Source organism: Toxotes jaculatrix, chromosome 6, assembly GCF_017976425.1.
Source record: "Toxotes jaculatrix isolate fToxJac2 chromosome 6, fToxJac2.pri, whole genome shotgun sequence".
Lineage (NCBI taxonomy): Eukaryota > Metazoa > Chordata > Actinopteri > Toxotidae > Toxotes > Toxotes jaculatrix.
In genome coordinates, this window is record NC_054399.1 from 11,337,677 (window position 1) to 11,481,855 (window position 144,179).

The 144,179-nt window shown below is 40.5% G+C and overlaps 9 protein-coding genes across 10 annotated transcripts; 5 read left to right on the top strand and 4 right to left on the bottom strand.

Moving 5' to 3' along the window:
- Positions 1-1,168: 1,168 nt before the first annotated feature.
- cpox (coproporphyrinogen oxidase) lies at positions 1,169-5,745 on the bottom strand. Its single transcript, XM_041041224.1, has 7 exons — positions 5,062-5,745; positions 4,696-4,839; positions 4,418-4,528; positions 4,118-4,259; positions 3,012-3,230; positions 1,983-2,087; positions 1,169-1,887 (listed from the first exon to the last, which is right to left on the bottom strand). The coding sequence occupies exons 1-7, from the start codon at positions 5,627-5,629 to the stop codon at positions 1,803-1,805; spliced, it is 1,374 nt and encodes a 457-aa protein (XP_040897158.1). The 5' UTR covers positions 5,630-5,745; the 3' UTR covers positions 1,169-1,802.
- A 2,118-nt stretch (positions 5,746-7,863) lies between these two features.
- On the top strand, positions 7,864-11,486 carry ccdc181 (coiled-coil domain containing 181). Its single transcript, XM_041041029.1, has 5 exons — positions 7,864-7,965; positions 8,387-9,397; positions 9,544-9,690; positions 10,381-10,544; positions 11,046-11,486. Exons 1-5 carry the CDS (start codon positions 7,864-7,866, stop codon positions 11,215-11,217), a joined length of 1,596 nt encoding a protein of 531 aa, XP_040896963.1. The 3' UTR covers positions 11,218-11,486.
- A 412-nt stretch (positions 11,487-11,898) lies between these two features.
- Positions 11,899-61,811, bottom strand: p3h2 (prolyl 3-hydroxylase 2). Its single transcript, XM_041041027.1, has 15 exons — positions 61,203-61,811; positions 25,355-25,507; positions 24,231-24,420; positions 19,900-20,031; positions 18,006-18,133; positions 16,245-16,334; positions 15,733-15,773; positions 15,109-15,200; positions 14,842-14,969; positions 14,511-14,606; positions 14,197-14,347; positions 13,909-14,026; positions 13,680-13,755; positions 13,302-13,442; positions 11,899-13,145 (listed from the first exon to the last, which is right to left on the bottom strand). Exons 1-15 carry the CDS (start codon positions 61,617-61,619, stop codon positions 13,053-13,055), a joined length of 2,046 nt encoding a protein of 681 aa, XP_040896961.1. The 5' UTR covers positions 61,620-61,811; the 3' UTR covers positions 11,899-13,052.
- Positions 61,812-64,586: 2,775 nt separating this feature from the next.
- LOC121182916 (claudin-1) lies at positions 64,587-67,081 on the bottom strand. Its single transcript, XM_041039556.1, has 4 exons — positions 66,715-67,081; positions 66,152-66,316; positions 65,538-65,616; positions 64,587-65,443 (listed from the first exon to the last, which is right to left on the bottom strand). Exons 1-4 carry the CDS (start codon positions 66,914-66,916, stop codon positions 65,278-65,280), a joined length of 612 nt encoding a protein of 203 aa, XP_040895490.1. The 5' UTR covers positions 66,917-67,081; the 3' UTR covers positions 64,587-65,277.
- Positions 67,082-77,561: 10,480 nt separating this feature from the next.
- Positions 77,562-97,357, bottom strand: ccdc50a (coiled-coil domain containing 50a). 2 transcript variants are annotated; one of them, XM_041039882.1, is made up of 12 exons: positions 97,084-97,357; positions 93,279-93,341; positions 90,311-90,440; positions 87,924-88,014; positions 87,371-87,473; positions 83,657-84,571; positions 82,673-82,824; positions 81,719-81,763; positions 81,196-81,339; positions 80,994-81,076; positions 80,776-80,885; positions 77,562-80,013 (listed from the first exon to the last, which is right to left on the bottom strand). In XM_041039882.1, exons 1-12 carry the CDS (start codon positions 97,136-97,138, stop codon positions 79,994-79,996), a joined length of 1,911 nt encoding a protein of 636 aa, XP_040895816.1. In that variant the 5' UTR covers positions 97,139-97,357; the 3' UTR covers positions 77,562-79,993. The 2 variants fall into 2 exon arrangements, with proteins under 2 accessions (XP_040895816.1, XP_040895815.1); XM_041039881.1 differs by having other exon boundaries at positions 77,563-80,013; positions 82,652-82,824; positions 97,084-97,356.
- Positions 97,358-100,494: 3,137 nt separating this feature from the next.
- uts2d (urotensin 2 domain containing) lies at positions 100,495-101,614 on the top strand. Its single transcript, XM_041040912.1, has 5 exons — positions 100,495-100,594; positions 100,853-100,957; positions 101,054-101,091; positions 101,345-101,435; positions 101,560-101,614. Exons 1-5 carry the CDS (start codon positions 100,495-100,497, stop codon positions 101,583-101,585), a joined length of 360 nt encoding a protein of 119 aa, XP_040896846.1. The 3' UTR covers positions 101,586-101,614.
- Positions 101,615-103,339: 1,725 nt separating this feature from the next.
- LOC121182900 (platelet glycoprotein V) lies at positions 103,340-106,067 on the top strand. The gene is made up of 2 exons (XM_041039537.1): positions 103,340-103,424; positions 103,713-106,067. The coding sequence occupies exons 1-2, from the start codon at positions 103,406-103,408 to the stop codon at positions 105,602-105,604; spliced, it is 1,911 nt and encodes a 636-aa protein (XP_040895471.1). The 5' UTR covers positions 103,340-103,405; the 3' UTR covers positions 105,605-106,067.
- Positions 106,068-109,057: 2,990 nt separating this feature from the next.
- On the top strand, positions 109,058-113,777 carry lrrc15 (leucine rich repeat containing 15). Its single transcript, XM_041040058.1, has 2 exons — positions 109,058-109,335; positions 111,485-113,777. Exon 2 carries the CDS (start codon positions 111,491-111,493, stop codon positions 113,201-113,203), a length of 1,713 nt encoding a protein of 570 aa, XP_040895992.1. The 5' UTR covers positions 109,058-109,335; positions 111,485-111,490; the 3' UTR covers positions 113,204-113,777.
- A 642-nt stretch (positions 113,778-114,419) lies between these two features.
- Positions 114,420-117,637, top strand: LOC121183155 (carboxypeptidase N subunit 2). Its single transcript, XM_041040057.1, has 2 exons — positions 114,420-114,542; positions 114,712-117,637. The coding sequence occupies exon 2, from the start codon at positions 114,721-114,723 to the stop codon at positions 117,211-117,213; it is 2,493 nt and encodes an 830-aa protein (XP_040895991.1). The 5' UTR covers positions 114,420-114,542; positions 114,712-114,720; the 3' UTR covers positions 117,214-117,637.
- Positions 117,638-144,179: the final 26,542 nt, after the last annotated feature.

Consider the following 144,179-nt stretch of genomic DNA (forward strand, 5'->3'; position numbering starts at 1 on the left):
TTTTCACCGATTTTGACGCCTTACTATACTATGACGTTTTTTATGACATTTTGAGGTCGAAAAAAATTTTGACTTTTTTTGTCCGAAAACAACGCCTTACTATACTATGATGTTTTTTATGACATTTTGAGGTCGAAAAAATTTTTGACTTTTTTTGTCTGAAAACAACGCCTTACTATACTATGACGTTTTTTATGACATTTTGAGGTCGAAAAAAATGTTGACTTTTTTTGGCCGAAAAAAACGCCTTACTATACTATGACGTTTTTTATGACATTTTGAGGTCGAAAAAAATTTTGACTTTTTTTGGCCGAAAAAAAACGCCTTACTATACTATGACGTTTTTTATGACATTTTGAGGTCGAAAAAATTTTTTATTTTTTTTTCCCGATTTTGACGCCTTACTGTACTATGACGTTTTTTATGACATTTTGAGGTCAAAAAAATTTTTGACTTTTTTTGTCCGATTTTGACGCCTTACTATACTATGACGTTTTTTATGACATTTTGAGGTCAAAAGAAAATTTTGACTTTTTTGTTTGAATTTGACGCCTTACGGTGATACACTCATATACTTTACTATGACGTTTTTTATGACATTTTGAGGTCAAAAGAAAATTTTGACTTTTTTGTCTGAATTTGACGCCATACTATAGTAAGACGTTTTTCATGACATTTTGAGGTCAAAAAAAAATTTGACTTTTTTTTCCCGATTTTGACGCCTTACTATACTATGACGTTTTTTATGACATTTTGAGGTTAAAAAAAATTTTTGACTTTATTTGCCCGATTTTGACGCCTTACGGCCGTATGACGTTTTTTATGACATTTTGGGGTCAAAAAATTTTTTGACTTTTTTTGGCCGATTTTGACGCCTTACGGTGATACACTCATATCATAGGGCCCGTCCATCGCTGCTTTCAGCTTTAATTATAATTGTTACCTGTAAATTACTTTACATCTCATGAACAATTGTTTTTTGGATACATTCTTCTGTCCTCAAGGAACCACCTGGCCTCTGATCCATATTTATCCTCTCTGTGGAACCTGATGCAAAATCCAAGTACTGTTTACTGCTGTTCAAAGCTGGAAGTGACTCATTAACCACAAATGAATGACCAACCACAATGTAAATGAAGCGCAACAGGAAACAGTTAATTCTTACTATTTAGCTTTGATTGTCAAAAAAAGATAACCCATTGTGGCGTGCATATGCACTTACACATTAAAAACATTAAAATGTTTATTAATATTTGATACGAGTAGTGGTGCACATGCAAATACAGTGGCTCAGTTTGTCCTTATTTTCCCTTTCAATGCCTTGTTAAAGAAGAACAGAACAGAGTGGAGCTCACACAGTTTCAAGTAGAGCACAACACATTTAGCCCAGGGATAAAAAAAAAAAAAAAAAAAAAAAACCCTCACAGCTAGCTTAAAAAGGAGCATCAAACTGAGATAACAGAAAAGCAGGTACAATAGCCACATGTGAGGTGCAGCAAGCTTTGGCACAGAGCTCAATCATTGCGTTTAACAACACAGTCTCATTATTACAATATTAAAATCCCCTGTGATTACGTGTTAACAAGGCTGATTTGACAAAACAGCAAACAGGAAGGAGAAAAGTACCAGCGCAGATTAAAAAAACTCTTCAGGCAATTGGAAAGCAAGTTCATATTATTTTGGTAAACAAATTTTTAACAGCTGTAGACCTTGTCAAACAGGTCACACCTTTATAAAACACAACAAAGATGTTTTCCTGGATGTTTTGTCCATATTGACATGTAAACCTGTGAACACTGCGGTCACACCCACTCTTTGGGGTTTCGTAACACCTCCAGCATCTCGGCCTCCTGGGTACCTTTGGCAGGCTCGTGCATGTACTCCCACCTGAGGATGAAAGGTGAGTTTGTTACCAAGCAACACAGCTCATTACTGTCACACAAGAGCAGGGCAACGGCTGCTTCAGACCAGTGATGTCTTACCTGGCAGTGAGAGGGAGGGACATGAGGATGCTCTCAATTCTGGAGCCAGGCGTGGCCAAGCCAAACTTCACTCCCCTGTCATACACCAGGTTGAACTCCACGTATCTACAACACGAATACACAAAACCTACTGTAGACAAGTGGTTTCATATGATGTATGATGCACCAAGTTCAGATCTGTTGTGCCTTATATAAATGGTTCTCAACCCTTTCAAGTTGCAAGCTCCCAGAATAATAAGGCTTATGTTTGTGACAATTACCGTTGTTTGTGATGTATCTAGGCGTTGTGCAATGTGCTCCAGGCACTGAGGATTTTTGATGAGTTCAGGGACTTTTCTTCTTGGCGGACCAGCATCCTCTCTGACTTACAAATTAAAAACTGCATATATTTTACGCTATAGCCACTTGGCTAAGCACAATAATGTGGCACAAATGTGTTAGAATCAAACTTTCAATCAGAACTCAGGCAGCTTTTGGTTTCTTTTTACAGTATTTCAAGCACTGTTTGAATATAGACTTGACCTGATGTAGGCAATCCAGCACAGTGAACTTTAAGTCATCTTTGCTTTTGGTAAATGTTAATGTTGGACAATAACTGACTCCAAGGTTGGTACATTTATGTGCTGGTAAATAGCTCTGATATAATATGTTTACAAAATAAAGAAAACTATATGTAAACCAATATGGATCATGTGTCTGAAACAAGTTTAATGTTTGTGTGGCTTTATTTATAGTTGATTCATTCATAGTTGATTTTATGTATGAAGAAGGATCAGGATCAAGTTTAGGTTCGTTAAGTATAGCTGATTTGAAAATTGCAGATTTAATAGGTGATCAAACTAGTGAGTGTGTGGCTAAAACTATTAAGACTTATTACTGTTATGACTCACTACAACTGAAAAAAGACTCTTCAATTATTGAACTAAAATTGGCTATAAAATAAATAAAATAAATCCTTTTAACAATCTCCCTTGTAAAATGTATGTATTACTCATTAACAACCGCAGGTTATTTTGTTTTTTTACTCACCTGCCTCTTCGCACCTGCTGCCAGTCCTTCTGCTCATCAGTAAAGGAGTCATTGAGATGTTTGTATACGATGGGCAGGTAACAGGGCACCACAGTGCGGGCACAACTCTTGACAAAGTTGAACACTTCTTCCTGACTTGGGGAGTCCAGGTCATCGAAGAAGATCCCTCCTATACCTCGAGTTTCTCCTCTGTGGCGGATATAGAAGTATCTGTCACACCTAGAAAACATAAAAGTTGGTTTGGAAAATCCTTTATTTTCCATGCCAGGCTGTGTGTCAGGTACATGGTGGGAGAATCAGCTGTGTGTACAGTTGAAAGCAAAAGCTACACTACATGCTACATACTGCTTTTTTAAATTAGTGTGTAACATATTTTTTTTCTTATTACATTTTTAGATTTTTTTTTTAATTTGGTCAGTACTCCAAAAGAATCACAAAAAATTGGTTAAAGTACTAACATAAAAAAGGAATTGAAAATAGGACATCCAGAGTACAATGGGAGTTAAAGTTACTTTTTTTTTTGCTGAGATCACTACTTAAAGAAATACTATGGCATTTATGGAAATATGCTCACTCGACAAATTTCACATCTGTCTATTGAATATGAAATTACAGCCAAGACAAAGCTAGCTTAGCTTAGCATAAAGACCGGAAGCAAGGAGAAAGAGCTAGCCTGGCTCTTTCTAAAGGTTAAAAACAAAACAAAAAATTCTCCTAGCTACACTTCTTAAGTTCAGCCCAAGGTAATGGATATCTTGCATCGATTTCCACCACTAACTCTCAGCGAGAAAGCAAAAGAACATATTTCCTAAAATATTAAACTATTCCTTTTTAAATTTAACTTTAAATTAAAATGAGAAAATACACTTATTTCAAGCCACATCAGATAAACCACACCCATTCCTTTCATATAACCAATGGTCATTAACTGGTTAACGTCACGGCTCAACGGTTTTTCTGCAACTGCAGATTTTAGGCAGAGACTTCCTCTTATCATCATCTTACACTGAGGATACACCCATTGTAATCCACACAGACAAATACCCAGAAATCAGGCAAACAGATGGGTACTGAAGTACACATGCATCTCCCGAGTCACACTGTACCATTTCTTAAAGTCAGGGTAGTACTGCGGGCCGTGCTTGTCACAGGCCTCCTTCAGGGTGTTGTGGAAGTGAAACGCATCTTCTTTATCAATATAAACTGGAGTCAAGTCTGTGCCTCCACCAAACCACCACTGCTTAGTGCCTGGAACACACACACACACACACACACACACACACACACACACACACACACAGATAAGGAAGAAGGAAACAAGGGTTATTATTCATTCACGTACTCAATAGTGTCACTGACACCAAGACACAATTGGTGATGTCAAGGACAGACAATTACTCACTCACCATCTTCCTCCTCAATCTCAAAGTATCGGTAATTGAAGTGCACTGTGGGGATGTGGGGGTTCTTAGGGTGGATAACAGAGCTCACACCCATGGCACAAAAAGGCAGCTTCCCTGAAAGAAAACACAGAGCACAACATTGAAGTTCAAACACAGACACAGTTCATGCATGTTTTAATGCCAATTACAACATTACACAAAACAAAGATGAGCGTAAAGTGCAAAGTAACACAACAACTCTGTTAGGAAATGCAACAATCAGTGAATATCAGAGAACTCACCATCTTTCCCTTTGAGGACTTTGCCTCTGCTCCTCATCTGCCTGGCGGCCTCCTCGGTCAGGTTCCCAAACACCACTGACACATTGACCCCTGCCTTCTCAAACACCTTTCCATCCTGCATCACACAACTGATTCCTCCGCCACCTGACACACACACATACACACACACAGGGTCAAGGCGGAATAACCAAAAAAAGACTGACATGAGATTGGTTGTGCTGCTGTCTGGCAGTTTAGTTACTGCCACTCTAAGCCATGCATCTGTGTTGCTTTCGGCTTTCGCCAGTACACCCTCATAAACACCCTCGGCTTTGTTTTCAGGTGTTATGATATAATAGCGATATCAGTCGAGCCCCCTGCCCTCACCTTCCTTCCTGTCCCATCGGTCCACCTTGAACGTCCCACCATCCACCTTCTGCAGGGCTCTACAGAACTCGGCCTGCGTCTCCATGATCAGTATTTCCATCCTTGTACGCATCTCCCCTTTCATTCTCTGCAGCACGCTGATGTCGGTCACTGGAGGGGACATGAACCCCCGGCATCTTTCCAGAATATCCCCCTCTTGCTCCTTTTCCTCGGCGGCTTGAGAGACTCTCGTTGCCATTTCTGCACGCTGGAAGTGGTTAGTGTTGGCTAAAAACCCCGCTACGGCCGCTGCTGCTGTCACTGCCGCGGCTCCACTGAGCGCCAGAGCTCCCCTTCTGGCTTGTCCGGCTGCGGATCTCCCTGCGGTCCCATGGGACATTAACCTCACTCCGGTACCCCTGGAAAACCATCTCGTTCCCGGAAGCAAAGTCAATGACGGGCTGTAAGCGGAGGAAAACGGCAAACGCGACTCTCTTACCCTAGCAACCCCCTTTAAATGTGCAGTCAAGCATCGTCTCGTCGTAGTCGGAGCCGTTTTGTTCACTGTCCAAAAGACGATGGTGGCCATTTGTAAGAAACAAACCCGCTCTGTCCTCGGTGAGTACCGGTCGTAGGCAGCTACAGCGTAGTTAACTTCTCAAAACATTATCAGAACTTGCGCCTACGTGCTGCAGGTCGTGCTTCAAGTCGAGGGGCGTGTAGTTCCTCTGTAATGACAGAGGCATCACGGGAGGTGCTGTTCTCCGCCATTCGTGATGTCGAGTTCTCCCAGTGGCGAAAGCCTTCAGAAAACTTCAAAACCCAGAGTGCAGTGCGCCTGATATCTGATGTTGCGTTCGAGAACTTCTAATAGGCTCCGTCATCTGTGATTAGGAGGGAGTATGAACTCAAGTGCTGTTTTTGTTGTGTCCAACCTTCTACCTTTAATCGGAGTTAAATATACTCACTTTGTGTAATCACAGTATTACGACATAACATTAACTATACTCCGACCAAAATCCCGATACATTTGTTGTTTAGTTTTAAACTAGCCCTTGCTCATAATAAAATCTTTGTATTATTACAGATCCCTTCGCCACCAACTCAATATTTAGAATAGTTTTACTGTTTGTTTCATATTATTAAATAATGTCTCATATAAACAAGGGTCCGAAATAAAGTCGACTGGTTCGTACCACTGTCCAATGGCCATGTGCTGGCAACATGATTAAACATTAACCAAAGTAAAAATGAGGTGAGCGCCCATTTCTCCAGTAGATTCTCCTCATTGGTAACTTGGTTAAACATGAGTTTAAAAATTAACTTAAGACAGTAAATTTGTAAATTAGATAAGAGATACGTTCATTTTTGTAACTGTTGTTGCCATTGTTGGTAGGCCTTGTATTGTTTTGTCTGCAATCGCAAGCGCCACCTTTAAAGCCTATATAATTTCAGTTTATAATTTTAATTGGTGCTGCCTACTCCCATACATGTGTAATGAATCATACTTAATCCGGTCATTTTTATTGTTATTTATTTATTTATTTGGATGTTGAATTTTAGTTTAATACTTTAAATCTCGTGTAACCTTTCTTACCAGATTACAGATTTTTTTTTTTTAATTTTCCCTGAAGGATAACATTTGGGTGTTTGCCCTTGTTTACAATATGTACATGGAGATACAGGGAATTCTGGTGTGCGTGTTTCCTGACTGCGCATGCCCAAGTAGTAAAGCGTGTTGTAGGTCTCTATGACGACCGGCCCATTAAACCTTTTAGGGCTGCAAAGGGACTAGAAGCAGATTATGTGCTCAGGTGTTGCTTCGCAGGCTAGCAGACTCTATGTGGGCCAGACAGAAGGAGAAATAGTCACCGAACAGCCCGGCTGGATGTCTTCTTTCACCTCTTTGAATTGAACAGGAATACTGCGCAAGAAGCAGCTGGTGGTGAGTTTAACAGCCCTAGCTGCCTACCACAGTTTTTACTGCTATTTATTCCCAGAAGCCAAAACTCTGTTTAATGTGAGACTTAAGGGCGCAAACTCTGCTCTGCATCTCAACCTCTTCTTCTGTTTCTGTTCTGTTTATTTTAAAAAACAACAGAACTATAAAAATAAATAGGATTACAGTGTCTTTTTGTGTTACATCTTGCCATGTAGCCAGTAAAAGTGGTTCTGAGTTACAGTGAAAATACAGGTACAGAACGTAAACATAACCTGTATGATAGCAGACATGGAACATATGTATGTAAGAAAAACAAGAATAATAGTTTATTGCTAACCGTGCAGTATTGATTTTTGTCCAGTAGGGGACGGCCAATCACACAAGTAACCTATTTACATACTGTGATGTTGTCCATGACCAGGGTGGTAGGATATCTAGCGATGCCACTCATCCCATTTACATCAGGGACTCTACTGACAGGTGGACAGTCCCAGATATGTTAACCTCTCTGGACTACTAATACCTTCATCAAATGAGGTGACATTGGTGTGGTAAACAACTACGGACTGTGGTCACTTCAGTATAGTACAACATACTCGTACATGAAAAAGTCGATCAATTTAGGTTAAATGTATTACAGAATATTTATTGTAATTACTGTTTGGCTATATACTATTTATTATTACTATTATTATTATCATTATCAGTGATTATATTGTAACATTGCAAAGACCAAAGTACAGGTCCAGAAGGAATTTTGCTTCTATGGGGGCTATGAATATCCAGAACTCATTTCTTGCTTTATTGGTCAGTAGATCTTGCTTAGGACTGAGCGACTGTTATCGCTTTTCTTAGGTCCAGCTGTTTCCCAGTGGTAGATTATGAGTGAGGTGGTTTGCACAAAGTCCCAAGAGGAGTATGAAGACGACTTTGAGAAAGATCTGGACTGGCTGATTAGAGAGGAAAGCCGGAGTGAGGACCAGGTAAGTCGGGTCTCACCATGCAAAGTACGATTTATTCAAGACCACTAGGCAGACTGATCTGTTTTATGCTTTTACTCAACCTTTTTTTTTATCACGCTGTATCTTTGCTTAATTGGATCTACTTACTGCAGACTGGGTGCTGAACGGGTCCCTAACCCTGCTCTGTGAAAGTGTGACAGTGAGTAGTGTTGAGTTACTCGAGCTGGCACATCTCACTATTTGCATGTGAAACCTGCTCGGTTGACATACAGTGACATACTTTCACTGTGCCACTGCTGAATGCAATATTGATGAACACATTTACTCAAGTATGTTATCACGCCAGCACACCTATTACCTGCTGAGGACTGATGCTGCTCATTCATTTACATTCAAACCTAATTAATAAATGCAGTGTGCCTCTGCCTCTTCTTCCCGACAGGGTCCTGACTATGATGACATTGAGGCAGAAATTGACAAAGAACTGGAGGAGGATGAGAAACAGCAAAGAATGAAACAAAAGGACAAAAGCTACAAAGAAGAGAAGAAAGGCAGCAAAACAGAGGAGGTGGAAGAAGATGAAGAGAGGTGGCCTTCACCTATGGAGCCATTGGAATATGACTCTGACAGAGATAGCCCAACTAAGTCATCGCCTGTAGTCCCACCTCCTCCAGGGATGGATGACCAGACAGAAGAGGAGAAGAAGTACATTCTGGAGAAGATCCAGCAAGCTAACCGGGAGCTGCAGGACCAGGAAGCTCCAGATATGACAAGGCGCAGGCGGTTACATTTTAAAGAAACGCTAGTGGACCTAGTGGTGCCTCCACTGCAGTTTGAGAAAGATAGAAAAAGCAGTGTGGTGGAAGGGGGAAAGGAGAACAAGGATAGAGAAAAGGATACAGAGCTAGAGACTGAAGTGTCAGGGAAACTGTCTGAGTTAAAGCTTTCCCCTCGGGAGGAAAGTGTAGGATCTGGAAGATCTGGCAGGGCTGTGGAGAGCAGTGATGGAGGGCAGGGGATAAAGGAGGGCAGAGTCCTTGTGGAAAAAGATGGGAAATTTCACCTGGTCAGCTTGAAAGAGGTGGAGAGTCAAGGACTTCTCCCTCCTATTGCAAACAACTACAATGAATACTCACGCTCCTCTCCACATCTCCAGGAGCAGACTGTGAGCTCCAGTAAGGTCCACAATTCCTCCGCCTCTCCTCGTTCTCGTGCCGGCTCTTCCTCCTTCCAGCAGGGTGTCGATCACCTCCGGGCCCCCAGACCTCCAGCGCAGCCCAGGAGCAGGCCCAGCTCAGCCAGCCACAGTCAGAGAGGCACCCAGAGGAGAGGCAGCAAACGACGTGTGCAGTCAGCCACTGGGACACCCTTCCAGGCCACTTACACCCTCTCCCCCCAGCAGAAAGAGCTGCTGCACAGGATCCAGGACAGGAAGGAGAGGTTGGCCAGAGAGGTAGGAATGAAGTGATACACTCGATCAAATAGAGATTAATTCAAATGCTTAGATTCTGAACTCTGACCAGCAAAAATAGCACATTTACCATCAAAGTACAAAATTGCATATGTATTATATTTAATCACTCTTGCTTCCAATGTCAGGCAGAGCAGAGGAAACATGAGGAAGAGGAGCAGAAGAAGCAGGAGAACGAGCTGGCATTCAAAGCCTGGCTAATGAGGAAGAGAGAGCAGCTTCAGGAGGAGAGAAGGATCCACCGAGCTCAGGAGATGGAGAGGATGAATTCTAAGGTATGACCACAAGGGGGCACACCAGCCTACTAAAACACAGATCTACAGCTTGTATAAAGCTTCAGAGGTAGGACTGTAGACAGGCTGCAAAAGAAATAAGGCTCTATGGCTGGTCATTTAAGCATTTTTGTTTTGATTAGATGAGTAATTATTTGTATTTATTAGTCAGCCACTATCCTTTCAGTTTCCTGTTCTTAGGGTAATTTAATTTGTTTACAATTTAACAAGCACTTATAGTCTTTAGCCTACAGGAGTGAAGCCTCGCTTTAGGATATCAGAATGACAAGAAATATTAATATAAGAATTTAAAGAATGTAAGAATTCATTTTGGTAAGATGCTTCACTTTAAGCTAATTTTAGATGCAGAAAAATCAACTGTAAACTTATAATCACAGACCAGACATATAAGTATTGTCCAGAATATTTTCAAGTTACCTATTAAATTTTGCACCAGTCTGAAGATGACTTATATAACACAGTACTTATTCTATTCCGCACAAATTAAATCTTTAAACAGGCACTGACTGGTTTATTTGTTATAACCAGAGCAATAGGAACTGCATTCCTATGCAGAGTAAACCCTAAACAGACCAAGACATCTACAGAAAAAGCACTAGTTAGACACTGCAAAATGAACATTAGTCATTATTTCCACATTATTACTGCATTAATTTCTACTTTTCCACACAGAAGGACTCTTCACACAGTGACTCGGAGGAGGCCTTCAAGCTGTGGCTTCAGAGGAAGCAGGAACAGCAGCAGAAAGAGAAACAGCTGGTGGAGCTGAAGAAGCTGGAGGAGGACAGTGGTTACCTCCTACGCAGCCGCGAGGAGTGTGAACATGCCTTCAAACTGTGAGTTCACCTTAATCCTTTTAGCTTTTTCATTCAAGGCCTGTAGTAATAAACCAATAGGTAATTTTTACAGGCAACAAGTATAGAGGGAGTTGGTAGCATCTTGAAATAACAGTCGTGAAGATGTGAGAGACAGAAAAATTCAAACTTTCATAAGACATAGTACCATGCGGAGTTATGTGTGAGTCAACAACTGTGTCAGCCACTTACAGACATGTAAGTATTACTGAACTGACCCGCTGGGCACAGGCCTTTGTCTGAAGTGACTGGTAGCAACACTTGTTTTTTGAAAGTCACAAAAATCAGTTAAAAGAGGTTCCTGGACATTTTTTTCTTTTTTGGCTCTTGATCCTGATCAGTTCCTTTTTTAAAATCTGCAAGCCAAACCCAATCTAATATTTGCTTTTGTTTATTTTTCCTTCATATTATAGTTATTATAAATTTAAATTTGGTGTCAAAGCCATCTGTCTTGATATTCTCCATCCTCTTTCCCGTCCTCAGGTGGGTGAAGCGAAAGCGGGCGGAAAAGCGAGCGGAGCAGCAGGCGGCTCGAGAGCGCTCCCGCAGGCTGGTGCTGGAGGAGAGACGAGCGCGACGCATGCGGGACCTGATGTGTACTGTCAATGAAGCCAAGCCATTCAGATTCACTGAGCAGCTGGCCTACCGCTTCTGAACCAAGCACACCCAGCAAGACTGCTGAATTCACACAGCACCATCTAAAACTGGATTGAATTTGGCTGAATCTGTTGAATCTGTTCATACAGTAATTTAACCATAGGCTGGACAACACAAAAACCTGGTGTGGAACATAATACATCAATTATTGTGTTCAGTTTGTTTTATCATTTCTATTTCTCTGCTGTGTTAAAGCACATTTCTTAAAAAAGTGACCTCTACACAGTGACCTCTACTCAGGTTGAACATATCTGGGTAAATAATTCATCCAAGTTAATTTAAGGTGTGATAAAAATGTATTAAGTTAATGATTTTGTTTTCTGTATTTACAAGCAGATGCACTTTACTTTCAATGAAGCTCTTCACAAACTGCAGTGCTGTGCAGCTTGAATATAAGAGCTGAACCACTTCTTACTATTGGCCTTTTATCAGAGAGTATTTGGTTACATTAATACAACACAAGAAGACATTACATTTTATAAGACGTTACTTGAACTGATGTAACTGTAAAGGAATTAAATATATATGTAAGAAGAAAATACTATAGTAAATATGCCTGCTGTTTAATTATGTTTCATCACATAAAAATCATTTTTAGTTGATACAAAAGAATGAATTATGCTCAATTTTGTGCTGAACAATAAATTGCGAGTAAATGAAACAAAAATACACAATTGGATCTAGATGCCAAATATTGTTTTTAATTTATAGGCATGTGCACATACATTTTTGTGTGCTACAGCATTTCAAAATAATAATAATAATAATAATAATCAGTGAAAACAAAAGTGGCTAACCTCATTAAAACAATGGGATTAAGTTTCTGGTTAGCAGTTTAAATTTATGTAGATAAACAAAGCTACTCTTTGTATGTTTCTTTCCATTGGTTTTACAGTGCACGACTCGGCCATCATCATCTATATCATCAACACAAATATAAAGAAATAAAAGATCTTACAAATATGTATTCCTTGAAACAGGAATGATTGACATCTTTTATGAAAAAAAGTTACTCATATTAAATGCAGACAGTTACAACAGCAGCTGTCTATTATTCAAAACACATAAATAAAGGTAAAACATTAACACACACACACACACACACACATACACACACACACATCCTGTCCTCATGTTAGTGAACATGTAAACCAGTATTCTGCTCTGTGTGCCCAGAAAGGAGGGAACTAATTTATCACAACAAGGAAAAGTGGACAAAGGGGTGACAAGAGGCATTTTCAGTTTCAGACTTGACACACAGAGGACAGAGTGCATGATCATTAAATATTCAGCATATTAGAACATATCTATTTCATTTTTTTTTCTTTTAGAGTGAGTGCTAGGCCTATTTGAGACTTATATATCAGAAAAATATTAGAAAAACAGTGCACTGCCTACTTTGAAATTATTACTGGCACAGAAAAAGAAAAAAATGCATATGTAACAGTACCATTTGTAAAGGTTAAATATTATTTTGAACTGCTGACCTGAAAAAAATACATACATAGTTTTTGAATAAAACGCATTATTTGGCTTCTTCTGTGAGATTACAGATAGAAAACAAAACAAAGTGAATCTGAATTTTTCTTAACTCAAAGCTGTGATATTACTGGAAGGAAAGAGGAATAACCAAAGGTAAACTCAAGTACTGGCATGTAGAGAAACATGAAAAAAAAGACATACGACTAACAACACAAAAATGTCAACATTATTGATCTTGAACTTCAAACAGTACAAAAATAGAAATGTTCTGATTCAAAGGTCATTCAATAAATAGTTAAAATATATAGAAAGTTTTGATTGTGGGGGGAGGATGAAGCTGTTTTTCTGCTTCTACAGTTCATCTTTCGGGTTAATTTTGAGGCCCTGACCCCACACAGACTGTGTGTCCAATGCCTGGATCACCTCATCTGCCTGTAGTCTCTCCTACAGAAGAAAAAGACAGAACGTAAAGAAGAAAAAGTTTCTACAACTTCTATCTGATCCAAGAGTTGAATCAAAATTAGAATGAACAAAGGCAAAATCATTGTTACTCAGAGCCAACATGGCAGCCAAAGGGCTGTAATTACAGCAGGGGATTACCAGTTCTCTGAAGAGCGGGTCCAGGGTGAACCACAGAGCCACAGCACACCTCTGCCCGCTGGTGACGGCCTTTACGCCGTGTGGATTTTCCCCTCCTGATGAGAAACCCACCATCCTGCCGCACTTGGGCTTCACTGATGCCTGCAGAGGATGAAAGAGATGGAGCAGGGACAGAGGTGAAGTCAAAATTACTCTATTTATAGTAGTATAGTAGTAAGACAGACCCAAATATTAATAAATAACCTCAATATATAAAAATATCAGGTTAAAAGCATGGCTTCCCCCACTGGGTGTCAAACCTCTGTGCTACAGTAACTACTGCCATTTTTCAATCTCTCATTTATGTGTAAATCCCACATCTCAGGAGATCCAGCTTACTGTGACTGTTTTGGCATCCATTTCAGTGAATATGAACTCTCCTCCTTCAAAATCTCCATTTAGATATAGCAGTGCACTGAAAACAAAAAAAGTGAGGGTCAGTGCACACTCAACATTAAATAGAGGGATGTGATAGTGACCATTATACATGTTTAAATGTATAACACAGCAGCAGCAAAATAGATGCATTTCTTTTATGTGGTTTTACAACAGTAGCTTCATCCTGTACCTGTAGTCTCTGTATGTGTATGCTGGTGGTTCCTTCCAGCATTCGTTGGCCTCAGGGTCCAGCAGGCAGTTGTCAGCATGGATGGGATGGCTCAGGTCATTCCTGTGATCTTGCTGACCTAAGAACAAAAACCCAAAAGACACAAAAAGCATAAATATTTATCTGCACAGCAAATACGAATTGTTGGTGTGTTTTGACTGTAATTATTAAAAGTTTATTCTGCAGCTGAGCAGTTTCACACATAATATCAAATGACGAGAAAAATGTGTGTCTGTTAGTGTCAGTGACCTGTGATGGCCGTGCGGCACACCAGGTGTGTGTAGGAAAAGTGCAGGGTGGAGTTGAGCAGGAAGTAGGACTCGATGATGCGTCTCGCTCGCTCACTGATATCGTAGAAGAGGCGAGCGCTTCTCATCGGCACTCTGCCCTCATAGCCGTACTGCAGGGGAAGAGAAAACAAAAAGAAACTGTAACATGCAGTCAAACAGTAAATCAAAAAAGTTAATTGCACAGGCAACACATTTTTAACCAACACTTCTTCCCAACTGCAGGCCCAAAATTTGCTTAAGTAATATATAAAAGTTGTTTAGCGGTTAGTGTACCTGCAGGGTTTTGAGTACAGTGGCTCCCTCAAATTTCTCATTGGGCGTGTGTGGCGACATCCTCCCTCTGTAACCGTCTCCTGCCATGGTGACAGTCTGGAAGACAAGAACAGAGCCAGAGTTAAGCTTCAAGTACAGAATCACAAACAGAACTTTGCTGTTAGAAAACGCTCAAGCAATTATTCATTATCAAGCAAGAGTAACTTTCAAATCTGAGGTGGTATGAAAACTTTAAACCAAAAGAAAACCTACTGAATAAGATTTATGGTTATCTATGACAATTCCAATGATTTAAACTCCTAATTTTATTAACGCTGTGTAATGGCCTTACATGTGCCAGGTGTCTGAGCTCTTTACACTCCTCCTCAGATATAACATGGTCCAGCAGCACCCGCTGGGTCCCGTTCAAGGCTGCAGAATTCTGCACCAGCTGCACGCTATCATACAACAAGGGGCCACCTACACAGAACAGTATTTAAAGAATGCAACATGTTATCTCAACCACGGTGGTCAGAGAAGATTTAAATGAACACTGATGACTAAACCTGAGCAGTTAAACTCCCATTCTCCTTCAGCTCTGGCAGCAGTGAAGATTTACCTTCTTTGAGTTGCTGTGGAGCAGCCACAGTGACGTTTTTCTTCTCTGAGATGGGAACATACTCCATCCAGCCATCTGTACCAGAGGGAATCCTGACAGAGCAGAGGATAGAAAATACATTTAGGTCTGAGGAGCCAAAATCGTGATTTTCAATTTTAAACTTGCAGTGACTGATTTTTTTGGCCACTTGGAGGCAGCAAGGAAAAACTGGAATCAAAGCACTTGGCATATAAAGTTAACATGGTAAAACAGCAAACAACAAACAGGAGAGAAAGTTTGGTGCTCCATTGGCCTGTTTGGTGCTGTGGACTTTTAGAGACTTTTTTTTTTACTGACAGCAACTGCCTGTTGCAGCTGAAAGCCACATTATGAGAGCGATGGGAGTAACTCAGAAAAATGAAAAAGAGAAAACCAAAACAATGAGCTGAAAGCTGAGAAAAACTGCAGTTGGGTGATAATTCTCTGTGGGGTTGTCCCTATGAGTGACCCCCTCCTTACGTTTTTGTCACAAAAATACTGATTATAGATTCTTTACATTTTTAACATCTGCATATGCAACTTTTGCTATTACAGAGAAAATCTGTTTCACAGTTTTCCCTTTGCAGTCATTTTTTAAATTTTTACCTGTTGGAGTCTTCTCTTCCACCTGTGCTGCTCCAGTAATTCTATGAGAAAGACAGATTTTATACTTTCAAAACTTAAAAGCAGTAAAAGTAAATACTTATATCAACAATATGCCAGACCAGAGGGACTGATTTGACTAATATCTCAGATTATTTCATAAATGCCGTGTACAAAAAAAGTCTCAAAATGTCCACTTGGTGTCGCTGTTGAATGAGAAGACAGAGGTGCAGGCCTTGCCAGACACCTGTTACCCTGCCTTGAGTCAGCCAGGCAGCAGGGGCACATTGAGGCTGTTACACACCCAGCAGGAGATCTGTTCTGCATCAGAGACATGTGGACTGGCTTACCAATAACTGCCTGTTAAATTACACAATCACTTTTCATTTCAAGGTAAAACTGGGAATTAAAGGGAACTGGTCTGTCAACAAGTGCACACAGTCTGCTTTGCCTTCTTAAATAAACATGAATAATTAAGAATAACATTGGAATAAAGTTGTATTCTACTAACTCACCCCTTCTGTAAATTCTACACCCATGATTTTGCTGCCAACCAGGAGCAGCTCCAGTTCCTGTTTGTGCCTCCTCAGGTACCAAGCAGCTTTCTGTGAACACACACATACCAAAGGTTCATGGCCATACCATAAAGAGAGTTTATGGTACTCAGAGTTCCATATCATGCCAATGTTTAGCTAAGACAAACATCATTCTATAACATCTTCAATTCTTCTATATGGAGCTTTTCCATATAGAAGAACAGGACTACACTGCACTCTAAATGTGCAGTGTAGTCCTGTCCTGACTCATTCATTGTCCAAATATAGGGAAAGAGAATGAACTTCTCTTTCCCTGTCTTTTCCTCGCCTCAGTGCCAGGATTAATGGGGTACGATGGCCCCTCTCTTTGTTCTTGTCCTCTCTGAGGGACAGATTTGCTACTGTTTCCTGCCTGGAGTAAAAATAACAATGGGTGCTACTTTTGACTTTGCATTAAGACCGACTGTGACAGAAAGTCAGTGACAGAATTTGTCTGTTTTTAAATTTTACATACAAATTGTTGTGCATGGAGCCTGACTGATAGAGGATTTTACTACTCAAGGAGTTGAGCCTTGAGGCCATGATGAAACTTAAGCTGCCAAGAGCATTTTTCTTGCAGTGGTTTAAAAATGTCTTCTCTTGCATCACTCTTAATGCAAACAGTCCCCAAATTGTTCCAGAGAATTCTGTGGGTACTCTGACATGACTTTTCCTCCTCCTCCAGTGTTCCTGAAAGGCAGGATTCTTTGGCAGGGAGGCAGCTTGGATCTGGCACTGAGATCTATGGCTCTGTAAATGAGCTCCCCGAGGCTGGAGGGAGAGAGGACGCAGAGAGGAAAGGCAATCTGTGGGCTAACGACTGTACTTTAAGCTGGAGGGACTGGAAAGGCTTGAGGGCTAGAAAAATCTAAGCTATGGGTAAAAAAACATTAGCATGAGCTGTGACATGTCAGCTCTCACACACACATGTGCAGTGTCAAACTGCACAAACTCACACATTCACACAGACCTGCTGAGAGCCTCGCTTAATGAGTACCAGGCTTTCTAGGAAAAAGAGGTTGTGTAATTGCTACTTAAACAAGGCATCGCTTGACTTTTCAAAGCAGATGATCAGAGTTTAAGAAAGACAAATTCTCAGTGCTGAAGTGGCTGATGAGTAGTCAAGCTGAGCAAATTTAATTTTCTCAGGCATGCAGATATTCAGCCTTAGATTACTCAGATTATTACGAACACCAGGGGGCAAGGAAATAATAATAAGCATGCCCAGAGGGAAAAAATATGTTGTTATAAACACACAGATGTCGCAAAATTTGTCTAATTCTTCCAGCTGGATGGAGAACATATACAAGTGAAAAGCAAACTTTAAGAGGCAACTCCTGCCAAGCGGCGAGTAGAAAGTCTGTCCAAGAAATACAGCAAACGGCACTGCTGCCTCCTGTCTCCACATTTTCCCTCAAATCCACACTTTTCCTCTCCAGTCTCTTTTCGCTACATGTTACATTTTTTTTTCAGTTTTCAATTAATCATCCATAGCTTGTTCAAAATTCTGCTACCAGACTCCAAAAGATGTGCGCACATTATTTCAGTTTTAGCCTCATTATTAAAATTTGTCTTTATTGCTTCTAAGGCATGACATGGTCAAGCCGCAGAGCATGTCAATAAAACTGCAAGAAAAACATCCCTCACAGACTTCAAACCATCTACCCCTTCACGCCCCACGTCCCCAGAACCAATCCTGACCTCTCGCGGTTCTCCATCGTGTCCCAGCACCTCTCTGTAGTAATCCACGTTGTCCGTCATGAACTCCTCTCCCTCGTGGAATAAAAGGTAGGTCAGAGCACACTGCAAGGCCTCCTCCAGCCTGTCCACTTCAGAGAGAAAGAGGGACACAAAGCAGTTTGTTTGGTTTCTCTTTATGGTTTACAGCACACAAAAAAAAATCTCGCCAGGTGCAGTTCATCGGCCTTGGTTTCTGCAGAGATGCTATCAACTGGATAGACCAAATGACCAGTGTAAGTGAAATGTGAAAATCTATTACGGCTGAAATTCCAAAACCATTACAACAATGGAGCAAAATCTGCATGCTGACATAGTGGAAACAACACACAGACACACACAAATGGCATTCCTAGTTACAACAGAAAGATGTTGGAGATGAAGTGAGACAAACATTCATCAGGACAATACTGTACTGTCTCCCTGCAATCACACATATGTAACCCCATACAAACCCTCTGCTCTGCACTACTGCTGTTAAGTGCACGCACAAACACATTCTTTACTAGCTTGTAAAGGCGCAGGGTTAACCAAAGGCTTCCTGCCTTGGCTGAGGCTGAGGCAGTGTATCTGCTGCTGTCAGCCATGTGTTTCCAGGTCAAATAAAAGTCTGGAGATTTGAGCTCAGTCAAACTGAAGATTGTCACTGAGGATTTATTTAGGAAACTTAAGCAGCTCAAGCACAATGACAGGCTGCTGAGTGATGGCAAATGTCCACTGCTGCCGTGTGGTGTGGAGCCGCTGAGGAGAGTAAAACATAGCAGGGTCACAGTGCTGTTGGGTGATAAAGAGCTCAGATTACTGGCTACTGGAAAGTAGTGACTACCTTAGATTTCTAGTTTTGACAATGAAAATGCTGTTAAATGACGACTGCCAGTAACAATGAAATTTACAGTAGTATGAAGAGAGGCAGAACGCAAATATAGTGAATGTCATAAATAGAAATATACATGGGATCTGATATCATGAAAAAAGTCATGAAAATAACTTAAAAAACAAACAAGAAAACAGAAGCAGATTAATCTTTTTATAAGACGTGATAAGCACTAAGCTGTGAGCCATTTCCACTTTTACAATACAGTAGACTCACTGTGACACTTTTTTTTTTTATCAACCTCAGGTAAAAAAAAAAAGTTTTTAAGGCTTCCACAGACCCCAACACACACAGACAAAAAGACAAAGACACAAACACCCATCAGTGGCTGTTAGGAATCAAAGCCTGCTCAAACTGTGTTTGCACAGACCAAATGATCCACTCCTCTTTATTAGAGCCATATGCTCATGAATCATTAAGTATAATCTGGTGATCTCACAACTACTCAGTGCACTGTCATTCCAAACTACGCTTTGTTGTTCTTCTAGAAGAGCTTTTCATTCAATAGCAAACTTGTGGTCCATTCATTCACGTAAACACACACAGAAACACACACACATACATCTTTCAGCCCCAGGTTCAGACTGTACACACACATATAAAAGTAATCCAGACCGATACACAAACACACAGCAGATCATACTTGATGTGAAACAATGTGAAACTTCCAACAGGGTGTGGCTCACTGTCAATTGACTCGACCTGTTTGCAGCTCTTTGTGGTCACCATGGGTTCTTGTATGTGAATGTGTGCGTGTTTGGGTGTATGACCTGGGTGGGTGTATCCATCTTCTTTGTTCATAATTACACCAAGCACAGTCAGATAGCTGTCATGTGTGGGAACTTAAAAATTAGACTGTTTGGGTTACAGACGGTTTGTGTTACAGAAAAGGTGATAATAGTGAAGTACGAAAAGGGCTGTATATATATGTTCACGGGGTGTTTTTGAAGCATCCAAAATACATATTAAAGACCTTCAACTTACCCTGGAAGTAAGCAAACTGAAGGTAGTCGTAGTGCAGAGGCAGGTAGTTCTCCATGGGTGACAGGCGGCCTGGCCGGGTGGCGAGATCTCTGACACACTCATGTTCACAGTGCAGCACCTGAGTGAAGTGATCTGCAACAAAATGATTTAAAAACAGTTTTTAGATCATCAGCATAACTTTGCTCAATATACAGTATTAATATAAAAATTTCTCAAGTTGCACAGCACATTTAAAAATTTATATGGTTTAGACTGCATGTATGATATAATTTTGCAAGTGTTACTTAGCATTTACTTAATGTCAAAGGTAAAGCAACAAAGCCCTCTTCCAATACAGACAGGAATGCAGTAAGATGTTTTGCATGCAAAGTACACAGAAATCTGGCTAATTTATGCACTGATCCAAAGTGGTCACCATTATGTTGCGGTCTCATGATCACAGCCAATAATTCTTCTGAGATCATCTGTGTGATATCAGTGTGAGGTTAAAAGGACATGCTGATTCACACACTGAATTACTCCAGTTTAATGGAAACAACAGCATCTAATCACAGTGATGTTTGGCATTAAAGCATATGATATGTCTGAAGAATAGGTGAAAAAAAGGTGAAGATAGATGGAAAACAGAGAACGAGAAAAAGCACATGAAATCCAACATGGCATGTCACTCTAGATCAAAGCTACACCAATTAGCTGGTAAAATAGAGAGAGAGAGAGAGAGAATATCATAATGAGTCCCAGTGCTGAAAATAAAAAGAACTGTGTATTAAACAGATGCTGAAAATTGCTCTTAAAGTGCATAATTGCTGGTACATGTCTCTTGTTCCCTGTTGTCCAGTTTTTGTTGAGGGTCTGTTTAGGATTTACAAATCAAAGTCAGTCCAACATCATATCTTTCCTTGTTTCTGTGAAATAGATCGCATATATGCTGTTCCCTTTGAAACAGCACTGCGCTTTCATGTCTTTGTTGCTCGTCAGGTGGTGATAAATCCTGATGTTTGTTGATCCTTCAGGGAAGACAGATTTCACAGGGTGCTACAAATCACTTCCTTATGTCAAGCCCCGAGAGGACAGGCAGCCGAGTGGATGATGGCATGCTTTTGAGCTTGTGTTGTGAGGGTGTATGTACAGTGAGGTCACTTTTGAGCAGCTGCAGCACCACTTTTCCTCACTCTCTGACAACAGAGATGTAGTCCGTTTCAATTTCTTCATTAGTCTCAGCGGAGCTGAATAGTGTTAGGATAGAATCACGGAATAATTTAAAGCTGTTTCTGGGTCAGTGGAGCCAGGACATGGAAAAGTAATTCTATGAAATCCGTTCTTTTTTATTCAACTCACAAAACAGAGTATATTACACTCAAAAATACATACATCTCAACGTAATATACACACATTTTAACAAAATAATCACAGTCTCTACAGCAGTGCTGATATGGAAACTAATCCCCTGATTGTAAGTAAAACAAAGATCAGCCAAAACTAATTAGCTGTCTTTTCAGTGTTTTTGCAACTGGGCTATACATATTTGAGACAAAGCACACTTGTCAGCAATTAAGCTGCGGCTACTGCACACAACTGGCCTCAGCTTCCAGAGAGAAAGGCCTGACTTGTGTCAACAAAAGCACCCCTGACCAAAGTTGCTGTGTAAGTAAGTGCTTAATTATCATCTAGTGCAAATGTTTTGCTGTGGATACATGTATCCCTCCACATCAAATGTGCCCGACTCTATGCAGGAAGACAGTCAAAGCCCACAGACTCCCAGACTCCAACAGTGTTGGCTCCACACCAGGTTGTAAACAAAACAAAATGATAACACACTAAATTAAATGTGAGATTGGCGCTGGTGATTTTTGAAGCTATATGACCAACACTTGGTGATGAATGAATGTCAGTTGCTGTAGTTGTCTTATTTTCAGTTTTTGGTGACATTGTCAGAAACGGGCAAATCCTATGTGTGTGACAGTGTAAAGCAGAAATATAATACACACACACACACACACACTACATTTATCTATTTTTGTCAAATGTACACATATGTTGTGTGAAAATGTACTGTAGCTGTATCTGAAAGCATGGACCGGTGGTGTGTTCATGTGCAAGAAGGAAGCTCTAAAATCGGAATTTTAAGAGACAGCTTCCAAACAGTTTTGCATTCATCAGAAAAACAAACTCAAAAGACAGACAGTAAGCAAACACAGGCACTATGAAAACAAAAATATTAAGTAGCTTGTAGCATAGAAAAAGGTTGCTGTTTAGCAGCAAAAAAAAAATCTAAATGCACCAAACTGGAAAAAATTCAAAAGAGTTATATGTTTACAACTAATATGACTTTATGTAGTTTTTGGTAAATGAGCTGGAACATGCAAAATAGCAGTATGTCCCTTTAAGAAAATATGCCAGGGAGAAGCAGAAACAAGGTTAAGTGAGGTTAAATAGAGAGAAGGAGAAGAAGAGACAGAAGAAAAAGAGGCAATCTTGTAATGAGTCAGGGGATTTTGGGTGCATTCAGGCTGCTCTCCTGGCCCTGGTTCAGGATCTTTTCCTGGCCTGTCGAAGATGGTAATAGAGCATGTTTACGAAATCCCAAAGCCAACTGCACACAGCTCAACTAATCGTTTTGAACAGCAGAGAATATCAGTCAACACATTGGCGCCATCTGGGACTTGGCCAGTCTTACTTTGTGTTATTTCCTGTATTTTTCTTTTTTGATGTATTTTAAAATGAGTTTCCTAGCTGCATCTGCATGTGACCTAATCCGGAGTTTGCTAAAGCATACAGTACAAATTCAATATCCCCAACAACTGATTTAGGCAGTCAGTTAGATCTGATGTGTGCCATAAGGCATCTACATCATGGCCTTAACACATATTCTGTGTGGTATCATGTAGTCTCATCTATTAAAGTAATGGACACAAAACAAAGTGGGATCAGATGACTTTGGTAAGTAAAACCTTAAACCCTAAAAACTGGAATACACAATGAATCCAAAAGAGCCGCTCCATTTTTTTTCTGCATGCAGTTTTCCAGCTAATTTAATAATGCTGTGGTAAATCATACAACAGTGAAAAACTCACAGGAGTCTGTGGAACAAAATTCATCAGGTCCTCAGTGAACCTGATGTCTATGTCCCTTTCTTGTGTGCTCATATTTGTACCGATGACGCTTATTTACACCTTTTTATCATTGAGAAATTCAGGTCACACAAATACATATCATCATAAATACATATGTACAATTAAGCACATCTCAGTTCTTCATGTCTGAATATTTCCATTATAAGAACTCTGCTGTACCACACGATGACACTGTGTTCACCTTTTTTTGAACCTGCAGTGATCTCACCCATGACACTGACTTCTTTTCTCATTTCTGTTTTATCTTGTTTTCTGTTCATCCTGCTGTTAAAACATGGCTTTTACACCTCATCTGTCCCAACCTTCCCAATGCCAACTTCCATCCAGTGCCAAGCCACTGCCATGCAGATTTAATCACCTAGTGAGCATGAAGGGTGTTGGTTGGCCTTGCCTAAACCTCCCCAGGCTCTCTCAGCACAACAAAGCCCAGCTCGAGCTCAGGACCATGCAGTGCAGCCAGACGTGTTGGTGGAGCAGTCACGAAAAGCGTATAAAAAGCTTCATATACCAACTAAACTCACGTCGTTCATCTTAGATTCTAAGAGACTTCTGAGGCCCAGAATCAACTCAATATGGGATTTATAGTTTATGTGTGTCTCTATATTAACACAATGTGGCATTTACACATCAACAAACAATACAAGGAAGGGTTTCTCAGAAGGAAGAGAATCACAAGATCATGTGGTGCAACATGCAGGAGGGGAGGAAATTAAACAGCAATTTTTACAAGCAAAAAAATATCAAAGGATTCTGTTCTGTTACAGTAAAAATCACCTAAGCAAACTGGGAAAATAGTGTTGGATGTGATCTTTCTTTTGTTTTGTTACTTTATTTGCATGGTTTTTTTAATTAGTGCCAGCTGTCATTTCAACAGTAATTCAGCTCTGACATGTTGTTGTAAATGTAAGATGCGGAGAGGGTGTAAACAATTCAAATCTCAACTTAAACAAGAAACAGCTGGTAACACAAACCGATTATATCCAAAAACCACATCATGTCCATGATCATGCTGGAATTTTATTACAGTATTTAGTTACCCAGGGAAGGAGGACCCTTAACAACAGGCCAGACTTAACAACACCCCACTTCAGATTCTATGGCTAAGACTATAGAAAAGACTTCTGGGCTACTGGAGGATAAATGCATGTCAACAACTGTTTACTGCTCAACTAAAGCTCTTCAGTTTGTGGCTCTTACCTGATATGAGTTCATGGAGGCTGTAACGGTAGCGGAGGTGATCGTGGCCCTCAAACCTTTGCGGTCCTTGGCACAGGGCCCGACACTCCACATCTGCTTTATAGTACTCCACCAGAGCTTCCTCGAACAGAGCGATGGCACCCTCGTAGTCGCCCTTGTCATATAACCTCACTGCCGCCGTGAATGAGCGCTGCAGGTGGAGGAGAGATAAAAGATGATGAGAGAAATGAGATCAGTATTTATGGCCTCTGGTGTTCAGCAAAGGTATTAATTCTTGACATTTATCCATTAGTAAATATCTGTTTCCTGTTCTCTAACACAGTTAAAATACTGTAAGTAAACCTGAAGCCAGCTCATAAAAGCTTTTACAAGTCCTCTGGTGCACATCAAGTTTCCTGCGGCAGCAATGGTCATTTGTTTAGAATAAACAGGAGGCCAGGAATCAGTTGCCAGAAAGGATTACTGATGTGAATTATTTTTTAATAAATTTTAAATACATGAATATATTGTCTCCAGAGAAAATTTGTTTTGGACCGGAATGTTGCACACTGGCTGCCTGCAGATACAAAACACATAAAAACTAAGCTGAGTAATAAGTGAAGATGCAGAGTCACAAACAACTGAAATTGGTAATGTTTAAAAGTTTAATCAAGGTAGATTTGCACTGAGTCAGTCCCTAATGTCTTCCTGAAGGAAGAAGATCATTCTTAGTGTATGAGTTTCGCTTGAGGATAAAGAGAGAAAGGATGGCAGAGAGAAGCAGAACACAGACATCGGAGCAGCAGACAAAGGATCCAAAACTCTTCGGCATTCAGGGTTTCACCACAACCAGCACTAAAAGGCCTAAATGAGTTTCCAGTCATTAGACTGCAAGGGTCATTAACACAAAGGGCCCTTCATATAGTGAGAACATCTGAACTTTTCCCTTTTGGAAAGAAATGAAGTAGAAAAACTAGAATCACTAGCCAGACATTCTGGCAAAGGCTGATAAAAGATGGCTAAACCGGGTCATTAAGTTTAAGAGGCCTGAAAAAGAGACAGAAAAGGAAAAAGACAAGAAAAAAAGAAGTAAGAAAGTCGGTCTATCTAAATCAAAACTCACTCATTCAGATTTCCTGGCTTACCTGGTGAGGCCGGGCTTCTCGGTCTACAAAGTGGTCCTCCTTGACACCCTGCAGGTCTTTGTACTGCTCCAGGTTCTGCCCCATCTCCACATGTTCGGGATTGGCCTGGAAATAGGTGTGTGCTGCTGCTGCTGCCTTGTCAGGCTGCTTTAACTAGACAGAGGAAAACAGAAACTTTATTAGAGAATCAATAACACAACAGACACTGGCACTGAGATTAGGCTTACTGTATAACTGGTCCAATAACCCAGGGAAACCCTGAAAGCACACAAATGAAGCTGATGAAATCAGCAAAAATCTTTGTATTTGTACTTGTACTTAGTATTTCCTCAACTCTTCAATGCAACCCTAACACAAGAAATTGTTTTTCTGCTACATCAGTCTTCATCAGCATTAGAAAACGTGAAACTAGATTTTCACAATTTCAGCAGAAACAAAGTGAAACATCTTCATGATTAAAAAACAAGAAAAGTTTGGACAAATTCATTTGTTACTCTGAATCTTCCTAAGTTTAGAAGATAAGGAAGAAACAGACAGACAATCTGCAGACTTTTCTCAGAGGCCATTCCTGCAGGAAGAACAAACTGGCCAAAATTTAAGCCATTCAAGTCTTCCCGAAAATGGATTCTTGGCAAGTAATTGGGCTCCACTTGAAATAAATAATATTGCTGAAAGAGAAAAACTGAGTAGCTTTACAGGGACAGGCCGTTCTCCTGCACATCCTGTCATTAGATAGAGCTCTAATTATTAAAGCTAATATGATAGATGAGGTCTCTGAGCTTGATGGATGTTGGGAGTATTTGAATAAAATAATCACCATGGGAATGATATCCACTTCCTGAGAAATGCATCTAAACACACAAGAGGAGACCGTTTACTGTTGATAGTTGCAAGGGAGTGTATGTTAATGTGTGTGTGTGTGTGTGTGTGTGTGCGTGAGTGACACTGAGAAACTGCAGACAACGTCCTGTGTGAACGACTGCAAGGTTTGAAAGATGAAAACCAGCAGCTGTCATATCTCAGCCTGAGCAGCTGGTTGACTAATAAACATGAAACAGTATGTTTAAAAGAAATTTCATACACAAAACATGAAGTATAGTGTGTGTAAAAAGTGAGATGTTTTTTCTTGTTTAGAGTTTTAAATATATTTGCAGTAAAAAATAAAACCATTCAAAGACAAGAACTGGTCTGGAAGATTTCCTTCTCTGCACTGTATTGACCCAAAACACTTTACGTCATCAACACACACATTCATTTCTGTTCACATTTTGAAACGTCTTTATAATTTACAAAAAATAAATCGTAAAATAAAATTATATTCAGTGGACTTAGACTCCAAGTGTCCATCATCATTTCTGACTGCAATATTGTCTTTCTGAGGTTTCTGCCTTTCATTAACAGGTGGCAGCACAGGTGACCTACAGTACAAAGCAATGAGATGTTGAGATGGAAGAAGTTATATCTCTTCTCCACCATAATCCCATCACATCCCCCTATACATCATAGCACATCAGCTCAGATGCTTTCCCAGCATGCGAACCACAGCTATCTGGTATTGCACAACACACACAGGCCAAAAACAAAAACAATGCTCAGTTCAGAGAAGAAGATTCCAGATGTCTGGTGTGAGCAAGTTTCTTCTAGCTTCAAGATGCTCCTTAAAAAACATTTTTTGGAGGAACTCAACCATCACAACATGCCTGATTCCAGTCAGATAAGATCCTGATCATGCTTAAGCCTCATCGGCACCATCGGCAGGTTACACAATAGCCTGCACTGAATCCAGTTCACTGCACAACTCCACAAACTTAGAAAACAGAGTCTGTTGCCAGCTGAAGATTTGTACCTGCTGCCCTGTGACCTTTCTTACCTGTCAATTTAATTTAGTCAATTTAAATCTTCCACCACTCACACCTCTCAGCACTGATTTACAAGTGCCAGGAGACACAACAACAACAAAAACCTTTGTTTTTGTCATATTCATATTGTTTTCAGGGGGGAACGAGCAAGGTAAAATTTGGGAATTTCCACATTTGTCAAAGATCCGGGGAAAAGAGTCAATGACCATTTATGCACGCACCGAAACAACAAAGCAGCTTGTGTTTTCTACGGGGGAGGCAAACAATTTCCCAAAAGTCTGCGCAAAACATCACAAAACATAAACTGAACTGCTGCGATAGAAGAAGCAGAATTTTTTTTCCCCACAAACAACCCACTTCTTTCTGAAGAATGACTCCCCTCAGACAAAACTGTGACTCTTTCATGTGGTAGCAGAAAAAGCAGGAGAGAAAAGCCCAGCTGGACATGCCTGGTTACCCCTGAAAGGCCACAGAGTGAGGTGGCGTTGAATGCATTCCTGGTCAGATCACCTGGCTGGGGACACACCCAGCATGACCGCTAGGGTAGGTGTATTAGGTTTTCTTCTATCTATTGTGTGTGATGAAATACTGTATGTAAGAACTCATGAATGCTTATAGGGGATTCCTCTTTTCAAGGATTACCAGCCCAACCTTGATGCCTGCTGGAAACACCAACAGTGATGGTCAGGTTTGGACGTCTTTAATTTGACAATCATAGATATAGAAATTAATCACAACGGGACAAATAACCATAAGTAAATGCAACAAATTTAAAACCAAGTTGATGGCAGCTGTAATTACAGTTCTTAGGAAATATTTGGACATAAATTACTCAATAATGTAGAAATAGACTGCACATTGACAGGAACCTGAGTCAATCGAAACCAGTAAAACCTGGAATGCATTAAACTGATGAAATCAGTGTATGTGAGGCTGTTTTTTTCCTCTAACTGATGGCGCAACCTCAAGCACACAACACGGCTGTATCATGCGTCCTCTGCTGCTGCATTCCTCACAAATTATCCCCAAGATAATTCACGGAGAACACCTTCCTAAGATAGTATTGTCGACTTGGCTTTACTAGATCTGATAATATTGGTATGTTTTGCCCAGAGTCTTGCAGACTAAACAGCAAAGATCAAAGGGACCGAGGAGGAAGGAGGTGAGGGGGAAGTTAGTCTGTAGTCTGCACTCACCTGCCTCCACCTCCACCTCCTCTCTTCTGGCCCCGGCTACCCTTGGCCCCTCTGGGATGACCTGGCTCAGTCCAGAGGGTCAGCTGGAGGAAGGGGGGAATTACTCCAGTACACCAAACCAGCACAAACACAGCTGTGGTCAGCTACTGCCAGATCTATTGTCTGGAGACCAGACAACCCACAGTCCGGGGAAGCCTTTAACATGGGAGACTCCCTGTATTTTTCCTCCCATATCATGGGGTTTCATAACCACAGCAAGCATTTCTGTTTCTAAGAGATACAGTATTATAGTGCAATAATACTTTAGGAAGAATCTTGTGTTAAGGAACACGTGAATCAGAAAAAAAGATCTACTGTGCGTTTCAGTGTTTGACTCGCACCGCAGTGGTAACTGATTTACAGTCATATTTGGTAGCGCCTGAGCTCACACATACAAGATGGTCACGAGTACTTTATGCAGACAGATAATTCAACATGGAGGATTTCTGGGAGTCCAAGTTCTTTATCAACCTGTCAAAAAACCAAAAGGGTCCAAACTTGGAGATTCTGAATTAAAAACACATGCTCATATATCAAAATGAGCAGAATGAAAGGTTAAAACACCCCCTCAGGATGACAGAGCAGCGATCAATCATGGGCTTAAAGTGAGGCTGCCATTATAGTGAATAGTATAATGGAAAACAACACAGCATAGAAACAGCCATCCATGGGTAAATCAAAAAGACTTGTCTCATCTGTGTCCGCCACAGAGGAGAAAACAGATACTAAGAAAGGAAGTCATTTTCTAAGAAAACCCTCTAACACTGTGTTCTGTACATCATTAGCCACTGATTTTCTCTGCAGGAGGAGGTGGTATAGCTAAAAGCCTCTATCATGGCTTATAAAATGGAATATTGCAGCATCAGTACATTGTAATACTGTAAGTTTTCTGGAAAATCCACTGAGAAATAATTTACTGTAACTCTTAGAAAGCTGCTCTTCCAAGAGCTCCTTGTATTTGTAAGTCACTTTCCTCCAAATATAGACATTGAAAAAAAGTTATAGAGCTACACAACAGAAACATTTAACCCAAACTCCGTCAGTTAATTTGACATTAAACTGTACAAGATTTTAAATCAACACTAAAACTCTGCCATGAAAAGCAAATCTTTGAACACATTCAGAAGTGTACATCTTGTACCACATGAGGACATTTTTCCTCCCACCTAATTTTCACAGAAGCACCTGTAGAGGTGAATAACTACCACTCAGTCTGTTTGCCCACCTCACTAAAGAGCAACCTGTGTCAGAGCTGCTGGACCGCCCTGCTACTCTGAGAGATGTGCTCTTGATGTGGGCACCGAGCAGGGCCAAGGAAAATGTACATTTGCATGCCTTTCTCCTCTGGGCCTCCTGCTTGCTTCACAGATATGTTAATAGGCCTGGGCTGGCGCCACAGATGCAGAGGCTCTGTTGTGACAAAAAGCACGTACTCCAATGCCACAAACATGCCTGGAAAGAGTTACATAGCTGGCTTGTCAGAGGCAGAACTTATCACCCAAAAAAATGACTGAGGAGCTGGCAGCAAGTGGTCAAACCTGGCAACCACAGTCCTGAATACTTGAGAAACAAGTTGTTTGAAAAAGTTTATACGCTTCTCAAGTGGTTAGGAAACTCTAGCGCAATAGACAGAGGTCAGTATTCGGGTTAACAGTGGACACAAGAACAGCTGCAGTTCCACACATGCACACATAGAGGATTTCAAGGTTAAAGCACACAGAGCTGTCTCTCTCTCTCTCTCTCCTCAGTGTCCTTCAAAGCTTCAAAGATTTTGAACTCCTGTCTCATAGTTTAGTGCTCTGAAGTCCAATAAGCCCTAAAACACACTGATGTATTACACAAAATGGAATTCCTAGACCGTATTTTATGTTCGCTTTGGTACCTTTAACAATACACCCACACCATTCCCGCCATTTACAGTCTGAACTCTAGGTTAGTGCTAATCACTCCAAAAGCTTCTAACAGCTGCAGCTAAATTACCATTTACCCTGCTAATTATTGACTGAGCCTTCCTGAAAAGGTGCATTAAATCATTTTCTGGCTACCTACAGTACAGTATGGCCTCACAGCACTTTACATTGAACACATTGCAGCAAGAACATCTGGGAGCATGATAACAGTGTCCTTATACAGCCAATAATTGTTTTAAAGCCAGTGAAGGAGAGAAGTTGCATCTGCTTCCAAAGGTCAATGTGATACGGCTGTTCAGGAATGTACTGCGGAGGAACTGTCACATTAATATAGACCTACGCTTTACTGCAGGGAGGACATGTGTTTACATGTCACTAGACATAAACAACCAAATGGTAGGTTATGTCTATTACTGCAAAAAACTGTTTTAAACTAAACCTGAGCTTGTAAAAACTCTTGAAATAGGAGGATGGAAAGAAAATAAGGTCTGTCCTTAAATCACATTAAAGTGGAACTGACATCTATATTGGAAAGTTGACAGACAACTGCCAAGAGATCTGAACAGGTTACTCCTAAAACTTTAAACATAAGAAATTTTTGCTGCACAGCTGGGCCCTAAACATTCCAGGCATCCGTCTGAGAAGCACTGAGTCTGTATTTACCTCTCCAGGGGGTGTTTTAATGGGAAGAATGGAATATTTACACCTCCATAATCACAGAAGTCGTTTTTCTGAGTGGACCCATAGCAAGTTTACTGTCACTAAACCAATATTTGTGTCACAAGGTGGAAGGTTTGGAGCATGTCCTCCACTATGTATTTATCCCCAAAACAAGCAAGTAAACCATATCTGTCTTTGATTCGGCAGCAAAGTTTGAGTGTAGATGTGTTTGAACGAGACCAAACAACGACAAACATTTCAGCAGTTCTGACACAACATGAGGTGAACTGTACCTTAAGAGAAAGTCAGAAGTCCAAGGAAGTTTATTTGTAGGGCTGGATACAGAATGTCAGCACTTTATTGGTACTAAATGGAATGTGTCCACAGCAGAGGACATCACCAACAGTCAAGTACTGAAAGCAGGTATTGTATCAATTAGAAACGCAACAATTAGGATATTATTTGATTAGTTGACCAAAAGAAATATCATCAGTAACTATTAATATGTCATTTTTCAAGGAAAAATGCCAAATATTTAATTCTCAAATGTAAGACTTTTCATGGTGTTACATCCCTGCATAGTGAATATTTAGGGATTCTGGACTGTTGGTGCATTTAATGATGTAACCTTGAGCTGTATGATATTGTGATTGGCATTTTTCACTGTTTTCCAATGTTTTACAGCGCAAACTATTAATCTGTTAATTGAGAAGATAATCGTCAGTAGAGGTAGATCTGTCTGAACAAGTGATTGAATACTGAATACTCGCAATGCACAGTAGTCTTTATATTTGAACATCAACAATAAGGTCTTTATGGTTTCTACCACTGAGGTCCATTTAATTAGTTTCACGCTTGCAAAAACATGTGGCACTTCAAGAGGCTGGCACTTGGATGTGAGCATGTGGTTGGAAAGAGGATCCAGACCATTTCACAACGCTTGCAAATCATTAACAAATGGGAATAGATTGAGATTACATTTGCAAAGTGAGAAAAGCTACATACGCCCACTGACTCCATTAGACAGAGCTTTTTGTTGCCAGTGATATCTGTAGCAGCTACGCTGAGTGAAGGTATTGGCACCAATAACTGGCACGAGGAACTCGCTGTAGGAAAATCTGTCTAAATGGCTGATTACCTCCCCGTGAAGCGAGCACCCCACTTCCTTCCACTCTGGATCGTTTCAAAAGGCGAACTGTGAGCACTTTGACTGACGATTCAAGGAACCGCAGAAATTCCTGGAAGTCTGGAAAACAACTTATGTCTGTTTTTGAGTGTTTACACTGGAGGATCCCCCAGTGTAAGACAATATGTAGACCCTTATCCAACCAGACTGAGGTAGGATTTGACAAGATGGGGATGTAACATTTGATTGGATGAACATACTCGCCTGTGTCCACATGCATACAAACACTAAAATATATAGACGCAAAGGGTGCTCATGATGTATGTGTGATGATAATGGGACAGTAAAACATTTTTGACTCTAGAAATGAACCTCCTCTTTATGCACCCGTAAGACTTTCATTTCATTAACTTGGTAGCTTTGATGGACCAAAAAGTGTTTCAACACATGGTTACTGTACACACAGGCCACATAACGTCTGTACTGTACACGGAAAGTATGAATAAGTTGCTTCATAATCTCAGGTAAGTGAACCAGACAAGGGTTTGTTTTTGCTCTGCTGCTAAATCAAATAACACTTTCACACAAGATCTCATACTTCTGCCATGCTAGTCAGGAAACCAGCCAGCTGGTCAAGGTGTGCATTACATGCAACATGGCTAACATATTAAGCACATGCTGTGTAGAAAAAAAAAAAAAGAAGTGCAAGAGGGTAGCGTTTTCTCTTAGTGATGTCATGGATAAAAGTTGTCTACCTTGATGTCCTCCCTCCCTCTCTCCCCATCACACAACCATCTTTCTCTCATCTGCCCAGTCCTGCTGACAGCTCTGCACAGTTGCCTCTTTCTGCCTGTCCTCGCCCCACCCTGGACCAGAGCATGTTCCTTCTATAAGGTCATGTCAAAGGAATGCCTGAAAAAGCCTGAACGCTGTCGCTGCTAAAAAGCCTCTTTCATTACCCCGTGAAGACACAGGAGGCATGGCGAGCCCGGGAAAAGCCGGCCCTCGCTCCATCCCTCGGCGGCCTCCAACCTTCAGCTTTCCTAAAAATCCCTTAGCAGGGACTGTACATCAAAAATAAAACAGCGGTAGAATAATAATGCCACTGTGCACAGGAGCAAACCATGACTTCGGCTTTGTGTTGTGTGCCCGAGCTGTGTGTTTTAAAACTGCTGGCTTTGATTAAGAGGAAAAAATGACTGAACATATTTGACCGCAGTGGCGTGAACTCACTGGGAACCCAGAATGTGGAACAGACACTCATGATCCAGAATCTATTAGTTATCAAAACACAGTTCACGTCCATTATGAGCTAATCTGGACCAGGCAACTTGAACTGAGGTGGTTGTTTGTACATCTGTAGCCATGTCTGCCCTATGGCTGACATCATTTGGCTGTAGAGGGAAATGACTGCTTCCATTATCCTCTCCATCTCCAGTGACAGTCTAGTTAGGCTTTGTGGGAGTTAACACTGAGAGACTACACAAACTTGTCCTCTAAGCTATACTGAGGCCACCCGACACCCCATCAGCTACTGTATCCTTAGTCAACCATCACACTCTTTCCCATGTCTGATCTCGCTTCCTGGGCAGTTTCAGGACACACAAGGCCAGCTTTGTGTGGAAACCTCAAAAACACAAGGTGTGTACGTATTAAGCAGTGCAGACGGGGTGGAAAATCACCTATAATGTCTTCCTCCTCCTCCTCCCCCTCCCAACACCTCTCTCTCACGTTCCCTCCTGTTCAAAATACAGTGGCACACACACTCTTTACTCTCAGGAACTTCTAAAAACAGGCCTGGTTAGCCAGCGTCTTATTTTTACGCTATTAGCCTGTGATCTCATACTCCACCAGTTTCCATTCACATAAAGGTACCTTTCTCTAGACTGGAAATACACACTGACTGGTCCCACAGATCTGAAATGTGGCTCACAGTTGTGTTTTGACTTTGTCATTTAGCCTTTGGTTGAGGATGTGGTGTGTGTATTGAAGGTGCATGCAGACTGGAACTGGAGCCCACGCATGGGATACCACAAACACTAGCAGTCAGGCTTTCCTCAGAAACCTCTACTGTGCTGCAGTGGTTTAAAGGAATAGTTTGACATTTTGGAAAATACCCTTATTTGTGCCTTTGTTGAGTGTTAGATAAGAAGAATGATAATTTGCTTTAAATGTTGCACTTGTGACACAGAGCGGTATCACAAGTCTTTATGATACCACTCTTGGAGAAGGGGGAGAAGGGTGTTAAGTGAACCCATGGATTGTAGAAGCTCTCAGAGGAGCTGATCTGATCTCCCACATGCCAACAATGTGTGTCGAGCAAGGAGACTAGTTGCTCCAAAATCTTGTCAGAAAGTTTTCTATCTTTTTATTTAGCATTTTGGGGTTATACTTAAGTATACTGCCACAAGTGATCCTCTAGCAGAGTATAAGGAGAGTAATTCCTCTTCAAGACATTTAATACTCTTTCCCATCTTGTCATTGTCATCTTCATTTATACTAATACATCCAAATTCTTTCATTTTTTGTTTCATAGTTCTATTAGTTTGTTTACACTTTCATCAGGGTAAAATGGATTTTAATTTCTTGATTTCTTTCACATTTTCTTTAAATTGTGGTTTGCTAAATGTAAAACAGCTTCCTAGTGGACATGTACATGAAATTAACCAGCCTGTACAAGCCTGAACAGTGTCTGAACGCCCACTTACATGGAGCCAGGACAAGCATCACTTCAGCTTAACAGCAAGCAAACAAATGAGCGAATTTCCCAAAATGTTAAACTTCTCCTTTAAAAGCTGTGAGAAAGAAGCTCAGGAGTCACCACTGTCTCAGAGAAGACAACATGAGACCAACCACTTCATAGATCTTCTAGATCTTTCACTGTTTCCCCATATACCTCCAGAGATGAGGGGATTTCCCATCTGAGAGGATTGTTAACAGGAACAGCACAGTAGAAGGAAACATTTACAGGCACGCCACTCAGAGACAGGGGTCAAAGGTCACCTTTTCACATGAGTGTGGGCAAACGCAGCTTTTCCACTGTGGCTGTAAAGACATCAGGCTGGAAAACTAAGACAAGGTGAGCATGATGTGGTGTTTAAGTGTTAAATCTAAAGCAGACAAATGTTACGTTCACACACAACAAGGTCTTCAAGAGAAGCGTTAAGGCGTACACTAAGGGAAACTGTATAGGTGTGTGTGTGTGTGTGTGTGTGTATGAAGCAGTGAGTATGTGTGCAGACAATGCCAGCATTCATCCAGCCACTCAGTTCTCACCCTGTCCGACCTCCACATACCCAAGAGAAATATAAAATATATTTGTTCATGTTGAAATCAGTCTGGTGTTGTAGCAATGAGCTGACAAAGGGCATTACACAATGCCCAAAACAACTTCAGCTGCTGAGAGATTGAAATGCATCTGAGGACCAGTGATGGATACAAAGATCATTAATCTGTCAAATTTTCATGGGGGAGAAATTTAGAAACCACTGGAAGCCATCAAATGTGTCCCCTTAATTTGACACAAACACTGTTCCTTTTTCAAGGAAGTGTGAACTCAAGAGCATCTTCCCATGTCACTGAAAAATGTTAATCAGTCAGCTGTCAAGACAGAAACATCACCTAAAAGACTCTTTAGCTGCTGAGAGTAGGAAAAGGTCAAGTCCCCTGAAGGAGTTCAAGCTTCAAACATTGTTCAAGCTTACTCTCTGATGAGGTAATGGATCCACCTTTTTCTGGGGGGCTAAATCAGACAATGACAGAGCGGTTTTGTACAGTGTTTCATCACAAACTCAGTCCAATCAATCAAGCCACCACCCCCTGGAGAAAGAAAACCACCTCATGCATATTTCAGCCAATTGTATGGAAAAGGACCAGGAAAGGCCAGGCCAGGAATGTAAGCAAATACAGTAAAGCTCGCATGATTTTAGAATTGCCTAAAGGAGAGAAGAATGCATCTTCCTCAGTCTCCTCCTAAAGCTGCAGGAGGTATGTGAGCTGAAACTAAACTATCCAGAGTCACATTCGAGCATGACGGCTAAAATCACAATCGAGAGAGACCAGAAGTCTATTATATATAGCTTCCAACATCGTGGAGAGGCACCTTAACTGCTTTTAATGATAAAATGGTTCTGTAATGGATCCACTTGCCCACAAAATAAACATTTCCCTATGCACTGAACAGGTAGGATAGTGCAGAGTTAGAGTATCTGTCCTTCATTATTCCCTTTCACTCCCTCCCTTAGAGTTACACAGTTTAGTTCCCCTGCAGAGACCACCGCTACAGAAAGGATGCAACAGGATCCAGGATACACTCCCTCCGGGGTTGAACAGTCACATTTTATGGATGGAGAGGGGAGAGGGGAGAGGGGGGAGATGGAAGAGGGGAGAGGGGGGAGAGGGGAGGTGGGACTCTCCAGAGGCTGAAAATTGAAAAGGGAGGCAAAAAAATACAGACACAGGTTGGTCACGTAAACACTCAGCAGGAGGCAAAAGACAGATTGCAGTTCAGAAGATATAAGCAGCGTGACTTCTGGCTGTACTAGGAAGGATAAACTTAGTGTTTCTTTTGATTTAGTGTTTTTTCCTCTCTTTCATTTCTTACAAATCCCTTCTTTTTGTACAACAAAATAAAAGACACCTGTTGCTCATTTTTTAGCCTTTATCTTTATGAAGATCCTACAGAACTCACACTGTCTGCAGGTCATTTTCCAGTCTAAGAAGGATGGCATCCATCCCCAGCTGAGATTATTTAGCTTGTTATTTTAACTACAGAGGAAATCTAACAGTTTATTTAAGACTGGTCTAAATTGGCTTCTCATAAATCTAGGACAATAGCGGGAGGCTTTCTGTGTTGCATTGTCAAAAAAAATAAGAGAAAAACAGAGAAAACAACAACGAAACCATTAAGACAAGTGTCAAATTAATGGAAAAAATAGTCTCTGTCATGAGGGTAAATAAATCACTGCACAGTAAATTCAGTGAGGCCTTTTAAGAATGAAAACTTTGACACAAAATAAGAACAAAGCGTTGGGTGTAAATTATACGACAAGCTGGAACCATTGTTGTGGATAGAGGAAATTCTCAACATAGTTGGAACCCAAACTAACAGAGAGAAATGATTTAGATTTGAACTCCAAAGAAATATGACTAAATATGTGCACAAACACTCACACACCCAGACAAACACTTTTACATTCACCCACAAGGAGATCTTGGCATGGACTGCATGGATGCGACGGCAACAATAACTCAAATTTATTGTGAGTGCATTTTAACAGTCAAAATACACACTGTGAATAATGAGATGATACAGAAAGAAACTAAATCTTCGGTGGAAGTGTTGGAAGAAAAGCTGACAAGACCTCATTTCAGACATTTTCTCAGCACGTCACCACTTCCCTCTGGGGTGCTGTTTCAAAAACCTATCCACGCCGCCGTGTCAGGAGGTCGACACACCGCTGCATTTCATCTGGCTTTTTACACACACTCGCTGTGATTCGGCATGTGTGGACACATGTGCGAGAATAACCCAGACTTGTGAATTTGTTTGCACGTGTGAGAGGCCATGGTGTGTGAGTGAGTGGCCATAAAACTCCACTACATGAGTGCATACATACACACAGACGAGGACACAAGGTGAATCGTTTACTGCAGAGAGACTAATTAGTGACACTGTTCCCATGTGGAGTGAGGGTAAAGTGAAGGTAAAAGAGGTAGATGGTGGTAAAAGAGAAGGTGACAAAACTGTGAACTTAAATTGACAACTTACAGCATGATAAAAAACTGTCATAAAAAAGTTGAGAAAGAACTTTAAGCAGCACTGCTGCAGTGATTTCAGAGACGATGTCCTCAGATACACATATCTAAGACGTCCTTAGCTTGCCAGCTCAGGTTATTGGGATGATCACAGGCAACTATGCTTGTTGTGGAAAATTTAAGTAAGAGTAGGCGAAGATTGAATTGTAACTGATTTTATTTTCACTGCATGTACAGAATTTAAAACTTCTGACCTTGGTGAGTTTTAGATCATCTACCTTTGGTAGGTGACTCTTAGAACAAAGGGACATCTAAAACCCTTTGTTCTAAGGTAAGCTAGGGCTGCAACATTTGATTAATATGCTGATTATTTTTATTGGTTAATTGTTTGGTCTATAAAACTAAACTGAAAATATCATAGAGTACAAGGTGGCATCATAAAATCTCTTCTTGTATCTGATTAACAATTCAAAATATTCAATTTACCACAACGTGAGACCAAAAAAAAGGAGCACATTCTCACATGTCAGAAGCTGGATCCAGAGAATATCTGAAATACTTGCTTGCTTAATCCACTAATTTTTTCTAGCACAAGGTATACTAAATATAATAAGAGCAACACTATTTATGCTTCACTCTATGGTAGGAGTTAACTTCCACTACTGGTGAACTAATTTAACCATGAGCTAAACTGAACTTGGCCACATTGTGAAGAATTGGCCACAGGTGAAGCAAGACAATGCACACCAAGGTGAAACTGGTCACAATCAAAGTATGAGACTGATAGCAATGACATCCTATCAGTAAGCAGCTTTTTTCTATTCCACAACAGTGAAACCTTGTTTTTCAGCTTCCTTGGAGGAGATAATTAGCCAAACACAAAGGTAAATCTCTTTGCAGGCCTCTAAAGGGATTTGGATTCCCTTCACAAACACGACATGTTCCTGCTGCTGCTGTCACATTACACAAATCTAGCACTCTTGACACACAGCATGCCGACTGGAATTTAGGCCAAACTGGCCAAATAACACACGCACACACAATCACATGATATTGATTACTAGAAATTTTTCTGAGCTCCTATTAGATTTGAGAGTTTTGGGACTTGAATTTGTGTCTGAACAGTGAATATGCATGTGTGTCAAATCTATAAGTAGATGTTTTCCACCACAGTAAAATCCAAATAATCGGTTTATGCTGTGTTTGCTTTCAAGAGAAATGTTATTTGCTCGGTTTTACAGGCAGGATAAACAAGTGTGTAAAAGAAATAAATGAGCGGGTGTGAAAGCAAGGAAGTCTATCTGTGCCTATCTATCGCTTCCTCTCTGTGGCTAAACCCTCTACACAGGCAGAGACTCCGTCCTTCTGTCTTTTTCCTTTGATGTGACTGGCTGTGAACGCCTGGACAGAGCTGAGGTCAGGGGTCATGTGGGTGCCAGGCTTATGATCTAGTGGTGAGACGTCTTAAGAACCAGCATGCCTCACATTCTCAAACGGTGACGGAGTAGCCCTGGAGTTCAGTCCAGACCTGGGAGCCACCTCGGCACTCCATGCGATGAAGAGAAACTCTGATGTGTCAATTCAAAGATCATTGCTCCGATACAACAGGAAAACTCTTTGTATGTACTCAACTTCAAGGGCTAGTGAGCACAAAATGTACCCAACAATGGTCCGGTTACTGGTCAGTGCTGTTTACTGTGTAAACACAGTGTACACTCTAGGCATAATAATGCTGACTGCGTGTTGTGCTTTGTTTTTAATTTTAATCTTTCATTTTGGTTAGTTAACCATTAGGTTGATGACATACAAGTTTAGATGCTACCATTATGTGCAGAGAAGCACAACAGGCAGTAATTTAAGAGTGTGTTTGATAGATGGCCATTGTTTTTCTTAGATTTGAATGGCTGGCAGTGAGCAAGTACAGAGGCAGGCAGGGAGTCTGAGACAAACGATCAAAGACTAACTGAGGCACTCATATGTTTTCGTTTTATAAGTTACCAGTCAGCATGGCAGTAACTTTTACTGATTTATCCACCAAAGTCAAATGATTGGCTTTCAGACTATAAAACGGTAACAAATATAGAGGTCTCATAGCCTCACACACCTGCAGAGCACACTGGATTTCCACTGTGGAAAACTCCTACCCTAACCCTCCTTCTTTCATTCACTTCTACTACAGCTTTGGTGGTTTTTACTATACCACATGGAAATCTGGATGTAAAGGAGATGTTATCAAAAGCTTCTCCAGGCTCAAAGTGTGGTATGAGGGGTGAGCTGTGATGGCGCTGCCTGGCTTCATAAAGGAGAGACTGTGTGTTGAAGGGAAAGTGCTGATAATAGGGCAGGATAGGACTGCTTGACTGCACCATGTAATCAAAGCTGTGGTTTTGTACAACATGAATGAAATAGCGAGGAGCTGGATCCTGTTTGTAATGTTAGCGCTGTTTCTGCTTCGTCTTTGCAGCAGCAAATTCAGAAACACCAGCCAAGCGTGTACACTGAAATGATATAGAATCAGAGGACACCATAGTCAAAATTCTACCTAGGAATAAAAACATACAGCACTAAAGCCACACTAATCTCTTACAATCATAAATTCAGACCTGGCAATAATATGCTACATGTGGTTTTTCCTTGAGGCTTTAAACACGGTCCAGCTAGGATTTCCATCCTTCATTATGAAAAGCTGCTTCCACTTTACTTCTGCCCCACATTGTTCTTTGTTAAAAGGGAAACCCTTGCATGCCTCTACTGTCGGAGGTATGGGACCCACTAGCGATGTGGGTGCAGGCTAATCGAAACCAATTGACCCGAGTTTGAGTCCAAGTCTGTCCATTTGGTTTTTATTCCATGCCAAATTAAAGAAAGAGTAAAAGTCTATGTCTCTATGATTGGGCCTGTTTAGAGAAACTGAGCTCACATAAGCCGAAGAAACTAAGCCCAGGCCTGAATTCTCCACAGCATCATAGGTAGGAAAAGAGAAAACGAGGGACATGGGAGAGAGCTCGTCCAGATGTAGGCAGTCTGTTTACAATCTTACACTGTTTGTTTGTCTGTTGATAACATTGTTTACATTCTATTTCCTGTTGTAACAAATCCAGCCAGGCCACACATTGAGTGTCCCACAGTATCCTCATCCTCATCATCTGTCTCTATGTGTCAGATTATGTTTGACTGTATGAATGAGAAAATGCTTGAAATACAATTTACACTGTAGAATCAATATGTTGCACGTTTATGTGTGAGACTCAGAAAGAATGTTGTCTTGAAGTTGAAGAAAGCATGAAATATTAAGCACAATTTAATCTAGGCAGAACAAAAATAACCAGGCCAGACTTTGCTATAAAAACAGAGACATTTTTAGTTGTTTTTCTTAGTGGCTATAAATCATAGAGGCTATGCAAAACTACTAAAAATGTCAGTGACTGTTTCTAAAAAAAAATTGATTTTTACCATCACCGCAAAATAACACCAGCACCTGAGATTAACATCAGAGGTCTGCACTGTGGGAGATGAAAATAATCACCTCCATCTCTCTGGAAAAGATCTCATGTCCCGTGGAGATAGAGCCTTGAATGCCTGAAAATTTATCTCTTTTTTTTTGTTGTTACACTAAAAATCTAGGGGTAAATATAGGGTAAATGTAAACAGTTTAAAAAACCTGCAAGAATTCAAAGACATTGAGTACTAACACTGATGGACAGTCTGCCTGGATAACTGCTTATTGACTAAATGATAGCATTGTCTCCCCGAAACAAAACCACCAGCAGCACCGGCCTCCATTTGTAATAAGAGTTTCTGTACGGGTTGTTTCTCTAAGCAATGCCCATGACAGTGAATGGCTGACAGTGGCTAATGCCTCAGTATCTGCCATCCTGAAACAGAGATATATATCGGCACCCCTCAGTCTGCATGGCAGAGTAGCCCACCTGGCAATGGTTTCTCCTGAGGTCATGCTGGGTCACAGGGAATAAAATCAACACACTTTCTACTGTACGATTGAACACCGGCCCCTTCCTCCAAACAGCACCTCGGGAAACAAAAACATGTGCCGAGATTACCTGTGGAGGTTAAAAAAGAGTCACTTTGAGATCACTTTGGACTGGAGAGAGGTGGAAGAGATGTGTGTGGGCAGGACGAGGACGCATGTGTTGAGTTACTGCTTGTTGATTTGTCCCACCTGCACACCACCCTCGTGTTTGTGCAGTCTTGCATGTGTGCACCTAAGGCAGAGATTTGTTTGAGCATCTGTGTTCTCATGCATGAGTGTGTGTATCCACACCTCCGCCCATGTGTGCTGCAATCTCATTGCTGGTGCTGAGAGCTTACAGACTCCCCGGTTTAATTGAGCAGGGAGAATAAATAATGTTGAGCGCTGACACTTGAAAAAGGGCGCAAAGGCTCTCAAATATTTTGCACATTCTCCCCTTGAATGTCTCAAAGTCCTGAGCAATGTATAAAAGCAGACAGAGACAGAAAGTCCTGGTTCTCTTCTGCCAAATACCACAACACAAGCTAAGAGAGGATCTCTTCTTCCAAGAATCCTGAACATTCAGACTCTGGTACTTTCAACACTCTGTGCTCCACTTAAAAACTTATTTTCAGTGCTGTGACTGGCAGGAAACAATGCCAGCTGCCACTTAAAATAGTTAACAGAGAGGTTTCTGGACCTCAGCAACTGTTAAACCCCAGTTTGAGACATTTGTTGGATGGATGTCACCAGTAACTACAGAGGTGAGAGGCAAGAGACTGAAAGGTCTCAGTTTCGGGTCTGGACTCTGTGCTGTTATACTACTGTGAGGAAGTGGTTTGGCATAGAAGGACACATAGGAGGTCTGGAATTAGACATCTGTTCATTACACGGAGCCTGCTTCTCTTCTGCAGAGAAATCCTGGTAGTAGCTGGCAGACTGTGGTCAACAGAACCCTTTTAACACCTGACTCTGTTTCACGAACACCTGTATCCTGAAGATTGAATTATTAAATAATGTGTATAACATCTGAAAACACAGCTGATCCAATTAGACAGAAAGGAAAACACAAAGCAGTTGAAAAGTCATGAATGCACCAAATAAGCTAATGAAATCCAAGTGGAAATTGACAAACTAAAGCCAAAAGCCTTCTGTCTCAACTTAATAACCAAAGAAATGATACAGTAACTTTGATAAATGCAACTTCAACCTCAGGTTTACTTGCATAAACTCGTCAGATTGCCATTATAAAATGAGGGATAATAGGGACAAACATCTGCTTTAGATATAAAAACGTTTCAGGGAGACTGAAAGCACAAGTTCAGTTCTTAAAGACAGGGGCTTGGGCACACATACAGTACTGCTTCTTTGAAGCGGAGGTGACCCTGAAGCCTGTGTTTGCATGACTTCAGCAAATTCTCAATCTGATTGAATAAGCATGTGTTTCTTGAAGCTTGATACAGATTAATTTGTAAATTCCAGACTCACATTCTTCACATAAACATACTGACCCCAAAATCCTGATCCAGATCTGAGAAGTTGCTGCCCCAGTAATACTTCTTTTGTGACAGACATAAAATGAGCTCACTGTTCAGAGCCTAAATGACAGAGGAAATGAAGAGTAGAAAATGTCTGATACTAAACTTGGATAAGACTCAAACTGTGAGTCAGGAGGCCTTTAGTCATAAACCAGAGGTTTCTGAACAAAAAGAAGGCAAACAAGGTTCAAACAGTTAACACTGATGTTGGCTTTGAGATGGCTGTGCCTCAGTCTATTTAAATTAAATTGCCTACAGAATTTTGGATTGCATTGGATGCATGGTTCTCTTATGATGTGAGTAAATAAAAATTTTACAGCTTTATCTCCTGTGGCATCTTTTCATTGTCACAAAATCTCCAGTCAAGTTCTGGGTGTAACTCTTCAGGAAGAGCTCTAATAAGAAGAAAATGACAAACTGACAAGTTAACCAAAGTACGGGCCAGAGAGGCCAGAGTTCACCCCACCCAGCTGTTTAACAAGAGGCCCTCAGGCACAACTGGCCTATATTTCTATCAGCCTCCCTCACTCTACTTCACAGCATGTAGCAATGTTAATTACTCTTTGGAGAAACCTTGTGTGACACAGAGCAGGCTTGACCAAACTTTTGTCATGATGTCTAATTAATCAGGCCAGAGGCAGAGGCTGAGGGCAAACAGAGACTTACGTCGAGCTATAAGGTCAGACTGGTTCACGGGGGTGTGCTTCGCTTTAAGGTGAAACCCAAGAGAAATCTCAGGGGGCACGTTTTAAACAGCATGAGTTCATTCAGGAAAGGTCTCAGTTTAAATGGTCATGGCTGTATAATAGCCATCTGATTTAGTGTCTGAACAAAGTTTGCACAAACATGTTCTCAGTTAGCAAATATTGGCTCAGGTTCATAAAGGCAGTTTGATGTCATTTGCTTGGTCATTTAAAAAGTATTGGAGGTTTCTTTACCAGCCTTCCCTGGCAGGACAGTGAATAAAAGAAGTGACCGCATTTTCAAAAGTCCAAGACTTTTTGTACCAAATCAGAGCTTAACGAAAGGTTAAAAGTACAAGTTCAGTAATATCTAACAAGCCAGAGAGGCAATGATCCTTCAGTGTTCTCCAAACAACACTTGACCTTATTTAGCTGCTTTTTATGTCACTGCTAACCAAAAAAGGATTAGGTCTGAAAAGATCAAATTTAACCATCTTCTTAACAATAGAGGATGGTTTCAAAACTCAGTTTTTCCTTTCCCAAAAGAAATTCTATGGTTAGGGCTGTTATATTAATTTCCTCTTAAAAAAAAAGTGTTTCCTCTTGTCCAGACCTGAGTCATCCCACACACAGCTGCTAGAGTTATATGAGAGAATGATTGATTTATATTTCCTTTTCTTTTCCTTTTGCAAATTGGCAGCTAAATAACTTAATAGTCTGGCCTGTAACTTAATGAAATAGTACATCAATGCTAATGACGCCATGGTACTTAGAGTGGAGTTGTAGATTAGAAAAACTGCCTGAATCAATGAAATTTTGTAATCTGGGATGGGGGGGGGGGAGGGGGGGGGGGGGGGCGGGGTTAGTCACTGGAATGAGGTCTTTCCACTGAGGCACAGCTCAGATAACAGGATGTCCCCGGGGGAGGAGAGGAAATCCCCAGCAATCTGGAGGCAAAAAACACCACCAGACCTCCCAACACAAAGCTTTCTGGAGAGCTCGACCACCGCCACCATAAAGAATTGAACCAGGTGGTTTTTCAGCTCAACAAATGCCCCATAAAATGTATTTAAATGTGGGTGGATGACGAAAGGATGCATCAGTATTATTGGTGATGTGTGTGTGTGTGTGTGCGTGCGCGGGCAGTTCCAAAAATGTGACTGACCTCATTTCCTCTCTGTCTCAGCTGGCTCATTCTGAGCCCCTGAAACCAGCCATATCTTTGCTTGTCTCGTCTCCCTGCCTCCACTCCTCCAGGATGACGATGTGATATGGAAACCAATCCAGCCACAACTGCTGTTTCTCTTAACTTCATTTGCTGCTGACCACAATCCACAGACACAATATTCAAATGACAGCTCTTTTGTTTGGGTTTTATTGAGGGCTGTGATACATTATGTGTGGCACTGTGCGAAAGTAATAGCTGGAAACAGGCAGAAAATGAAATAATCACATAAAACCTCATAAAAACCTGAACTTCACATTCTTCACCATCACGTCACTGGAAAAATGGGCTCACTTGAATGTTGTAATAGCCTAAGGAAGCATGGAGGCTTCTGTTAGAAGAAGAAAACATCATAATAATATACCTACAAAATAGGGATAATTTCCAAATCACAAAGCACTAAATTACAAAGCAGGGAGCGACAAGTACGTGCCCAAACTCTCACTGAGCAATCCACATAGGTATGCACCCACATTTGCATGTCGCCAAGTGTTGGAAAAAGCCACTTGTAAGGCAGTTAATAACACCTACTGTAGTCTCTCCAAGGCCAGCAGGATAACCAAGGATGATGGATTGTTTTGAGTGCAAATTCATACACTAAGCCATGACAGCTGTAAGTAGGGGGGGGCTGACAAAACAAAAGCAGAACTGAGACATTCCCAAAGACCTTCAAACATTTACCTTGCCTTATAATCTCAAGCCGGGGGAAGGAAAGTGACTGAGAATATTCCCCTACATTGATTACATGTTGACACATAACAATTCCCAGTGTAGTTTACCCAACAGAATGATGGGTGTACAAACAGCTTATCCAGAGAATGGTGTAGTGTTTCATGGTGTGACCCAACTCTGTGAGTGTGCTTTAGGGCATGGACAAACAGTTGAAGCAAAGGTGAGGCTGACAGATAGAGACAGGATTGCCATGATTGAAAACACACAGGGCAGGGGTTTCTTTCCAAACTCCAACACCGGTGATCCAAGACCAGACCATTTTAACCAGGGAGACAATGACAATGACAGATCTGTAGCAGCATTCACTGAACCACTTGGCCATTCCAGAGATAAAACCTCACCCTCAGCTACTGGACACTGTGTCTACTGAATATGAGCATCAGTCAAGACTGTGGTCTAACCTCACAGTAATGCTTCGAACATGTATAGTATGGCTAACGGCAATGTCAACAATCATCTCAGGCTATAATGCTCTTTAAACCTGCCTATAAAAAGTTTATGGGTGATTCTTGCTTCTGATCTACACTTTCTTTTTGTTCGTCTGGAGAGTCCAAGTCACACACATCTTGGTACAGTTTGATGCCTCATTTGCTTTGTGTTCATACCTGCTCACACATCCTGAACAAAAGAAAGCACTGATCCAGAGTTTGAATAATTCTGACATGTTTGGAGTGAATACGGCTCGGTTACCTAAATATGAAGAGGAGTGATCACAGACAGAATCCATGCAGGAAAAACTGTGATAGCATGATCGGCATCACTCATTCCACACTTAAATTCCATTGTATCACTGATAATTCACATGAGCTCATCCTGTCCTGGCAGTGATACGATATCTGTTCATCCCATGACTGAGCCTCTCGGCTATGACTCTCACACCACACAAGCAGTCTGAGCTGAGGCCTCCTACGAGCTGACGGTGCACTAAAACCTCACAGCCTCGGCCATAAACCACAGCTGGGCTGTACAGTAGAAGCATGGAAAACATGAAACGCTGAGGCTTCACTGTATGTATGACGTGCTTACACGTTACTGAAAACCACACTGCAGCTGGCCAGCAAGTGGACAAAAAGATCTGTGTTATTGTTGGCTGTAATGGAGGAGCAGTTAGCCCAGGCCCACACAAGAGTTAAAAGAGTGAGGATGCAGAAAGGATGAGGACCCAGAGCATCCAAGCAGTGAAAAAAGTTAATTAAAAAGCACTGTTGAGCTATTGGAAAAGATCGCTGAGTAAAAATGATCTGTTGTCTGTTTTTCATGACAGCAGGCCAAGCTAGTGCCAGCAGTGGCCTGATGTACAGTATATTAAAAGCTGTCAAGATAAGGTGATGTACTGCCACTCCTCAAACCAATAAAACCTCGCTTCAGCGAAACTACATTATGGAATTCTAATAACCCAAGATTTTCCCACTCAAACTATGTATAACAAAGGATGGGTGTTTACTGTCCAACATCTACATGATGCCATGAAGTAATTTCTGCACAGCACTACAATGGTCCTACTGTACAGAATGTCATATTCCTCTCTCTCGTTCCATTCTGAGTCCATATTATGTACCCTCTTGGGGAATTAACCACTCTTGAGTCTCCAACATCCAGTTTTCTGTCCAAACCATGTAAAAATTCCTGTTTGATGAAGAGATGCTATAAGGCACCACACCACAGAGCAGCAACCCTCTCATTGATTCTGTTTGTATCCTTGCTGCTGCTTAGAAACCAACCCACAAGGTGAGCTACTGCACTGGATTTCATTAATTAGCAGCCTTTTCCGTGAGGACGTAGTAACAAAAGGGTGGCGGACATGTTCCTCGACATCCAGCATCTTAATGAGATGTGGTTCAGTTTGTGTAAGGCATAGTAAAGTAAGGAATTCATTAAACTACACTCCACAACTTCTGATTTATTTCAGCTGTGTCGAAAGACTCAAAACATTACACTCCCTCAAATATTTGCCTTAAATATGTGAGATATTCTTAGGGCTTTACACCTATAATTAACTAAAACCATTTTAACTACCATGCACAGCCTTATTTAGACCATTAAAAGCAAACATGTTGGACCTTACTTTACAAGAGCTTGAGGTTTGCCAGTAAAGCAACATAAAAGAAACCATCTGACCCCTGTGGATTTCTAATACGTCAGCACTTTAGGGCTCAACAGAAAAATGTACAATCCTCTGAGGAGGCCATCTGAAGCTACATGTACTCAGTATTTGCAATGAGAAGAAGAAGCTGCTTTGATATTTATGTTTCTAACAACAGTCTGATTAGATTTGAAAACTCTGGGGGACTCCAAACAATGAGAAATACCAGAATGCTTAACAGTAACTGAGCTTGTCGTTTTACAGATGTTCTGACAGGGATGATACAGCCACGACGACAAGATCACAAACCCACTCAGCAGCATGGCCTCTTCATCCACACTGCTATCGGTTGCACTATTATGCAGAGCAATCTTTTAAATGGAAGACACAGTGATGGAAGTTGCCAGCTGCATGTTGTTGTGCAATCTGTGACAGTAAATATAATTAAAAGTTGTCACTTTGGAGTGCAGTGGTATAATTATTATTAAAAGATTTATTTGAGCTGTGAAATAGAGTGAGTTTTATAATTGAGTTATTCCATTCTAGTATGAACTTGGCCTTCGTTCATGTAGTGAACTATCAACTGTTTACTCGCAGCTATGACTGCATCCTAGCAACCATAAACACAGTGTTACTACCCCTACCGCTATGTATAAACATTACCTCACATAAAAATATAATAAATCTAATACTAAACATTAGAGTTAGTTGGTAACTAAGTAAATATTAAGAAAAATTCAAAAATTCTAAAACTCAAGCGAAAGTCATATTGAATCAACTGAGAAAGTATAACATACAAATACATGTTCACATGAAAGTGGAAATATAACAAGAGGAGGCAGCAAGGACAGCTACTACTGTGTATAAGTTATTCCATCTTGAACATTATTAGTGGCCACTGATATAAAAGCAGCCCGTGTCTCCCCAGCAAAAACACAGTAACAATTCAAACTCTGTGTGCAGGACTGGTCAGGACAGTGTAGGACAGCCTTGGCTTTCCGGAGGACTCACATTCTGTAAATACCTCTGAGCTTGGCCTAAAGCAGCACAAGTATTTTGCCTACTAAATTAAGAAGCCTTGTCAGGGCTATTTCACTGGCCATATTTCCACACCAGACAACAATACCAGCGGATAATCCTGTTTCTATTAAATTCCTAAAAACCTGAGCTGTCATTTAATAGGTCATTTTCCACCACAAGAAAAGACACAGCTGCTCCTTTTCTTTTTTTTTTTTTAATCACATCTATATTACAATGAAAATAGCCTCTTCTCCTGAACAGAAGCCAAGTATCTGTAGTGTTCCCCCAGCTTGATTTTCTTCACCCTCAGCCATTAAAAAGGGTGGAGGAGGAATTTCTATGATCAATGTCCTCATGGCCTTCACTTTTTCTACCCTTAGCTGGACACAGCACTCATCACACAATGGCACAAAATAACTGAGATGGATAAATGGCAACATATTTACATATGTTTTTCTTTTATTTAAATTTAAGTTATGAGCAAAATACAACTGTTCACTGAACACAAAAATTAAAATAACAATGGCATAAAACAAGGAATTATTTTTCTTATGGTTTATATTTTTGTACATTCTTCATCAGTATATTTTACTTTCCTTTCTTTCAGAGGGTCTCTTCAGTCAACACTAATATTCACCACAACTATAACAACAGAACTTTTTAGCAAACAGGAACCAGAGATGGTACAACAAAACAGCTTCAAGGATAAAACAATAAATGACTGTAAACAAGCCACCCAATTATACAAAACAGACATGTTCAGGGCGACACTGGATACCCTCAGCATGGACACAAAACAGTCTGTGAGCTTGCTAAAAGTCTCCTTTCTCCAGAACCGAACGCGTCTCTGGTCTTTGCTGTGTTAAAATGTTTATGATTACAGCAGGAGGAAGCGTTTATTTTCATATATTCCTCTGTCTCCACAAGTTAAATGATTACTTCTGCATGTAGACAAGAAGCCTGATGCCTTCCCTTTTATTGGGTGCATATGGTTAGAGGGTAATACATCGTCTTGAAGTGGCAGGTCTGAGGTTGTTTTCTCTCAAAATCACAACTGGAGCCAAAAAGTTTACATTCTCTGTGGGGGCATCACAGTCCTCTGAATGCTTCACATAAACTGAACTTCCAAATCTGCACTTTAACGACTCATTACTAAATTGGCAAACAGAGCTGAACATAAACACTGGCCTCAAGCAGAGGCCAACTGTAAAAAGCTGTTGTAAAATAAACTAAAACATGGATGTGAAGCCTTAGCTGACAGCTGGCAGCTTTCAGGGATCAAACCAGGACTTACGTTACGTAGTTTAGGATGGGCGTTAATGAGTAAATTATTTCACATCATCCTGAATGTCTTCAGGTGTATTAGACAAAGAATAAATCAATAGTTTCAGCAGAGTTTTTTTTTTTTTTTTGAAAAACATTCAACAACAGGATGTGAGAACAAAACAGTGCAACGTGTCTGTGATAATCAATCTCTGACAAATGTGAAATGTGACGTTCAGGCCCTAGATGATGATGTAGGTCTTGTAAAAGATTACGTACAGGGCAAATAATTTTTACTATTTAGAAGCCACAAAACCATGGCTGGCATCGTACTGTCACAAACACTTAAAAATACGCATGGCATTCTGGAAACTGTGCTATGTATAAATTTTACAACTCTGGGCAGAACACAGAGCACAATCTACCACTGTGCTGCTGCACTCACTCGTTAGTTTCCCATTCATGACCTGGCGTCCTAAAGAGACTATAATCAAAATTTCCATATTAGCAATGGATAACATGACTTCTTGTGACAGGCTCGTTGTGATGAACTGACTGAGTTATCACCCAAATCTTCAGTTCACCTAGGTTCTATGGAGCTTTTTAATGTTTTTCATTTCATCATTTTTGGTTGTAATTTTGATTAACTCTCACTGTTCTCTTATCACTGTTTTCAGCCACTATGTGTAGTGTAGGCACTTAACAGCAGATAAAGTTGCTGGTGAGACTAGTGGAGCATTTAGCAGTTAAAGAGCCAGGAGTAAGTGCAGAACAAAAAAGAGATAAAACGACAGTAAATTCTGAATTTTCATTCATCAGATGGCCAGATAGATGAAAATAAATGACTAAAGGATGAATGCTGAATGTGTAATGATTAACGTATGCAAACAAATTCACCATAGCATGAAAATATTGTGTTCACATGTTTTCCCTGCCCCCAAAGTGGCAAGAAAGTTATCAGTTATTACAGGTTTGAGCTGACAAGTCAATGGGCATAATAATTAGAACTTCTAATAATGTGTTGCAGCCATTCTTTTAGCAGATGGGCACTAAGTCTATAAGACAGATGATTAATTTGTTTTGAACTCATTTATTTTCAAAGCCAAAGAGCTGTCAAGGATTTTCCATCCGGAGTAATTCCTCACTTTCACTTTTCAGCCTATTAATCAGTGCAGCTAATCTTTAAAACAGGACAGGATCCAGCAAGGGATGATGCAAAACTGACCTCACTTCAACTTTTCGCAGATGATATACTCCTACTGCTCGGGGAAAATTCTGAATTTACTGCAAAGGTTCTTTAAGGACATTTGGCTCAGGATGCTTGTGAGAGAAGATGAACACTTACACACTTTTCTGTTTTATCCTGTTTGATCCCCATTTTTTGGAAGCTATGAGATACGACACAGGCACATGTTGGGAGTCCAAAACTACTTTCAGCTGTCTTGGAGGATTTATTTTAGAAACAGACAAATTATTCTTTCTCAAAATAATTGTCTCAATTCGATTTAAACCAGCATGGACAATTGCATAAACAACCATCAACAGGCAATTTGAGGCTAGAAAGCGGCTCTGTGAAATAAAGGACACTGTGTTTGGATAAGTAATTCATACAACTGATAGATGGCTTACTTCTATAACTGAGACTAGCAGTATGTTGATGGATGACCTCATTGTCTCCTCACCTGAGCCACTAAGAATGACCTCTAATTGCCCTGGACATAAGTGCTACCAAAAAATAATAAGTACCTTAGCGCACACATTCCAGCCTCAGCCTCACTTTCCCTCTTCGCTGTGACACCACTTAGATAAAGCAGACGGGCCTGTCTGTGGCTCCTTGTGCCCAACACTGTTTAGCACTGTTATTAGCTGCAATCCACAGAGATCTGAACCAGATGTGGAGACGCTGCGACGTCAGTGTCGGCCAAGGGTCAGGTCACCATGGGATCATGAAAACTACTCTCTGCTGTCCTCTAAATAGGTGTAATACTACCTGTTTCCCTGCAGGGAAAATGTTCCCTGGGAGAGGAGATCTGAGATCTAACAACAAAGATAAGCAGGTCACAAGCAGGGATAATAGTTGGAAATCCTGGCGTTATGCACTCCTAAGATGAATTATTCTTTGGCAGTCAGAGGGAGGAAGGGGGCGGGGTGGGGGGTGCAAATTGGAAATAGTCCCCTTCACTATGCCAGCTGTCAAACTTAACTAGCTGATGTGTAGCATAGGGTGGATTCGGAGAACTGTAATGTTGTCTTTCCATGGTGTGAAATAAAGACATCTGTACTGGAACATTTATAATAGAAGACAGACAGGACGTGACTGGAGAGTGTCTCAGTATCTTTATTGACCTTTTGATGTCAGACAGACTCAAATATTGCCCATCTATTGCAGTCTCTTCTACACTAAAACACACAGACACAGTGCCACACGAGCAGAGTCACCATGGCACCATGGCCCTGCGGGCTGACGACAGCAGAGCGGGGTTGGATAAACAATCAACACTTCTAACTGAATGTTACAGGAAACAGCTGCGGGGTCAAAAATGCAAATACACTGCCTCAAAATATGAATGATTCTCTCTTCTGACACTGTCCATATATTTATCAGCGGCTACACACATTCATTATCATCAACATGATGTAAGCATGTCTGATTTAACCAAAAAGCTCACTTTCATCGCCTGACTGATGGTAGACATTTTAAGAAACAAACAAGACATACAAGAGGCAGCCAAAACAACACCCACCAGGTGTAACATTATTACACTTTAATCAGTTTACCCAGTAAATAATAATTATTTATGTTATTAGCTCATCTGTACATTATTTTCTTGTCCAAGCGACTAACTGTTTGGTCCATAAAATGTCAGAAAAAAAAACACAGAATACACATCACAGTTTCCCAGAGCCCAGGATGAAGTCTATAAATAGTTTTTGTTCAATCAACAGCCCAAAATCCAAACGTATTGAAAACCTACAGTGATTAACATTTGAGAAGCTGGAATCAGAGAATGTTTGGCTATTTTCTTGTAAGTAATCCCTCTTGCCCATTCTGAATTACATTTCATTCATTCATTCGTGTGTTTTAAGTTACTAATTGTAATCTATGCCTCATGAGTGAGCAATACCCTGACTGACCCTTTCAGGCAAGAAGGGTCACAACACTTGGGAGGCTTTATACAAAAAACAAGCATCCATTCCATCTCTGCTATCCTTCTGCTGAGCTGTGGTCAAATACAGACTCAGACTGATCCAGTCTGTGTCAACACTGCTTGGTTCAAGGGGTGGAGACTGTCACTGATTGGCCGTCTCCCAAGCACAACCATAATATCGGAACAATATCATTTACTCTCTGTTGTAAGGGTGCAGTGGAAATGCATCCAATCACATTATGGTATAAGCCGTGGCTGAGGAGTGCTTCACCAAGCCAGGGGAAAAAAGGCATAAGAGACATGCAACCTTGCAGCGTCTCTGCTTCGATCATCTGAGCAAATAGAGATTAAATTTGTTATTCAACTATGTTAACAACGTGTCATTGGGATCTACATCAAAACTGATGAAAGATAAGAGAGTAAGAATCATGTAAACTTGAAGTGAAAGAAAACTACTGAGAAAAGTATTTTATTTTCCAGTGTTTTCCACAACAGATCTGATTTCCTGTACCCTCTGCCCTCTTTGTGGTTTCAACCCCTAAGCCCACAGCTCTCCACTTCCTAGAAATGATCTGCTGAGGACAGAAGCAGCTAGAGACGTTAGCGCAATTTATACCTCACGGTTGTGCAGAACAAGCTGTGAGGTGGATAAAGGACACCTCAGAAACCCAGAGGAACATTTCTCTCTTTGTGAGAAATGTTGTCTTAAAACTGTGCCAACAGTCCTGTCAAAGCTAAATACTGTATGTGTTTGGTCTGAGGATACTAAGCTATATAGTGTACTATAAAATACTATAAAAACACCAAACTCTGGCCCTTTCCATCTCTTCTATTTTAACTGTTGGGTTTACAGTATATAACACACCCATGCGTGTATGAATGACCTCAGAGATAAATGTGTGTTCAGCCTCATCAGCATCATCCATAAGTCCATAAAAGGCTTCTTCTCTCTGATGCTACCACTGCAGGGTTTACAGGAAACTGTTTGTCAATAAATGTTCCGTTCAAAGCAGTCCATCCAAAAGTTGACTTAAGTGTTTTTTCAGAAAGTCAGACATGGGAAAGTGCATGCAAACGCATTTCTTACTCAGCTTCTTTGCACGGCGTGGGTGTCACACTTGACTGAAATAACTGATCCCTATGTTTGATGAAGACAAGAAACAAAACAAAAACAACTTTTGCATGTGCTGATTAAATACAAAAATATAAAACATGACAGACAGAGGTGTTTTTTCTGTTTGCACCCTGCAGCAGCCAACACATAGTTCAAGTCAGTAGTGAAGCTGAACAGATGCCTGGCAAACTCCTGTTTTTCCATCCCAGCCCTGATTTCTGCACACAGACACCCAGGAGTCTTTGGCCAGACTGATAATCACCAAACACAAAGAATAATACACACGCAACCAGGATTTACAGGCACACACTCAGGTACACACACATAAGGAATCTATGGTTGCAACAACTGCCCTTGTTGCCAACCCTTCAAGCACTGACACACAGAACTCCACATACACACAGATATACGTATATCTGAATGCTGTTCTCCAGCTGGTTGGATCTCAAAAGTGAATCTTGGTCCAAATCCTCCCTTTTTATGACAAGGGATACTGTGATCTTCCATAAATTGAGAAACCACTGTGGTCAGAAAGCGGTCACTGTGATAAATATCTCAATTAATCAAAAGTGAAGGTTTAGAACTTGAATAAAAAACATCCTGATTGCCATCAGCTTCTGCATCTGGCCGGTCTACTGCTCTGTTTGGATTTAAGTGCACTTTCACAGATGCCAGCACTTTACAAAGTCACCTCCAAGCCAATTCCGCAACCTGCTGTTGTCTCATCCCAGCTCACAAACCACTGCAGTGCTTCAGGACTGATCCTTAACCAGCCTCCTGCCTCATCCTCCTCTCCCTCCTCCTCTCCCTCCTCCTCCTCCTCCTCCTCCTCCTCTCCCTCCTCCTCCTCCATTGTGGCTGTTAAATTGTTGATAAGGGCGAGAACAATATTGGTGTGTTACGCCACAGCATGCCTCCACATTCCTTTGGTGTGTTATCCGCTCAAATCCAGTCATGCAGAAGACCTTTGGCACAGCCAAGTGCCACAAATGTTTGGCCGTCTGGGCAAAGTACAGTTGTGCAGGCCAGATTAGGAGAGCCAGGAGTGCAGCCGAATGGCACTGCAGGTGTGTGGAAAGGAGATGGGGAAGGAAGGAGGAGGATTATTTATATTTATTAAATCCAGTTGTGCAATACCAATCAATCTCCATTTTCCATCATCAGTATGATTTATATTTCAAGGTAGTGATTTTTTTTTTAATGAGTGAGGACCTGGAAGTACTTGAATCTCATTAAGAAAATTGCCTCTTTTAGTGAGAGTAAAATAAACAAATGTTTCTGTAAGTCATTTGATTGTCAGGACTGGATGTTTTTAATCTGTTACCAATGATTAGTGTCAATCATTCACTTTTAAGCTAAGATATATTATTTATTTAAGATATACTCATATACTCATAAATTGAAGATATACTCATATACAACCAAACAGTACATTAAAGGGGCAGTTCAACAATTTGGGAAGTATGTTTATCCACTTCCTCAGTGAGAGTCAGATGAGAAGATTGTTACCAGTCGTGTGCACGCTAAATATGGAGCTACAGCAGCAAATCATCTTAGCTTAGCACAAACACTAGCACCTCTTAAGCTCACTGATTAACACAATGTATGTCAATGATTTAATCTATACAAAAACCTAAATGTAGAAACAATGTATTGTGGTTTTACAGGTGCAGGACTATTTCTTGGCTGGGTGCACTGACTCTTGTAACTTTTCTCCTGTTTGCTTGTGAGCTGCCTAACAAGTGAATTTCCCCGCTGTGGGATCAATATAGTGTTATCTTCTTAATCACCATGAGGTTGTGATACAACCAGCGGAGACTCCAGGTTCCAAAATGTCAAACTATTCCTTTAAAGTATAGACACTTACTTTGCTCAAAGCTAAATGCTGCTCGATGCTAAAACCTGCTACAGTATGTTACCGCTTTGTGTCCTTGCTGCTGAGCTACTTTATGTTTCACAAACTCTCAATGGACCTTTTCAGTGAGTTACAGTTGCGTAATTTGAGAGCCAATTTCTGCTGTCATCTACTCCTTCACTACTTCTCGCCCCCCTCCCAGGCTTTCAGTCACTTTGCAAATAGGATAGCCGTAAAACGACCCGAGTGATATATCAAACACAGAAATCTGACTTGGCGGCAAACAACCTGCCTGTCTCTGAGCAAATGGCAGCGTTTCTGCTTGCTTTAACCAATCCAAAGACAGAGTTCACTCTCCCTGTGTCTGGACCATTATGTCCCCTTATTATCAGCTGCAGATGACAATAACATCATCTGTGATTCCGATCTCCTGCACAAATGCTCACTGCTATGAGCTCTGTCAGTATAAAATCTATTCAGTTTCCACTCAGATGTTCACTACGTCCAACATTCCTTGCTGGGGTTCAAGCTGATGTGGGAGACCAAAACTGGAAGCAGTTTCCCCCGCCCCCCTCCCCCACAGCCCCTGCTGTTATGTTTGGCTGATTCTGTCAATCTTCTCTCAATAAGCTGAAAAAGAGAAGATAAAACAAATCACAGCAAGAGTGCAGCAAAGCATCATGATCATTACCAGCCCTTCACACATACAGACACACACAAAACCTCTAGTCAAAACTAAGACAGAAAATTTCAACTAACCACACAGCCATCTAAGGCATGTAGGGATGTACGTGAGCCACAGGCTGCCCGATGTCTTGTAATCAAATAATCATATTCACAGAGCTGAAGGAATCGTGAATGAGTCGCATTTGAAATTCCAGAGAGGACTCACAGCATCAGCAGGCTTCACAGACCGTCCTGACCCACTGTCACCTTTTAACATCGTGCTGGGAGACGCTGAAGTTCTCAAAACAAAAAGATGATAGGATAGTTATTTAATCACGTCCCAACTCCCAAGACAAAACTGTTCATGAGAAAGCTGCTCTTCTCTCCATTATGTCAGTACAATTAGACAAAATGACTCGTGTGTGTGTGTGTGTGTGTCAAATCATAGTCAGCTTACATTTTGCAGCTGCTGCCAAATCTCCACATTTTCGGCATGGAGCCTGTTAATCTTTGCTCCTCAGCAGTAATGCTATACTTAAAATTGTTGACTTCAGAAGTCCTGACTGGTCTCAGAACTGGGGTTAAACTGTGCATACAGGATGAGCATGTCACCAGGTTCATTATGGAGCATTGTCAACCCCCTTAATTATCAGTAATTGCCATCCCAAGCTCTCAAACCTGCAACGAACTGGATCATTATTGTGATATTTTTGCTGGCAGTCTTGTAAAGCAAACTGTCAGACAACCTCCATTACAGTCTGGTTATATGAGATGTAATGTATTGTGAGATGAGCACATCGGCACACACTAGATGACAACAGCGTGTATCTAGCTCTCTCTGGGCACTGGCTCTCCACAGGGATTCATAATAGATAATAATCTGCGCAGAATATTTTTCATACCCAAGGAAAGAATTTCATCCTCACAAAGAGGGTGAAGCTGGGACGTTTGGATTTAAACAGATAAGACTACAGATTGTAAGATTGTTTTACATAAACATGTTACATAGCTTCATGACTAGAAATTATAATAAAGTTCAGTGGGTTTGAAGAATGTTTGGATGCACAGCATGAGTTTGACTGTGCAACGGAAGAGATTACGCTTATGCCCTTGCATTGCCTTTCTTATACCTAAAGCTAATCTGTTTTAAGAGATTTTCAATAGCATGCAATGTTTCCAAGCACCCAAAAGGTCCTCTCACAGTAGAAAATGCTTGCAGTGATATAAAGTGAAAAAAATGTCCTAAAGTCTATATAAATGAATCAAAAATAAAACAAAATTAAAATGAAAAGTTACGGTATTTGCAACTCAAACTGTATTTTTAATGCCAATTTTGTACCTAAATATTGGTGTTATGATTTTTATCTGATTTTCATTCCGTTTTTCATAATCAAAAGAAAAACACTGATAAATTCACAGGCTGTTGAAACAAAACTAAGAGTAATGAGCCCTAGTCACACAATAACTTCTTGGAACAACAGCACTGTAACAGACCCATCAGATTAAGGACACCACTGCTGGAGATACGATCTCTTCTTTCCCCTGAGGGCAGCTCAGGGCCTTTGATCGCTCTGCAGTTGGGCAATTGTAGCAAGAGCCGTGGACAGTGGCAGAGATCAGCAGAGGCAATCAGGGTCCAGCCCACTGGCAGCTACAAAAGTCTCCCTTTAATACTTGCGAAAGGTGGCGTGTCTCTCTTTTTTTAGAAAAGCAAACAGACCACAACAGGAAAATAAAATATTTGCCCGGCTAAATGATGGGCGAGCTGGGGACATACGCGGCAGCCTCAGTGAGGAGAACAGTTGGTGACTGTGGAGCCTCTTCTAACAAACCCAATGGCAGCATTATGCCAGAAGCTGTCAGCAGGAGGGTGTGTGATGCTGGAATGTTAAATACTGCAGGAATGTTATTTATTTTCACAAACACCACCAAAGACTCCCAAATCAACACACATGTGAGGGTCCCTGTGCACATACACACACAGAAGATCCAGATACTGATATACATGTGTACACACTGACTGGTCTGATGTGCTCCCACTGGCTTGGCCAATAGGAACGCTCCAGCTTTGCCTCTCCTTACCTGTGGTACGATCAACATGAGAGCTCTCATCCTTGATGTGCTGCCATGTACTTAGTTCATAAGGACGTCAAAACACCAGGAGAAACAGAGGAACTCCAGAGGAGGCCGAAATAAAGACCTGCTCCAACATTCATGAGAGCTTCAGTATCTGCTTTGTTGTGAGCGGAAAAAGCACAATATTCCACTTTTTCTCTGAGCAGATGTTAGAGAAATCATAATTCTTTACATAAAAGATGAGTAATATTTGTACAGCACAGCGAGGCTCTTTGTGTAAAGCCGTGTCTACGCTCATGTCTAGACAGGAGTGTGAACTTTTATGAGAGGGTAACATCAGCTCTTAGTCTTTCTCTGCTGATTCAGAAAAAAATTGAGAAACCATTTGCCCGCAGACAGTAACAGGGCCGATTAACTTCCCACCACTTCTGAGCAGTGGAAGCTGTGTGTCATCACCCGGGCATTTGGAGCTGGTCTGCAGTCAATGGCAGTGGAATCCGACTGGGTCTCAGGTTCATGTGAGGAGGTGGTGCCAGCTTACCAGCTGAGCTCCAACTAGGCTAAAATGTCACTCTCTTACTCTCATGAAGGTGAAAAGATGAATAAAATTCAACCACAGCCTGAGTGAATTAGTTGTCAACTCTAACATATAGTCACTGCTGTATGATAGTTACCCTTTAAGCCACTGAAACTGCAAGTACTCAAAGCCCATGAAGTGTCCTGAAGTGGACCCCAACTGTCCTGTAGAGGGATGGATGCAGACAAACAATTTCCCTTCAGGAATCACTGTATCATTGTTACAGACACACATCTCGTCGTATGAGTCAAATGAAGTGTTTGTAAAGCTCCACTTCCGCTCTTTTCATCTTATGTAAGTACAAGATAATAGTCTGCATACAAAAGGAGGGCGGCACTCTTCCTTAACACACAGAACATGCAAACAAACCCCTGCAAATGCTGTTGAATAGATGCAGGATTGGTGCATAACAAGGGGGGTTTCCAACATCAAATAAGACATCCATCAAATGGGTGTAATTTAGTGATGCTACACATATAAAACAGATGGCACATATTCTTAAAATACAACAGAAATATCCAAATTTCTTGTTCCTGGGAGTCTTCTACCACAAAGAGTCACACAGATAAGCAATTACTCTTTGTTCCCAGCCGTTCTATCTTTTCTCTTGATTTGCTCCCACGCCTGGTCCTCAACATCCTCCCAGCCAAAAGATGGACCTCATGGGAAATGCTGTTTTTGTATAAATGTGGGGTGAATGCCAGATACTTCTCATGTGTAGAGACTGAGAAACTGTGGCAGTTTAAGAGTGGCAAAACACACTGAATCTATTACTTGACTGTACTTTTAAGTGGATCGTGAGTTATGCAGTCTCCTCTGGAGAGCATGTTGCCTGTGTTTTGCCTCTGTGAATCTGGGATGAAGAGGGAAAAAGAAAGACAAAGCTGGAGCCGCCAAATCAGGAAAAAAAAAAACCCACAAACATTTGTTCAAACATAACAACACACACAGTGGAGCCATAAAAAACAAAGCGGTTGTAAAACAAAGGAATGAAACAAGTGCACAGAAATCTGTGGAGTGAAGCTGCGGTGATTGAGTCACTGATATTATACTCTCATCTTCAACATTATGTAGTCTTTAATGTGTTTGTGGTGCATGTTACATCACACTGTTGAATAATTCTAATGTCACGGCTGAAAACTTTCGAGAACTAAGATATACAGCTCTACCTGTTTGTCCCATGTATGTGGTTATACTGCACCATGCCATCAGAAATGCTCCTCTGACCTCTCCTCTCATCACTCTACATCTCTGCATCATGTTGCTCAGCAGCAGCAAACAGCTGATGAAGAATGTAGCAGGTAAAACGGAGCACATGGAGAGCCCCCCACCCCCACCCCTCCTTCTTACCTTCTGATAAGCCAGCTGAAGATAGTTGTAGGGGATCCTCCTGTGGAAGTCCTGCACTACATCCTCGCTGACTTTATGCACAGACTGAGTGCCAACTTTCTCCTCGATGCATTTGTTCATACACGCCGCTCTTCGGAGGACCACGTCGAAGAAGTGCAGGTCCATGAAGGTTTCGTCAAACGGATGCTGGTCCTGGCACCTCAGCCGGCACCGGACTTTGGTGCGGCGGACTTCTCTGTAGCTGCTGAGCGCTCCCTCCATGTAGCTCACCACGTTCTTATAGTCGTTGCTGTAAAATGCCTGCACCGCATTGTCGTATAAAAGGTCGTAAGGCTCCAGAAACGCAGCTGAGGATGACAACAGGACGGTGAGGAGGACTACTGACAAGATAGCAGCCGGTGAAAAGTTTCCATCCATCCTCTGCTTCGGTTCAGACTCTTCGAGGAGCGACAGGCGGAGAGCGGACACAGCGGCTGTCAGTCACAACAGCAGTCAGCTCACACTCGTTTTACAGTCCATTTAAATGCTCCTCGCAGAGATATTCAGGACGGCACCGGACTAGGGCGGAAATAAAGCTGCTTTAGTCGGGGACACACATTTCGCTCTGACCCCTCTCTGGCTCCGGTAACTCCTCCCCTCCGAGGAGTGAATGGCCAGAATACAATCACAGCTTTCCTTACTGAGTGTGGGGAGTCACAGGGGTCCTTCAGGGAACCCGGTGGGTTGGCGCAACCCTGAGCAAAAACACCTTTTATTTTTACTTTATTTCACCACACAGATCTGAATCTTTAGTTTTCAGTTGTGTTGCTTTTTTTTTTTTTTTTTTTTTTAAAAAAACAACTTAAGTTTTTGTTACTTAAGATATTAAATGTTCAAATACTCCGCTTCGGATTTGAGGAAAGTTTGAAAAGAAAAAGTGTGTGTTCCTTCTCGGGCTTTTTTTTTTTTTTTTTTTTTGTAACTTTATAACATCTGTCCACGGACTACAAATGGAAAATAACCTCTTGGCTAACCTGCTTACACAAAGCATGTTTACCATTGTCCATGTTAAAGAAACTACCACATAAGAAAATAAATAAGTGGCCAGTTTGATATATTTATTTGAGTTGCTTAATAGATATTAGATGAGAGATGAGACCACCCCCCATATAATTTATGGTGGGAACTTGTCTTCCTGAAATGTCTTTTGTTTAGGAGGTTCAGTGGAGGAGGTCAAGACCAAATCAGATTCTGTCCATTTAAAGGAGACTGTCTCCCTCTTGAGGAAATTTTAGTTAAAAGCAGTTTAATCACTAGACTGTTTAAAAAAAAAGAAAGAAAAGAAAAAAGAAAAAGGCTTCCTCAGCTTGTCATTCAAGAAACACAAGAGGTGTGAATCTTAAAAACTAAATGAGTAAAGAAACACTACATTAACCTGTTAAGCAACCTCTCTGAAACTACAGAGGCCACAGGTATGTGGTCAAGCAAGTGAAAGTATGTCTGTGAATCTATCCAGTTCAGCTTCTGTTTTAATCCATTTCATGAGATTGTGTTTTAGCGTGTATCAGTTTAGTCCTAACTTTTATTTGCTTTGTTTTTGTTAGTCCGAAACATGTTTGTGTGACTGTTATTATCATATCAAGAAAATGTTTTCACAAATGAAAATGATGCGTAAAAGATGTGAAACATGCGGATTCTACCACCGGAGGGCAGTGAATACAGGAGAAATTTTTATCTGGTTCAGTTTCAACACAAACATTAGTTTACTGTAACAGAGAAATCCTATGGAAATACACTTTACTGGCATCCCAGATACATCAGTACACCTCCCTTTTTTCAACAAAATCCATCTGTGCTTTCCAAAACTAGACTAAGTAAATGTGTGGGAGGATGTTGCACAAGAACTTGCTGAAAAACTTCACAGTATTTCTGTGCTGCAGTATTTCTCTGTTATAGATGAGTCATGCTCTTGAATGTATTTGCAAACTGAGATATGTATTAGGAAAAAAACAGTATTTGGATGACTCCTCTACTTTTGGTACACACTACTAAATGTTTTAAAGTATGAACATGTGATCTATTTAGATTCCTGTGTCATTCAGTCTCAAGTTTAATAGCATGACACTGCGAGGGCCATGCTATCAAACTGGACTTTTTCAGAGACAATTATAGGTAATGTTTTATGAATTAAATGCATCTGTCCATAAGTACAATAAACTGCAATGGCATAATAAAAGCAACCATGATATTGAATCAACAACTCACAGAATGAGTTTCCCAAAATTTTATTGCAGGGTTGTTATACTGGGTTGCATTACAGCTGTTTCTGTTCATGTTGGAGTACAGCACTACCTGTTGCTGTTATGCTACAAGCAAGAGCTGACCATGTGTTTCTTCAGTCTGCTGTCTTTTACTCCAGAAACTTTTATCATTACCCAAACTTGATGAATTCCATTCTTGATGGTTGCTTGTTGATTTTTGTGGTTGTTACAATGAGTAATGTATGATGAAAATTAGGTGAACTTGTATGTGTTTTTTAATTAGTTCCTCTGCTTTTATTTTTTTCTTTGCAAATGAGGCAGTCTGGCACAAATACTCAGTAAGATTAATAAAACTATATAGTAACTCCAGCCAAGTCCAATTTTTAAGGCCCAAAACTCTTGCAGTGCACTTTCCTCAATGAGGAGCATGTAAAGGTGAGGTCTGTTTGTGCATACAGCATGACAAAACTTTAAAAGTGCCTGTAAAATGAAAACACACATCAAAACAACAACAAAAAAGATGAATTAGTGTTGGCACTTTCTCAGTCCCTTGAGAGATTTTAAGATCAATTTACATCCACTTTAGGGCACAACACCAACTCTTGCTGTTTGTTGTGTTTCAGCTGAAGAATGAAGTAATTCCTTCCGGCCTGAAGATGTTTTTGTTAACGTGCCATGGTGTTCAGAAAAACACTGACAACGGCAGACATTTCAGGGTGGCTTACCTATATCATAAATTCTTCTGCAATTAATATCTTTGAAGGATCAAGTAAGGTTTATCCAAAAAGGTGTTACACACACTTTGACATGGTTTATGGTATATGATTGGAGCAAACTGTGGTGGTAATGTATTGTAATGCTCGTGGTGGTGGGACCAGCCAGGACCAGCATCAGTTGTTAGTTTTTAACCATCTCAAATAAATTTAATAGAAATTACTACACAACCATAATCCATTAATCTAATTTATAATTCTGAAGAAGGCCACTGCATTTTTTACTTATAATAAATAATCGTTTTTGTAAGTTTATAATACTTAGCCATTTGCTTGGAATCAAAAAAGATGATTTCAGCAGTAATATTGTCAGTTACACACAAAATAATAGAGATTTAGATGCAATATAACAGAACACAAGGTAAACAAGATTAAAGAAAACAAAATAATTTTATTTTTCTTTTCAAAATGTACATACTTCTATCTTTCAAATAGCCATAGAATGTATTACATAAACTAAATATAAACAACCTGTGGACTAAAAATATAAAACGTCAGTCATATAACAAACCATGTACACAAACAAATATTGACAACAGTGTGGAACTGAAGAGGTAAAGGGAACAACTTGAATATTAAACTACACCATAAAAGTACAAAAATCTTGTTAGACAGTGTAAAAACATCATGGCTACACTGTAAAACTATTCAAACAGGTATTCTTCATTTTTAGTTGTGAAGAGAAACTTCATGATTTCATACATGTACAAGCAGGCTGACACAGTCCATTCTGTTTAAACTGAACATGTTGATTTAAAAAAAAAACACGGAAATTAATTTTTATTACTGGAAAGTAATTTAAACACTGAATCCTTCACATATTAACACCTGACAACAGGAGAAACTACAGCTGTGGTTGTTTGCAACCACATGATAGATTAGATTCAAAGTCATTTCACACAGCCTGATACTGTGTGTAACTCTGATCCTGATCCTTATTGCTGGCTGGATGTAGGTGGTATATTTATAACAATCCCGCAGTGGCATGGTTCCTCCTCCTAGAAGTCAACCTCTGGACAGACTGAGTCAACCCTTCTCCTGGCCCCTCCTGTACCCTCCCAACTAGACGTAGTTGGACTTAGTGTTGGTGTTGGGAAGGAGGTGGTTGGAGCTTATGGACTCGGACGCCTCGGACCGTGAGCATCTCCGGCAGCTCAGGAAAATGCCACCAGCCATGGTGAGGAGGCCACCGGCCCAGCTGACAAACACTGCCCTACCAAACTCAAAGCTGCCAAACAAAACAGATACAAGCTAATTTAGATGCATGTACATGTTTTCAACATTAGTGTGTGTGTGCACTTGGCTTCTCTTGACGGCTGTACCTTTGCAAGTGATGGGATGTGTGGAAGGTCTTAACAATCATCGTGACATACCAGGAGGTGATGATAAGAGTCAGTAAACCTGAAAAAGAAAACAAATCAAGGCTCTACTGTTACTAAATTATTTAGGGCTGCAACTAACAATTTCTTTCATTGTCAATTGATCTTCTGGTTATTTTCTCAATCAATAATTTAATTGTTTGGCCCATTAAATGCAAGAAAACAGAGAAAAATGCCCATCACACTTTCTTAAAGCCCACCATGATGGCATCAGATTGCTTGTTTTGTCCGACCAAGACCTCAAGATTAAATATGTTATGTTTATTTTTACACAGGACAAAGAAAGCAATCAATCAGTGTTTATCAAAATAAACAATCAGCCAATTATTTTTCTGTTGATTGACTTCTCAGTTAATTAACTAACTGTCCTCGCTCTAAAATCTTTTGGGTCTGTGTGTGTTGTTTATTGCTCAGGTGGATGTTTGGACTGACTTTGATAATGATCTACAGTTCTATATGTAATCAAATATGAATGCAGATATTGTTACTATGTTATATTTGACATATAATTCATTCAGAGTTGCCTGTGACAGCCTGTCAGGTCCTGGTGAACACACCTGAAACCACGAACATGATTCCTCCAAACATAGCTACTGTGGATTTGCTCTCAGCCTTGGCATCCATGAAGTGGGTGCACTTCATTCCCACAGTGGAGACCATCAGAGCCACAGTGGAGAGAAAGAGGCTGAGCAACATCACTGCCCTGGTAGCTTGGACTTCAGCTAGAGGAACAGAAACAGGGACGTTGGTATATATGCACAGCTAAGCTCATTGATACAGTCTGTGATTGCTGGACACAATCCTCGTTTGTGTCTCTCTTTCTGTTTGAAACAGTATATCACTTCTATGTGTATTACAACTATACAGTATATATCTATTTTACCCTTTGTCAACAACACTAAATAATAGGAGATAAAGGTAAAATAAAGAGAAAACATGACCCTATGCATCCCCTACATGAATAAAAGAATGATGCCATAAAGTCAGATGAGGTCAATCCAAAGAGTTTATACAACAAAGACGCACTTCTAGGCTAATTATAGTAACTCACTGTCAGTGGAAGGTATCTCAACAAGCAGCGTCTGGCTTTCAGAGGGGATGCAGATGTGATAAAACTTACTTGGCAGTTTTAGCAGAGACTCGTGAAATTCACAGGTCGTTCTCTCGTTGCCGCTGCAGCTCATCCATAATCCCTCATAGATGCGGTGCGTCTTGCCCTGCGCCTGCTTCTTCCATTCAACCATGAAAGTGGCGGCAACAGTGGCAGCGATACCGACTAGAGAGAGGAGGAAACCGAGGAGTTGCATTCCCGCGCTGGCCATATCCACAAAACAGCAGACAGGACAGAGAATAAAGAAATCCGAGAACTTGGTTGGAAGTTGCCCCAAATGTGCAAACAAAAATGAGTGATCAGTGGTCGATGAAGTCAGCACTGATTTAAAGTGATCTCTCTTCAAATGCCTCCTCAGACCGTTATACTTGAGCTCCGCTGCAGGCTCTATATAAAGTCCTAGGGGTGTGACGCACGCCTGAAACGGATGATGGGAAGAGGTCTTCTCAGGACGTCTTATCACGCCAATTAATGAATGATGGTAAACACATACCCTTATGAATAAAACTGAATTATAACAACAGAAAGCGTGCTTCTCCTCTTAGGCTTTCATGCAGATTTCACAGTAGGTTCGCTGCAGTCATTAAGCAGCACTTGCAATGTAATGTAATGTTAATCCTCAGAATCACAGCAAAAAACATCTCAAAAACAGTCTTATAGTTGAATCAACACGTCTCGACACACTGTCAAACAAAAGAAAGCAACATCTCAACTTAATATTTGTGATGCCCAAGTTACCATCTGAAACAGTCTCTGGTTAAACTTAGACGTGTGTACAAAAACCCAAACAATATGCACACACAAAAAAGTTGTCCATTCCCTTTTTTCCCATTGTGAGCAAAGGCTGTTTCCCTTCGCATCAAATGATTGCCTAAACGGTTCCTGCATGATTGTATCTTGTAGCCCGCCTTGGCCCCATTTGTGACCTGCAAGCCATAAAGGCACAAACACTGGATCCAGTGTGCAGTTAATAGACACACTGATATGAAGGAGACCTGGCTGTCAGCCAATCTCTGTGGTGCCCACATAGACATGTCAACAGGAATAGTAAACATGATCAAGGCTCAGGTTTATTGTCAATACATCCCAGCCTCACCAGCAAAACCTGGAATGGTTAAAGGACCAGGGTCTTCTGCATGTTTCTGTCTGTTTAGCCAACCACAAATCCATACATGGAACTTAACAAAATTATTACAATTGCATTAATTTTTCATTACTACCATTTTATTCACAGCACTCTGGGGCCGGTCTACAGTTATGTAGGAGCAATTTTGCAGTGAATGGGAAAACACATAGAACCACCAGTACAAGACTTGATGATAAATTCATAATAATGTATACCAAATTATCATTAATTTAAAAAGTTATCAACCTATCACATTCACTAAAGCGTGTCACTACAAGCCTACAGTGCCTATGCATGTGCACCTGCACCAGAGGATCATCAGTTTAATATTCAGTGAGCTTGATGCAATAGGTGCGCATCATTGCATACTGAGATTAATACAAATACAGTAACAAAAACAACAAAAAGCAGAAGCAAAGGGGCAAAAACATTAGCAAAAGAGGAGGTCTTTCACCCAAATAAGTGATGGATAGCATGCTCAATTGTCATTCCTTTCCTCAGCAATTTACAACGGCAAGCTTGTGTTTATGTGAATAAACGCAAGCTCACTTTATCCAGACAATTACCAAATTATTTGACCATATTTGGTGAAGGGGATGCCAGTTTGTAAACACCCTGAATTTGCCTGTTAGATTGGATCAGTGTCCACCCTTTCCTGAACTGAGCCTCAACCAAAACATTTTGCTGTAATTAAAGTCACAGCTCCCATCTGAGTTGGCCTGAAGCAAACTGTTTTGTCTCCCTTCCTTACATGCATTTAACTTATTTATGAAATCTTTTTTGACGTCCATTGTTCAATATTACTTTAAAGGTCTGCCCAGGACAAACTTTATTTCCAAGGAATTCCTAATGCGCATTGGCAGCCTGCCGTCAACACCAGATGGTTAGTGACAATATGAGGAAAAATTATTTTCCTGTGATTCTCTGCGCCTCCCACCAACTGTCTAAACTGGGACATGCACAATAAAAAGTTATCACATTACGAGGTGTATGTCTGAATTGAAAGACTTCCTCTTACAGTATACTCAGTGCCAGAAGAATGTATAGGTGGAAAAATATGTAATTTCTCTTCCCCACAATCTGTCCTCCCACAGGAATAACTGTGAGTTTGAAAATCAGACGTGACAGCAGCACCCTCCTCTGTACACGTAATAACTGATTCACATCCTGGGAGAAAACCATGATTAAGATGGTAAAGTGATTTGTGATTCATCTGTAGATGTGCTGGTCAGCATGTGGAACAGGTGCTGTGTGTGTGTGTGTGTGTGTATTTAACAGGTAATCACTGAGAAAGAAGAGAAGTACATTTGTCAGCACTTTACTGTGAGGATATACAGTAAATTACAGCTGCATTGCATCAAACACAAACACACAGACAATTACTTTAGGAAACACTTACTACTACAGCCTGCAATTCACAGCGTAATTTCACTGTATGAATATGGTACGAATTCATCATCAAATTTATTTCTCATTTCCTCTAAAATGTCCAGATGTTGCTTCCTTGTAAATTGTGTTGTATTATAAAGTATTACCTATTTTTTTAGGTGATTGATTAAAATCATAGTATTGTTATGTTTCAGTTGAACATCCTGTTGCTACAACATCCACTTCTAGCACAGTTCTGTAGCAGTTTAATGTTTTTTAGATCCACCACTTTGACAGATCAGTGACACTGGCCATGACATCTAATATCCATCCATACATTAGCCATACCACTTATCTTAGCTGACACTGGGCATGAGCTGGGGTGCAGGTCACTGGACCACTGACCGCTGACATATAGAGATAAACAACAGGTATAGAGGCAGCCATTCACGCTCACATTCACACCTGCAAGCAAAGCGTTGCCAATTGCATGTCTTTGGACTAAGGGACATATGTAAGAGTACCTAGAGGCAGGGTACACAGAGAGACCCATAGTTGGCCGGCAGGCACAAGGATATCATCCAAACATCTATTTTATTTTAATCATATACAGGAAATTCTCTGAATCATCATAATAGACGCTGCTGTGATTTGTCTAGAAACCGTCCTGTTATGGGCATTACATGTTTCACTATTTGCAACCAAAAATAAATTAGGCCTTCACACTTCCCTTTTAGCTGCCCAAAAAAGCAAATTGCCACGATCCTGAGAACAGATATCATGTGCTCTCAAAAGGGGAAGAGGTCATGGAGTGTGTGCGTGTAGATGTACAAATTTGTCTATGACATTAAGAAAGTCTCTGTACATTGTGTGATTCAAAGCAGAGGAGGAGTCACTGTGTGTGACAACGTGACTATGATTCTGATGGCTGATCAGCAGATACACCCACTCCCTGTAGATAGTCATGTAGAGTCAGGGTCTTAGATGAAGACATCTGGGAAAAGCTCAAATGCGAAACACACACACACACACACACACACACACACACACACACACACACACACACACACACACACACACACACACACACACACACACACACACACACACACACACACACACACACTTACCAAGAACCTCAGATACTAATTATAAGTGTCACAATCCACTTCTAACTGAAAATCTGAAAGTATGTATTTCTGAAAGCAGCAACATGTGAGCTGTAAATTACAGAACGATTTCTCTGGAAACTATGGATGATTATTTATCAGTTATCAAGAAACATGTTAGTGGTGTGATACACGTCCAATGATGATGAAATCTTAACCAATTCTTACCTCTGCATTCCCTAAAACTGTTTATGGTAATAAACTCGCCAAATTCCTATCAACTAATATACTGCTGGGGGGAAAAAGACAAATTAAATTTAGGTTACATTCAAATGCAAATGATGACCTCACTAATGATTAATTTGAATTTGCATTATTCTGTATTCTGTACTGTATCTTTATTAGCTATGCTAGTAGCATGGGAATGTTGGTTAGTCCACAACTAGACTGAAGTATGTCAACAGCTATTGGCTGGATTTCCATGAAAATCAGTACACACATTCAGGTTCCCCTCAGGATGAAGTGTAGTTCTGTGTTCATCCCTTCACTTTTCATCAACTACTCTTTGTGTTGTTACAAAAAGTAATTACTTTGGCCTGCACCTAACTCCCTAAATGCATACGGGACTAACAAAAAAGGAAAAACAACTCTATGTCACTGAGGGTAGATGATAAAACCTTATCACAAACATAAGAGAATTCCCTGAACTGACCTTCCAAACAAAGAAAGAGGCAGTTATTGCAGCGTTTATCAAAAATCAGCAGGCTGAGATTGTTTCCTCTAACAAGTCAATGTCTGAGTGCTTATGTGGAAATAAAATATGAAATGGCTAGACAGTGTTAATACTGTGTTTAAAAGGCACAGTGTTAGTAGTTGTTTTTTTTTTCCTCAGGAAACTGAGGTCATTTGAGACCAGTTGTAAACTCATTGTTTTTGTACTAAATCTGTGCTATATCTAGATGAGCAGGATTATTAAGTTGCACATGCTCCACAAAATATTTTAGTTTTTCTTTTTAGTTTAGTATTCATTTTATTTTATTTTTATTTTTTGCACTTAACTGTGAAGCGTTTTGTCATCTTTTATGTATCTCTGCGAACTGATTTGTCATTCATGCACAAGTGACCAAACCAGTTTTCCTTCTCAGGTCTTATCTACTCTATCACCCACACAGCGAGGTGTCGGAGCCTTGACAGGAAGTAAAAATCGCACACAACACATGATCAACACAGACACACTCCAGTTCTTAGACCAGTTCTAAGTTGACATTAAGGGAATTGGAGTATGACTTTCATCAACTTTCAGTTGTGGGTGTTGTATTCCTGTCAACCAATCAAACTGTTTACAGAAAACTGATTTGGTTATGTTCGGCAGAAGTGGATGGTAATAAGCACAGTGTATACATGAATTCCAAGAGGGTGACTGGATAAGATGTGGATAGACTACAATGCATTACATAACATCAACTGACCCCTTTTGAAGAGTTCATTTGGTTCACAATGTAGCCAACGCCAATTTAAGTGAAATACTTCGGTAGACAGGTTTCATTCTTCAGAACATATCACATCACTACCTGTCTAATTTTCAGTAAATACAGGTTATCATCACAATCCCTCTCACTCCCTGACTTCTCCGGATTTCAGTGGGCCACATGACTTCCTGCAAGTGCTGCCTAATGCTCTCCATCATCACACAAAAGGAGGAAGCCCACATCATGGAGGAGCTACAGCATAATCTCAGTTCTGGGAATAGCAGCAACCGACTGGAGATAATTACACCCAAATGTTTATTTTGCTGAGTTGCTAAGTAGAGAGGAGGGAATCAAAAGTAGGTTAAAGTTATGTGCTTTTCTATTGTATCTCAACTGTGACGAAAAGTTGGATTGCTTTACATTAAAAAAAAAAATACAAAAACAATTAGTTCCTATAAAAAATACACACAATTTCTCAAACGGGGGCTGCAGCCAACATGTACTAATACAACAGCTTTATGAGTAAGTTGGTAAGGGACTGCAGCAGGTGAAGAGGAATCCCACAAAATGTGTGAGGAAGATGTCATCTAGTGGCCACTCTGAGCAAGACAATCACCCAGGAGCAGGAGTCACTGAGGACACAGAGACACTTGTTACAGTTCCTAAAGCTGACTACAATAACAACACATGGGTTTCCAAAATACACTATTTTACTTTAACACATCAGTGTGCCATTTTTAAGGGACTGATATTCATATTGCAGTCTTACAATCTGACAGTAATCTCAGGATAATTTATATGATTTATAAGTCATAAATATATTTCATACTACTGTCATGTAGTGTCTATGTTAATTGACTTACCAATAATTGCAATAATTATGCTGAAATGCTGCAGACACAAAGTCAATTAATCAAGGTATAACCATCGAATACACAGCTGAAGACCTGCTGGCACAGAACAAAATGTCTCAAACAAAGTTAGAAAGGTACAAAGAGGTAAAGTTCTTTTGAATTTAAATATTGTTGCATTATCTCATTCACATTGTTACAATAATATAATGCAATTAAGTATCGATTAAGTGTTTAAGTGATTAAGTCAGCTGCTGGTAGAACTGGGCACTGGCTGCTGCTAAGCCTTTCTCACGTAAAGAGGGTTTGACCTGTCAAACACAGGCATAAACAATTACATTAATTATGGCTACATTCCATTAGGTGTTTCAGTGCCAAAGCTCTGGTACGTGTTATACATGCTGCCTCATCATGACGGTTTACAGACTTCTAAGTGTAACAGAGGCATTTTGAGTTTTATTAGATACACCTAAGCTTTTACTGCACATGGTGTGAGAAGAGTCTGTAAGAGTGTGTCAAGTTTGTAAGAATACAACGTGACCCATGGAGTGAGTGTCTTTGACTTTCTGCAAGTAGTTTATGCAGTGAGCTAATCACAGACATTGACTGAGGTTGGCCTTGTCTCTTTCTCTACGATTTGTCCATTTGTCCTTGAGTGCTACTCAGCCACATTAGTGAACTCAGAGCTGCACCTAGCATATGGATGTCTAAAAGAGACTGATTTAATCAGTAGTATTACCACAACATAGCTGGAACTGGGGTCTTCTGATGCCAATGTAGCAATGCACTTTCCCACAACAGTGCATTTACACAGCAGATCAGATCTCTGTGCTGCACTCTCCTGAACAGGGAAGGTAAGGGGCAGCCGCCCTCATTATTTAAAGGCACTCTCACACATGAACAGCATTTTTCCAGGGCCTCCAAAAGTTAGTCATATATCAATCCGACAAACTACATAAAGGTTGCTCAGGAAGGACCCAGACCATGCTGCTTACTGTGAAGTCATTCAGAAGCTTATCCAGCTTTTTCACAGCAGACTTTTTGACTTGTCATAGCAGGAAAAGGTGTTCCTAACAACCTTAACAATAGGTCAACTGCATTAAAGTGTCCAAGCATAAACAATACCAGGACCCTGAACATGAAGCAGCTCACTGGAATTCAGCCATCATTTCTTTTACTTTTTCTTTTCTTTTTTTTTTTTTTTTTTTAGATTAAACACATGTCAAAATGTCTTTTGTAAAAAAAAAAACAAAAAAAAAAAAACAGGCCTATATCAACACTCCTGAACTGCCTGTAGATGGGTGAAAGTCAAGAAAACTGTCCCTAAGATGTCTGATCTACTGATTGTAAATTTTCTTCTGATTACAGTTACATACATTAATAAAAACCCAATGTAGCATTTCTATATTAGTGTTTTAAGATTATATTGCTCTACATATACAGCGTATCTTGCTTTTTGCATGTGTGTGCATAATACACTTTCAGCTGCTGCATATTAAATTTAGTTGTATTATTCATATTTCTTATATCCAGTCTCTTTAGGTCTTTCCATGGCGTTGCTTTTAACTACAATGGGACCAGTTGATGAATATCCTTAAATAAATTCAATAGCATTCTGTTCTCTATCAGTGGTACTACTCTGTGCAAGCTCAAACAAAAGTACCTGAGGACTGCCTTGGCACAGGTACAAGGGTGACTCCCTACACAGATGGGCCTAGGTGCTACTCCAAACCAGTCCGATGTCATTCCTGCATCAGGCACAGCACAGAGCGCCTCGGGCCAAACGGCCTGCTGAATTTTTACATCCCGCAATGAGAATGTTTGCTTTTGTCCACATGCCAGGAATCAGGAGCCATCACCTTCTGCGGTTCCATTTCAACCTTTAAAGTATGACAGACACTCCTCAAGGGCTGTGAGAGTGTCGGGCTTAATTTGGTTAGGTTCATGTAGGAAGCTCTGAGGCAGGGTAAATAAAAAGGTGAATAGTTAACATGACCACTATGTATACGACCCCACATATGAACAAAATATCAACATCTATCACGTAAGTTTGGCACTAGAGGGCGACCTGATGTCAAGTGGTCTGAATTTACTAATTCTACTCTGCACAGATTTATGTTAAACTATGAGCTCTTTTCTGACAATGCAAGGTGGCAAGATTTGAGTTAAACTTTCAGTTAAACTGCTCATAAATAGTGCTGATTTTGGAAAAGACAGCATCTGGGTGAAGGCTCTGTTGATGCAATCCTGTCTGTGTAGGATTATTATCCAATCTGACATAGAAAGGGACAATTGGTGCATAAAGTTCTAAGATGGTCTTAATCCTTATGTATTTTTAACACATGAAGCCAAAGGAGGTAATTAATCAGATCATCTTTTTTTTTTCTTTTCTTTTTTTCAGTTACACACATATTAATTTGTAACAGCTGTAATGATCCCCTCCTTCCTTTGCATAAAGCACATGGAGTCTGGCTTTTCTCTGTCGAGAGTTGTTGGTGTGTCTGACTACCTCTACCGGTTTTTCCTGAAGATGCGCCCCAGGCTTTATCAGGCTGAGAGAGAGAGAGAGAGGGAGAGAGAGAGAGAGAGAGAGGGAGAGAGAGAGGGAGATGCACTGCGTCTGATCAAAGCTTTTTCTTTTACAGTCAAATCAAAGAGTCTAGATTTTTTTTTTTGCTTCCTCTCTCGGTAGGATTTACATTTTGATTAAGGCTAAACCTGAACTGAAAGAATCATGTGGAGAGAGTACTGGCTTGCTCTCTCTCCCTCCCTCTCCCTCCTTCCTCCCTCTCTCTCTAAAACAAGTGGGTGTGTCTTCGTGTCTCAACACGGCGTGCTACAGTTGATAGGCAGCTTCACTCAACTTTTTTACCTGCCAGGTGAGACACGGGGGGAAAAAAGCATTCGGTTCTCAGAGTTTGTTTAATTAACTCTGTGGGTCTACAGCAGCCACTTGATCAGTCTCAGGGCCACTTGATTGACTGGACGCCACCGGCCAGGACAGGTGAGTACAATTACCTGTAAAATAGACATTATTCAGTTTCGTCTGTGTAACGCTGTTAACAAACATTACAGGCCACAGGCTTGCTAGTTATGATACACGTCTCCATGTTCTTTCCAGTTTTCAGTGCAAGCACCTGTCGCAGCTGGCCTGTGACTCTCTGCTGCCGATTCAAATTCATCTGCTGACACATCAAACGAGTCTGAGCCTGAATGTGAATCAATGTTTGCTTGCACTTCACTAATTTGTACGTTAAGAAACAGCAGGTATAGAAGAAGAAGAGGATCAAATGTGCGCTAATGACACATTTCCACCCGCACACAACCACCACTGTATGTTGACACGCAAAACAGTAACTATTAGTTTTCTTCACGTGGTTATTTTACATCCGTTCTGTTACCCGCACAGCTGGAAACTTTGCCTGGGAATTTCTGTGCACAAAAATTTCAGTCATTGTTTCTGGTCGTGTGTGTAATGTGTATCCAAGACCAAACTGTGGAGCTGTGGATGGATTGTTATTGGGATACTCTTAAGAGACTGACAGTAGTTTTTAGACTTAAGGGCAAAATTGAACTCTTTTTAAAATATGTCTGACATTTGTGAAAACTGACAGAAAAAAAATGGAGGACAGCCTGAAACACTGCTGAGCTCAGGTGTCCGGAAAGCTAAGCCAAAATCTGCATCATCTAATAAAGCAGTACTGGAAAGCTACCAGCCAAATGCTGGTAGGCGTTTACGTCTAATCATCCTTGTAATACATCAGGTATCCAAGCAGGGACGTCTATGAAGAGCATTTTAGCAGATGATTTAAAAATTTACCACATTCTAAAGCCACTAGGAGTGGAACAGATATCCTGTCTGATTTTGAAACTTTTTAATCTCCCAACAGCAGCAGCAGCTCTGGAGGTTTAGTTCCCAGTAATTTAGTTGTGACATATCCCACTGAGGGCATGGCAGTGATGTTACCACATGCAGACAAAGCATCAGTATGTCAGGTATGTTGGTGAACCAGCTCCACTCGCCCAATGATGGGTGTAACGCCGTACCTTCGTTGAGGGTGGCATGATTGATTAAAAAATGCGGACAATAAAAGGATACCCGCCACTGACAGTAAGCTCATGGTATAAGGAAATTTCGAAACAAAAACACAAAGCACATGACTGCTTGAAGGAAACGAGTCCCAGGATAAAGCAAGCAAGAGAATTAATCCAAGATGAAAGTGTTTGTATATGCAATGCTTAATAAAATCTCATCTAGGAACAAATTATGCAAATGAAGTTGTGGTTTCAGTGAATATATGCTTGTGTATTGGCTCCTACTGAAATAAACATGAGAAAATGCTTGTGCGGCAGTTACTATTGTACATGGAACAGTTTTCTTGTTTTAATGGCCTTTTAGTTTGAATTAGTGCAGTTAATATGTGTATGTGCAAACAACTGCAGGTTTGCACAAAGTTCAAACAGGTTTCTTCAAACTGGTCTCCCTTTTATGTGGTGTTGAGATGCAGTGTGTGAATGCGGATCAGGATTACCTGTGTCAATGCTTTAAGCAGGTGTGTAGCATTCAGAATAGATGTGTCACGAACCCGGGTGTGAGCCGACAACGCCACAATTGAAAATGTAAATGCGTTTTGTTACTTTCTGCTATGCAGGTTTTCTCTGGGTCAAAAGGTTTCAGCAGGTCAGTGGCTGGAGGGAGAGTATGGAGCTGAGGAGAAACCTGTACTGCAGGTAGACAATTTGTGGTTAGGTGACACTGACAGTAAAAGGGTGGTAAAGAAATCAGTTAAAATAAAAAAAAAAACAAAACCTTAAATTATTTTTTTTAAGGTTATTTGAGGCCTGAGTCTGTTTTACTGGGTACACTCCAATGCTCTGCGCAGCATCATGTGTTCCAGTGGCCTGACCGTGACTTAATGAATGAATCATCTTCATGAACAGTGGAAATGCTAGAAGTAAAATCAACTGGTTAATTCATTTTATTAAAAAAAAAAAAGTTCTGTTACAGCAAGTGCCAACACATATGTGTTGTTTCATTATTGGTAGATTGCATACAAGCCCTGGATTAAAGAAAATTTAAAACATTAACACTCAATGTTTGATGCAGACAGAACTCGAATCCAAAGTCTGACGCACAGCATCCACGAATACACAAAGACACATCCTGATCAGATCCATTTTATACTTCTTTTTTTTTTTAAGTCTCAACATGTCCACAAGGTGGTGCTCTCATCAAAAAATAAGTTAGGAGACCCACCTTCGTAGGCGTGGTAGCTCTGCTACAACCACAACAACTTTAAGCTTTACCCATTTTCAAGTCCCTGGAAAAAAAAACAACTTACAAACCTATGGCACAAATCCCATTCTGTCAACAGCAATGAGCACAATATCAATTCAATAACACCTGGACGTATTGCTGCATGTCCTCAGCAATACAAACATCTCACTCTTAGGCAAAGAAAACCACACATTTTCTCTGAACAAGGAGGGAATCATATCAGAAGCTGATTTAGAATTTCAGCAACATTTATTACAGCGTGAGAACATGGAACGAGCACAACTGAGGGGCCAACTCAGTCCACCTTAAATGTTCGAAGTCTGAATCAGTTTGGTGCTGTTATACAAACATTTCAGTCAACTCAAAAGCTTAAATGTGCTCTTCATTTTCATCCTTATTCAATATGAACAGAAAATAATGGATTGTGGAGCAGTAAAACACTAAAATAGGTCCCTTTGAGCAGTAAGATTTCTTTTATGACAATTTTTCCAGCTAATCCCGTGATTGAATTTCCGTCTATCCAGATGAACTTCTATTGTGGGAATGTTTGCCTTTTTGTGCAGGCAGGAAGTGACGCATGCCTTTCAGTCTGAGACAAAAAGAAGAGGGCTGGAAGTGACACTGAGAACATTTAGGGGGAATGGAAAGTAAGGGAACAATCTGAGGAAAGACCAACAAAGTACTGTATAAAAATAAAATATAAGTCTCCCTTTCTGAACAAAAAGAACTAGTGGTGCACAAGATATCTGAACTGATGAAGGAATCTTGCATTTTCCACAATGGAGGACATGATTTGGTAGCACAACTTAAAAAAAAGCAAAAATGATATATTTACATTTAAATAAAACAAGAGCAGATATTAAATCGCACAATGTCTGTGCCATAAGCACAAGCAGGATTTCAGGTTTGACACAGACAGGCAATGTACATGCATTTCCTTTCTGGTTCTCTTAAGAGCCAGTTTTGGTTTGTAAATGACAAGCTGATATGAAACAGGGGCAGCACTGTGATATATTGTACAGCAGTATATGAGCTAGCACATATTTTGTTCATTCACAAAGACAAGATAATTGGCTTTTTGTGGCTTTAGCCCTTTCTGACGACAAAAGGAAGAAGCCAGATAATTTGATAAAGAGCTGAAATGCATGTACACAGTTGTACACTTTCAGTAAGCATGCACATAGAAACAGTGAATCATACGTAGAATATCATCCATCCACTTTCAGTTCACTTTCAAGGGTGACGGGGTTAGAAAGTGCCCCTCACGAGAAGAAAAAGACACAGCCTACAGCCAATTTAACGTCCATGGATCATCACAAAGCTCCACCTCCTCTGCATTGGAACAAGGGTGGTAAACATGTCACAACCAAAACCAGCATCTTGATAAAAGGCTTATTTTTTTTGTTTCGTTTGAATACACCAACAGAAACGTATCCCTCCAGAGTCATACACTGTGTGGCACATGGGTTAGGGCCTGCGTAGCCTCGTTGCACAGCATGACAAGAGAACAGAACTGCAGCAGGGGTGATAAACAGCAGCTGCCGTGTTGGTATCTAAGACACTGTAGCAGCCATGTTGGACCAGACAGGCACGTCCCATGATGGGTCATGAGGAAATCTGAGAATTGCATGGTTATATCCAGCAGAGGCCTTGAGCCCTTGTGATGGCATGGTCCACAGATGGGACAAACGTCGGCACACGATGAGCACAGCAAATGAGGAGCCAGGTCCTCTGATTCAACAGCTAAGAATCATGGGAGTTTATGTCACAAGGCTGCTCTTTTGGCTTGTCTTGATGTCGAGTCAGTTAAAAGAAATAATAATCACAATTAACAAACAAAAAAAGGAGAAGATGAGTGTGGTTCCAGCACTCGCTGACCCACTTCCTTAACTCAGGGCCAACTTTGGAAGGTACTATAAAAAAAATTTAAATTAAAATACCATTGCCAACTCATTAGATTGTCCCAAGGCTTTTGGTCCACAGAGTTTAAATGGTGATAACAAAAAGATAAATTAAAAAAAGAAAAAAAAAAAACCCAGAGAAGGACAAAGGAGGACCAACTGTCTGGACACAGCAGAGAGCCTGAGTCACCGCTTGTAATAGGCACCTGGAAAAGATGGAACAAGCAGAAACATCTATCAGCAACAAGCTGTACTGCAGCTCCAGTGTCTTCGTACCGCACTTTTCAGAGATGAGTTTTTCTTCTTCGAGAATTCATTTCTGCTGTCTGGTCTCTGCTGTTTGCACAACCGCTCTTCTAGCTACAGGAAACAAGCACTGTGAAATACATCACTTCCCCGGGCGTCCTAGTCACAGACCGTGAGCCACAACATCTCTGGTTCATCACTCTCTCCCCTCATTTCCTATCATGCTTCGACTGTCAACTCATTAGTAAGGGAGAAAAAAAAAGCCCAAAAACTCATCCCTTCCTGTGTATCTTTTCTCAGGGAAAGCATACCTAACACTAGGCAAATGTAATGCCCATTTAAGCAGTGTAGTCCATTGATAATGGTGGATAATGAACGATTGCTGCACCCCTTGAATTACCTGAAATCTATTCATCAACTGAGACCGTATAATTTTTTTTCTAGTTTCGACAAATTCAAAATCAGCTTTTCTTTTCCACAATATGTACAGTCTTACTTTCTGGAGGCACACAGCTAAGAATAACAAGTGAAAAGAATCACATCAAGCTGTAACAAAAAGTCAAAAAATAAACTTCTTATTACAATATGCAATATGTAGTTAATACAAAACAATGAAAAATCACCAGTGTTGATGTAAAACAAAGGGTACGTCCTTATTTAATAGACAGTATTTTATGTTAGGCTGAAGCAAAGACAACCAGTCCCTCACATGGACATCATACCTTTGTAAGCAGCCTCAGGTCTGGTGGGAGCACGAGGGGGGACAGGGTGGTCCGAGTAGCCGTAGCCAGGGTTCACATTCTCATAGTCGTGTGTACGAGGCTGAGGAGGCCTGAGACAGACACAGGGGAAAACGGGGAAAGAAATTTCATGTAATGATTGAGTTTCTACTCCTTGGTTGGCTGGATATACTTGGTCGTAGAAGTACTGAGTCTTGTACCTGGCAGGCTTGTTGTGGTTCCTCTGCCTCTGGTATTCATACTCATCTCGTGTTCTGGGCCGAACGACTTCCTCAGAACTTGGCTGGAAACCAGTACAAATTATGGTTCTTGTACCACAGTGGAAACACACTTCTTTATGAAACAGGCTGCAAAAATATTTCACCCGCACATTTTAAAATGAGTGTGGTTATGGAAAATTACCCTGTATTCGCCCTCTTGTCGCCGTCTTTCCATTGCCATCTTCTCCATGGCCAGCCTCTCTCTCTCTCTTTCCTTCTCTTTCTCCCGTTCTCGATTCCTCCTGTATTCCTTTTTCTCTTGTTCCATCAGCAGTCGGGCCATTTCCTGCCAAAGCGAGACAGCACAACTCACCCACATTAACTGGATAACATACACATCCAAAAACTTCCATATCCCACAACATTCGATGTGTGGGTGACATGTTATTTGTTTAATCTTATTATGTACTATGCATCCCAGCTCTGGGATGCATAGTACAGTTAATAGAAAATAACCAGTTTACAGTCATATGTCTATTTAAGAAAAACTTTAATAACAACACTATACTGGATTATTTCTTCTTACATAATGTCTGGTTTAGACATGACTTTGAGGACTCAAGATTATATGACAACTGATTTAACTGACTGAGTTCAGGAAATTAAATGATACTTAAAGAGGACAGATCACATAAGAAGAGCTTCTAAACTTCATGCCCCCTCACCTCATCCTGCGCCACTTGGGCTGCGCGCATATGCATCTTGCTTGCCTGAAACCAGAAAACAGCCAAAAAGTCAAAGTCCCCAGAGCAGAGCACATTGTTCCAACATTATATAACATAGGAAATGCCTGAGATTCAGGCCTGTCAGGATGCTTTTTTGACACTCAGCCTTCAAGTCATTTACAGCACAGACGTTAGAGTACATCACTTTATCACATCATGCCATTGTAGTTCTTCTTTCATACAGTATTCACTCCAGATATTGAAGCAGCTGCAGCTGTGATGTTAATTTAAGCATGCCAGTTCAAAAGCAGACTTAACACATAATTTGAATCAAACCAAAACCATTCAAGTTTTTTTTCTTCTATATTTTTTTTTTTTTTATAAAATAGATCCTTTGATCTTATTACACCCAAAAACCTAATCCTGTAGAAAACTGAACAGGCTCCAACTGGTATGAAGAGCCAGTATTGTACTTGTTACACTGGACCTATTGTCTGCCTGCCCCTTTGATACTGGATTTATTGTAAGCTCAAAATCTGGCTTTGTGTATCTGACCACTATCTGGGAGCTAGGTGCTAGTATTAAGCTCCTGTTCTTTGCTGTAGCCGTCACTAATACAAAGTTTAAGTGCTACAGTTTGTTCTTGGGTTACAGCATTTATTGCCAGCTATTAATGTCTAAATTTTTAACATGTACAGTCGGAAATTTTGGCATTTCTCCACAGAACCTGGCAGCTAAGAGCTGTAGAATGTAGAAAAAAAAAACAAAAACAAAAAAAAAAAAGAATGAATGTACTGTGTATTAGATCTACCCAAAATATAATCATGCATCTTCAGTTCACTTCTGGTTGTTTTTGGGGTTAAATTTATTTTAATCTTGCACAAAAACTGTTCACTGGTCATTTGATATGCACAAATGAATAAAATTAAATACCTTTCTGGTTTCACTCCCCACCTTGATTTCCTCCTCCTGCAGTTTCCTGGCCACCTCCATGTCCTTCAGCTCCTGCTCACGGAGATCCAGCTTCGTCAGCCCCTTTGTGGCCTCGCTCACTGCATACTCAGTTTCTGCCACTACTGCTCCACTCCCTCTGTGAACAATGCGACCTGTGGATGTCACCATATTACATTAACAATAAATTAGGGCAACTAACAATTATTTTCATTATCAAATGATCAGTTGCTTTTTATTTTAATCAATGGTTTAGTCTTTAAGACATCAGAAAATTGTAAAAAGTGATTTTGATTAATTTTCCAGAGCCCAGGGGCGATGTCTTCAAATTGATTGTTTTATCCAATCAGAATTGGTAAATTCTCACATTTGGGAAGATGAAGCACAAACTGTGTTTGGCATTTTGATAAATTAGATAAAGTGATTATCAAAATAATTTTCTGTCAACAATTAATTGACAAACCATTTCAGTACCACAATACATACAACTGTAGTTGGAATTAAAGCCATAGGGCATCTAAAAGGGCTGCAGCCTCCACTGGCGTTTGTCACTGTGTTTTGTTTAATGCCTTCGGCATCTTTCAGATAAGATAACACAACAAGCTCACCAGCTGTGAAGCCCTTTGTGAATGCCAAATTTGAACTTATCAAAAATCCAAGGAGCTGTTCTACTGGAAAATCACAGCACACATCTCAGTCTCAGCAACACAGCAGACAATACAAGAATGAGCGAAGCCCACAGCACAACAGAGGAAAAAAAAAAACTATCATTTCAAACCATCACAGTCTGAATCACATCAATCATCACAAATTACTGTGAAATCTTCATTGTCCTCATAAGAACAGAGAAAATTAGTGCCTTCATTAGTGATTGCCATGTTACAGTAGATCAACCCACCACCTGAGATTTCCACAGCGAAAAAAAAGCAACTCCAGCACACCACACAAACACCCCCACAGAGCCCAGAGGGAGGCTCAGGGTGGTACCTGTCTCTCCGTTGGGGAATGAATGAATGTGTTCCCTGCCAGGACCCTCCCCCTGCCGAGGGTCCCGGAATTCCCTGGTGCCCCCTCTCCCTTCGTTGCTCCTGGGCTCGTCAAACACCTCGTCAGGGCCAGAGTGGACACGCTGCCGGCCCTTGGCACTTCTCTCCCTCTCATCAACATCCTCTTCCTCCACCCAGGAAGCAATGCCGTCCCTCAGCCTGCTATGACCCTGCTCCAAATAGTCATCATCAAGCTCTCTCTCCCTGCTTCTGGTTCTCATTCGTGGTCTGTCTTTGTCTTTCTGTCTTTGTCTGTCTCTCTCTCTCTGTCTGTCCGCACTCTGTACTCTGTCTCTGGATCCTTCCCTGTCTCTTCCTGCTGCTCTTGCCCCCCTGAGGTCCTGATCTCTGCCTCTCCTCTGGTCTTTTCTCATATGCTTCTCCCATTCCAGGTCTCTGGCCCTGTCTCGGTCACGTTGCCTGTCCCTTTCTCTGTCCCAGGCCTTGTCTCTCTCTACAGGATTCTGTGGTGGAGGTGGTCTGGCAGGTCTCTCCTTCCTCCTCACCACTCTCTGTGTGTCCTCCCCCTCTGAGCCCCTGGCTCTGCCAGTCTCTGTGGGTTCATACTCTGGGTACCTGTCCCCATGCTTGCCTCTGGAGGGCAGCAGGTGCTCTGGGTAAGGATCTGCATGCCTGCTTCGCCCTCCCTCTGCCAACTGGTAGTGCTCAGGGTATCTGGAGCGGCTGTGGGGCGCTGCTGGATCCTGTCGTGGGTACCTGCTCCTTTTAGGCTCTGTTGAGCTATAATCTGGGGAGTAATCACGATGTGAGCTCACTGGAGCACATGCATCATATGGGCTTGGGGAAGCTGATTTGTGACGGGCGTGTTTGTCCAAATCAAGAGGTCTTCTTGCAGCTGAGCAGGGCAGAGATGAAGGAGCGAGGGTGGGAGGATGGCGGAGTGGAGAGAATGATAATGGTTGATGAGAACATGAGGTGAAAAATAACACAGACAAGAATAATTTAAGCTGAGATAGTTAGTAAGCACGAAGCTAGACAAAACACCGGTGAGGGGAGTGATGGTCAAAGACAAAGTATATGCTATAAATGCGAAGAGTGTAGGTATTAGCTGCACCCAAAATGTCCAGAGATGTTGTTATTACTGTTGGAAAATTAAAATAAAGTTAGGTCTGTGACAATAAATGTTTGTTGCACAAATAAAATACAGTCTTATAAATGCATAGTAGTCCTACAGAATGGAAAAATTCTTAACACTTTTTTTGAAGTGACATAAGTGAATGCATTGTGGGTTGCTTGAAAGACATGGCTGAAAATCAGTGTGGCACACCTGACAAACAGGCAAATACCATAACCAGAGCATGACTGACTTAAAGGGAAAAAAATGGAACTTGAACAATATGTTCATTTCTAAGAACACCATCCTGCTGGGAGTTGCCCTGTGACTGACAAAAGTTTGAATGAAAACAAATGAGTGGAAAGGCACGCTGAAGCAGGAGACAGCAGAGGCAAGCCCTCTGAGCACTGAAAGTCAGCTCAATGGAATTCCAGCTATCTAACCTGCTGCTTAATGTCTAACTGACTTTGTTGATGTTCAAACATGTGAAAAAGAAGGCAGGTACAAAATACAGCCTGACTGGTACCTGCCTTGAAGTGAACTGGCTGGTTAAAGTGTTTGCTCCTTTCTGTCTCATTTCACTTTTAAATATACTTCTCCATCTTCCTCTCTGCCTCCCTATCTTCTTCCAGTCGTGTATCTGTCAAGTGGAGACCGGTTCTGCCCCCACACTGGTTTGTGTGCAACTGTAATCCACCGGATTAAGACAAACACAGCCAGCAACCTCTCATTTCCTGTGAGAAGCAGTCAATTACACGGCCCAACGAGAAACTAGATGATATCGCAGAAGTGTGAATGTGAGTGTGTTTGTGTGCATGTGCATGTTAAAAAAAAAAAAAAAAAAAACTAGTGGTGGAGATTTAAACACACTGCTATGAAGAACTCACAAGTGCAAGATGATGAAAATGCTCAGAGATAGAATCTAAAAATTAAACACCTTCATACACAGCGACAATCTTGTAACCTGCATAAAATGTATCTGATTGCTAAATGTTACGTCACTTACAGTATTAGATGGAGGATAAACAAAGGAGCTGAATCTTTGTTCTTTTGAGGTGAGTGGTTATGTAACTTAAACATAGTGAGCCTGGCAGTGGCACAAATATTCTAGTATAAAGAGAGCAGGGCACAGTCAGCAAGGGCGGAGCTTCATCCAAACCACCTGCCACGTGAGGCATTTTTAGAGAGAGATAAAGCACAGCAACACCTGGCGATCCATACACACAAGACACAACAGGTCAGGTAGACTGACAGCTGGAGACACTTGCCCAGTCCTGTTTATGTCAACAAAGAGGCCAATGTTTGTGTCCATGCAACACTGTCTACTCTGAAACGACTCTCTCACTGTCTCTCTGTTCACAACTACTGCCTCCTTCTGACCTGTTTTGCATCCCATATTTTATTTACATGCATTCCTGCAAACCCTGAGAAGTGGAACAAGCGTACAATTTTCTGTGCAAGCAGACAAATAAAACACATAAGGACCAATTTAACAGCAGCCTGCCAGTGGGAGCAAAAACTATGATGTTGGTGGTGAGTATTTGTAGATCACTGAAAATTAACTGCTGGGAACATGAAAACAACGGAGCAGGGAAGGCAGAGACGAATTAATATGCGATATGAAGTTAACTAAAAATTATTTTGCTTCTCTGTTCACCATTTAGGGATGACATGAGTGGTGGTGGATGCTAAATGTCAGCCTCTGGAGAAGACAAAATCCAAATACACCGTGGCAGAGAGTTAAGGCAGGAAAACTGGGAGTCTATCTGCCAGATTACATTCAGAAGTACATTTCCCTTCCACGCTTGAAATCTCAGATGACTGCTACATTTCATCAGCACTGAGAAGTGCAGGCTCAGGACCTGCACTGAACCTGCTCTTCTCAACATGAAGATGCCATTGCAACAATTTGCAAAGAAGTCAAAAAAAAGAGGAAGATAAAAATGAGTCACTGCTTCTCTTTGATTAGAAATAAAACAGACCTCTGGTGGGGTTAATCATGCAGAGGTGTGATGCATACATGAAAAGACTTGAAATGGATTCCAATCTGAGATAGTGAGATGCTCACCAATATGTTACAGAAGCACTACAAACACAGATTTGTGAACAAAGATGTTTAAGGTGAGTCAGCTACATCAGTGGGCAAATCTAACTGGAGATTCATTTAATATCTAAGGTAAAATGTGAACTCAAAGCACATTTTAACTGCATCTTAAAACTGGAGCACCCACTCACAGTGGTGTTCGCTCTTGAATGGGAACGAAATGACAAATTATTTCTCTGTAGGAACACGTAAGCCTCCCTTCAAGGTTAATTATGTGCTTATGAATGCATTCCAAAATCTTTGCCTCAAGTCAGCAACAATCTCCTGCGCTGTGCAGCATCAAAAGCACACCCTCTCAAATCCAGAGCTGAACCAAAAAAATTAAAAACAAAAATCCCAGTCCACAAAAGGAGCAGCATGTCGTCTCCCATGACCTTAAACACAGACAGGCTCCATACATGCAACAAATACATATGAGATACACACAGACACAGCAACAGCCACACATTAACATGAGCCAGTGGTGCTCTCCCCACCTCCGTGATCCTCAAAGTACTCCTCCTCAAAGTTTGCTTCCAGCTGCTTCTGTCTCCTCCTCTCCTCTTTCATCTCCTTCTCCTGCAGCTTACGAGCTATGGCCTACAAACAAATAAGGAAACAGTAAACGTGTCGTCCCACATGAAGATGAAAAAGTCTCCGCTTTGAACCCATGTGTAACAAATATCTCACTTTGTTACTTCTAGGTTTTTTTTCTTTTTCCAGTCAGCACAGTTTCAAACATATGAGATTACAGTGGCGAGATCCATCATTCCCTGATGTTTTAGATAGATCAAACAAGTAAGGAGGAGCTGTAGTGCCCTACTCAGGCACTATGGAGCAATGAGATCAAATCAACGATATCATGACAAAATGTTTACGAAAATATCCTGATCTCTCCTCTTTATGAAGGGAGCAAACATTGTGATTAAGCCATAGAAAAAAAAAAAACAGACTAGGTCACATTGGTCAATACTAGAAGTCAAGTCATTGGCAGGTGGATGGAACAAACATGCCTGAATGCACAGAAATGTGTGTGTGTGTGCTTCTTACCGCATCCTTTTCTTCCTGCTGTCGCTGCTGTTCTGCCTGTCGGACCAGTTGTTCCTGAATCTCCTGGGCGATCTCATTATCTTGGCGCTCACTGAGGTTCCCATGCGTAGTAATGTGTATTTGGGGAGGGGAGTTGGATAACACGACAACATTAGTGACAGATCAACAACTTGTAATAAAAGGAGCTTAGATGATGATGATGATAATTACCAAGATGTTTTGTTCCTCAGAAACCCCTCTAATGTGAGTAAAAGCATTTTTCACACGCAACAGACAGGGCATAATATTATTTTATCCATATTCTCATGCTTTTCTCATTGTTCTGAGCACTTTCAGTTGATGCTTCTGTTGCTCCTCATTACAAGCTCACATTACCTCGTAGCTGACTGAGATTTTACAGTAAAAATACAAACACACACTTCAACAGTGCCAAAAATAAACAATTATTAATTATGGTCATAACAACATGCTATCCACGATTAAATGGTCATATTCCATAAGAGCAGCAAACACGTCAAGAACCCTGCCTTGAACTTCTCTGGCATGTTGTGAGAGATAACGTGTGCGATTCAGGTAGGAGCAGGAATGTTCTCGTTGATGTCACCAGCTCGCTCTGGTTTACTCACATCTTTAAATGAGGTGATTTTGTCAACAACACCATCTGCCTGGAGGGCTGGTATGCAAAGATCATTTCTCTGTTTGTGTGTGCAGACACACATGAGTGTAATGCTTTACTTAAAAGGAACTGTAACAGCTTAACTACCCAAGGATAAGGAGATCTTAAGCTGGCTGCAGAAAGCACACAGACCTTATCACACCTTCATCAGGACACGCTAAGAAACAAATGATTCTGCGTTCCCCTGTGTGTCCGTGTTTAGTCAAATGTGAGAGTGAGTGTATGTGAAGAGGCACGGGCAAGAGCAGGGTGGACGGCAGTGTGAGCTCCCAGCATGACAAGCAGTATTAGCCCAACTGCATCAGTGGTGGAGCATCTGGCCTCTCCCTAGGGGTGCAGTCCCCCTGCTGTAGCTCACTATGTCTGTGTGTGAGCTTGAAACAGTGATCTCACTGAGCTGTGAGTCAGCACTCTTTTTTTTTTTTTGATAAAAATTGCAGGGCAGATAGAAAGACTTTTAGTCCAAGTGCCTTTTTGCATGCTCTACTGCAACTCTTGGTCTGGACTGAAACAGAGGCAACAGAACACTTAGCTATGTTTAGGAGCAGTCACTGAGGCTTGATTTATGTTTCTGCATCAGGCCATTGTGGTTAGTACGTGTGGATGCTGCATAGTTTTGGACGTTTCGCTTGAGCCCACAAAAACTCCTTAAAAATTATATATCAGGGCTATGGATGACACCACTTAGAGACCACAAGAACTGTGAATGATGCGCTTGGGCTGCTTGTGTTTTCTCCTACATACACCAGTAACAGTTGTTGAAAGTGAAGACAACATATATCAAACTGAAGACGGGCTCGATTATCTTCTCCTTCTCAGACAAATTTCTGTTTTGTGATCTAGCAAAGCCTTTACCAGCGCAGATCTTCTTTGCACAGCACCAGCTGCTTGTTATTACAATGTGAGTGAAGAAATGTAATGTCATATACCTCTGATGCATAATGGATGCTGTATGTCTATGCATTTGTCTCCTCTTGGGTAACCAGAAAAAAACAACAACATATTTCTAGCCTAGCTGACAAAGCCATTTCCATTGCAAACCTTCCCGTCATCACTCTCTAATACCAATTGAATGAAAGAATGTAAACAGGCTTATTTCGGGTAATGAAAGCAAGACATGACCTACTCATTTACAACAATAAAAAGGTTAACTCTACAGTAAATGCTAAATTAACTTCGGGGCATGGTGGGACTCCTGGATCACCTCGCTGGAGAAGCATAAATCTGTCTTGCTTATACAGTTTGGGAGTAATTACACTAATCTGAAACAGATGCTTTCAGCAAAGCAACAAACACTGTACAGTTACACAGTTATAATCGAAAAGTATTCTGATGACTTCATGAAGTTTTTAAGGCACATTTAATTAGACAAAATTAAACCAAGACAGATCAATTCATAATTGTGCACAGGATATAGCTACAACCGCTGGATTATATAAAACTATAGCCCGATACCAGCTTTCAAGTAAACTCGGGGTCCCTTGCAATTTACTGTGTAATCTAAAATGTTTAATACATTTAAGTGCAATGAATTAATACATTCAATTACATCACTGATTTTTACCAGGTGACCACTCAGTCATGTCACTGTCCATTTTTCCAGGAACAATGTTGCTTTAGACATTCAGTCTTTTAATGGTGTGTGTGGGTGTGTGTGTGTGTGTGTGTTTGTGTGTGTGTGTGTTACTTTTGCTGTGAGAAAAACACCCACATTTCACAATATTGTTTCTGGCTCTGGATCTTGGCCCTCTTATCCTCCTCCTCCTGCAGCTTCTTGGCCACCTGCAGGTCCTTCTGCACCAGACGGCTCTTATGGACATTGGACGCCAAGTGGCTCTCAACTGTAGACACAAACACATAAGCACTGCTCTTAAAACTGTTTACACACAAACTAGAGTAGGTCAGCTGGCTGGACCGCACTACTGATAAGAACTTAAATGGATGATGAACCGCAGAGCACTGGGAAGTTTATTTACAGATCCACACTTTCTTGATGTTCTCCTCTCTGAGGAGCAGTGGCGTTGTTTAGATGGTCTGCAGAGAACAAGATCAACGTTGAGGACACAGACGCTTCAGTCTCTGGTAATAAACAGAGAGCGCTCTTAGTCACTGAGAAATGAATGTTCCCAGCTGAGACATCGTTCCAAGGTTGTGTGATAGCACGTCGTGGGCCATAACAGATGATAAATCCTGCTTGCTGACGCACTCCAAGCGCTTTGTAAGCATGGAAAGCATCACTCACTCGCTCAGCTCTGTTTCACCTATCGATCTGTTCCCAGCTTTCATGTGAAAAGGACCAAATTACGTTGGGCAATTTACCCGTGAGAGGCTCCATAAAGTTTCTGCTTTCTGGCCGGTGAGATTGAAAGAGGCAACGGTGAGTCACAGCTGTGGCTACTTGGTAAAAAGCCAAAGGGTTGACATTGATTTTTTTTGTATGACGCTGATCAATTGTTTAAGTTTATGACACCTCACAAAATAAATCTCGGAAGGCAAAACTGATGTCACAGTCCAAGATAAGGCTATCACTTATCCTCTGCCACGCTTTTCAAAAAAAAAAGCATTCATTCAACAAACTCAGCCTTGAAGAGGACTCGCGTCATTCAGAAAAAAGGGAGTTAGGGTTAGAAAGCTGAACTATCTGAACCTCAAACATGTGAGTGGCGAGCTGTACTCTGAAATAGAGAAAACAGACTCCAGAAACAAAGATGCCAAGTGCTGACACAGCCATGAAGAAATATTTTCCAAGCGACATTTGGATACTTCGGTCTTATGCATGCTCAACATTTTGAATGGAAATTAAAGCCATCTGAAACTCCACATTAACATGAAGTGAAATCGCTAAAAACCACTTTTTGGCCAGCCACCTGTTGATGTGATCCAGGGATTTAAAAAAAAAAAAAAAAAAAGGGACACTGCATATGGAGAGTCAGGTTATGTCAGATGGCATTCTCTTCAATAACCTACAGGGTCAAAGGTGAAAATAAACATTTTTTCTAGCTTAAACCAGATCACTTAGAGTGGCAACAAAGGGCACAAAGGGAGATGAGCCTCGGTCATGGATCACTAAGGCTTTAAAAGGGTTAATGACAACACAAGGACAGGCCAGCCAAAATCAAATTAATCACAGTTAAAACAAAGTCTAATCTGCACTTAGGGTATGGCTGGGTGACATCTGGCCTTCTTTCTTTCAGAGCTTGTTGCATAATTTACCCATTTATGGGGATGTAGAGCAACAGATTTATGGAAACACCACTTATGTGCAGATAAATAAATGCAGTTACGTTTCCACTGTCAACACTCTAAATTTACCCATCCCATTCAAAACCAAAGCTCACCAAAGAAATCCAAACACAAAAGCAGTAGCCTCTTTCTGCTGCTTCCTGTCAACTCTCAAAGGATGAGTGCAGGTGAAGGATATGAGGAGGTGTGGTGACCAGATACTAATTTGTGTCTGACGAAAGGAAGGCCTTGTTATGTCTGGATCTGTCTTTGTCAGCGTGTCTCGGCAGAAAATGTCCTTTCAACCTAACTCAGCAGGAGATGGCTTAACCTTCAGCAAAAGATTAGCAGTTCTTGAGAGAATTTCTACTAAAACTAAAGCAAAATAAAAACTTCGGATATAAGAAAAAAAATTGTTTACAAGCAATAATCATCATCATTTATCTAAATGCACTTATTGATTTAAAAAAAATTGCACCAGGGGAACAAGCCCTCGACAGTGAGTCTCCAAAGTGCCTTTTTATATCATGTGAAAATGATACTGGCTAATTGTACACATATGAGCTCACATAAAAGCCCCAGCTAATCTAATGAGGCATGCAGGAACGAACACACAGCTAACATAATACACACACGTCTAAAGATGTGCAAAAAAAAACGAAGCAGCAGCACACATTCACACAGTTAAGAAACAATAGTATCTCATAGTCTTGTTCCATATAAAAACGCTTGCTAAGCTCATTGCGCTGTCTGACTTCAGATCCAGGATCAGGGCTTCTCTGTGCTACAGCTGCAGCACACACAATTAACGTGATCCAGACAAAACCACATGCACCAGTCCCCTGCATTCTGCCACAGCCCTGCTCTGATACAGTATTGTTGTGGCATCCTGCAGCATTCACACTGTGAACTGTGTGGCTGAAGCAGGGTTTATGTAGGCTTAATCAGGCTGCAGCCACTGACACTGCCACTGCAGTTTAGCTGTTAGAAATATTCCAAAAGGGAAAAGTTCTTTCAGTTAAGTTCATTTTTTTTCTTTTACTACTAAGATCTAAAAACATCTATCATAGCTTGTTCTTTTGCGAAGTTAGCATTAAGTAACCCAGATATGCAGGAGCAAATTTTAAAAAATCTGTGACAGAACAGCTCTGATGCACAAAACATTACAACAACAAAAAAAAATGACTGAAGTGTTGACACAGACTCCAGAATAAGGGAACAGACCTATATGTCTGAACTGTCTGGAATTTTTTCATTTTAGTAATAAACAAGACCCATCAAAGGCAGCTGAGCATTTCTCTGGAGCTTAACACAAGTCTCTTCTGTGTTCAAGGACACTGAAAGCAGAAAAGCAAGAAACCAGATGTTTGAAATAAGTGGTAGTTACATGTCCCTATAAGTGAAAACATGAGGACTAAGGGGAACAAATAAAAAATGGCTTATTTATAGTCTCTTACTTTCTTGTTCCTGGAGGTTATAGGCCAGGCAATGGTCCTCCCGCACAGCAAAGTCTCGGCACACTGAAAAAACAAACATGAAAAGAAGAGCCTGAAATTGAGGAAGAACACTGAACAAAAAAAAGCAACATTCAAAATTAGCTTCAAGAACTGAATGCATATTCATTCAAAGTCTAAGCCATGAAGCACACACAAGTCAAACTTGAGACAGCTGAGATACGAATCTGACATGTTCACAGTTTCAGGCAGGTGTTTAAACATCCGGGCGATCTGCCTCCACACATGAATGAATAGAAAAACTGTTTTAAAAACTGACTCACAATCAAGGACAGGAAGCCAAGCTTAATGGGTCAACAAGAACACAGAAGAAGGTCGAATGGTTTGCCAAAGCAAAGAATTCATTTGAAAATTCATTTTATATTCAGCTGCTTTTCATATGATGAGCTGACATGTAGGCATTAAAACAAAATGAATGAAAAATAGTAACATATTGATAAGGCTGTAAACATGATTACTGTTGTCACATTACTACTTAATGATACTGGGGCAAAATCAAAAGATCTCTATAACACTTGATACCCAAATTATTTATGACTAGTTTAACATAATACGAGATTTAAAACTTGTATGTCTATACTTTTGACAGATTAGAAACTGGGTCAAACAGATTTAATCAGTCCTATAAAGTGTTTGGCTATCTTGCAAATGTTTTGTGGATTAGTCGTTTTTTTTTTGTTTTTGTCAGAATAGACATGAAGTGAAACTGTGAATGAGGAACCATCTTTGACACAGGCTAAAAAAAAAAAAAGAAAAAAAGAAATGAAAATGAAGATGGTAGATAATAAAGACTGATGTGGGAACTTTTGAGCTTTATTTTAAAAGTTATTTAGAGGTGAGGCAAGAACTAAGAAGTATTGTAGGACTGTTTAAGAATCACTGAACTGCCTGATAAAAAATGTGACTGAACATGAGCAAAACTCCCAACAACATTGTGTTTGTCTGTTGTGCAAGGCACAGGAAGAGATACAGGAAATGTATTTACATGTATTTCAATTGTGAGATATCCCAAATGCTGATGTAGGTACAAGTTAGAGCATATTTATCAGGGATTCATAGAAGTTGTTTGAATAAAAGAAACATCATTATTGTTTAGCCTAAACTTGGGGACTAAAGCTCCAACATTACAGCTAAAATCAAGAGCTCAGCTATATATAGATATAGTCTACAGAGAATGATCATAGTTATTGACCAGCAAACTTTTTTGGAAAAATCTGTATTTTACGGCTTATTTTCCATCTTACACAGATATCTTGACAACAAATCTAAACTAGAGCAGTTTCCGTTAATGGTTTCAGTATTAGTGATGCCAAAATTCTCTGTACAGTCATTCTGGAAACCGGACAGGCAGTTACAGAAGGGGAGTTTTCCTCATAAAAACCCAACACCATCAGCACACATCCACCTAAAGTGTTCTGAAATGAGGCAGAGAACTTTTCTCATTTTCTCTCCTTGAATATTTGGGATCCCCCAGTCGCTGACAGATTCCTGTGTAGAAAACAGTAGAGGCTATGGGAAGACCTTTCTCACAACCTCAGCTAATTATGGATGTGGATCTTATAGCATAGGATGTTCAGTATGTACTTATAGTATAGTATGGAAGAGGATTAGGGCCATGTGAAAAGAATTAGAATTAGAATTTATAGAGTTTAAAGTCAGAATTCTAATTTCTTTTTTTTTCCCCACATGTGGCCCTATTCCTCTTCAGTAGTATAGTATGTGTGGTACAGTCAACATGAATTAGCTAACTCCTGTTTAGTTATGATATTCTTGAAATGCGGCAGTAAGAAACTTTCCTTCAGCTAAAAGAACATAAAATAATGATTTCATTCTGCAAGATGCCATGCACCACTCTGCTGATGGAAGTGGTTCTATTCAGGAAGGAAGAAAATAAAGAAAAATTGAACTTGTTTGAGTATTTCTTTTACCTACTATTTTTATGATGACAGTTATTCAATTCATACATCACTTATTTATATATACCACATATATATACTTTTTTTTTAGTCTTATCAATCCTTTCTTTTACTCTAATCTTGTATTTAATGCTCTCCTCCACCCAGCTTTTATTACAGAGTCTAACCACACTCAGTAACCTCACAGTGCCAGGCTCACGGCACATCATCTGTTGTCACATAGATTACTTCATCCACATAAAAAATTTAATATCCAAAAATTAACGTCTATAACTATAAGCTACCATGCGATTGAGACAGCTCTGAAAAAAAATCCAATCTCTGCTAATATCACTGGCAACACAAACACGACTGTGACCAAACAAAGCATTGATGAGAGGTCCAGATCGTCTGGCAGTAGCAGAGGGGTGGATGTCAGAGTGAGTGGTTGGAATAAAGAGATGCTGGAAAGAGGAGGGTAAGACCTCCACCAAGCCCCTTGCTGTCTCAGAACCATATGGACTTTTATTAACACAGACCATTTTTCAACCATATGCTTAATCTTCTTAGCCAAGAAGGGATTTATAGTGACTGGTATAGCTATATACACTAGTTGATTTAACTAGTCCAGCACTTAGGGTTTGTGTGACTGTTGCTTTTATAGCTTGTAAAAGGCAATGCTTCTAAAATGCAGTATTTAAATGGGTGTGGTTTTTTCGACAACGCCAAGCAGAAAGAGGCCGAGGATAATTATATCTGTGGTTTTAAGTTTTCGCACCTTCTGTCAACCACTCAGGGTTAGAAACTTAAAATGAGAACAACATACTATGACCACAAGAGTCAGGTCTTTGTGCTTCATGCACAGTAGGAAATACCAAAACACGAGTTCAGTTCATCTGTGAGTGCCAGTACAGTAAAAAGAAAAAAAAAACACTACACAGCTCACAATATTTACTATTTTCCTAACACACGAGGGATGAAATTGAAACACGTCCAGCAGCTTTCTCAGTCTTTCCCTCTGCAGACTAGCCAAGCAGTGGATCCCTCTCTGACCAGAATAACAAGCATCCTGCTGAGCAGCTGCTTCACACAAACAGTGCGGGTCCTTTCCACCAGTACAGCATCCCATCCAAAATCTGCTTTGGTGTAAAACCTCCACTCTCCACCTGTTTTCACACCAACACCAGACAAAGTTCTGGGTGTGTATAAAAGTTATGTTTCAGTGCAGTTAACAGATTTTACAGTCAAAAGCAAAGTGTAATCAGATATGTAAAATATGAAACTGAAAACACTGAGGAGAGTGTACACTTGAAGCACACTGCATCACTAAAACACAAAGGCATCTTGTCTTCTGAGCTCTGGCTGAACCACATACCTTACAACAAGCTAACACCTCCAATGTGATCAGTATTAAAGCTGACAAGTCACCTGAGTCCTGTAACACTGTGTTTACCCACACGGGTGTCGTGCCAGACTGTGTATCCATTACAGTGTCTACCACCGTTTCACCATAGTCCAAAGGCTGTGTGAAACATGAAGGTCGGGGAATATTGTGTCCTCTGTGATAAAATGATTGTAAGCCTGACTGAAGGCAGATTTCAAATTGGGATACAAAATCTGGCACGACACCTGAACCCAGACTGAGGAGTCTAATCAGTGCCGACTACCTGACTCCAACCATGGGGACTAACGTTACTGTCGCTAGCATCCACTAGCAAGCTGTGCTAACAATCATCGATACCCTGGTGTATGAGACCAAAACACAAACACCTGCGTTCACTCGGTTAACATGTGGATATGCTCAACAGCTAGCTTGCTTCACATTTAGCCGGCAAACATATTGTGGACGTTACCCTCTTTCACTCCAGGTAGTTTTTTCTGGTCGATGCTAATGTTACATTCAGCCATGTTGCCACCGATAATAAGTCAAAAAAAAAAAACGTTGACGTTGAATTACACTTCCGCGCTTCTTCCGAAGGTTAACGGCAGGCTGATTGATCGCCTTTACTCATAAACCCGATTGATGGTTCAGGTGCTGGCCGGCCCTGCTGATTAGTTTCGGTTGCCACCCTCTCTCTCGACACGTCCCTGCTGTTATTGCCTGGCAGCTACTCTGCTGAAAGCTAGCGTCAGATTTTCTACGAGCGTCCCTCCTTCCCCTGGCGCTTCCTACAACCTGCCCGCCAAGTCAGATAGAACAAACACTAGCTTCCTGTCAGAAACGTCAAAATAAAAGTCCTCACATTCCGTGTCGATAAATGGAGGCACTGCAGGGACTGGATTACTAAACGGGCCTCCCGGGAACTGGTCCAGGGGCCGAAAGTGCCAAAGCGTCTGATGGAAGTGACTGATAACATTAAAACAACCACAAAATGACTCAAAATGACCACAAAGATGTGCAAAGGGGCTGCAGTAGGGCGCAGAATTGATGCAAAGCTAAATAAATAAATAATCAATAAATAAATAAATAAATAAATGTAGTGGAGTAAAAAGTGCAACATTTGCATATTATGAAATTGCTTATCATGGAAATACTCAAGCAAAAAACAAGAATATAACAAGTAGACAAGTAACAAGTACAGTGTGTGAATAAATTACCATTCTAACTGCATGTTTCAGTTTTGGTTGTTAAAACCCCTGAAAATTTAGCTTCAAACTGTGAGTAATTTATTTTAACCTTAAGCATTCTTGACCAAGTGAGCAACATTCAGAGTAAAAACAACTTTAGATATGATTTGTTAAAAACTCACAAACTGTTAATCTGTTCAATCAGGACAACGTAGGTCTGGTCAGATCAGAGTTGATTGACTGAGACTGAATAACTCCACCAACTGTTATTAGAATAAATGCTACTCAATCAAAGCAAAGTTTGCATTAAAGCATCTCAGGTTTAAATTCACACCTTGTTTATTGGCTTGAACCTTGAGTTTAGAATATTTCATCAATTGTGGCTTGAACTGAACACATCTTCTAATAACATGTATTAAAATATTTTTTGTTAATGACACACACACACACACACACACACACACACACACACACACACACACACACACACACACACACACACACACACAAAAACCAAAGCAGTGCTGTGGTTTCCAAGACTTGTCCAGGGGCCATCTGGTGTTCTCTAACTACAATCATAATTCACAGGTCATACAAAAGCTGCAACAACATTTATTTATTACACTGATTCAAAATCCAACTATACTGATAAAAGGAAATTGGGTGGGCGGGCTAGAAGTGGCCATGATTTCAGCTTTAATTTTTACAGATAAAATATCACACTTCCGGTATGATTCTCGTTACATCTGGTTACATTGACGGAGCTCACTCCGCAAGGTTCAGTGACTGTAGACATCTGCAGGTACAAGAAGTCTTCACCACGAAGCGAAAGGGAACACACCTCCCCAGAACAAATCTGTGGTCCAAAAAAATAGTGAGGCCTTAAGGAACAGTAAGGGGGCATTAGAATATTCAGGCTACAGTTTCAAATGAGACAAAATAGACTGACCTGTTTATTTGAATGAAGAGGACATACTTTTATAAGTGACTGTGTGTTACAAGCATTCTGTTTGCTCTTCTTGCTCTCTCTCTCTTTCTCTCTCTCTCTCTCTCTCTCTATCGTTTGCACAAACAAATACACACGTGTCATGTGATCTGACAGCAGTTATTGTCTGATCATTTTAATATAACTGCTCCCTCTAGTGTTCAGAATTTCAACTTGCAGGTGTCTGCCACACCTGCACCACACCTGTCTCAAATGAACTTTTGTACTAGCGGCCCATTCATTGGCCAGTCAATAACATTTTAAGTGTGCTATCTTGCTCTTCTTTTGTATTATTTATTTCTTGGTTATTTTATTTTATTTCTTATTTTGTTGTATTCTTTAAACCTTTTAGTAAGCTTGACTCGGGGGGGGGGGGGGGGGGGTGCACAAGAATTCCAATGCACATGTACTGCACTGTATCTAAGCAAATGGCAAATTAAACTCTGTTCTATTCAAAATACATGCTAAACAATGTTTATTTTTGAATAATATACTGTGAGGTCAACATGTCCCTGACCTCTTTCATTAGTGTTGCAGTGGAGTGGCTGAGAACAGAAACAAGACAGATGACTGGATGGGTTTGACTGACACATAACACACATTTCTCACAATATAATTTGAAATATGAAATTTGCTGCACACTTTAGAGAAAGGCCTTTCGAGCATGCATTACTCAAACCTTGGTATTCGCTTGATTTATACATAGAGAAAATGCCACCCTGCAGACAATGTTGCTGCCTTTGCTAACTACATTTGTTTTATCTGAATTAGTTTCCGGTGCCTAATCACACAGAACTTTTATGACCATAATTACAAATGATGATCAAGACCCAACCACCCCCAGCACACCCTTTCATGACTGTTTCAGGTTCTTCATTCTTAGTCTCTTGATCAAGTCCTTGAGTTGATGTGCTTTCAATGGCTGAAAGACTAAAGTGATGAATTCGTGAAAGGTTCTTGGATGCGAGATGCCAGACGTCAACAGGGGGGGTTCAAGGCGACCAGGGGCTTTTATGAGATCCTTACCAGCCAAATTCAGCAGGTGTGAGCCATATCATTTGTCTAAAACTGCACAAGCACAATGTCTGCTCCCCTGGCAGAGGTATGAGATTTGATTTCCTTGATGCACAAACTACACCACAGCATTGGGTGGTTGGCTTTGCCACTGTGATGGATGTTCCTTCAGCTCCAAATCAGACCTGAAGCCAAGACTGAGGAGCTCATCTCCGGCTAGGATGCACTTAGGGACTGAATCAATTTACCCCCCCTCCCCCTCCCCCCCACCCCTCTTTCCCCAAACCAACACACTCCCATGTATCTATTTAAAGAACCAATTAATGTAAAAGAAAAAGACTTGCAAGTGCCAAGAACATCTGATTCTGGTCTCTCACAACCAACAGGCTGATTGATAACTTCCTCTCTCTGTTTGATTTGCCCATGTCAGAGTGATGTAGAGTTACTGGCCTCACCTACAACGTCAGATCACCGTATTTCACTCAGATGTACCATGAGCCCAGTGAAAAGGTGGTTTATTGACAAAACCCACGATGACTAGCTATTGATTTAGTACGCAAGGGGCTGACTGGCCCCTCCCCCTGGCCTCAGAAAGGATAAATATATTGACTGGATGTACCCAAGGCAGTGTATTGCTTGCCTTGCTTGAGGGAGGGCTCATAGTGCGGCACTTGTCTGGGACCATACTTTGAGTGCCATGGACAGGGTTACGGTTGTGAACTACTGCTTAGGACTCCTGGGTTTGTTACTACTGCAGGGCATGCTAAATGTGGAGGGAAGGAGCATATTTAACCCTGGTGAGTATGCAAAGAAATGGTCTTTGTTTAGGTCTAAACATAATAAAAACCTCAAGGTTTTTTTTAATAGATTTCCAAGGAGGCTGCATACAACCGCTGCACCCTTTAAATTAGAGCTATTGTTGATTTCAGTTTTGCCAAAATGCGACAAGATGCTGCCTGACTATGAAATGAAATGGATATGACTTCATCTTCTGCTCATGTTTTGTGATGTTTATGGTGCTTAAAGTTGGATTTCTGTTTGCTTTGTATGCACAGGAAACCATGTTTATAATCCCAAAGAAGACACAGATGCCCAGAGCAAGATTCTAGCTCTCTTACTACACAAAAGCTTAGTTCCAGTTGAAAAGGATGATCCTCTAGGTGAGAGATAAAGAAAAAAAATGCTTAAGCTTGTATGCTTACACAAATAACACTAACCCATTCTTGCGGGGTGCTGACTGGTTTTTCTATCCACAGGTCTTGAGCTGGCCAACAAATTAGCTGAATTAGAGGAGGTAAGAATATTTACAGATTCACCTTAGAAAAAATGTGCATTAACCAGGAAACCTGTCATATTTCACAACAGTGTAAATATGTTGTTTGCTTTTAAATGGAGTGTGTGTATCTTGTTCCAATTTCCCCCCAAAAATGGGGGAAATTGTAATAAGGGGGAAACTTATTACAAAAGCCATTCAGTAGAAGATTGTTTTGACACAGAGATGACGGCTATGTCTCAGTGTGTTTAACCACTGTGCTCTCTGGTTGTAGCTGCGGGCCCTGAGAGAGGACTTGGAGCTGGAGAAGGAGATCACAGCCAATTTGGCAGAAGGCAAATCCGTAACTCAGAAGAGGGGTGAACGTACGTTAAATTCATTACCTCTGTGTCATACAAACTGATTAATATTTGTGCGTAATTATAGTCATCATTAAATGTCAGATGTCATTTTATTCAAAATCGTTCTTTTGTCTCCTTTCATCTGCAGCTTGCTTCTGGAAATACTGTGTCTGAGACGGATGCAAGAGGAAGAGGACCACTGTGAAATCTTGCTGCAAAGCCCAACATAGCCTTAAGACTCACAACACCAGTATTATCATCACACTGTATTTATTCCAGCAATATAGAGTTGGGTCATAATGAATGTCATCAATAAACATTTCATTACCACTGCACTGAGGTGCTCTCATGAGAGATCTAAGGACTGCGGCTGTAAATCTTTAATCTGTAAATAATCTGCTTCTTACTGGAAATACTTGAGGGTCAGACATGACAAAACATATTTGCCTGCAAAGACATTATTTTAGCAGGGATTTTATTTGCCTACTGCTTGTGTTTATGTCGCTCTCTTGTGGCTGAATTGGGCAAAACATTTTTTGTAACTGCCAACAAACGTCTCATCTGTGGCTGCTTTTAGAAATGCCCTTCATTTTACAAAATAAATAAAATTATATATATGTGAATCTGTATATTTTGGGGGGGGGGTGATTTTGTTTTGTTTTTGTTTTTGTAAGCTCTTAAGAGGAAATTATTGAAAAAGACTTGGTCACTGACTCTTTTTAGAGGTTTGAAAAGGAGAAAATTCCCCATCAAAAAAGGGCACTGACAATATTACTGAAAAACAGCATTCCTAACACTCATACCTACTGTTATTCTTCATTCATTTTGGATATTACATTTTTTTTTTAAACTGTGGAAATAAGAGTCTGAGTGAAGGAATGTCACACTGTGTGCTCATCTGCAGTGACGGGTGATTTACTGTACCGTAAAGCTCATTGGATTGGATCTTTTGGAAGAGAGTGACAAAGCTGAGTCACGAGCTTAGTCTAAATAATGGGAGAGCTGCTGTGAAAAGACCTGGATCATACAGAGCATGATGATGAGCAGATGACTCTGTGCAGCATTCACAGTCTAAAACAACAGCATCAGAAAAGAGGGCTGACCTTTGCATGTCATCAGTGAGTCTTTTGCTGTTGTGGTTTCAGAGGTTATTAATGAACTTGCACATTTTTCTCTTTGAGCAATCCTGACTTGATGATTTTTGCCCCTAAATTCCCTTGAGTGTCATCTGACTCAAAATGCATCTAAGCTCTGGTCAACCATCATGATTAAGCTACCATGGGACCCTGTTGTAAACCTGTTGGTATCTGGAAGTGACTGTTGGTAAGCAGTACATTATCACAGCCTGGTACACACCACATTTAAGTGTGAGTGAGCAGTAAATGAATCACAAACACTTTCTTTCTGTCTCCGTTTTACACACACTCAACATGTTGAGAGGTGACACTCTATACAAATCAGAAACAACTAAAAACACCTTTACTACACCAGCTGCATTTAATATGAAACTGCTCTGTCACATTACAGGAATCAGACACAAAACAATGGGTGTTATCGGCTTCAGTTCAGTCCACAAACTGAGGCACAGCCATCCTGTCAAGATAAGTCCACAGGAAATGAACAAGCATCCTCTGTGTCCCTCACATCACATTTTTTTTCATACTGTTCAAACTCCCAGACTCTCCAAAAAGGTTCCCTAAAAACTTTGCATTTATGGAAAATAAAAGGAAATTCAAACACAGGACACAAAATGAAATGTATGTAGGAAAGTCTAATATCCTCATATCATTTCAGGCAGATGGGACAGGGAGGAAAAGTCACTGGTCAGAGTAGAGTGAAAGATGATTGGTGTGATGGATGACGATTGGGTGGACATTTTGGAAAACCAAGGGGGCAGGGTGACTTGATAGACAGAAGGATGCCCAGCTCCTCCAGACAGCCCCAGACCCAAAAGCAGCACAGAGCATCATCATCACAGTATCAAACAGACAACGATGGATTCCTACTTCAGAGGTTGGTAGATTTTTTTTTTTATGTAACATTAAGAGAAGAAATTTTTAACTTATTTCTTTGATAATTATTCTTGGAGAAATATGTCAAGTATCCAATTTCAGATTTGCATTAAAAAAACTGCCTTGATAAAAATTTGAGTTGAAGAAAATGCAGGCCTTTTTCGATAAAAAAAAAAAGTGGTAGATTATTAGCATACACTGCTAGTTTGGGTGATATTAGCAAGTCATAATGTAATGCTATAATGTAATTTCAAATTTGAACATATCTGTCTTTATTTCAACTGTGCAGGCCCCTTGTGGTTGATTCTCATCCTCTTCACACTGCCACACGTCACCTACAACATGTCCTGCCCCAGCAGCTGTATGTGCTTCTCGACAGGTGCCGTCAAGTGTGTCGGTTATACCATCACAGATATACCAGATCAGCTTCCCGCCCACACTTACCTGCTGCTGCTCAACGACACAAACATGAACGTCATAAATGAGCAGAGCCTGGCAAACAAGCGCTTCCTGTTGCGTTTCAGTCTGACTTACAGCCATCTACACACTATCCATCCGCAGGCCTTCCACGTCGCTCCGCAGCTCAAATCCGTCAAGCTGTCTTCGAACAATCTCTCCACCCTTCCTGCTCAGGTGTTCAGTCCACTGACCACTCTGCAGCAGCTGCATCTAGATGGAAACCAGCTGGAGATCATTGCTGCGGATATGTTTGATGGACTTGTCGGGTTGCAGGATCTGGACCTGAGCCGTAACAAATTGGCAGATCTTGCTTCAGATGTTTTCGATGGACTGACCAACCTCACCTTTCTCAATCTTGGCAGGAACTTCATAAAGAAGCTTCCACCTACCATCTTTCGCTCCTTGACCAAACTTCGCCAACTTGTGATCTATCACAATGAACTAGAGGTGCTAGAAGCTGCGCTGTTTGATGAACTTGTCAACCTTGAAGAGCTAAAAATACACCACAACCAGATCGCTAGCCTTCCACCTCAGGTGTTCTGGTCACTGAGGAACTTGGAGATCCTCACCTTGTCTTCCAACCAACTTCAGGCTATCCCAGAGAAAACCTTTTATAACATGCCCAAGCTGAGCAAGCTGACCATTTACAACAACCCACTGCTATCTCTTCCAGACCAGCTGATGGGTCACATGCCTGAGATTAAAGAATTTTATCTGTATAGTACTAACCTCACTACTGTTCCTGGAAATTTATTTGCTAACATGTCTGGGCTGCAGACGCTTAACTTACATTTAAATGACAAACTGAGGGATTTGCCTTCAGACCTATTCTGCTGTCTTCCCCACCTTCTGAAGCTCTCACTGAAATCCAACAACCTCCATTATCTACATCCTCAGCTGTTCTCCAAACTAACCACCCTGGGCATACTGCTTCTAAATAACAATAAGCTGGAGAATCTACCAGAAAACATTTTTTCCTCAAATACGGCTTTGAAGTCTCTTACTCTGAGTGGCAACCCCTGGGACTGTACTTGTCGTATCAGAGGTATTGCAAGGTGGGTAAGACATAATGAACATGTGGTCGTTGACAAAGAGGATGTGATATGTCACAGTCCAGTGTATCAGCTGCTCCGTACGCTTGGCTCTCTGCGTGATGAGGAGTTCAACTTTTGCACTGCTACAAGAGTCCCAAGTAATTCACCTACTCACAGTGACGTGCATGAGCCAACACAACCATTCCACTCCATTTCAACTCGTGGACAAAGATCAGCTTCAACAACCACACCACCCATGACAACATCATCCACCACTCAAGGGGCTACCCAACGAGTCACCATCCCAGCAACCACCAAACCTGCAAATCCAACCACCTTGGGTGCCAAAAAACTGCTAACATCACTCCACACTGTAACCACTGCGCTACCTATTGAGGAGCCTCTTCCCAGTACTAAGACTCACTCAACTTATTATATGTCACCTCCTTTCTATGACCTACTGGTGGTTGAACAGGGGCCTGAGTTTGTTCACCACAACTTTCACAGGGGCTGGGTGTATGTGTGGTTTCTGCCGTCAGATAAAACCTTGGCTGGATTCCTCATGTTTTCTCACATCCTTCTTGTGGCCACAGGCTTGTCCCTCATTCTTTTTGCCATGTATGGAATGTATCGCCTCAACAAAACCATAGACAAGCTGAAGACTGAGTGTGCACATTATGAAGGGTAACAAAACATGTTATCAGGCCTGGTGCATGAGAGACCAAGATAAAATGTCCTTTTCCACAAGCTGTAGTTCAGTAACAATTGCTGTTGTTGATTTAGTTGTATCATCAAGTGTTACTTTAGAACAGCTAGACTTGAAAAATGTTATTATAAATAATAATAATGATGATGATGAAAAAGGTTACAGGTGAAGGTGTTTTAAGATAGCAAAACAATCATGGTAAGATAAGTATTTAATATTACAGAATACACTATAGATTAAAATTTGTAAGCTTTAAAAACAGGACTGTGCCAATGTAAATCAATATTTTTTCTTACAAATTATTTGTTCATTTTAATGAATTTTACATTATTTATGCAAGGAGAAATATTTCCTGGCCACAGCTTTTCAACCGCTTTTCTGTGTCTGTCTTTTCCAGAACCATCAAAATAAAAATAATCCTTAGTCGCAGACATTTAAGCTTCAAAATAAACACACAAAATAAAACTTTCTTTCTGTCATTCTTTCTTTGCTATATCCTTCTCTAAAGGTTGCATGCAGGAAAATTTACAACTAACAGTATGTATAAGTTTTCCATTTTTTATTTCTCTGTTTTCACCCTTAAGACAGCAAAACTTATATAGAGTGAAATGTGTGTCATAAACAAAACGAAGTCAGTGCAGTCAAAGGGAATCACAGGGGACTTATCTCCCTCTTGTGGTTAAAGTTTCAAACTGCACAAAGAGACACTACAGGTTCAAAACATTTGTTTACTGCCATTTTTAAGAAATCAGTAAAATTTCTCACAATACAGGCAAATAGCAAATATGTGGATCTGATTAACTGCAGATGAGACGTGTAAAAATGCCATGAAGTTACGTCATGATGATGTTATTCCTGCCTCTCCCATCAGTGATTATGGGTATATTTTGTTCCACATCTGTAATTTATTTAGACACATAATGAATGAAGATAACTCAAGGGTGATACAGTCACGAATATCAAAATGTGTTGGTCTTGTTCTCTACTTCTGACTACAGAAACATTTGCACACTGAAGTTTGTGCCATAAACTTGTGCCAAGCCACCAGTCGTATTTGAGAAACCTGATTGTGTAATCATCCTTCATCTCTTATCTGGACTTCCTCCTTAAATGGGAATGAGGTGGAAATGTGCTTTCCCTAAATTAATCACATCTTGGATTATGGGAATATCACACCTTCAGTATCATCAGCCTTCAAAACAGGAAGCACCAGTGTAGTAAGTCATCCTGCAGATTTCACAAGGTCGCGAGTAAAAGCAGTAGAGTAAAATAACTTTTGAGACAATTCCTTTTTTGCAAAACACTTGCCCTGTAATTTCACAAGCCTTCATTATGAAACAAACCCACAATAACGTGCACACAATTATGACTCCCGTTTTTGGCGTGGTATTCAAGAAAGAATGTTCGACTGCTGCTCAAAAAAGCTTTCAAAGCTTTTTAAACCTTCACAAAATGACAGCAGATGCCTTGAATTCCATGAGAAGTGATTGGACTTTAAAACAAATGGGAAACAAAAGAGGGTGAATTGGTGAACAGCTCCCAAGTTCATTGCTATGACAACGGGTGATTAGGCCTTTCCAGTACACTGAGCCTACACAACAGTAGGCTTTAGCCCCCCCCCCACAAACACACACACATCGGGTGAGTGAGAGGATGAGCATGGTGGGAGGAAATAGTACTGTGGGGGTCACATGCACTATTCAGCCACAATGGAAAAAACAAGTAGAAAGATTAAAAACCTGTTGATTCACGTCTGGGGGGAAAAAACAACCTCATTTCTATATTTTACTTCTTTTAACCTGGTGTTCAGAGGGGTTATCAAAAACATGTTTTTTAAACCCTGGTCTTAGCAGACCCTGTTACTGTAACTCAGGCTTTTATCTATACAAGCCCATCAGTCCAGTGCCACTACTGCCTTTGTATTTGTAACTCTTATCATTTGTTTTTTGTTTTGTATTGTTTTTGTTTTGATGATTACCTTGTGTATCCTTTCAAACTGTTGTTTAGATTTTTTTTTAATTACTGTATTTATTATCACATATAGCTTTTAAGCTTACACCACTTTGATTTTAGTGTTGCGATAAACAGCTTTTGTCTTTTCCCATCCACTGTGTGTGTACCTGCTTGCTCCCCAAACTACCATGAAAAACATTTGTCTCACACAAATCTTTCAGCAGGCAACTTTTTCACTGACACCCTGGAAGCAGCAGCAGACACTGTGGTAATAGTATAAGTATTATAGCACATTATGGGATAAATATAGGGATGTTCTTCCATCCCATCTTGCTATACAGTGAATTACATGTGTACCAGCTTAATGATAGAAGGATTTCATGATGACTTTGTCAATTGAAGAACATCAATGGTGATTGTGGTGAGTTAAGTCAATTCTATAACACTGGTATGAGCTGCTGCAGTGCAGCGGTCACTTTCTCTTCTACATATCTTCCTGAAGCTTTACAGCAATATCAGAAAAACTGCAGCAACTGACTGGCTATACGTTAACTCCACCCTCACTATCTGTGTTCTGTGGTAGAGAGGAAGTTTGTCATGTTACAGAACAGATGGATTCACTTACAGCAACACAGGAAAAGCCGCAGAACACTCTCTGCTCAACCTTTTTTTTCTTTCTTTGTGCTGTTTTATTGAAGAACACTGCATTCCACATTTAGCACCATTGCCAGATCACATTGCAGTTACATGAACAGGTTGAGAAAAAAACAAACAAAAAAAACCCTACACAGAACATTTTCAGAGGCAATGCAGTGTTTTCCACCATGCCGAGAATGCTTGATTACTTGAACGATTTGGGAAACAATCTGGACATTTATGATTCAGTCATTATCTTATTGTCATATACCTACATACTGTTTCAGCACACAAACAGAATCTCTCAGGAAAAGCAGGGAAAGCCTCATCACATATTTTCATCCAGAATTATACAATATCAAAAGTTCATTATTATTGCAACAGAGGAGAGACCGAACACAAGTGCGCTGGTTGGTTTTTGGATCATCAAATCCCCTAACAGTGGATTCATAACATTGGATTTGTGGACTCATCAAAGTATGCTAAATGTCCAAACAACTGGCTTACAAGCATACCATGGATGTCATACCAAAGATAAGTGCAGCTGATGCTTATATTTCCACAACCCAAAACCAGAAGGAACACACACACACACTCAACTATTTCATAAAACAAAAACACAAAAGCAGTTCTATTGTCCTAAACCAAATTCTCACCCTCCCTGTAACACCAACCCCCAACATAAATTATACCTTGTTTTCCTGGAAGTACACAAGAGAAATGTGGATCTCCTGTGATGAAACACAGAACACCCATAAAAACACAAATCCAGTTTCAGAGGGTGGGGCTTCCCCACTGCCTGATATCCCAAAAAGTGTGGGTGTGATTGTGAGGAGAGGGGGCAGGGGGACGGCCGGGACGGTGAAAAGTGCCACTGAAGCTTCAGAGAAAGAACCTGCAGATTTCATGAGCTCAGGGCAAATTTAAAAAAAACAAAACAAAACTGATTGATGAGGGGAATCAAGTGATGACAAAGGGCAGGAAAATGTGATGCTGTGAGAGAGTCAGAGAGTTCTGGGAACTTTGATCAGAGGGTTTGTGAAGCTGAGGAGAGAGGGGGGACTTCCATATAAGATAACCACACCGACTGTCTGTGTTCACTCAATCATCAGAAGCTACTGGAGGTAAGTTCTGTAAAACGGCATGCTGTCTCAGAGTGCTCATTGGTACTTATCAGTAACATACATGTCAAGGAAAATTTAATTGCTTGTAGGAAATGTATTGTTTAATTTACGAATAAGATATGAAAACATGATCAATAGTAATAATAGTAATCAATAAGTGATCAGTCTATTCAGTTGCCAAGAAATCTGTGTATTCATGTGTAAAACAGAATACTGCTTACTGGGAGTCCTGATAGGGACTAAATTAAGTGAATGAGTAAAGCTGTCTGTTAAAAAGCTTGTTTTTTTTTTTTTTTGATAACTTGAGTCCTAACGTCGTGTCAGTTAAAGTGGTAAATAAAACCCTTTTATATGTATATGTAAAAATAATATAATATATAATGAATCGCTTCGCAGTGGTGTGACTACTGAGTTTCTGTTCTCTTCTGCTAGTACAGTCTTTTCATGACAAATCCAGCAAGAGAGGGGGAAAAAACTATGCAATTAATGGTGAACCGGAAATGCTTTAGCCATTACACTGTGCTGCAGATGGTCCTTAGTTGTCCCAGTCCAGAGAAGGCAGCGGTTTTGGTTGGACTGAGACATTATAATATATACCAGAGAGGAAAAATGGTTTGGCTGTCAGGTTTCATTCAGATGTGAACATTATTAAACTCATACTTGTGAGTCAGGACAGCCACATAGGCTGAACAGTTCTCAGTGATTATGTGTTGAGGAGCAGGAGGGATGAGACGATGTGTCATGTGTCTGAAGCTGTTTAATCTCCTTAAAACTTCAGATCTGTCTGGAGCATTGAGGAGACAACTGAAGGGGAACTATGCACAGATAACACATTATTCAACAGATAACTGATTTTTAGTTTTCTGGTACTCTACTTCCACTTGTGTGTCATGAGAAACACATCACTGACTCCCTTTCAAACTCACAGCAGTTAAGAGAAAAAGGGAAGTGGGCAAAGTAATGAAACCAGTGGATGTTGCCCCACAGTCCTCACATGAGCACTACTAACATTAAGGTTTATGGTTATTGATAGTAGTAGTGGAAGGAGAAGTGGTAGGGTTAGAAATAAAGAATAGCACAATGCTTTTTAAAATAGTGCAGTAACAACATTCTACGAACAATGAAAACATTCATTCCCTCGCACAGCAGGGACTGAGCACCCCACTACTTGAATGAAAGCAGACATGAGTACAGAATGTGTCAGAAATGGGCAAGCTGTGATGCTCCAGGATGTATTTTATGAAGCTCTAGCTTTTAAAAAAGAAAGAAAGAAAGGAAAAAAAGAAAGAAAGAAAAAGAAAGAAAGAAAGCTGAGCTTATGACGTGCCAGTTTCCTTGGAAAATTACTTCCTGGGAGAGACTCTTCCTGCACCCTAATACACCTCAGCTGCTGAGAAACAACTCAGGCTTGCCAACCTGAAGTTGCAGAACCTTAAATGGATTTGTATGCAGAAGCACGTCATTGTGTTGGCACAGCTTTATGTTTAGAGCCTCCTGTGCCATTACGAACGGCGAGCACAGCCTCAGCCTCAAACATGAGCAGGCAGTCTATAGGCGTGAGAAAGACAGAGATCAAATCAAAATTATTTTTGCTTGAGGCAGCAAACCAAATACCATGTTCATTTTGCATGAGGATGTACTTTTCAAGTATATGTGAACTCCAAAATTGCTGCTGAACACAAATCATGAATAAATGGTTTTGGAACCAAAAGGCTGCCAAGCATGGTGTTTTACCAGTCTGTCCTGGCAGAGCAGGTGGGCAATGCTCCAGGCCACAGGCAGTAAAAAAGGCATTCTTCTTTGGTTAAAAGAAGAATGCTGAGGCTGCAACATGGAGGCACAGTTACCTATTAGAGTTGTGGTGGTGATTTAAAGTGCAGAGAATCCTCTTTGTGGCTGTTCTCTCAGGAAGAGGAGAAAAAAAAACAGACCACAGAGACTAACTACTGTTCTCCTAGCGAGAGAGATGAAAACACAACCAATGCAACAGCCAACACAAATTTTTCAAGCAAATGGAAATTAATTTTTAGAAATGCAAAAAATAAGGATACTTAGTACATTGTGGCAAAGCCCTTAACCATATAAATCTGACACAAGACTCATAACCAGCTTTGACTGCATCATAACAGTTTTTTCTTTTCTTTTCTAGGAAAAAATGGACCTGCCATTGACGCTTCATGTGTTCCTACTTCTCAGTTCCCTAAATGCTGCTGTTTGGGCGTGTCCGGACAGATGCAAGTGTCAAGGAACCAAAATCATCTGCAGTGGCCTTTCAGACTTCCCCACAGCTGTGCCCTCATTTACCACTGCCCTATACTTCTCAAATAGCACTTTCTACTCTCTGAAACCAGAGGACTTGACTGATTTCTCTAATGCCCTTGGCATCTTTGTGATTAAAGACAGTGTTTTAAGGGAAGTCCTCCCTGGTACATTTGATTCCACTCTGAATATAGGTGCTTTAGGGTTTACTGGCACTGGACTGCAAGATCTCCCTGAGGCCTTGTTCCAAAATCTTCAGAAGCTTGAGACTCTGAATCTGAGGAACAACAAACTCTTGGTGGTCCGCCCTAACTGGTTTTCCCCGCTGAAATATCTGAAAGCTCTTGACCTCAGTTGGAACCTTCTCACTTCTGCACCTGTTGAAACTTTTCACCCTCTTACTGAGCTACATCACCTTTATCTTTCTGGAAACAACATCAGTCAACTGTCTAGAGACACATTCAAGGGACTTTCTAACCTTAAAGCCTTGCGGCTTAGTAAAAACTCGCTACAGGGACTCCCCATTGGCTGTCTGGATGACCTTGGAAACCTGGAGGAACTATCCCTGAATGACAATCTAATCACTCACCTACACCACAGCCTGTTCTCGAAGACTCTGAAGCTCCAGAAGCTATTTCTCTCCCACAACAAACTTACAGCTCTGCCACAAGCGATCTTCTTAAACCTGCCCCTCCTTTCCCAGATCTCACTGTATGAAAACCAACTGGAGAGTCTGGGTCCAGGGGTATTTGGACCCATGGCCCTGCAAGAACTGTGGCTGTATGACAACAAGCTGAGCCATGTGGAGGATGACACATTCAGGAATCTGACTCAGCTGCGTCTCCTGGTTCTCAGTCGCAACCAGATCAGCTATGTTTCCACCAAGGCCTTTAGAGGGTTGGAGCAGCTTGGAGAGGTATCACTTCACACCAATCAGCTCAGAACCCTGCAAGCTGGGACCTTCCAAGGTCTGCCTCATCTGGTCAACATTTCTTTGGAGCACAATTTCATCAGCTCCCTCCCTTTGGGTTTTCTGCAGGGCCTGAGCTATCTAGGGCAGATAGATCTGAGAAACAATTCCTTTCCCAATCTGCCACAGCAAAGTCTGGATGAGCTCACCATGGCAAATGAAGTACTCCTGCAGCAGAACCCCTGGAGGTGTGACAAGGATATTCTGCCTCTTAGGGATTGGCTGAGACAGCACCCATCCAAGGTCAACCAAAGCCTTGTAGTGTGTGAAACACCTTCGAGTCTGAATGGTGATGCTATTGCTCTGCTTGCAAATGAAAACCTGATGCCTCTCGGCACAACTGAGGAGCCCGTGTTGACCTCAACGGAGAAGAGGAGGAAACCCAATACCCCTCCAAGCAGACAAAGCACTTCCTCACCTGCTATCAAGACCACACCCACATCTGAGCATGAGGAGGTCACCAGCAGTGGACAAGGGGAAGAGACTACGGCTTCCAATCATATGGCAATCATTCTCATCATCATTGCAGTAGTGTCCACTGTTATCATCAGCTCTGTCATCATCAGCTGTGTGTGCTGGAGGAAAAACAAGAGAGGCAGCGGAAATATAGGCCGCAGAAATAAGAACTCTGTGCTGTAGACTAAACCACCCAACATCAGTAACCCAAGAACTTTTAAAGCCAAGGGAAACTGCCCACTGACTGCTGTGGTTTACTTGGAAAAAGTGGAGCATAGAGTTGATTTTAGAGCCTCAAAGGCATAGAAAGAACCATTTCACCAACACCATTTCTCCTTCTTCCTAAGCTAGAACAACAAAAAAAAAAGATATTCTTTTGAATTTGTTAGAATTTGGTTTTTATTATAAACTTGAAAAAAGCTGAAAAAAGAGAACGGACATCTTACACACTAACTGTAAAGACACCTACCTTGCTGTTTTGTGGGAAACTGGGATTTTCTGGTGAATGTAAACTCAAACAGTGTACTACTGCACTCAGAATTTTGTTGAATGCTTTTTCATTTTTCAGTATTAATTACTACAGTTTGACTATGACTTTTTGTGCTAACAACAATGCCTTTTGGGTGCAGTTTTACTTTTTTTGGCAGGGCTACTCATAAAAAAAAATGTAATTTTTTTTACTTCACTGTAACACAATCCAATGCACAATGCTATTACACATTGAATAAATGCACTGCTTTTAGTGGGAGCAACCTTACACGGTAGTAATCATTTACTGAACTAAGCCAATCATGGCGATGGTGTATATTTAGCACTTAACTTTAGCTACACATCCAACTTGTTTCTAATTTCCTCTGAATTAAGAAAATTCTATATAAAACACTGCCATCTACTGGAAGTGGATGGCACAAAAGTGGATGGAACAAAATAATGTTAGAAAAATATTTTGGCTTAAATCCAAAATTCCAATCCCTGCTTTTCCTGCAATTACAGAGACTGAACAAAACAAATGAATCACAAATATTTTAATGTTTGTTTTGTCTAAATGTTAATGGACTATAACAATGTTCTGGAAAGGAAGTTAAAGCAAAACACATGCATGCATCAAAATGTATAAATACCCCTGAGTGTGTAAGCAATTAAAGTATGTGATGACTATTCAAGAGTCTAATCACCAAATTTAAAATAAACATGCAAACATACTGTTTTTGAACATACTGTTTTGAAAACTACTTTAATTTATAATATTCAGAACATGTAGATGCAAAATGTCAGTGACTGTAAGAAAAATGAAACCCATTTTGTAATCTTAGATATATGCTGCAGAGCAGTGCAGTTATAGGCGTAAACATTAAAAAGCCTCTTTCCCTGCTCTTATCTCAAGCTGCAGAAGTGTGTTACACCACGCCTAGTGTGGGACGCACCACACTGCCTGACATCAGTAAACTAATGAGACTGTTTGTTTGTGTCTCATCACGCACTTAAAAAGCTTCTGATTCATCCTGGGACAGGAAATAATCAGGTAGGTCACTGTTTCTTTGGCATTTGACTCTATCAGAAAATAGATTTAATGACAACATGTCTGTTGTAAAGTTACTAGGTTATCACAGAAGACTGTGCACAATGTCAGTATTCCATCTACTGAATTTTATAAGTTATATATTATCACAAAATTGTTTTTCTTTTCATAGTGAATTAGCATGTCAAGAGGAGAAATCATCGTTCTTTTTCTGTCTTTACTGCTTGAGTCTTCGTTGGCTCAAAACAAACAATGCGACAAGGAGACAGACTGCCCCAAAGAAAACCAGGATGTTTTTAGTTCATCTGTGAGTGAAATTCCACACACACTAAAACCAGGTGTGACGGAGGTTTTCTTTGTGGATAGCCAGCTTGAAACAATCCCCAAAGCAGCCTTTATTAACAGCCCCCAGCTTGAAAAGGTGGAGTTCATGAACACCCACACGTCATCTATTGAGCCGGGAGCTTTTGAAGGTTTGGCATCCCTCAAGCAAGTTGAGATCTCTGGCACTCCACTAACTTCACTTCCAGTGGAACTCTTTAAAGGCCTCAGCAACCTGGAGAAGATTATACTAAAGTTTAACCAGCTTCGCAGTTTGGAGAAAGGCTTGTTTGATGGCCTTAGAAAAGTAAGTGAGATTCAGTTACATGGGAACAAGATCAATTCGATTGAAAATGGGACGTTTGATGGTCTTGAGAACCTACAGGTACTCCATTTAGGTAAAAATAATCTCTCGGATGTATCTGCTGATTGGTTCTCAAACCTAAACAAACTGCAAGTACTACGTCTTTATGAAAACCAGCTGACCACTGTTCCTGAAGAGATTTTTCAGAATTTACCAAACTTGAAGGAAATTGCTTTGAAAGGAAACAGAATAGCAGAATTACCACCAAATCTATTTCCACACAAAGACAAACTAATTAAGATCTCTTTGGACAGTAACCTTCTGACTAGTTTACCTCAAGACTTTTTTGTTGGCTTCCCTCAGCTAAACACTCTGACCCTATTTGGGAATAAACTGACAAGTCTACCACCAGTGCTTTTTGGAGAAATGCCCAAACTGACTGATTTAAGCCTCAGTCAAAATAATCTTAGCACTCTTCCTAAGGGAATATTCAGCCCCCTGAAGAAGATGAAGAAGTTAGATCTGTCTAAAAATCACTTTGTCACTTTGTCTGCTGAATACTTTGAAGGCACAGAGAAGCTCACAGACCTGAATCTACAGAACAACAAGATAAGGTCTCTGGATGCAGATGTGTTTGAAAAGCTACAGTCACTGACCACACTAAAGCTAGCTCACAACAACCTCCAGACGTTACCTGATGATATTTTTGAGCCTTTAACAGGTCTCAGAAAACTTTACCTCAGTGACAACCCTTGGAAGTGTGACTGTAATCTGATTTCTTTTCACCTCTGGATAAAAGCAAACTCCAACAAGATTAAGACCCCTGTGGTCTGTGAGTATCCAGAAAATCTAAAAGGGCAGGAAATCCAATTCTTAACAGAAGATCAATTTATTTGCCCCACCCCTCCCTCCACAACTGCTCTCTTAACCACCACCATCACAACAACTATCACAACACTTCCAACTACGACACTACCAACTACACAACTAGCAACCACAATACTTACTACCACAACACCTCTTCCCACAACACCAGCCACCACAACTCCCACACCCACAACTATACTCCCAACCACAGAACTAATCACTACCACAACACCAACAACCACACTGCCAACTACAGCTATACCAAGTACAGTTATCTCTACCACACCACTAGCCACAACCACAACAGTACCAACAAGCGCACCAACAACCACTATAACAACAACTGAACCTACAACTACTATAACAACAACTGCAGCTACAACCACTATAACAACAACTGCACCTACAACTACAACTACTATAGCAACAACTGAACCCACAACCACTATAACAACAACTGCACCCACAACTACTATAGCAACAACTGCACCCACAACCACTATAACAACAACTGCACCCACAACTACTATAGCAACAACTGCACCCACAACCACTATAACAACTGCACCCACAACTACTATAGCAACAACTGCACCCACAACCACTATAACAACAACTGTACCCACAACTACCATAGCAACAACTACACCCACAACCACTATAACAACAACTACACCCACAACCACTATAGAAACAACTGCACCCACAACCACTATGACAACATCTCCACCCATTACTACCACAACAACTCCCTCCACAACCACCTTAACAACAACTATACCCACTACCACAACCGCCATGACCACAACTACACCTACAACAGCTATGCCCACAACCACCCCTGTCCAGACAACCACCACCAAAACAATGACACCTCCTCCACCAACCACTCCAGTGATCTTCACCTGTCCAGTGGAACCAGCCTCTCAGGAACCATCACCTTCCTTCACATATCAACATGGAAGCAAAGTTCAGAAGTGCAAGAGTCAGATGATGATTTACACAACACTGCTGCTGGTGGAGATCACTTGCACACTCGTGCTCGCTAAGTTCACCCTGTCTCTTTACCGCCTGCTGCAGTCCAGAGAGAGGATATACCACAGGATCAAACTCACCCACTTCTCCTACAGACGAGAGGTCATCATGAGACCTCTACGAGAGGCAGAGACTTATGGATTTTAAACAACAACAGCACTTTAGAGAAAGTTCACTAGTTTGATCACCATGATGGTCTGTGAGCCAGCAGCAGTTATAACACCTGCCAAAGCACCCTTAAACCCACTATAACAGATTGATGTATTATCACCTTATAAAATTGAAATACCTCTTTAGCTGATGATCACATGTATCAAAGTGTATATGCCCAGTGGATATATCTCACACTGAACATTTACTTTTTTGCTATAAAAGAATTTTTTAAAATACATATTTATTTTAAAAAAGCATAACAATCATGATTTATTGTATTAACATTAACATAACATAACATAACATAACATAACATAACATTGTCAACATAATGCCTTTATCTACAATGATTAAAACCTACAATGTTACAAAACTTCTGTGGGAAATCTGCTTTTTTGTCATAAATGAAATTCAGGGAGTCACACTCCTACAGCAGAGGGAGCCAGAGATCTACAAGACGTCCTCCTGTGTCTCGTTCACAGAAAATATGGTTTAGACAGCTTTACCTAACACAAATGGGAACTGGCAAACGTGTCGACAAATCCTATGCTGTTTTAGTAGTCTAATAAAATGTAATGGCTGGTTTCATCTGCACAGTTCAAGTACAGCAGGTTTATTTTTTCTTAATCAGTGGTTTTCTGTAAAGTTTCTATGAAGAACAAATTAATCCCATACGTCATAAACTGATGAAGTGGCAGAGTGGAAAACACTGAGCAGGAATCTGGGACTGGGATTTGTGTTTGGTAGGGTTTTCTGCCTGATAGCTAAAGGTTAAATACATTAATTAGGTGTTTTATTAGATAGTAGCACAAGAACAGAGCAGGTGGAAGGATTCATTAACCCAGTCTGTACACACACGTGTGTGAGTTTGTACATGTGTGTGTATGTGTGTGTGAGAGAGAGAGATAATGAATTAAAAAATAAATCATATCTTAGTAGAGACAGTTTGCCTGTTCTCTGTTTGAATAATTCAGCTGTGTTTTTCTGATGGTATAGCAGGATGATAAGTATGACATTGAACTATGAGTAATTACCAGATTAAGTGCCAACTTAGAGCATGTTTACATTTAAACCCAATAAACAATTCAAACCTGCTGTTCTTTTTAAATAACCCTTAAAGGTAAAAAGGGAACTATGAGTCCCTACATTCTCCACAACCCAGGCTGTGTTAAAATTCAGCATTTTAACCTCAGAGTTAATAAAAAAAAAAACATGTTGTAAAACACACAACTGCACTGCATAAGAGAGTTGGGAGTTAAGTCACTCATGTAGTGTCTGAAACAGCTCCTGTGCAATTACCCTGTAAAAATACAGCATGCAATAAAATGTATTTACTGTATCATCCATCTTTGTCAAATATAAATCTAAGCAGGCTGTGTACTGTATAGTATACATAAATGTCTAAACATGCTTATACTGCACATAACCACCTACAGTATTTATATAAAATGACTTCTCACATTATCCATTCAACATTTATTTCAGCATTCTTTGCACTAACTATATTCATATTGTTTCTTTTTTTAAGTGAACTGATATTTTTATTTTTATATTCATTATTTTGTTATTGCACGACAGAAATTATAGACAGAAACATCCTCACCCACTAAACTATATAAGGGTCTGTACATTTCTGAAGTGATATTTTTCATCACTCATGTCTGTGGCAAATACAAGAGCGCCGTACAAACAAAAAGACTGGAGAAAACGGTTTCACTTCTTTAAATGTTCCCAGCGGTGCTTCTCCCTTCGGTCAAACTGTTGTATTGAATTACAGAGTAGGTTCCCCACTGAAATCCAGAGACACTTACAAGAGAATCTAGTTTCAAATAAAGTACGTGTTCATATTTAATCACATGGAATCCGGAGTGAGACCACTCTAGACATGGCAACTTACATAAGTCCCTGCGGAAAACTCTTCTGCAAAGGGAAGTTATGAAGTTGTGCCAGACTGTGCAAGAATAGTGAATGCAGAGACTGAATGAGGGTAACATAACTTTGCTTTATCGGATTTACCTCGGGAAGCTATGTGGAGAAACACACACACACACAGATGACTCGATTACATCAGAAGTGGGTGTTCTGATGCTGTAAGAGGGAAATGAAAAATAAGGTGCTATTTCAGAATGAAGATAATTTAAACCAATATCAAATGCATTTGTTAATGTCTGTTTCTTAATCTTGTCTTGACCAGTCTGTACAAAATCAAACCTACCCTAAACCAACAGATAAACAGATGTCTGTTGCTGAAGAAGACCGACACACAAAACTCAACTGCAAGATGACGAGAAAACCTAAGAGTTGTGTTGCTAAATATTTTATCCACCTCTGAATTGCAGCTAAGTGTAATGCATGGTTAGCTTTTGTTAAGTCCTCTCCTGTGATGTTGCATCACAAAGCTATTCCCGTCTCCACATTGAGTAAGTAGTCTGATGTCTTTATTATTTATCCAGATTTGAGTGACTGGTGTATTTTAGTCCACTCTTTACTTGCATTCCTGTGTCTCTTACAGATAAAGCAGCTGCAGTGTTTATGACTTTGTGTTTGACTGAAACTGGAAAAAAAAGGAAACAGTTGAAATCATTCACTCCATCACACTGCTAGGAACATGTAATATTTGCCAGCCTAAAAGTAGTCAAATTCAAACCAATGGCGAGTACCCCTTCTGCAGATTACGAAAACTCCAAAATGTCTTTAATGTAAGATTTACCTAACCTAAAACTTCCAAACATCTTCAATGTAATTTTGCAGTATAGAGGAAAAATACTCATTAGTTTATCTCCACTGTGAGCTCCACACTTTCTGGTTTACCCTAAACTGGTTTCAGCCTCACATCTCTAATGTCTCAGGGTCAGAACATGCTTTGTCCATCACACGGTTTTTACAAAAATGTTCAACAAAGGAAATCTCTTCTCTCACATTTTATTTAGATTCCTCTGTGGGTGAATGTTTCTGCTGTTTACTCCTCTTCTAATCATTTCTGCTTCCCCACATTGTCACATTCCCTATAGTACATTCACAAGTCTGACGTCACTTCATCTGACCAACGATCTTCATGCCTACATCTCTTAAGCCAATCAGTCCATGGATGTTGTATCGCAGATCTACTCTTGCGTAACACACCATCTCCTCATCACCACCATGACCTCCAGGATGCTCAAGGAGATTTCACTTAAGAGTTTCTATCAACCACCTTCTAGCTTCACTCCCCCACCACAAGCATCTAGACTCTGGGGGGATCCTGTCTAGTCTCCTACCGTCATATGAGCCTAAGCCTTAATGAAGATACTTAACACTGATAGAGTCTAATCGTAAGTCTTGCTCTGTTGTTAACCTTGATACTGTTGTACACTTAAAATTAATCTCTCCTTATTGAACTGGCTTTAGTATTCTGGCAGCTCCAGTTCTGCCCTCAAAACTCTCTCCTATGACTTTCCGGTGCATCCACAGAATCTCCCACTTTACTTCCAGGAACTTCAAAAACAGCCATTCATATCCTGAGATCACAGAGCATCATGGTCAGCCAAGCCCCCCTGACAAAGCTTTAAACGTGAACTGCCTGAATGCCTCAAACTTTCTGCACTTTGAAAATATTACTTTCAAGAACAAGACAGAATTGCTTTTGGTATTTAATGCACTGTTTCTTTCTCTTTAAATTTCAAACTGGTACTATTCTTGTTGCATTTTTATTACACCTCATTTTGCAAATATCCAAGAGCACCTGATACTCAGAGGCCAAAACATTCCAAATTTACATGTAAATGGGCCAACAAGTACTGACATCAAAGGGTCAGTTATATCTAACAAGCTAGCCGGTGACCTTGCCATCTGGCAATGTGAATGTAATGACTGGCTACAGCTGTTTGCTGACTACAGAGTTTTATTCCCTGCTCTGAAGGTTATCTGAGTTTAAATACAATGCAATTGAGCCTCTGCTACATGGGCTTAAAATTGACAATGAGCAGCTGACTCTCTTTTATCCACAGAAACACACAATGTGGTGGAGAGCTGTTATTACTCATAAACACCTAAGAAGGCTGCAGGTTTGTTGTAGGGATCAAAGCACTTTGGGTTTAAGCTTACCTTTAGGTGATTTAAAACATATGGGGAAGAATAGTAACCAAAAATTGTGAAAATGTGAGCAGCTGAACGGATGAAATTATAGAGTAAGTTGATATAACAACTTCAGAATAGCTTTTATCTGCCCTCAGTGATCCTTTCCATTGCCACAAAAGTCTAACATGAGAAAACAGGTACTCCACTCAGCTCACTTTAACTTCTTTTTTTTCCTTGAAGCCTTTGCTTTTAGGGAAGTATAAGCCTGCAAGTCCTGCTAATGAGGCTGAAATGGAGCTGAGGAGGTAATTGCGTGTGAAAAGGGCAATGCGCTGAAGAACATAAGAAGCCATAAGATGAGGAGGAGCCCATTACAGCCAAACTAAGACATTTCAACTGGAAAATAGTTTGCAGTAAGCAGGCAGATTTTCATCTGGGATAGTACAGCTGATTACCTGGGGCTAATGACCAAGAGAGGCCTATTATAGAGAATATGTGGAACATATGATTGAGATGTGGCTGATAGATTTTTGGGCACAGTATTTTCTTGCTTTATGAGGTCATAAGAAGAGCTGAGAGAAAGCTCTTGGGGAGAAACAGTTCTTAGTCAACTGTGGTTATAGAATAGAAATCTTAATGCACAAAAGACTTACAGTGATTGTCAATGCTGATGTCGGTGCATCGTCAACTTGTTCTCATATCTGCAATGTAGAAAAAGTGAAATATTTCTTCAATGCTCCATAAAGCAACCACCCCGCCCCCCCAGTCACCAGATCTCAATCCAGTAGAACACTTTTGGCATGTGGCTGTAATGTTTAAGGTTGTAATGTTCTGCATTACATAAAAAAACATGCTCCTTTTATTATTTTCTGCATTCATGACTGTTTTGTTTTTGAGTCTGTTACTTCATGTTTTTGTACATGGATTATTCTAATATTGCTGCTATAAGCCTCCAGTGATTCTGTTGCTCCTCAGATACTCATGTCTGACACAGACCAACAGACGGTCAGTGCAGACGTCTTCTCTTGGCTCAGTCCTGCAGCTGCCCTCCAGCCTCCAGAAACCTTCTTACGGGGCAACTGCCACCTGCTGTTATGAACACACACATACCAATGTCAACATGCACAGAAATACAGAAGAACAATAAATTCAGCTGTTTCACGTTCAGATCACTATGATGTGTTAATGGTATAAAAGCGTAACTTTTATTAAAAAAAAAAATTAAAAAAAAAAAAAAGTTCAGTACAGTTATTTGAGGCACAAATTATAAATGTTCTCAACACATGTGCCTTAAGTAACAGGTACAAACCCCCTGGGACTTGTTGTGTTCCTATGCACAGTGGGAACAAAGAGAGCCTGGAACAAATCGTCCAGTCGTGAGCACCATCAGATATTTTAGATTACTACCTAGCTGATGTTGGACCCGAGGCTTGGCAGCAATTTCTCTTGTAAGACTAACATTTGCATCCAAAACACAAGTTTTTTCTCTGCCATTTTTCATAAAATTACCATTGGGTGTCTTGCTTCGACTTTTAATCCTCTATTTCTTACAACTATCAATCATCAGAATGTTGTATATCATATTTTGAAGAGGCACAGCAAAGACAAAATAAAAATCATGACATATTTCAAATTTAAAAACCCAGTTTGTATTTTCATTTGTATGAAAACACTCTGGCAATAATAAAGTGGAAATACAAGGTCCATTTCATATTTTATACAATGTAATGAAATACATAGACTTGAGTGCAGTCACTACAGTTTATAACTACCCAAACCTTAACACACATGAACACTGAGTCTTTTTGTTTCTTAATCTCTAGCGCTAACATTAACTTAAACCTACATTTTACACTAAGCTGAAATTTTTGCCCTTTAAATGAGAACATTAACACTTGCATAGTTTTATTATTTTGAGACAATGGTATTCATAAATGTGGAGAAACAAAAGCACATATGCACAAGCAGTCTCACACAGGCAAACAACGCTGAGGGGCAGCCCTGTCCTCTGGCAAAGGAAAACACAGCCACTGCCAAGGGGTGGGCACCTTCGCTCTGGTGTCTCACGCAGAGCCAAGGTGCCCCCCACCCCACTCCCCCCAGGACCAACCTCCCACCCGAGAACTCTCCAGCAGTGCCAGCTGAGTCCAATCTCTGCCTGCCAGCTGAACCCCTCCAGGCGGGCTGCAACAACATGGAGCCGGGGTCACCATGACACCTTCTCACTCGCTGCTAAAAATGGAATCTGTCAGGTACTGAAACTTGTCGTGCTGCATGGTGGCACAGTGGCCAGTGAGTGGACTAAATGCTTTTTAATACCAGCTGTTTCAGTGAAATAATTTGGTGAAGATGATCAACACAAATGTTACAATTCCTCAGGGAATGAATAAATCAGTGACAGTTTTTCTCTAATCAGAGCATGAAAGCTTTTACATATACAGATATTAATACATGTCTGTTCCAGGACAAACTTGCATGCAGTACTTGGCATTTCCATACAGTAGTTTCTTCAGAAAAAAAATTGAAGGACCTGGTACCTAAACAAAAAAATAAAGGAGTGCCATATGCAGGAACTCAAACTGCAACAACTGCCACACATTTATGGAAGATCCTACATACCTCTGTCTGCAGTTTGTTTGAGCAGTGCAAAAATACCATGTAATAACTGCACATGACAAATATAAAATCAAAGTCTACACCGAGAATCTAACAAATTAACATAGGAAAGAAAAGAAATATTTCATTTATGTGGCACGGTCATTGTTAAACACCAACCATCTAAACTTATTATCACTTCAAATCTTGAAACCCTGAAGCTGAGATGAAATGGGAAATAAGAGGATACTTTTTAGGCTTACAGAGCGGAGTAATCCTTATTATTTCATGTCACACAGTCCTGACAATGCTGCCACTGGCTCTTCCAGAACTTTCTTAGCTTAGTGTCCAATACACAGACACTAATGACAAGAAAAGTGTCATCACAGCTTTTTACCGACTAGTTGGCACAGTGGTTAGAGAGGCAAGATGACTACAACTGAAAATCCTAATCCTAAAAGAGAAAGCGGGAAAATCTAGATGAGGGCTTTCATCATTAAGTTGGTTTGATGTGCCAAGCAATATAGTCATTACCTAAATACTACTGAGGAGAATAGAGAGAAGACTGTTGTGGCTCTGGGTCACTTGCAAGTCTAAATGTGCGTACTTGTGTGAAAGTGAAGCAAAACACATGTGCTCAATTGACTGAGAAAGGTTAAAAATCCCACAAAAAATACCGGAGATGCTGAAATTACACAATTATCAGTTATTTGACCAGATGTGTGTGACATTCCTGATGATGTGCGATGGGCTGCCGTGGCCCTCAAACAGCCCGAAACCCAAACAGTTGCAGATAGATAAAGTAAACCATCTAGAAGTTTCTTGAGAAATTGTTAATGATTAAGTAGACAAAACAGCTAATGTCCCACGAGTGGTCACATATTTTAAATATGTCCACTATGTTAATTTATAGTTTTAATCTTTAACCAAAGTGGTGTAAGCATTAGTAATTACAGTATATAGGAACAGTACCAGAAGAACACTCTGAAAAAGGGAAGTAAAAAATGTTAAACGCCTGAGCTGATGAGGAGATGAATCTTGGATGATACCCTGAATAACGATGCCAACGACCCGACTGCCAAAACAAGAGGAAATAATGGCTTCAAATAATGACTTGTCAGGATTTGTATGAGGAAATGAGACAGAAATAGCTCTGCTTGAAAAAAAAAAAAAGATGTGTCTATTTTTACCCTGTCCTCCTTTGTCTAATTTCAGTTAAGAAATTACTCTTGCTGGCTGCCCAGGCAGAGGTCTCATCCATCTGCACAAGGGTGGTGCAAATATTACAGGAACAACTTGGAGAATGACAAAAATGTCTTTCATCAAAATTTAAACACCTGGATTCACATGCACAAAAATGCATACTTCTCAAAGTCACATCATTTTGTTCACTCAAAGGTCAATTTGAGCCAGTAGAGTGAAGTTTTTAGATATTTTGGGATCATTTAGACTATGATGTCACACACCAGAAATAATGGTGTCATTGACTTAATGAGGTGTTTCACCTTTGCTATACCCTCAGAAGATGGTGATGCATTAGCTCAGTGTACAGGACACAAGAGAACACTTTGCCATCCAACACTTCTGCCATTCAACTCTGAGATTCATGGGCAAAAGCTTTTGGATCTTAATTGGCCATTTGCAATTAGAGCGGTTCTTTCTCTTCTGTTCTCCTACCCCACAGGACTGCTGCATGGCTCAAAAACCGAGGAAGGAAATTAAGTATAGTGAGGTTTTCAACTTGACCTATAGATATGCAGCCATCCAGCAATTTTATATCAAACTGTGCTAAGACTGACTGACAGTATCGTTCTATAATGTGCTGCACTTGTGTGCAAAGTCACTTATTTTTACTGTGTTTCGTATGTCTTTTATACACGTGTGTTTTGGTAGGTGGTTTCTTCAGACCATGATGTGTGTATGAGAGAGCGAGACAAAAGGAATTATATCTTTCCCTCTAATCAAAGATACAATTAAAGGCTCAACAGGTGCCAGCAGAGAGTGATTATTAATTTATCCTTAAGTATGACCATTAGCCAGGATACTGCGAAACAGCAGGACAAGTTGCAGCATTAAACTCATTACATCTTGATGTAGAAATGTGTTTCTGTAGACAGATTTCTTCTTTTAAAACAGAACACCTGCTATCCTCGCTTAATACAGAAATAAATCAAACATATCTTAAAGTTACTTTCGTTTAACCTCTATTCATTAATGTTTGAATATTGGCTGCCTGCTGAAGTTGGTGATGAGCAAATATTGGACTTGCTGAATGTATCAACCCAGCAACCATGCTGGAGTTGGCCCATTCTACAGACTGATGATGGACAGGCAGATGATTTGACAACAGTCACACCCCATATATAAACACATATGCACAACTGTACCTGTGCATAAACCACCAACACATGAATTTATGCCCACAGGCATTTACAATAGATTTACACACATTTTGACACATTCACATTTAACCCAGATGAATATAATCACACCATGATACACACTCACACACAATGCAAACACTTTAACTCACAATATGAGAATGAAATTTGCAGAGATGCTTTTAAAGTGACTCGCTCTCTGTTTGTCCCTCTTTGAACTGGCTCATGTTCAAACTGAAAGCTGGATATTTTTAGATAAGAGTATCACCATTCTGTCAAACTAGACTCAAACATTGTTTGGCAGCCAATGAAATCTCACAAACAATCCTAAAACAAATTCTCATCAACTGAATTACTTTGGACAAGAGAGCCAATGCAGCTGACTGCATCACGCTACAGGAATAACACACACGCATACACATATCACTGTAGTTACTGCTTCTGATCTTCTGTAGCAGCATCTTATAGTGTTTTCATCAGTGAAACTTTATATTCTTGTTTTCATCAACACCTATGAAGAGTCCAAACTCACCAACAGGCTTATTGCATTGAAGAAGCTACAGTGCTCTTGTTGCAGGAGGTTTTCTTTAGTTCCTTTCACCATTTGGAAGACACAGCCTTCCACTCTTTTCCAAGAGTCATCAAAAATAACTAGATATGTGACATTCTTCACCACTGCACTAGAAGATTTTAAATCAGGAAACTCAAATCAGTTAGATTTTTGGAATAGCAAAGTAAGCCCTGATTCTTATTTGCTTGCAGGGACAAGAAAAATGTTGCTACAACACTGACCCTTAACAGTCAACCCTAAACCGCAGAGTGAATGAACTGCAACACCAACATCTCACTGCTGAAAAACTCAGAGCTCCCTATTTCTCCCATCTAATGTTCTGAACATTTCATATTTGTGTTTAGGCTGCTCAGCAAAGTACCTACCTGGTGTAGCTGAGCTAATGACGGGAACTTCCTCTCCCTAAAAAATGGAAAAGCCATTTCTCCAGGGCTAAAAGAAAGAGCCACATCAATTTTAAACCTGGAGCAGATTGATGTTCAGCAGGTCTCTACTCCATCTTTCAAAGCAAAAACCTGTGCTGCAGATGTAAATGTAAATGTTTATTGAATTATCTTAGGACATTAGTTTTGTTAAATGGACTGGTCCAACCTCACAAACCAGATTACTCAATAACAGCTATCCATCTTCAACCATGGTATGAATAAAAAGAGATGGTGTCGTCACAGAGAAAAGATGGAAGGATTGTGAATTATATTTGGTTCAAGTTCTCAACAATGTTTGGGACACTAGAGCTGCAACTAACAATTATTTTCATTATTAGTTAATTGATCAACAAATTATATATAGATATAGATATAGATATATAGATATATAGATATATAGATATAGATAGATAGATATAGATATAGATATAGATATAGATATATATATATATAGAGAGAGAGAGAGAGAGAGAGAGAGAGCTTGGTTCTACAATTGCAAGCAGCACTACAGAGTCAGCGCCTTTAAGGTTGTACAATAGGGCCCAGATGATGCAGCAGTCTGGACCACAACACTCTCACGGTGAATGCACCTGTGAAGAAGTGAAGAGGTGTCACCTCAGCCAGAAATCAATCGCAATCTCTTTCCATTCTAGTCTCCCAGGACCTGGTGGCTCCTCCACCCAGCAGTCCCACTCTGCCCAGGCAGCACTGAGGATGATACCTGACACTTCAGAAACTCCCTGCTGTATCTGGAGGTGATGGTAGACTGTAGCTACGTGCCTGTAAATAATAAACACGTGATGAGCAAGTTAGCAACAAGATGATATTTTTAGTGATGGTACACAGAGTATAAACTAATATACAGAAACATAATCTCATACAAAAGTGTTGTGTATCTCTCTTGCTCACACAGCCGCACTTGTAATGACGCAGACATCCAGTTTGTGTTGTGTAGCTCACAGAGCCTCTCAGTCGTTGTGATAAATGCAAGGGAAGATGTCACAGCAGGTGATTTGAGGCCCAGTTTACAACCATCATCAGACAGATTTACACTTTGGACAATAACATCAACCACATGATTTGTTTCTGCACATAAAATTCTGTGTCAAGCTCCAAATAAAATGTGTGTGATTCTCAGGTTGTCTGCATTTTGGAGAAAAGAGGTTTTGTTTCAGATGTCATCTGCAGCAGCCACTAGTTGAAAGTTGAAAACTGAGACACTACCCTCAATTGAAGTAAAATAGATCAATCAAATGAACCAGTCTTATAATCAGGAGTTTAAGCTCTTGCTTCAGGGATCTCTGTCTCTGCTCTGAAAGACCGCGACTTGGCAATAAATGAGGATTTATTTATAGCTAAATGTCTATACTGAATAATGAAGCATTAATAATGAACACACAAAGAAGAGGTCAGAATCAAACAGATGGATAAAAGTGGATTTTTGAATGACAAAACAAAATGTTCAGGGAAATAACCGACTTCCTTGGGACTTAAAATTAATAATTCAGAGCACTATCTAACATCAACTCTTATCACAGACAGCACAAGGAGTTTTTGCCTACTTTTCAGCATCGCTCAACCCCTTTCACTTCTACCCGAAGTGCTTGGTGCTGACTTCACTCGAGGTTCTTCCACTGAGGTGACGTTCCTTAACTAGACTTAACTACACTAGTTGATTAGTCTTGAAAGTAACTTCATTGGCAGGACGACAAAACTTTCAAATGACTATTTAAGCAAGCCTGACTGAAGTATAAAAACATACAAACTTAGGTCCATTCAGTTTGCCTCAGCTAAAGATTAAAATGTGCACAGCTTAACAAAGAGAGGTATAAAAGTCTAGAGGAGGTAAAATAAGACTGATGAAATCTTGAAGGACAAACACAAAAAAGAACTTGAAAAAGAAGGTCAAAACAACTCAAAAATGGGAAAAACAAAGCAAAACTAAAGAAAGAACTAAGAAAAGTGCCTGAACAACAACCACAGAGCAGCAGATCCAGTAATAACTCAGAACAGAGGACAAACAGGGCTAGTTAACTGTCGAGAGGATGTTCAGTGATAGTAATAAATAAGCAGGAGTTAAACACCAACTAATTCAATTAACAATATAATGAGGTAGAGTCCTCCAAATCAGGATAGGAGGAGCTTGACAGCTTTCTTATCTGAGGGCCACTCAGGATGTGAGAGTGAAGGAATAAAATAAATTTCAGTTCATTGAATAAAACATCAGTCTCTGTTCCATGAACATTTTCATCATATCTAAAGGTTGCAGAGCAGTATCACATGTTCATTTTCTTATCATGACAAGTCACAAAGAGTTGCCAACCAATCCCATATGTCAACAAACTACACATTCACACTTTAAATACCTACTAATAATAATAACTCTAACACAACACCTATTCCTCCCTTCTGCTAGCTTTAAACACACACTCAGACTCACACACACTCACTCTCTACTTGACCCTTCCGTCATACTGACATTCAGTTGACCCATGAGGAGTCATCTCAGTATACATATCTGTACACTCTGCTGGCCCAGCGAGGTGCCTGTCTGCTGTGTCAGGGTGCTCCCTGAGTTAACCTCACCATGGGCAACTGTGAGAATTAAGTAGCAATATAAATGGAAATTAGACCCTCCAGTGTAGAGAAGATGGAGTGCAAGGAAACAATACATGTTTCCAGATAACAAGCAATGATAAAGATGCCATGGAAATGACTGTCTGAATTACTTGCTTGTTGTGAGGACATAATCCTCAGAGTGAATGCATCTTTTAAGAATTGTGAAGTTATTTCTTGAATTACTGTATGTGTATTGTTAACACGTACTTGTATACTTGTATAATGTACTGACAGATAAATATTTTTCTCCCGAGGTTATTGCTGAATCATTCAAACACAGACAGAATGTTTTTCTTAGTAGGCAATTGTTTGCTTTACACTCCTAGTTTCAGTAAACATTTGCAGAAGTCTCTTAAACACACAGGCAAGATGAAGCAAAGAAGTTGTTTTGTTAATATAAGAAAACAGGTTTACATGCAGATGGATAGAGAAAGCTTAGGCAGGTATGAAAGCAGAACTCAGGAACTTCAAACTCAGGAAGCAAGACACGTAAAAATTCAAGATAAAGCACAAGAAACAAAACAGATGAAGTGACAAAGAGCATGGGGAGCACAAAGACTAAATACACAAAGAAGGCAAGGGCAATTGGCAACGGGTGGAACTACTTGGGACCGGGCGATCAAATAGGCCAGATACACACAGGGGCAGGAAGTAAACAATCATAGACACAAAAAACAGGTCATTTCAAAATAAAACGGAACAAAAACACTCACAGTGACAAAGCAAGCTATAAATGCAGGAGCCGAACCGGAAATCAAATCTCCAACATAATGTCAATTTTGTTTGTTTCCATGTGTTCCATCTACCTTTCCACCTACATTTAGTAATGCATCTTTATTTGTTTGTGTTCTTTATCAAGCCTTTAGTGAAGGGCTAATGAGTTTCAGATTTTGGTGACTATGTGTGTTGCATCAGGATGAGATAGCCAAGATTTTTATTAAGAAATGGCATGACATGATGACCTCATGATGAGCCACTTTTGGGTGAAACCTAAAAGTGTTGGAATCCAAAAGTAGGTCAGCCACGCCCTGGTCTACACACACACACACACACACACACACACACACACACACACACACACACACACACAAGAAAACAGAAAAACAGGAGACAAACAAGAAACAAGAGGGAGTGGAAACACCAGAAACATAAAGGAGGAGGAAGAGACTGTCTCCACCTAACAAACAGCAGTTTACACGCAAATGAACGACTTGATATTAAAAGCTGCAGAAAATATCATATCCTCATTTGATCTATGTACCACATGGAAATAACATTATAACTCTGACAAAATGGCACAAACTTTCAGATGACCCGAAGGATAACCTTGCAGTTGTATTTGAGATGAGCACTGCCAAGGTTGTTCTGCTTGACATCTTGTCAATACAGAACACATACACTTATCAGCATCATAGACTGCATGGGAATCAGGCATTTGACTATGTGATTTATGATAATGAGTGACCTTAAATTGCCCATAGGTCTGAGTCGGTGCTAGTCTTGTGATAGACTGTCAACCTGCCAAGGCCGAAGCTTGCCTCTTGCCTAGTGTGTGCTGGGATATGTTTCAGGCCTCTGTGACCCTGCACAGGATAAGTAGGTGTAGAAAATGGATGGATGAGTGTTTGCTGTTGTTTGTGCCAAGAGGGAGCATGATTCAGTGGTCGACCACTGGGACTGGGGCCGGCAGGTTAGAGTGGAGCTGTCTGTTTTCTCCGAGCGCTCAAACGTCACATAACAATCTCATATCTCGGCTCTCCTGGATCTGCCACATTTTATTTGATGTGTGTTTATAAGACCAGGGTCACACACCTCCTCCTCCTCCTCAATCCAAAAACAAAACCAGTATTTTTCAAGATGAAGCACTTTGAACAATACGTAGTTTCAACAAATGTTTGCAGTTCAACAAAAAGAATCATGCAAATTGTTCAGCACAATGGGACCTGGGAACAAAGCAAGAGGAAAAAAAGATGCATATAAATAAAACAAAAGTGCTGATAGACTGAGAGACATTTAGATAAGAATGAAGAAAACGGACATTGTATAAACACTCACAACCAACAATTCTATTACTAAAGTATAGACAGAATATTAAATATATTTATAAAGTTTCTAAAAAGTATGGATTACAAAATTTTGAGTGTACACTACATGTACACATTCCAAAAAACAAAACTTAATGTGCCGTGTATATAATGTGCATTTCTAACACATCAATTGTCCAGCTAATAAAACTCAATTGTGGTAAGTTATGACTTGATGAGTGGTTCTCCAGCACAGTGACAGAGTTCAGGGCTGTCTTGCTCCATTCCACTGTGCATCTGTGAATAAACCTCTCCACCAGACTCTTATCTTTGCTCTCACTACTCTCACCAATAGACTGTGAGAAACTCAAGCCAGAATTACACATTTACTCCTGAGCCCCCCAAGTTCTGCGCCCTTTGTTTCTTTTTTTGTAATTAAATGGAACAAAAAGAATAATTTGTTAAGCTGTTTACAGGAGTACACCCACATGTCAGCTATTCAATCTTCACCCTCTACCAGACAAATCTAACTCACTCATTTCCTCCACATTCCCCCAGTGAGACAAATAACCCAAGATGATTAGTAACACAGGCTGCTGTCTGCTCACTGACAGAGGAGCAGCACAGAGTGTGCAGGGGAGTAACAGGAGTGTGACAGAGAAGTTTTGAGTGGTTGCATGAAGATGCATTTAAAAGCTGAAAAATTAAGGCCTCAACATTTAACCCCGTACCACCCGGTTAGCTCAGTTGGTACAGCATGAGACTCAAACTCAGGGTCGTGAGTTTGAGCCCCAATCCGGGCGCCAGCGCCTCCCATGGGCCCACCGCCTGCGGGAGGTGCCGTAGGACTTCAGTGCATTGTGGACTGGGCGGCAGTCACAGAAAAAAAAACTGCAGGGGGCCCTGCTGGGACTGTCACCCCCACAACCTGGGCCCAGACCCATATAAGCGGCAGATGATGACATGGCATGACATTTAACTCCATGTCAACCATCCCTCTGCATTATGGCCCTGCTCCAAGATAAGCATGATAACCCCAAAATAGACCCACTTTTCCCACTACTTTCCCACCCTTTTTGTTTTGTTTTGTTTTATAAGAGTTTCTGAACTTCAACCAGCAGCTTGATAAGTGCTCAAGGTGTTCCCCATCAGTTTGTACCGGTTCCATTTATTCTCTACAGGGAGAGAAATGCAAATGAAATGCTGCAACATTAGGCAAGTGGCTGCAAGGTCATACCTATTGTGGGCTACTTGAATATCCATGAAGTGAGCACATTACTGAAGTGGAGTCAGAAGCTTTCTCACTGGGTTGAACAACCCATTGATACTGCACCATGAACCAGCCACCACAGTGCAAGGAACTTCCTCCTTTTGTTATAATCTTCCTATTAAACATCTGCAGGCAAACTGTGTGTCTGTGCTGATGCTGGTTGTGTGCTTGACATTTCAAGCACAGCAGATCCATATTTGGGAATGTTTGTTGTTGCTCATGCACAAAAGACTTGTTTAAAATGAAGAAGAACTGTGAACTGCCTTGGAGGCAATATAGTGGACTGACCAGCATTACGTAAGGCAGTGATTGCTCTTCTTATAGACACTGACATCTCTGTGCCTTTCTCAACTCCTGGCTCACATTCCTCCTATACTGGCAAAGACTGGATTTATTACACGCTGAAATGTCAGTCGTTTGGCTCTCACTTGAATAAAACAATGGAAGGAACTGGCCAAATTTGTTACAGATTTTTTTCAGTTCTTATAGAAAGAAGGACATTTGCTTTTAATATCTGTGAGGCTTAGCCACCCCCCCCCATTGTGAGAGGAAGTTATGTTTTATAATCCTTAAAAACCTGACTCTATCAAATTTGTGGACTTGAGAGATGAAACATCCTCCCAACACTGTCCATCATCATAATAAATTCAGACTAGTTTGAGATAAGCCCACCCTCAGACTAAATATAGTTAATAATGACGCAATCATTCAGTAATCTTCAAAAACAACCTGCCTCTTATTTTTGATTTCTAGAGTTTGCCAGCATGAGATTCAGCCCTGGTTCTGCAAGCAATATAGACTAATAAGTATGTGTAGTTAACTATGGCTAATTACCTTTTTTGGGGGGGTTCTGCTTTATTATGAACCAAACCCCTCCAGGATTCATATGCAAACCTTAACTACACCTAATCCCAGCCATCTGTAACCATAATTTAAACATGACTATTTTCAACTCAAATCTGATCATGTCAAGGTTTATATCAATTAATATATATTGTCACTAATATATATCATCTTATGCCTGAACTAACCATCTTCTCATGATCCTGGTAGGATTAATAATTTCATGTTTCTGTCCATTGAAAAACACGAGAACGGACACAGTTTAATGTCGCATGACATTAAACATAAATACGATTTCTTCATATTTATGTTTTACCCAGCAGCTTCTCAAGCACAACCTGTCCTGACGAGTTGTTCAATACTACTGGCATAACTCATATACTACAACTTGCCTCCATACTGGCTCACAAAGGGTTTGTTAAACTACATATAAACATAAAGTACAATAGTAACAGAACTCGTGACACTTTGTTTTTTCCTAGATTAAATTCAACATGCAATTTATCCCAAATTCTTATAGAGTACAGAATTCAGCAGCGGCTTACCTTTGAAATGTGTGGTTACTTGTGTTTTCCCCCCTCATGAATTCCCATCCATACTTAGATGAACTGTGCTGACCGGACTCAGAATTGGCTCATGACCTGCATAATAAAATAACTTGCTTGAGGTACTGCTGTTTGAACAATTCATTCAGGTGCACAAAACCAGCGCTGCACTGACTATCAGTGCTCGCCATGTAACAGCCTGCAGATTTTTGCTGAGGCATACTGCTGGTTACTTATAGACTACTTTAATTTTCCTTCAGATACAATATAAATAAAAACAACTCAAATCTTTAAAAACCAACAGAGAATAATAAACACACCCCTCATGTTCATGTCCTGCCCTCTACAGGACTAAAACATACACTACACTTACTAAGCTGTCTTAAGACTCAGAGGTATAGTACTTGTAAAGTAAGGATTTCTTTTCTTATTGGATTTTGCAGCAGCTTTCTGCACTACTTTTTCTGTAGCTTTGCCAGACTGTCAGGCAACAAGCAAAACAAGTTCATCACAATTTGTCCCTCTCAAAACAGGGGACAGAAAAACAAAAACAGCCTTATTCATCATACATTTGATTCTCCACACTGAGTCAACACAGTAATGACTCTAAGCTATTAAACAGAGTCGTCGGTTCAGAGAATGTAATTCTAATTTAAAATATAGAACATAGATTTTCATTGGTAATGACTCATTCTATTCGGTAAAGATGCCAAAGGGCAGAGGATAGGGCAATTTAAATGTGAGACCTCCGTTCAATCTCCTAAAGCCTCACTTCATCTCTCTGATGTCAAGTTCAGAGGTCACTAAAGGTCACCAGTAATTGGTCACTGATGAATTAGGTGTTGCTCAGACGGGCAGAGACACGGCTAATCAGCATGTAATCTGCGTGTGTTTGCTCAATGAGGCAATCTAATTTTCTGACTGTGCAGTTGTGGCATAAGATGTTGTTCTCGTCTTTGGCGGCATGTAAATTAGCACCTTCAATGCTGACTCACCAGGTGTGCATGAATACAATGTACAATGAATAAGACTCATTTAAATATTGTCAGGCTATTTTTAGACATTAGGAAGTTTCCAAAAGGAACAGCTCACTGCAATCTGTACATTTGGTACATGATATTAAGAGAGAGAGAAAATTATGTTTTGAATTTGAGTTGAGTAAGATATCAAGTGGTTTACTGCAAGTTGCATGAGGAAAAAAAACTGCTCACAGAGGAAGGAAATTGTGTGTGACAGGTGCTTGCATTTGAGCCTGTGAAGAAAAACGAGAGAAAGTGAAGTAAACATGACGACAAAAGCACTGGAAGAAGCAAAATCTGTCCCTGTCCCTCTAGACTCGCACTGCATATGTTTCCTAAAAGCAGCAAGGACAACAAATATCTATACCTGTATGCCTTCTGCTTTTCCTTCTGCTCTCCTGTCACAATGGTGACAAGACTGGAATCAGACACAAAGTCACAGATAGGCAGAGAGAGAGAGAGAGAGAGAGAGAGAGAGAGAGACTGATAGAGAAAGAGGTTCTTTGCTGCACTGCTGGGTTTGCGCTCCATCATTTATCCATCTCATTTAATTTATCAGATATAGCCTGGCGGAATCACCCAATCTTGGCGGTGATTATGCTCACCTTGTCAGTCATTCATTTAGGATATGTCTGTGGGGACCACATGAGAGTTGCAGCAATGCGGGGAGTGGTGCGCTGCAAAGTCATTACAACAAATGGAGCTACATTCAGTATTCTTGTTGATTGCAGCTGAAAATGATGCGTGGAAATGTTTCAGGTGTAGATGCATGTCAATAAAATCATTGATTTGCATGACCGTATTGCCAAAACGTTCACATGCACGAAATGCAGCATTCATCAGAACAGACACGGGCAGCTTTTAGTTGCAAAACAACTCCAGTGAGTCAAAATAGGTAAAACAAAACAGTGTATCTGCAGTAGTGACACATGAAAACAATAATCTTCTTGCCTTCTGACATTTGCTGAAGAACACAAATTGCAGCTGAGGCTGATGAATTTTTGCAGGTATTTGGTGACAAACCAAAGGACTGGTTGGATTTAAATCTTGATTTGATGATCGTGCCAGAAGAAAAGTTCAGGGGTCACTGCAAGTTATTACAATGCCAAACTATCCAGAATGACTTTACCACATGTAAACCTCGTATCCAGGTTACATTAGTAGGTCTATAGAATACACTACACTCCAGATTTGTTATCAGAGAAACATACAGCGAGCATGAATTCCTTCCTGACAGCGTTTAACTGTTGAGATACCATATGGTTATGTGATTAACACACGCTTACTTGCGTGTTTAAGTCCCCAGTGTCAGTTTGTCTGAACAGCAGCCAGCTGTTGTGGAGTAAGGGGTCAACACGGGATTGTCCTGACAACACACAGCTGGCAAACAGTGCCAGAGTAGGCGACAAAATGACACAGTGGGGACACGGTTTCCATCAGTGGCTATGATGTCAAGATGCCCTTGTGAAAACGTGAACGTCCCAGCAGACATGATAACAGCCAAAAGCATTCGTCGATGAATGTAGAGTATCATGTGGCTCCCAGATGAAGAGAGCACTAATGAAAGGGAGCAAACATGCTCTCTATGAACAGAGGTGAGCTCGATACAGCTAGGAGCTGTGGGTGAAATCTCCCATGGAAAACAAGACACGATCCATGATTCTGATAAATTACACATTTATAAGCAGAGGTCTGTTTATGGATGACATCTCACTCACATCACAAAAACCTGGTCCTTATTCTGTTTTTTGAGCACCAGTGTATGTGAGCGATGTGATTCTAAAACAGCCAAGGATACAGCGACATGGTAACACTCAGGTTTATGATCTATGTGCTATCTGCCCAATCGCATCTTCGATTTGAGTGATGTAGTCGGTCACAAAACCCCAAAGCTAAACATTTTCATTTTGAGGGCAACATTTTTTAATATACTGGTGATAAAAATCACACTTCTCTTTGCTGCAACTTAATCATGTAAGTCTCTTTTTCACTGTAGCAGCAGTAAAATCTGAATTTTTACCCATCCATCCTTTCTGCTACAGCTGCATCTGACATATCGGCCAGCCTCATAATACTAATACAGCGAACGTCCACCTATACCATGGATTGATATGATAAATTTCCTGGCTTTTTTTTTTTTTTGTCTGCCTGCTGCCTCTTCCTGCAGATTGTTAAAGACTGGCTGCTGATTCAGCAGCTGTTGTTTTGCTTAATCTCACTACATAATTCTGGTGCCTTTTTAGACTCAGATCCTGCATTTGAATTTCACATTCCACTCACTGTGTGCTCAGTGAAATGTCTATGATTAATTTTTTAGTTTAAAACCATGTTGTAATGGGAGTAAAGACTGCAAATCTGACAGGCAGTAATATCTGTAAAAGACTTGTGAGAGCTGAGCCTTGAGGTGCATGACATTAATGCATGAGAGATGTGTACAATCTTGTTTTGACTGGAAGAAATGCTGTCCTAAGGAAGAACCCTTGACACTGTCTACACATCATTAGTTTTGTCTCTGAACGCTTGTTCTATCAGTCTAATATTGACAAATGATGAGGAATGCACTCTTCGGTCAATTGAGTTTTGTTCTTAACTCTAAAGTGGATAGTCCACGGAGGTCTGAACTGAGCCAGATTTTTACAGGCTATGACTGTGAATTTTACTCTGAGAGGTCAGGCTGGGTTGGTTTCATTGACTGGCAGGAAAGCATGAGCAGCAATGGGTGAAGAGAGAGTAATTAAAGAGCACCATCTACAGACTCTCATACAGCACAAAATCCCCACAAAAAGATTCCATAGTACTACCTATTGTCTTTGACTGACAGGTGATCTCTAAGACTTCCAATCAATAAACAACCCAGAACTGACCATCGAAGTTTAATGAGAGGACAAGGAGTTTCATGCAGAAAACAGTGAAATTAAAAAATGTGTGTGTGTGTGTGTGCGTGTGTGTGTGTGTGTGTGTGTGTGTGTGTGAGGAATGAGGAAATTAATGAGGCTTACCATGAGGGGACATATAGTGTATGGGATGGGTGGAGCCAGGTGTGAGGGTGTAAAACATTTTTATGTCACACAACCTCCCAGTCTCTTTGCTCTTATATCACCGCATGTGTCCTCTGACAAGGTGACACACAGTATTCGCCATTCCTAAACAATGTTTGTGTTAAACACATAACATTTGAGATTGTAGATAAATATGGCGCTCAATGATCTGTCGGTCCGAGAAGATGTAAAAATCACTTAAAAATATTAAGTGTCTAGTTAGTTCCAACTGGAATAACAAGATTTGAGCCAAAATTATTCAAAGGTGATGCTTTTCACCTTATTTATCCACATATTTTGACTGAAAATTGTAAAGCAGTGTGCTTTACATCAAGACAAGATTATCTCTTCACTGCCATGAGCTTTATATTCACAAACTAAATATGTTGACATCAGGGAGCTGCCCAGTACAATCACAGTGTTTTGTTTCCTGCCTCTGAGCAGCATTTGCTTCAATTTAGGGTTTAATCAGTCTTCTCAAAGGCACCTTGCAGGTAGCTATTAAGAGTGGTGCTATTTTGTATGAACCTCTTCAGGAAACAGGGTTTGATACCATCATTCTGAGCCAAAATGTTGTTTAATCATCATCATTAAGACTGGACTAATAATCAGTGGACGAGAGCATAACTGGCTACGTTTGTGTAATGAACTTAAACTGTGAAATGAGTCATACTTTTTTGTAACATAAAAATATCCTTAGCCCTCGAGAAGGAGCAATACATTCATGTTACGTTAGAAAGTCAAAGCAATTTAAGTTAAGTGTAATAGGAAACAATGCATATGTAATTAGATTATCTATCCGGAACATCCTGGACATGCAACTACACAACACAGAACTGGATCATGCTGCAGGAGAAGTATGAAGTCATTAATCTTTGCCACATACCTGTACTTTTGCTGCATTTCAGAAAACTTCAAAACTTGTTATCATGACTCTAAAGCAGCATGAAATCCTTCAGCTTGAGTGGAAACATGAAAAAAAAACTGGCATTATGAGGATTTCACACGACAGCATTATGCCTGTGTGTGTTGTGTGTATCATTGTAAGTCTATCCAGCCAATTATCCCATTGTGCTGTTGAGTGTTGGGAGGTCACAGAAGTGTTATTGGCTGTCACCACTGACAGGCGGCACTGAGAGATGATCACACCATCACTGTGTCAGCCTGAAAGCCTGAATACCCGGTCAAAACATACACTGGGCATGCAGCCAACTCTGATGGGATTTACACAAGAGCAGAAAAAAAACACTGCTGTCTAATCCTTTGTGAGCCAAATGTAATCATTTTTTGTCATGCAGGTTGAATATAAAAATATCTGTGTCACACTTGGCACAAATGTTTATTGCTAAGATCTAAATCCAGCTCAAAACACAAAATACTGGCTTATATAATGCTGTCATATTAATACATTTTGAAGTAATTTGATAAAGTTACAGTGACTCATTCTGCATTCGCGGTTAAGTTTTTATTCTAGAAATGATATCCTTCATGTTAGTTAACACAAAAAACAAGGGACTCTTGCAGATAACGTAACAACCCAACAGGTTTATGTTTCGGCCACACTTTGAAATTATTTCAACTTTGTTTCTGAGGATTTGTGTTTTTGGCAGGGTGGACAGGTCTAAATACTGCAATACCCATGAGACTCAGGCACCATTGCTACAAAAGAGCTGTCTTATATACACATAACACATGAAGAGAACAGTCCACCAGACCAGTCCTGAGAAAATATCTTATATAAAAGAAGCGCTTAGTTAATTTACAATAATCAACACCATCAACAGCGGGGCAACTGCATGCAACTTTTCTGAAGTCCTGTTGCTACTGTGGAATGTTTTGCTTCTCACATTTTTTTGTAACTCTAAACAAAGCCCAGGTGATTCTTGAATGTACTGGTTATGAGCAGATTTATGATGCTTCATGATTTATAAACTTTTCGAAGGTGAATTTGTCCTCCTTCAAAGGAAGCTGGCCATTTTTGCTTGTTTCACGTTAAGCTGCTCTATGAACACATCCTGGGCCATTCTACAGATCATACAGAGTTGAAACTGGTGTTGATCTTCATATAATTCCTGGAAACAAATCAGAGAGGCAGAGCTCATAAAATGTCAGTGCATTTCTTTAACACATTTTTAACATCACTATATTGTTTCAAAATTGTACTCACTATAACTGTTTCCTATGCTATTATGTGTTGTATCGATCAAACCTATACAGTGACAGCTCATAGCTCTCTCACTGAAGGAAGCTATACACAGAAACACAGCAGCACGTGGGAGTCTCAGCATTAACAGAATGTCTAATTAGCGTCTCTGTGAAACTTAGGTAGTTATCAACCTCCTGTGACAATTAACCGCCTTCAGGCTACACACTCTGGATCCCTCCATCTGTCTCATATCTCATCCCATCGTATCTCCATCCCATTGTTCTGAAGGTGTCAGGTTTCTATTCACTGGAGTGAACAAGCAAATGAGACAGGATGGAGGGAGAGAGAATGAGAGCGAGAGATCAGATACAGGGATGACTAACTGCTTACTGTGATAGACAGGGAGCTCGATCACATGCGAGCCCTGAACCAGATCGTCACAGTAACCTTAAATGAATCTTATTAATAAATCTTCTAGAAAGAAGTCGTGACGGAAAGTTTCAAAATAAGTAAGTCCAGTCAAGTCAAATTTGTTTACACAGAGCCAAACCATAACAGAAGTTATCCAAAGGCATTTTTCACACAGAGCAGGTCTAGACTTTACTCTACAATTTTATTTTCAGAGACCCAACATTCCTCCAAGCAAGCACTTGACAACAGCAGGGAGCAATGAAAAACTCCCTTTTAACAGGTAGAAACCTTGAACAAAGCGTGGCTCATGGTGGGCAGCTGTTATCAAAACTGATGCAGCAAAAGCAGAGACATCGTCTTTATTATTCCACGTCTTCTTCGTCTTTGTCAAAGACCCACCAGTGCAACTCGACCACCAACAGTTCAGTCTGGGATTCAAGTGTGCTACGTCTGTGGCAGCTAATGTGGACTCATTCCACCAGCCTCTAACAGAGATGAGGAGTGAGCTACAAAGGTAAGCTCACTTCCCTCTAACTCCATCGCCTTTTTTTCATTTCATTTTAATGACGTATTCACCACATTATTTGTGATTCCAACCCTGGTATTACTTGGTAATAAATGTGGCATTTTGTGGCACTCCAATAGCAACTGCAGCCCTTGTTACCATTGTTTTTTTTTTTTTTTAACAGCTAGTAATGTTGAGAGTCACAAGGTGCCAGAGTCTGCTCCTGTACAGGTATACCCTGTACAGGTTGCCAGACTACATAGGACTACCGCGCTCTCATGCTCACATTCACCTAAGTTGCCTGGCTTTGGATTCTGGGAAGAAACCAGAGAACCTGTAGGTAACCAACCCAGACCCTGCAAGAACCTGACCTTTTACACTGCTCATAAATAAGCACAAGAAGCAGCATGAAAACAAGTGTTTTTCAATCATGGTACAAAGCACTTTGTACTGTGTATTTATTTAGCCTCACAGTCAAAACTGTCAGTGTTACGTGGTCTTCTGATTGCACCAAGCCGGGAGGAATAGTGCTTACCTTTGGCATTAGCTAAAGAGGATCCTTAATAAAATACAACTAATCTCTCCTGCTGCAGTAATTGACCTTGCCACGAATAGCAAAGTGCACAGATAAAAGGGGAGGCACTGAGGGGTCAACATTGTTTGAAGGCGTTCACAGCTCGGCGGGCTTGTGAATGCAACCTGCTTTTATCGACCACCAAACAGCTAAACACAGCAAAAGCAGGCAGCTGTATTTGCATTCTAAACACTCTAACAATCAGCGGGTAGTGATATCAAAGCACTGCAGACCCCTTGATCTACTTTTGTATTCATCAAGAAAATCCTGCATTTACTGATAAATTTAAATAGTTCTGCATGAATATTCCTAGTTTGGTTAATCTGGAGCAGTTCAGCTGACACGAGTATGTGTTTGCGTTGGAGATGAATGGGATTTCTGTGTACGCCTCTACTCATCTGAGGGAATATTTGAGAAACATAAATTATGAATCCTATGCCATGCACAGATAACCATGGTAATGAAGCTGGCAGAACAACTGGATAGGCTACATATTTAAAGAGGCTACTTCCTTTGTGGACATGTCATTTGGGCATTAAAGATTCACACGTTGTGATAGCCCAGCATTAGGGAGGACTGCAGGGTGAGTGGGTTGGAGATGAGCGCATTGGTCAGCATTATGGGGTTGGTGCTCCAGCCTGTTTTGCATATTATCATGATGCATTTTTCGCGCATCATTTCACACAAAATCGTTTCTCTACTCTCCTAAAAGTAGCATAGCATTTAAACGCAATCCCACGGTTAGATTCTCACGACAAAGCAGCTGGCCAATAAAGCGGTATAGGCCTATCAGTGTATAAGTGTTGGAAAATATGTTGTCCAATATGTGCAGATATGAATGATCAATATGTCAATATCTGATTTTTTATTTTTTTTTTACTCCTAATCGGTATCAATGTTGGCACCAAAAATCCAGTATGCGCCTGTCTCTTAGCAAGACGGCACATGTAAGCTTTCTGTCAGGTGTCCATAATACTTCTGCCAACACTTCAAAATATCCAGTTTTTAATGTTGCACGTTTAGGATGCTAATGATATTCATATGCTAAATGTATTCAGCATCAGAAAATTTACAGGAGCACGTATGTAGAGGGATTCTTCACCGCTTCCAACTTCACACCAGTGTCTACAAACAACCTTAATCACACTAGAAATAGGATTGAAACATCCTTTTATCATAAGCCTTGACCCAGGCAGCATTAACTCCAAAACATAACAAGTCTGTTTCTGTGAGACACAACAAGCCCACCACTTCAGATACACATGCCACTGTTTAGTTGTAAATGTTTGTTGTTTTTAATTAGTTTTTATGTAATTAGACATTCCTGCTGCAATGAGACGCATCTCTGCCATCCAGTTTCTCTGCAACATTAAGCTTACCTTACTTGATCCTTATCCTGTCTATGATACCAGGCTACAGACGTAAATCAGGCTATAAATTACCAGAGGAGAGAACAGGGCCAACGCATGCTGTTTAATCCTCAAATACATCATGGTTAACCAAGAGCATTTGTTTAATCAAACTCCAGCTGGAGTCAGTTCACTACAGACACTGATAAAGAAACAGTACACCAGTGTAAGGTCCTGACTGTCATTTAAGCACTGAAAGATCATGTCAACCTGTGGATATCTGTTAGATCCACTTACTGTTGGGTGTCAGGATGACTGGTAGCAGGCTCACCTCTTTGTGTTCACTACATGTCTGAGGTTCTGATAAGTCAGCTTGAACTGTTCATTTGATATACATAGTGATATCTAGACAAGTTTGTGCCTCCTCTGTATTACCATCACAAGTCACAGAACTGTCTGTTTTTCTGATGTTTGAAAAACCAATAAGGTAATTTCACGACACTTATTGCTGTTCTGAAGGTATTTCCAGAGTCCTCAAAGACTCTTCAAACCATCTGGATGAAAAATATGTGTGTTCCCTGCACCCAAA

Coding starts and splice junctions, on each gene's coding strand:
- ccdc181 (XM_041041029.1), top strand. CDS start 7,864: ATGAGTGAGGTGGTTTGCACAAAGTCCCAAGAGGAGTATGAAGACGAC. Junction 9,398..9,543: donor AGGAGAGGTTGGCCAGAGAG/GTAGGAATGAAG, acceptor TTCCAATGTCAG/GCAGAGCAGAGGAAACATGA. Junction 10,545..11,045: donor TGTGAACATGCCTTCAAACT/GTGAGTTCACCT, acceptor TCCCGTCCTCAG/GTGGGTGAAGCGAAAGCGGG.
- LOC121182916 (XM_041039556.1), bottom strand. CDS start 66,916: ATGGCCAGCGCGGGAATGCAACTCCTCGGTTTCCTCCTCTCTCTAGTC. Junction 65,617..66,151: donor AATCATGTTCGTGGTTTCAG/GTGTGTTCACCA, acceptor TTTCTTTTTCAG/GTTTACTGACTCTTATCATC. Junction 65,444..65,537: donor ACATCCCATCACTTGCAAAG/GTACAGCCGTCA, acceptor TTTGTTTGGCAG/CTTTGAGTTTGGTAGGGCAG.
- cpox (XM_041041224.1), bottom strand. CDS start 5,629: ATGGCCACCATCGTCTTTTGGACAGTGAACAAAACGGCTCCGACTACG. Junction 4,260..4,417: donor TGAGATTGAGGAGGAAGATG/GTGAGTGAGTAA, acceptor TGTGTGTTCCAG/GCACTAAGCAGTGGTGGTTT. Junction 2,088..3,011: donor CAGCAGGTGCGAAGAGGCAG/GTGAGTAAAAAA, acceptor TTCGTGTTGTAG/ATACGTGGAGTTCAACCTGG.
- uts2d (XM_041040912.1), top strand. CDS start 100,495: ATGGACAGGGTTACGGTTGTGAACTACTGCTTAGGACTCCTGGGTTTG. Junction 100,595..100,852: donor AAGGAGCATATTTAACCCTG/GTGAGTATGCAA, acceptor TTGTATGCACAG/GAAACCATGTTTATAATCCC. Junction 101,436..101,559: donor AACTCAGAAGAGGGGTGAAC/GTACGTTAAATT, acceptor TTTCATCTGCAG/CTTGCTTCTGGAAATACTGT.
- ccdc50a (XM_041039881.1), bottom strand. CDS start 97,138: ATGGCTGAATGTAACATTAGCATCGACCAGAAAAAACTACCTGGAGTG. Junction 80,886..80,993: donor AACCACAACAAGCCTGCCAG/GTACAAGACTCA, acceptor TGTCTGTCTCAG/GCCTCCTCAGCCTCGTACAC. Junction 80,014..80,775: donor ACCTGAGGCTGCTTACAAAG/GTATGATGTCCA, acceptor CATCTTTTCCAG/GTGCCTATTACAAGCGGTGA.
- LOC121183155 (XM_041040057.1), top strand. CDS start 114,721: ATGTCAAGAGGAGAAATCATCGTTCTTTTTCTGTCTTTACTGCTTGAG.
- lrrc15 (XM_041040058.1), top strand. CDS start 111,491: ATGGACCTGCCATTGACGCTTCATGTGTTCCTACTTCTCAGTTCCCTA.
- p3h2 (XM_041041027.1), bottom strand. CDS start 61,619: ATGGATGGAAACTTTTCACCGGCTGCTATCTTGTCAGTAGTCCTCCTC. Junction 18,134..19,899: donor TCAGTTTGCTTACTTCCAGG/GTAAGTTGAAGG, acceptor TTCTCTCTGAAG/TGGACAGGCTGGAGGAGGCC. Junction 14,970..15,108: donor TCCACAGCAACTCAAAGAAG/GTAAATCTTCAC, acceptor TGTTCTGTGTAG/GTGGCCCCTTGTTGTATGAT.